Raw genomic sequence first — 117,374 nt, 5'->3', positions numbered from 1 at the left:
CGGTTTCATCATTGGCGTTGTTAGCTAGGCAATTCCCCTGCTCCAATTATTTCTCTACATCCCGCGGTAGCCACTAGAAGGATGTCCAAAGTTTGATAGAGTATATACGATAGGAATTAATGACGTTGATATTCCGGCGCTGCCTGAGTCCACTGTCCAGGTTGTTGTTGGTGGCTTGCATCCAGAGGAGACTACTTGGCCGCCCATGGCCACCGGCGTTCGCAAAGAAAGCCGATATCTCAAGCAGCGAAAGCAAAAACAAAGAAAGGATCTAGAATAGTGAGCATACTACTCATTGAATTTCTAACTGGGCTTTGATGGCATGATATCTAGTGGAGAAGTGTGATGGTGGGTGGTGGCGGCTAGTAAGAAATTTTGACGTTCCTACTAATCCCACGTGGTTTTACTCTTTCCGACCGGATAGGGATGGTAGTACTGACTATGAAAGTAGTATGGGCCAGATTTTGTTGATTGGAGAGTGACTACTCGAAGTCAGCTATTACTACCAATTTCCTCCTTTTTTTTCTTTTCCTTTTTCTTTTTTTCTTTATTCGGCTGGACGGTAGCGACAGCACGTTTTTTCCCTCGTGTCTTTTTTTTTTTTTTTTTTTTTTTTTTTATTTCCTTTTATTTTTCCCCTGGTAGTGCACTTCCTCCTTGTTTCGGGTCTTGCCTTGGATGGATCGACCGGAACGGCAGCAAGAGGACCTTTCATCACCACGTTGTTGGTGGTAAGGCATCGGGCGGGCGCAGTTAACCGCCTGAACACTGCAGAAGAGCAACATCAATACATATCAATGTGCTCGACATAAGACATCTACCTACATAATGTCTATGCCTAGTCTCATACGTAGCATTACTCAGGCCAATGTTTGCTATACTCGAAGGTTTCATCAATGGAACGACCTCTAAAGTGCACCTACAGCATGTTGTGGTCTCTCCCTCTCACATAGAGCAAATATACGCACTAGAATACCAGCTGGCGGGGGGATGCCAGGTCTCGGAGAAATCATCTCTTAGCGGCATAACCGACAAAGCAAACGCACATCCTTTTGTTGGGCGAAAATGAAAGAAAAGAAAAAAAAGACCCAAGGCCGCCCGCAGTACTTTGAGTATCATTCGGCACGCCGGCAACATCTCCCCAATTTAGTCATCAACACCGCACCAGCGCCGCACTGGCAGGGTATGTAGAGGTTAGTACCAATGTTCTAATGAAATAAACACGGACCGAAACACGGCATTTTCGTTTTGCCTTTTTTTTTCTTTCTTCCCTTTTTCAAAGGTAGTAAGTCGACCCAAATGATTTCCCTGTCCCCCGACCCCCGCGCAGATCTTTCTGTCAGGAGTACATATTGTGGTGTGGTTGGTTGGGACTAACTGGTACCCATAGGTTATTTATGCAGTTATGTTGGGTGATGAAGGAGGTGAAGTGAGCTATGTAGTAGCAGCGCTCTGACCCGGTCCGGTGTTTTGATGATATCAATGACCACGTTTTTTCGCAGCGCATCATTGCGGCGGGCGCGCGCGCGGACGGTGGTACTATCATTGATACCCTAGGTACTGTAGGTACATGTACTCTACTCTAGAGTACTCAGCTCAGCTATCCGGCCTCTAACAGATGTATGATACCTAGTCGGGTATGATAGGGTACCTACTCGACCTGCTTACTTACTCTACAGGCCACTCTTGCTAGGATTGATGTAGAGTATTAATATCGGGAGAGACAAAAATACATTCAATATGAAGGCTATATGTGTACATACATGTATGTCGCTGTTCTACTGATCTAATATATGCCATACTCTCCGTATACAACACCGTTGTCTATAATGCCATAGCTACACAGCTATGCTGTGTGCAGCTGGCACAGGGGGTAAACTCGACATGTATGTATGTATGATAGCTACCTACCTCATGCCCATATCCTGGGAAACAAGGAGTAGATGGAGAGGGGAGGCATGATCGATGAGGATGTAAAGCACCGGTAGGACCGCACACGCACATCACAGTCAATTACACAGCAGCAGAGGGCCGCAGAACACTGCAATGATTTACCCCCGTCTCCTCCCTCCCCCTCTCGATCTCTCTCTTTTGACATGTCACAAAGCGGGGGTAAGGCAAGCAAGGTGGATGGGGTAGAATACTCTACCTACACTGCGGAGTGCTCTATTCCGCTCTTGTGAGTGACAAGGCAAGAAGGTATGTAGGGCCATGTAAGTAAGGCAAGAGGGATGAAAAAATTCACAAGGAAGCACAGCATGTTCCTGACCCGACCCCCGGTGCGCGGAGGCGGGCAGGCAGGCCTAAAAAAAAAAAAAAAAAAAAAGTGGATGGATGGATGGGGATGGAAAACGTGGTTTGATAGATCATGGACTCGCAAGGTCGCTTATCAAACAGTATCTAATATGCCACGCGCGTGTTGCGCACAGAGCAGGGATCTGCACCTCGTTTTTTGTGTTTGCTTCTTCCTTTACCGGTGCTTGGTGTGTCTCAGTTCGTTTCCATGGGGTATGTAGGGAATAATATTTGGGAGAATCTTGGATGGCATCACCTAAAAACAGTGGAAAGAAAGCTTGCTCTATAGATGCTAGCTAAGGAGTTGTATGTATAGGGTGAGGCTTTCTCAAAAGAACGGGTGAAATAGACGTAAAGTGTAGGTAAAAAATAATGGTGAGCACACACATATCTATCAGTCAAGTTACCTATCTTTCATAAACTAGGCTGAGTTGAATTGAATACTCCGCGACCTGGATTGAACACTCTCGGTACTTGGACTAGAGTACTCAGACTGTTTAGAGACATGTATCATACAATACCCTCACTAAGGCCGGACAGCATCTCTAGAAGGAACCCCCACGTTCCTTGCCCCCCATAATTTACGTCTGCCCCGTAGAGTGTTCTACGAGGTAAGCAACACCGCGATCGATTAAGACCCGCAGGCTCCTGTGAATGGATAGTTAGGCGAATTGTTGAAGGGGTCATCGAATCAATCTGTCGGCCAGACAACAAAAGCCCAATCACAATACTCCAAAAGACCCAGATATGGTTTCAGCCCTCCTCTGCCCCGGCTCCTTCATCCTTGCATGGAAGGGATATCTAAGAGTCTCATCCGTATAGCTATGGCAACTCAATGATTGCTTGCTTTCTATGATCAGGCCATTTCATCTCTGTTGATAGTACCCGGGTTATAGAGGACTGGCTGACTGGCTTGATTGACTGATGCGGACAAAGCATCATAGTTTCGCTCGAGCCAGCCATATTTATCCGAATGCCGCGGACTCTCATCCCACTACTGTATCTTTTGCAATTTTTCCGGGGATTGAGTCTGTAGGCCTAAGGAAGTAGGGAAGGCTGTAGTACCCTCAATGAATGATCTCCAAGAGCGTTCGAGATTGAATGACTTTCTAGAGTAATTGCTTGGACCCTCTCTTTCTTTTCTCCACGCCCCCCTCCCTGAGAATGGGGGCTCTCTCGGAGAATATTTAATTAAAGCGCTTTAGCGGGGAAGCAGATATTTGGCGGGTTGACCTGCCCCCCCCCCCCCCGCTTGGCAGGATTTAGCTCGGTTTTTTATCCTTCTTTATATTCGTGTTTCACAAAACCTGGTCTGGACCCCCCCTTTCCCCTATACAAAATGTGGCTAGGCTCCTCCTCTTTCCCTTATGCTAGAGGAGAGTTAGGTACTGGTTGTTGCTTCTGATGGCTAGCTTTCTAAGCCTTTCTTCTCATCTACCAGTTTCCTGGGAATTGGCGGGGCGAGAGGAGCGGTTAACAGGTAATTTTCGGTTCTCCATGTGGAAAATAAATAAATAAATTCCCGTTTTATCTTTCCCGGTTGAGTTTAGCATCCCCTTCCCCCATCGTATTGACCTGCCTGATGACCCCATCTAGCTTATCCCTGTCATTAGATTCTCACCGCTCGAGTGAGGAGGGAGGGGTCAACTGGTATGTGATTGTCGGTATGGTAGGTAGAACTGTATGTAGGGAGGATTGGAATTTGCCAATAGGGTTTCCTTATGCAGGCTGATGTAGGTTGTATGCAGTGTGTAAAGTGGATAACCCATACCGTAGTAGAGCATAACCCATATGGCTGATGGCCGATGTAATGACCGGCTTAGCAATCTCGAGTGACAACGGTGTACCAGGAGTTGGTGATTTTCTTGCTGCTGCTGTACCCCAAATTGGACCATGTGGGAAAGCGATGACTGACTGCTTGCTTGCCGAGTTCCAGCGGAGAACCGTTAAGCATAGCATGAATAAAAATTTAGATGGAGACTGCGTTTCAAACAACCACCAAAAAAAAATTGTAAAAACAAAAGATTCATCAATTGCTCGTGCTTCGTATCGCGTGGGTGCAAGGATATGACGGGAAGCGGACAGCACAGCAGCCCTATTGGCTCTAGTGAATGAGATGCTTACGTTATTAGATGAACTCCCGAGATAGGTTTGCGAATTTGTTGTGGACAAGCTTCGTCGAAAAAAGGGTGAGAGAGTGAAAGAGAGGTTCAAGGTTCAAACCACACGGTTCATTTTACGCTTTCTTGTGCACATTTGTATGATCTCTCCCGTCTTGAAATCTTCCGTGAGACGTTGGATTTGCTTCTCCGATGTCCCATAGAGGATTGTTCAAGGCCTTCATTTGAAGATGGCTGCAGGGTTGATCCTTGACGAGCATCGGAACGTGGGGCCAAATTTCCCATTTTCTCAACCGGTTGAAGCCTGAAGGAGGAGGTGGTGGGAAAGGAAAAATAAAATAAAAGAAAATAAAGAAAATAAAAATAAGAAAATAATTGGGTAAAACGAATAAAAAAAGAACTGAAGGGAATAAACCATTTTATCCTCAACCCTTCCGTCTGCTGCACTGCATCATCCATCCCACATGAGTCTCAGCGTCTGTAGTTATATTCTGGCTGATGGTGTCACTTTTGGTGTTCTCCCAGGTCCTGATATACAGCCTACTGCTACTTGATTAGTTCTCCCTCGGTAGCGGTTCAATTCTACTGATTAGGGGGAGATTCGGAATGTCGAGAGGGATTGGGACTACTCCGCCGACGTCCCCGATGGCTGGAACATATGTACCATGCCTACTTCTGCTTTATGTAGTCGAGTATCTCGATGGTATATCTAAAGACATGTTCTACGAACACGGTTGCAACTGTAGCCGGTGAGTGAAGAAGGTGTGTGAAAAAAACAAGAGAGGGTGGTCGAACACGAGAAGCTGCAAAGCGTTGCCGAGTGCGCGATCGTGAATCGGTCGAATAAATTCCCGCCTGCGTCTGTTCCCGCTCGGCCTACCTGTTTTTTTTTTTTTTTTTTTTTTTCCCCGAGGGCGGGCGGCGGTCTGAAATTTTTTGTCTGATTTTTTTTTCTTTTTTTCTTTTTTGTTTATGTGTGCTCTCAACCCGTATAATGTTGTGCCAGGTTTAGACAGGCCTTTGACTCGCCTAGCACGTGTATGCTTATGCGGATGGATGCGTGCTTGCCATGTTTTTTTTGCCATGCTTTGTTAAGTCTAATCTTGGTAACTACTAATCCTTTGTAGCGGTTCTGCGCACCCCTTTATGCTGGGGCCTTGTTCGAAAGTGGTTGCCGCATGTTCTGAAATTCCTGAACGAACCAATTGCCCTTTTGGCGATTTCTCACGCTGTCTGTGCAATTTCTATTGGAAATCAACTATGAGTTCGAGACATTTGACGTAGGCAGATATCTCTGAGAAGACAAATATCCCCTTACCTTCCTTAGATGTGTAACAGAGTAGTAAGCGTCTCATATGGGCTCCAAATAAAGGTCTTATTGTGTTTGGCGACCCAAACCCTTACTGCCCCGGGCATCACCGACTTCAAAACTTAACCCCGTATGCGCACAGACAAATAGATAAATGAATTTGCTTGCGACATGTAGGGGAAATCTCATCACGGGAAAGCATTCTGAGGCGGGGACTTTCCGGTGACATATTATCATTTGGCGACTGAATCTGAGGCTTTGTGACTAAAGACGTCTCGCGAGATGAGTTAGCTGGTGGGCTGAAGTTAAGAATTGGGCGGTTGTTGAACCACTCACTTCATTCCATCCTGTTCTACAGTTTCTCGGCATGGGAGATGAGAATATGCGATTTGTGAGTGAGTCAATGAAACCACTGCCCCTTCTTGTTTTATGCTTTGATAATAGGCAAACCACACGCTTAGTTACAAGCCTTTTCGATCGAACTGAGATGACCACATCTGCACAAGTAGGTTCTTCTAGAAGTAAACCACTGGAGGCTGAAATCTTGGTAACTGGATCAAGCTTCGATTAACCCCAATTTTAGCTGCTCAGAATTGCATGACCTTGCTTGCCGCACCATCAGCGGGAAGGTGTTCTTTCACTCTCATGAAAATCGGATCTTTCAAAACGGAGCACCTTGCTTGATTCAAAACTGGATATCCCATTACCAATTCCGGTATCCCATGCGCGCCGCAAGGGAAGTAACTTGCTAGACCCCGTATGGATGGTTGTTTGCATTATCCGGAGCGAGCCGTTCAGTAGTTGGGAATGGGCATTGAGGTCACCGGCCCCTGTAGAGCGGTCCCCGGCAGCGGGCTCCGTTCTCGGGAGGGGAATAATAATAACGTGTAGAGTACATAGGTCTGCCATGAAAGTATTACTCTAAGAGACTCTCTCTCAAATCGGCTTGTTCAGCGGAATGGGGCCAGCAGAACTTGAAGTAAGGGCTTTGAGGGAACGAGCCGATCCAATCAAGGAAGCGCTCAATAACGTGGATGCGGATTTAGTTGCTTTTTGATGGGGGAGTGGGGTTAGTGATTGGGTTTACTGGTCGCCCTCGTTGCAACTAAGTTTGAAAACGCCAGGCAACAACAGTATGGAAATATTCAAGCTGGCTTTGTCAGTTTTATGAGTATAATTCAGGTGAATGACGAAGTACAGAATAGAGGAAGCTATTTCTGGGATCATTCACTTACCAAGTATGTAGTCACAATCACCATCACCGTCACCGCCGAGTAAAACGACACACACACACACCCTATGGAGAGCATCTATGTGTACCTACATGCCTAGATAGCATACTTCTCAACCCACCATCACAAAACCACAACTACAACCACCAGGGGCAGGGCAGGGCTGGGGCCAGGACAAGGGCTAGGACCGGGACATGGCCAGGAGTGAGAGTGCATGTGGGACCCACCAACGGTAGCCCCTCCACCGCCGGGGGGAGGAAGAAAGCCTTGTGCGCTTGTGGATTGTCCATCTGCGCAGGTCCTTTAACTCACTAGGCTTAGGGGGTGGTTTCTCCCGCCTTTCCCTTTGCTACTTCTACTGCTCCACCCCCCGCAAGTCGTCGCCATCGCCACGTGGTTCTGATCGTTTATCTTCACACTTGCATCCCAAGTGAGTCTCAACAAAAACCCTCGTCTTCCCCCGTCGAGCAGAAGCATCTTGGTTATCGTTCTTCGAAACCTGTAGCTGTTAAACCACCACCGCAACCACTACAGTACTAATCAGCCCAGACGCCAACCACTACAGCCCATCATAACTACCACACACACCTCACCTCACCTCACTCTTACACTCACACACTCCCACACTCCCACACTCATCGCTACAACTCATCTCTTTCTCAACATCATCAACCCATTCATTCACTGCCTCCTTTCATCACGTCGTATATTCACTCATACTCACTCACTCACACCCCTTCTATAAACACCTAACAATACATATTTAAACATCTCACCCCCACCAACAATATCAACCATAGCTGCCGGACACAGATCCTCGCTTTCTGTTCGAGACTCTCTACTCTCGTTCAACTTCTTTAACGATACCGGTCATAGAAAGTTGAGGAACTCTTCTACAGAGTCTCTCCTAGAATCGCGAGATTCATCCGCCAACCTGGCGAAACTCGTAAAGCCGATCTCCTCAAGTGAAGGATCTAACGCAGTAACAATTACTCACCCCTCAAACAAGATGCATCAAACCAGTTCCAGGTTACTCCGAATGACGAGCGATGATCGGCCATTCACAAGGGTAAGTCTTGCCCCTCCAGTGTGCTCTTTATATGCACCTTACCATTGACAACCCTATTCAACGCTAATTAAGGCGTTTCGAGAACAGGATTTTAAGGATTTGTTTTCCACCCTCATGGTCAGTCTGCCGCTGAGCTCGCACCGGGTTCGTTTCAAGACCTACACATTCTCATTCACCTCAGAGGAGGCCATCAACAATCTCGGTTCCCTGAAGTTCTCGCAGTCAAACCGGATGCCGGATCCCAAGGACCCATCTCGGATTGTAACCACAACAACGACAACAACGTTCTCGATGGCTAAGGAAATGGCTCGCTCTGTGTGTCAGAGGTTCATGGATGCTCGTTTTATCGAGCTTGCTGATTCAAAACCAGTCCAGTACTTTCCGCCAAAGGGCTCCCTATGGCAATTGACCCCGAAAGGGATTCACGTTCTAGAAAGGTTCTGCCAACGGAATGGAATTCAGCAGGAGCATGTTGTTAGACTGCTGCAGTCACCTTTCAATACTATGCGTCTGGTTATTCTTGAGAGAGACTCTGTTACCGACAGGTTATCGCAGGACAAAACCACCACAGAGGTAATCTTCAGACGGTTTGCCGGATCTACTCCAAACATTAAGGCCAACGTGTCCATCTCAGACTCAGACTCAGTATCGGAGTATCATGATGGAATCACAGGTGTAAAGCTAGCCGAAACGCGGAAGATTTATGACAAAGTGATTAAGAATTCGTTTACTGGGAAGTGCGCGGTGGATTGGTTACTGGATTGCTGTACCACAGTGGAGGCGCGTGAAACCAATGAGATTGCAAGGCTTTTCATTCAGCATGGTCTTATCCAGTCCGTACTAGAGGACAAGGTCTACGTTCATCAAAACCCGGAAGCAAGCCAATTCCAGCCGACCAAGAACGCCATTTATGTATTCACAGACAAAGGTAGAAGGGTTGCAGGGTGGATTGAGTCTGACAGGTTGAGCCTGCAGAGCGGAGAGAGGAATGCTGATGGCTCCCAAAGAGCGAGGTCAAACGTGAGGGTGAGAGATGACCAGTCCCCGAGAGGTAGGCTATCCCCAGTGCCATGTCCAAGAGGATGCATGATTCTAATAGTGTCATAGATCAGCGTGAAACAAACACAACTCGGTTGACTGCTATCCTGAACGACGCTGCGCTACGATTATTGTACCGCGAATTCCTTCGGGAAACTCTTTGCGAGGAGAACCTGGCCTTTTACCTGGATGTTGAGGGTTTCAACCACAACTTCCATTCTATTGACCTGTCAAAGCCGGATGCTGTACGTGAAACATTAGCCGCTGCTTATGGTATGTTACACTATCCCGTTGAGATTTACCCCCTTTACATTTTACCCCGGTCACACGTTTCAGCAATCTCTCTTGGTGACTATCTCATTGAGTCCCAAGTTATATGATACCCGATGCAATTCTGCACTCTATTCTATATTTTGGAATAATTAGCTAATTACCTTCTGTTTAGGTCTTTATAACGCTTTCTTGGCACCGGGCTCCCCCTGCGAGCTTAACATCGACCATACCCTCCGCCAGGACATGGCATCACGCATGACAAGGGCAGTTGCAAAAGACGATGAGGCGATGTATACCAGCTTGAAGGATGTGCAGACCCTGTTCGACAGGGCACAACAGCAAGTGTTCAAGCTTATGGCAGGAGTAAGTTCCACAACATACAAAAATGGCATGTGACTATCTTACTGACTGTCTGGTAATAGGACTCGGTACCCAAGTTTATTCGCACTCATAAATATATCGAGGTTGCAGGCGACATTCTCGAAGATGAGCGAAATGCCCTTTCAGGTGGGGCTCCCGAGAGGACTTTAAGTCGATCAACCAGATACCCAGCCACCAATGGTGATGTCCCAAGATGACCCTCTAGACATTGAATTTTTGTTTTCCTTTTATCCGCTTCTTTTGTCCATTTTGAAAACCCGCTTAGGCGGGAGCTTTAATTAAAAATTTTTTTTTCTTTCTCTAGTCTCTCGGGATGAGAATTTTTTAGGTTTTTTCTTTTCCCCCCCCCTCTATTTATCTTCATTCGAAACAATTCTCTCCTGGGATTTTAGGGTCATTCAGGAGTTCTTGGGTCATCATTTATCATTTATCATCATCATCATCATCGTCATCATCTTCATCATCATCATCATCATTCATCATTGGTTGTTGGTTATCATATTCTCCTATGTCTCATGTCTCATGACTCCCCTTTTGTGCAGTAGCAGCAGCAGCATATCAAACTTTTGCTTCGCGTCCATCTTCTTTACGAGTATTTGGCGTAGTCCTTTGCCCCCACACACTCTCTTTTTTCATTTTCGTTCCTTTGGTTTCCCCATTCTCATTTTGTTCACTTCTTCTTGAGCGGTTGTTGTATGATGTATCAATGAGCTTTCCGACCTTGTGCTTACTCTACTCCCTCGTGAGGTTTTGTGTTTGTGTTGTCTTTCTGGTTTTTTGTGTCTGTGTGTTGTACGTGCGTGTATCAAATTAGAAGGCGGTGTTTGGGGGGAGGGGGGGTGGGGGGCGCTAGGCAGACAGTAGGACTTGGGGGAATGTGGGAAGGGGTTCAGTGCTTGTGACGGAGAGCGTGGGAAGGGGTTATGAAATTTTCTTTTTTCTTATTTTTCAAAAATGTATGTGCAAAACAACGGGTTTGGGGAAAGTTGGGGTTAATAATAGAGGACATAATTTTTTTTTTCTCCTTCACAACGATATTTTACTAGTACTACTTGGTGCGTTTGATAGTGATGTGTGACGTGACGTGATTTAGATGAAAAGGAATGCTTGGTTTGTGGCATGGCATGTACTGTATACAAGTCTACTTAATTTTCTGTTCTGTACTTGTAGAGTACATGTACACGCTTACCAGCGTAAGAACCAGAAAATGCAGTTGCTCAGGGCAAGGATAATTTGTATGGAATGGCGTCGTTCTCTCATACAAATAATCCCTGGTTGAGGGTAAGCTGTAGTCTACGCCGTTAGTGGTGTGCTGATATTGTGTGAGAATGCCGAGGCAACTCTACACACACGTACTGTCAAAAAGAGGTATTACTTACCGTAGTCAAGTATCGTACTTCATGAATCCCGTTGTAATTTCACCAACTCTTCCCGCATGTTATTCTGAAAGAATACATACATGTACTATAGCTACTGTACGTACTTGAATAATATTACGTCGCAAAACATATACCGCAAAATCCCGGGAAAAACCCGTTGCACTAATGTATTGCACGCCAAAACTTGCACTTCTATGATACTACTGTACCAAGCACTGTCTCGCAACGGGCCATTCCCACATTCCACAGTAGATCGACTCTACCTAGACCTCTACCCTCAAATTCCAAATCCCAACTATAAAAAAACGTCATAGTACATCCGTATCACAAACCACGTGATGTCCCATGCGCAACTAACTAACTAACTCTCAGTCGGTCGGTCCCATATTAATATACCCAACTATATACCTCCCGACCAACCGTCCCATGTATCAACTACATGTACCCAACTACCCAAGTACCTCCCCCCATGAAACAGTACCCCCAGCACTCACTCCGGGGAATTTCTCCGGCTAGGGCAGTTGGGGACTGTTTTAGAGACGTACCCGGCCCTACATGCCATGTGTGCAGTATGTAATGTAGGCCAAGAATCGAATCCTCAAGACGCAACATAAGAAATAAGCTCGACCTCCACGTTCGACATTCGATCCCGGATCCCGCCCGCCGGCTCCTATTATTCCCTCTCCCTCTGGACATGATTGCCATGTTGGGTAGCCACGAGACTACACTAGCCGTACGCTGGAAATCGTGATTTTGATTAGTTAGGACCCTATATATATGTACGTATGGGTATGCGCATTCCTTTCAACGGATCGAGGTAGCGTAGTGAGAAAAAAGTTCTTGGGTGCTTGGGTTGGATTGGGTTTGGTTGCTTGCTGTGCTGTAGGAGTAAGTCTTTATGTAAATTGGTTTCATATCATCGGTTGATTTTTTGTGATCAAGAAATTCGAGTGATTTTGACCCTGATTCAGAATAACAATGCCCCTTCATGGATAAATATTTGTCATAGAAATCGGCGTTACAATTCATTGGCCTCTTGTATGCGCAGCTTGTGAAATATGTACGTTATGTGAGATTTTCCCTTTCTCTCTCTCTCTCTCTCTCCCCTTAACCTCTTTTTATGATTTTTTTTTTCTTTTCTTGCGGGAATAAAGAGGTAGGGCTAGGGTAGAAGTAGTTGGTCTGGGCTCTCCAGCGGTGTTGATACTAACCGACGATGCATTTGCGGGGCCAAGCTGGGGGGGCCGGGGGGGGGCCACGCCCTAACTAGCGGTCAGTGATCATGATGTGAGGAGGGATCTTCGCGACTTCACTCGCACTAACTCAATAGCGTTCCTCATGAGTCGCATCTCCGGACTCCGGACTGCGTAATTATAAAATTATCGAGTCTGAATTATATTGAAGCATCTCCACGGGCACTATTCCAGGAGCAGCATGTGCATGATAACTACATGTACTTCCTAATTCCTATCCTTTCAAGCAGCAGCATTAGTAGCACTAGGAAAAGATCTTTGTGGCTGCCCATAGCTTTTTGACACCGCTTGTGCCTCCAATTGGGGAGAGGCCTGGTTACTAGTCCACAGAGCTCTTTCATGTCGGTGCGTTTGAGGTGTTTTTTCTAATGACAAGTGGGGCCCGCTGTCGACTCAAGAGATCCTCTCAAGTACCCATATTTCCATCCATGTTTACATTGCAAGTCATTAGTACACGGACTGTAATCCCGGAGGCCTCTTGGTAGCCCATACTAGTAGTAATACTCGTATTTACGGTCCTCGGTAATTGAAGTCAGCGGAGGAGCGCAAACGAGAGGATTATCAACGCAGTGTCATTGTCCATGATGTACTCTGTTAAGAAAATAGGGGTATGTGCACCACCACCAAAAAGCCCACGATAACGATTTTCTGACCAGTATTCAAAGAATCAATAGAAAAAACTACCACATATGCAGTGTAGGTTGAATATGGAGCTGAACGCCTGGTTTCCTGGTGGCACAGTGGGATTTTCATGTGTCAGTTTATTAGGTAAAGACCACTGAGCTTCTCCGATTGGTCTCACCCACCGCGTCACTTTTTGCAAGCCGATATGGGGAAATTCTTGTTTCTGCGGTAATAATAGTGGAGCTAGATTACTAAACTACATATGTTATATCTTATGTGTCTATATCCCCCCCCCATGCAGGGACCACGGAATGCCGGAGAGGCCGACACCGCTATCTGGGGGGCTGCTTGGCCAAGTCTCTCTTGTCACCTGTCATATCACCTGTCATATAAGGGTATTGGACGGAGGATTGTACCCTTGAAATGCCGTTGTCACCTACCCGGTATAATTTCAATGCACTAATGGCCTGTGGGGAGTTGCTGGCACATATGCAAGCGGGTACGGCCTGGCTTGGTGAAACCGTTTCATGTTTCACGGTTCCCATCCAAGGGAAGGGTATCAATGGTTGTGGGGCACGGGTGCATCTCTAAATTGACGAAGTGGAGTCAATAACGGGAGCCAGGGAATAGCCTGGAAGACGGTGAAGGGGGCTTAGTGCTGATCATTGATAACGGGGATCATGATTAAGCTTTTTATGACAGCCATATAACGTTCGCGGGGGCTTATGCATCGATGATGGAGATGAAGATGGATGATAAGGGAGATATGAGCGGTTAAATACTCTTTTTATATGATGAGTTTGCATATGCGTACATGTATGTTTGTGCAAAATCTGGTCTCTCGATCTCACCACCGAGGATGGAGGACAGTTCACAACCAACAACTTGGTCTTTTCCGGTAAACACAAGATAACGTCTCTTGAAACCCTTCTCGGAGCAACCGGAAGACAAATTAATTGCAAATCGGGTTTCTAATTGACAATTTTATAGCCAAACAAAAAAAGATATATCGATATACATGTAGTTATAACTACATGTACACATCTGCGGCTACAAGACGTTTCAATATACAGGACCGCAGAGGATTAATAAGTTAACAAAGGATCAATCCAACACAGCCTATCAAACGGCACCTCCGCTCCATGGCTCCACGTCATGGTCACTTGTGTTCATACAATTGCCATCGATGGATCTCACGGCCACTACGCCGCCGGTATACGTATACCAAGAATAGCAGTAATAAGCAATCAGGTCCATCTGGATATATCCCCGTTCAGTAGCTTTACTTTCCCTTTCACAACATCTTGGGTTGTACTGGAGATTGTCCACAATATCTCGATACACGCTGTGCTGTTAGTAAGTACATGTGCTTGATACATTCCTCCAGTACTTCTGCACCAATTGATTCTCTGCATGCATGATCTTTAGCGCCCCAAAGTCGGCATTGTCCCTTGACTTCGCCGATTCGGCCATCAGAAGGTCTGCCCCACACTCCAGTGCAAAGAAGAAATACGCGCTGACCAGAAAAGTTCCCAGAAACACGCTCCTTCTCTCTGCGCAATTCCGATCTCCAAATCTCACTCGCACGCCAAGCCCCCAACCAACCCTAACCCTGTCTCACCAGCCAGCTGTTTATCGCTCCCAGAGCTCAACACTGCAACCCGCAGCCCGGAATTCGACCATCAACAACACACACAACGCCCGAACACACATACAAAACAGCAATGCCACCGAAGCGCAAAACACCCGGTTCCGCCGCCCAGCCGGCCTCGTCGAAGCGTGTGCGAATCGCCTCAGGCACGCCCCCGACGCGTGCGCGATCGCCGGAGGAGAAGGAGACGGGGCGCCAGGACGAGAACGGGGATGGGATTGACGCTGGGGGCGGAGCGATAGTGAGTGAAGAGACTGTGAGCGGTAAGAGGGCGCCCGGGAGACCACGGCGGAACACACTGGAGGCGCCGACACAGACAGCAGCCCCGTCGACGCCCAAAGCCGGAGGAGCCAGCGGCCGCCGCAAGACCCCCGCCACGACGACACGGAACAGCCGGTCTGCCACTGCCCCTGAAACCCAAGCGGCAGCAGCAGCAGTCCCGGCCGGGGACCCCCCCCTAGCAGCAGCAGTAGAAGAAGAAGGAGAAGAAAGAGAAGGAGAACAAGAAGACGCCGACCTCCCCCTCCCCACCGGCGACGTCTTCGACGCCCCCTCCTCCGACGAACTCTCCCAATCACAGCGCGTCAACCCCACGCCCAAGCGCCGCCCCAAGCCACGCATCACCTACAAGTCGCGGCGCACATCCGTCGGCGAATCCGACGACGACCCGCTCACGCGCTCGCCACACACCACACGCTCCTCGCCGATCAAGGTCGCTGCCAAAGCCGTTGACCTGCCCACCACCCCCGCGACGACGATTAAGCCGCGCTCGAAGCCGCCGCGCGCAAGAAAGAAGGATGCGCCGCGCGCTGATGCGCTGCCGGGGGAGGAGGACGGGACGCCGAGTGCGGCGGTGCGCGCCGCGAGGGGCGGGTACGGGAGTGTGCATGAGACGGATGCGGAGGGGGAGGATGAAGACATCGCGGTCGAGGTCGAGGCGGAAGAGGAGGTGGACCCTGACGAGGACGTTGTCGGCGGGGATGGTCGGATCGCTGCAGCGCCAGCACCGGCACTAGCAACCGCGCAGAAGGACCGGGAGAAGGAGAAGGCTGCTCGGCGGCGCTCGATGCCGACGCCGGCGAAGAAGACGGTGGAGCTGGACGGGATGAAGGATCCGTTTGCGATCGACGATGAGCCGAGGAAGACGGCTGAGAAGAAGAAGCAGAACGGTGGTGCGCCGGCAAAGAAGTTTGACCAGGCGGCGATGAAGGCGCTGAAGAAGCACCTGCTGCCCAAGCTGATGGGGCGGGAGCGTGTCAAGCTCGTGGGCGTGGAGGAGGAGGAGGCGCATGTGCGGAATCTGCTGGAGCAGACTGTCACTGCGGGAGAGGGAAACTCGATGTTGATCATTGGCGCGCGCGGCAGTGGCAAAACTACAGTAAGCACACACACACACACAAAAAAAACCCCGTTCATCTGATCATTTCCAGCACATCTCAATCATTGACTACCAATATCATTACTATTATTATCATATACAAAAAAGCTAACACATTGCCCCCGCACAGCTCGTCGAAAGCGCCATCGCCGACCTCAAACTCCAGCACCCGCACGACTTCCACACCGTCCGCCTCACCGGGTTCCACCAAACCGACGACCGCCTCGCCCTGCGCGAGATCCTGCGCCAACTCGGCCACGAAATGGCGCTTCCCGCCTCCGACACGCCCAAGACCTCCTTCGCTGACACCCTCACCACCATCCTCGCCATGCTCTCGCACCCGGACGACCTCGCCACCAGCACCCCCCCACCTCCCCGCACGCCTCCCCCGCCCCAAAAACCTCCCTCAGCGTCATCTTCCTCCTCGACGAATTCGACCTCTTCACCACGCACCCGCGCCAAACCCTGCTCTACAACCTCTTCGACATTGCCCAATCGCGCAGCGCCCCCATCGCCGTCATCGGCACAACAACCCACCTCACAATAACCCACTCCCTCGAAAAACGCGTCAAGTCCCGCTTCTCACAACGCACAGTCCACCTCCACCCACCACCCACCCTCGCCGCCTTCTGGGCGCGCATCCGCCCCTCCCTCGCCGCAGACACAACCACTACATACGACCCCCCCGCCATCTACAAGCACTGGAACACCCACCTCGACGCCCTCCACGACACCCCCGCCTTCCAGACACACCTGCGCCGCGCGTTCGCGCGCTCCGCGTCAGTCCGCGCGTTCCTCAACGAGTGCGTCATGGCCGTGTCCGCACTGCCCTCCTTGGGCGGTGTGTTTCCGGGGGCAGACGCGTTCGCGCCCGCGCTCGGCGAGCCAGATAATGTGCTGTGCGTCCTCTCCGGCCTCAGCGACCTAGAGCTGTCGCTGCTGATTGCTGCGGCGCGGTTGGATATCGTGAGTGATACAGACACGTGTAATTTCAGCATGGCGTATAGTGAGTATGCGGGGCTTGTTGGGGGGGTTAAGGTTGCTGCTGCTGCGGCGGGGGTTGTTGCGGGGCGGGTGTGGGGGAGGGAGGTGGCAAGGGGGGCGTGGGAGCGGTTGGCGGGGTGGGGGTTGTTGACGGCGGTGGGCAAGGGGGGTGGGGGGGCGGAGGGGATGTGGAGGGTTGAGGTTGGGTTGGGGGAGATTGGGGGGGTTGTGGAGAGGGGGGGCACGGGCGGGGGGAGGGCGGTGTTGGGGAAGTGGTGTAGGGAGGTTTAGGAGGATGTTGAGAGAGGGGGGGGGGGGGGGAGGGGAGGGGACTTGGGGAGATGGGGGTGGTTAATGGTATAGTCGTAATTGGATTGCATCACGGTGCGAGGTTTTTCTGTTGTTCTGTTATTTTGGTCTCGTTTTTTGTTTCTGTGGTTTAGATAGGTAGTCTAGTTTTAACGCAGCATGATCATTGGCACCTCAATCACCGTCCCACCAAACCAGTCCGAAAGAGCCTCTTTGCACAGCAGCACAACCATTCCATTCCACTCCCCCATTCCCAAAACCCCTCTTTAAGGCGTTAAAATAACCAATCCAGGGAGTCTGATAAGAAGCAGCTTCTAGCCAACCCCATTTCCATCTGTCCCTTTCCGCCCCATTTCCCCACCGCAAACAAAGCTTCAGTTTCACGCCGCGTTGTCACGCCACCACCCACACTGTCTTGGCACCGCACCCGTCACGTCGCGTCTCCCCAACTAATCCCCCGCCCATTCCATTCCCACCACCTCCAGCACCATCCCTCAAAACACCCCACAATGCCGCGCGCAACCCGCCAAAGCACAAAAGCCACCCCGACCTCTTTCACCTCACCCCCGTACCCGCCGCCCAAATCCAAACGCAAATCCAACTCCTCCATCTCCTCCACCTCCACAACCAGACCCCGCACTACTACTGATCCCCGTAATACTACTAAACCCACGAAACCCCGCCCCCGCCCCCGCCCCCGCGCACTAATGCACAAATCTACAGTCCGCTGCACCGCCGCCAGCCTAAGCTGCCAGAAGGACTTCCACCGGAGCACGCACAAGGCGGCGCGCGCGGCGATGCTGCGGTATCTGTGGCGGTATGGGATAAGATCTAGGGAACGGCGGAGGCTGGCTGAGGAGGAGGAGGGGGATGATGATGATGGGGATGGTGAGGAGGAGGGGGAGGAGGAAGAGGAGGGGGGGGTATTAAGAAGGGAAAGGGTATCAAGAAGGAGAAGGATACTAAGCAGCAAGATACCATTGCCATAAAACCCGAGCCGCAAGAAGCCGAAGCAGGCATCCCCGCCATCAAAGCCGAACCACCAGAAGACTCCCCAGTGCCAAAAGAAGAGAGCCCCTCCTCAGAAGCATCAGCAGAGCCGCACCACAACACAGCCAAGCAAGGACCCAAAACAGAAAGAAGAAGCCCCACCGCCGACGACGACCCCGAAGACGACGACGACGACGACGAAGCAGAAGCCACACCCTGGCACCCCCAAGAAGAAGAAACCCACACGCCGCACAGCCCCGCCAGCAGAGCCGCGCGCCTCGCCTCCGAGAGGGAGGAGAAGCGGCTGCTAAAGATTGCGTTTGACGATGTGCGCACCTGGACGCCTATGACGCGGATCCGAAGGTGGATTATGATGGTGAGTTTAGTTCATATCCTGGCTGGCACCATGCCATTGGTGGCGCTAATGTGTGTTGTGTTGCAGCTGAGGCTGAAGAGCGTAAGAAGGCGAAACGGGATGGGAAGAGGGATTTGAAGAAACTTGGTCGTAGGCTGGGGAGGTAGTGGGTGTGTTGGTGGATTGGTGGTCGGTCATGGGGGATCACTCGATGGTTTTTTTTGCTTAGTCACCAGGTTCGGGTGTTAGACTCTTTGGGGGACTGACTAAAAGAAGTGACTCTAGAGCTCTAAGACGGAATATCTGATAAACTTCTACATCAATGGCAGAGCATTGACCCTACATGTACTCAGCATGAAGTAGCATGTAGTCTAGTCTCCTAGCGTCCATTCAGCCCGCCCCCGCCCCCGCCCCCCCAAAGCCCATTCTATGCTGTGTGCCTCCACACCGCCCACACCCACACAATCTTCCCACCCACAACCCCTCCACTCTGCCTTCATCTAATCTTACCTTCCAACCCCTCCATCCCATCTACTCCACCTCCAACCTCCACACCCCACCAAGCCACAGTCCCCCTTCCATCCAAACCCACCCACCCACCCCACCCACCCCAACACATCCCAACTCAACCCCCCTCCCCCCCCCCCAATACTACTACCATGTCCACCCAGACACGCCTACGCCCACGCCTACGCCCACGCCGCAAGCCGCGCACCCGCAGCGAATCGCCTGCCCGCGACGTGAACTCCAAGGTCCGAAACCGCGAGGACCACGGCATAGCGGAAAATGCGTACTATACTGAAAGTGACCGGTTCGTATTCCTCTGCTTTTTCATCCTCCATCTCCTACCCCCCCTTTTTCCCGCTTCATTAGCTCCTGCATGGGCGGCTGTAGTTCGTACCCAGCTGCTCGTGGGGGATGGATGAATACAATACCATGGCATCTATGGCCATAGCTTCTTCTTTCTCCTCTTCCCGCCTACCCATCACACTCTTTCATCCCATCCCATCTCACCACACCCCGCACTAACCCCCCCCCCCCCCCCCCCAGCTCCTCTGGCGCGCGCTCATCCTCCGACGAAACCGCCGCCTCGGAGCGCAGCGCAAAGTCCCGGGACCCACCAGATGTGAACTGGCAGCACGAGCCCGAAGAGTCCTACGCACCCCGACAGGCAGGAGGCCACTACAATGTTGCTGTACCACCACCGGCTGCCCCGCAGACGGCACCGTTTAGAGGGTTTTATGGCTCTTCTACGGTGGCTGTGGATGTGCCATCAGTTTCCCCGCGGGGGGTGCCGCCTCAGGAACGTGCTTATAGCCCTCCTAATGCGGGTATTAATGGACCACCAGCTGGCCCGCGAGCAGTACAAAGTGCATACAACCCCCCGAACGCAGGTATCAATGGACCGCGAACTGTCCCACGAACGATGCCTAGTTTCGATGCACCACCAACTGCCCCGCGAGGGATGTTGCCCCACCAAAGCACTTACAACCCTCCTAATACAGGTATAAACAGGCTGCAAACAAGACCACGAGTAGTATTACCACACCAGAGTACTTTCAACCCCCCAAATGCGGGTATCAATGCCCCGACAACCGCAACACTACCGCAACGTCCTAGAGCAGTGTCTTCAGTCCCCAGCAACGTTTCCACATCATCTATTGCAGACAGCACCCATAATCCGCACTATCGTGCTCAATCTATTCCTGCTGATAGCGGTTATATTTCTGCTCATGGTTCACACGATCCGCATGGCGGAAACGGCATTAATGCTGCCCATAGTTTCCAGACCCTGAGTGTCGAGGATGAGGCGAATGACGCTCGGGCCCGGGCTCGGGATTTTGCTGGAAATAGGTTTAACGGTCAAAGGAACGGCCAAAGGAGCGGGCGAGGGAGTAGTCATAATATTCAACGAAATCAACCACAGAGTGTTGTTAGAGAGAGTCGAGGTGCATATGACCGTGGTTCATACAATAGAAATGGCCCGGCAGTGGGTTTTGGCAAGTTAAGCTTCAGAGGTTGCAAAAACTAATCTAATTGATAATTTTAGATAACCGTATGGACGGCAGGGCTCATGATATGAGACGTCATAGAGATGGCGGAGCTCAGGATCAGAGAAACAACAGGGGCAACCGTGGCGACCACTCCAGGGACTCCCGTGGCAATAACAATCTGGCCCCAAGGGCAGTTGGGGTAGATGTAGAACCTCCAGAACAATCTTCGAATGCTGTAAATGGAAAGATCCTTAAGCTAGTAAGTCTCGATATTCTTGATACCGGCCTAAATGACTGATCGAAATACCAGTCAACTCGTACATCCGAGAACAACAGTTGTTATTCAAGAATAACAGTGTTCACAAACCACTTTGAAGTTCAATCTCTTCCATGCATTGACATTTTCCAATATGATGTAAGTTTTTTAAAACCAGCTCTTTCAATAGATATTGGCAAGACTCACAAGTGCAAATAGATCCGGGTTACTGGCGATCCAAGGAGGTCTGGCGGATATCTGGACGAATCCGAGATTAAGCAGTGCTCTCCGAGTATGGTACGAAAGGTCATGGAGAATCCCGAGATAAAAAGCATTCTTGGAAACGGCTTTGTCTTTGACGGCGTCTCCATTGGGTGGTCAACAGAAAAGCTACCATTCCCCGTTGACCCCTTTAGATACCGCCTTGAACTCCCAGGATCTCGCCCTGGGAGAAAGTTTGGCTGCAACATCGATATCAGCTGCACTGGAAAACTTAGCACAGACCCATTCATCAAATGGCTCCGCAACGAGAGCTGTCGAACCACTTCACTGGACGACGTCGCTGACTTCAGCAAGGAGGAGCAGATTGAAATCTGCTTGAAATTCCTAAATGCTCTTCTACGTGCCGATCCAGCAAAAGATTTATGAGTGGCCATGGCAACAAATCAACAGCTTATTTCCACCGTACGCCAGAAACAACATCAGGCCTCACATCCTCTAACCGGGTTCTCGAAGCCTGGCGCGGCTTCTATCAGAACATCGCTGTACGCTTTGGGAAACTCACTGTCAATGTGGATACCATAACTGCAGCATTCATCAAGCCTGGTATCATCTTTCTCGATGCGATTTGTGGTTTGGCGAATATAAACGTACTGCAACCTGGAGACGTATACCACGCAGATCCCCAGAGACTGCGGGAGATTATGAGGAAGTTTATTGGAGTGGGATTCCAAGTCAAACACATACAGGAAGGTCCAAAAAAGGACTTGGTGAGGCGCGTTATGAGACTAACCCAGCATGGCGCCTCTCGAGAGACGTTTAGCAAGAGGAGATTTGACAAAGATCCAGTTACCGGCGAGGAAACAGTGACGATGGAGACAATAAGTGTTGAAGACTACTACAGACAGCAGTATAACATCATCCTCAGATTCCCACAACTACCCATGGTTGTATGCAGAAAGGAGGGAAAGTATCCATTGGAGCTATGTTATGTTGCGGATGGTGAGCGGTGGACCGAGGCCCTCAAGGGTAAACATACCTCAGATTTCACCAAATTCGCAACTGCACCACCATGTGTCCGCAAAGACCAGATCGCGGAGAACGTGAAAGCAATTGGTTGGAACAAGCAGCGTGTACTCAAGGAGTTTGGAGTATCGGTCAACCCGGCGTTCATGCAAGTCGAGGCGAACGTTCTGAAACCTGTGATTCCCATCTACCAAACCGGAACCGAATACCAAGGACTAAAGGTTCCAGGACGTTGGAATTTAGGTTTTAAAACATTCTGCAAAGTAAGACTCCCGAATGCAACAAAAAAACCATGAATCAAGCTCACCAGATGGGAAACGTTAGGCACAATCGGTCACTCAATGGGGTCTAATGTACTTTCCCGGTGCTCCACGCACCCGCAGGAGCGATAATGAGCTTAAGAGACTTACCAGAATGTGCTGCACTGAATTCCGAAAATACGGACTCCAGATGCCCCCAGGCCCAACCATAACCAGTGTCTGCGACCCGCAGGGGGACATATCCAGACATATTCTCGAACTCCTTCTAAAAATCCAGACACAGACAAAGGCCCGGCCAAACCTACTAGTTTTCCTACTCGAGTGTGAACAGAAAGATCTCTACGCCCAAATAAAGCGCATCTGCGACACAAAGCTCGGCATCGCATCGCAATGCATGCTCGCCAACTCCGCCATCAAAGACAACCGCGACAAAAGCGCAGGCCAATACTTTGGCAACATCGCAATGAAAGTCAACATCAAACTCGGCGGCATAAACGCCATGATCGAAGACCCAATCCTCAACGGCAGGCCCACCCTCGTAATCGGCTGCGAGGCATCATACCCAAACCCCTCCCAACTCCGCCTGGTCCCGCCACCACCGGCGTTTGTCGCGCTTTCCGCAAATTATGATTTACACTGCGCGCAGTTCAGTGCGGTGACTGATTCGCAAGATCCTTTGGACCAAAAGATCGTGCACTTCAGCCCAATGGCACAGGAGCTCTTTACCCGCTACAAGAAACAGACCTCCCGTGAGCCAGAACGGGTCATCTATTTCCGCGACGGGCTTTCCGAGGGCGGGTATGGGTCAGAACTACGGACCGAACTCGAGGAGCTTAAGAAACTCACCAATGCCCCCATCACCGTCGTGCTCTGCATTAAGCGCCACCACACACGTTTCTTCCCGGGCCCCGGCGAGAACGGCGACAGGATGGGGAACATCTTCCCAGGCACGGTTGTCGAGAACGGGAATGGGAAGGATATCTTTCTTGTTGCCCATATTGCCCTCAAGGGGACCGTTCGCCCTACTCGCTATGTGGCAGTGTATGATGACAATAAGCTCAGTGCCGGCCAGTTCCAAGAGCTCTGTCACAACCTCTGCTACGGGTATGGTAGAGCTACTATGGCAGTGAGCATGGGTATGTATTGATAGCCTCCTCTTTTATCTGGTGAATATTGGCCAATCGTTAAATATCTCTCTAGTTCCGCCGGTTTATTATGCACGCCTCGCCTGTGAACGTGCCCGCTTGCACATGGAAAATAATGTGAAGCTCGATGATGGATCACCGGGGATGTCTACATTGCCCCAGACCCATAGAAATATACAGTATTCCATGGTATTTCTAACCCTATTTATTGAGTCCTTACTCCGTATCTTAGCTAATATCATCATCTGCACAGTGGTGGCAATGATTTCTTACATATCCCTCTCTTCGTGTGTTTTCACGACCAGGCGCTAATGGGAGCTTTTACTCGATAATAAACCTAACCCTTATTCTCTGAATCTCTTTCTGTAAAGTTAATTTCTGTGATCTTCCCTATATCTTTTTCTAGTGTCTCTATAGTCTGTAGATAGCTAGATTTTTCGAATATCACCACGCCGTCGTGGCCTAATGTGTTCGTTTTTTCTCTCACGAAATAAATCCAAGCAAAACCAAGCAACAACAGAAAAAAATGAAAACCTTGCGGACATACCATACCCGCCTGCAACACCGTGCAGCATAAACGTACCCAAACTCCGTTCACAAACCAAGCAACCACTTCCTCGTTTTCTCTTGACTAAGCCACATTCTTTGCCACCGCTCTTCATGCATTGCTCAACGATTTGCACCCATCGCCGCAGGGATTTTCAGTCTATCAATCGCTCTCATGGTGAGAAAAGCGGTTTCAACAACGATGGACTTGACGTGTTGGATCTCGACTCGCAGCGGTCAATCTTCGATCCGCAGCGGCCAACCCCCGACTCGCAGCGGTCACCGTCCGATCCGACGTGCCTCAACCCCGAGTCGAGCTTTTTAAGCTCGTGGTTGCGGCCGGTTCGTGACTCCCAGATTATTAGGAGAGCAGCAAAGACAGTAGCCGTGGCTCTTCCATAATGGAGAGCTAATCCTAATAGCAACAAATTATTTTGTAAGCAAACCTTCATCACGATAAATAAAGACGATAACATACTTTGAAAACTCATAGCGTTCTGTAGTGATGTTGTCGCAAGTGTGGATACTATCGTATCACTTGATGGTTAATGGTTCAGGATCTCTTCGTTCGTGCCCGGTTTTCGCAAGAAAAAGCCGAGTTGATATTCAAAATACCAACTGCTACAGGGAGTGAATATCCTCTAGGAGTGGAAAGATCAGTTGAAAAAGAGGTCACAAACTGTGACTTCGAGCCTAAGGAGGTTCATGGAGTATGGATTAGGTGTACTAGAGATGAAAGTCGCTGGAACAAGTTAAACACCCCCAATAGCGTTTCTCGTCAAAACGAACGAAGGGATCGTCTTGGTGTTCTCGTCCTTCGTGTAAGTTGTAAAGGGAATGGAGCCCGGGGGTGCAATTTTATATGTGACTCGTTGGAGACACAGTAGACTCGGAACACGTCGCTAAGGGAGTTAGGACACATCTCTTCGTGTGTTTCCATGACTAGACGCTAATGGGCAGCTTTTACTCGGTAATAAACCCAACCCTCATTCCGTGTACCTTTTGCTGTAGAGTTGCCTTATGTGACCCCTCATATACCCTTTTCAGGTGTCTCCACAGTCTGTAGGTAGCTAGATTTTTAGAATATCACCACGCCGTCGCGGGCCTAATATGTCTCCGATTTTGCTGTGACGAGCGAAGGGATATACTGCATAGCTCTTTGATAACCGTTTGTAACAAGTGCCCGTGGTTCGTTGCACGGAGTGGGATCATTTCTTTGCCGTAGAAGTAGAATTGTTACTAGATATGGTCCACGTCTTTTTTGATTTGCCCTGCGTAAATGTGATCCTCCACCTCAAATTTCGCTAGCCACGTGACATATTGCCGAGTGCTAATTCATGATGCAGCTTGCCTACTAATTCCACGCTAGCCATATCTGAAAAACGAATATTATGGCCAAGCCCGGGGTCAACTACATGTAGCTTCATAACGACTACCACAATCTTAAACTTCGTCGCTGTAATCTTCCCACTACCCCACCATCACTACACTATTTCCACTACTCCATCCACTCTCTCTATCTCAGCTACCAGTCTTCTTTCTGTTACTACCTTCAAATTCCGCTACAATCTCAATCCTATCGTCAACACCTACTACAGTTACAGGACGGCGCAAGATATATAAAAACCATGAATACCACCGCAATCGCACAAAGCCTTGCCATCCTCGGCACAGGGAAAGTAAAGACCAAGCAAGAGCACCTCAACCACTCCACCGGGAACATCCTGTTTATCCTTGCAATCGTTGGCACAATCTTCTTAAACGTCTGGATGACCCGCGGAATCCACAACTTCAGAGAGGTGACAACCTGCTGCACCTGTAAGTTCCCCATGCAACCCTGATGCCTGGCGGGTTCTACCACTAACAAGACACACAGTGGCTATCGGGATGAGTCTACTAACGGTGCTGTACTTCATCATGGGGAATGTGCTGATCAATGGCGGGCTTGGGATGAATAAAGATGCAGTGATGTGTACTGCTATCTCCAAGACGATGATGAGTGCCTACTTCGCGATAAAGGTGTACATGGGGTTTTTCTTTTTCAAGAAGGTTAGCTCCTCCTCCTTCCCCTCAAGACATGGAGGTGCTAAAACTCTCGGACCAGCTCCGTGAGATCGTAAATATGGTGTCAAAAGGCTACACCCGCACGAGCAAACAAATTAGTGTAAAGGGCTCCTTCTACTACGTCTTCCCACCCATACTCGTAGTCTTCATAGCCTGCAGCCTCTTCTCAGTCTCGGGGTACCCCCCCCCCCCCCCAAAACACACACTCCCCCCGCCCCACCTTCAAAGGCTAACCAACCACACCCCAGTATCGAAACCCACCTCAAGCTACGCGACATCCCCCACCCCGGCAAAAAGACCTACTGCGTCTTCACCATTTCCCACTCGTTCATGCTCGTGCCCCTCCTCGCACTGCTCACCCTCGGCACCGTCACCACCTTCGCCACCTCCTTCCTCTGCTCCTCGCCACTCTTCTCGCGCAACATCCGCAACCACCCGGGCTCGCCCGCCGCGGGCACGGCCGCGCTCCTCAGCGCCATCATCCCGTTCGTCAGCTGCGCCTGCTTCATCGGGAAGGGAGGGAGGGAGACGGCATCGGTGACGAATCTGGCGTGGGCGGTGGACGTGATGGTGATGCATGTGCTTGTGTGGGCGACGGAGGGGCAGTGGAGTTTGAAGAGCACGGAGATGAGGTCGAGGGTGTGTAAGTGTGTGAGACTGCCGAGTCAGATGGTGGGTGAGAGGAGTGTGCAGGATATGAAGGAGAGGATTATGGAGGTGAGGGCGTTACACAGGGGGATGAAGATGGAGGAGGAGATGCTGCTGAGGGATGGGATGCTGCTGGAGGGTGAGGAGGACGGTGGGATGTTTGAGAATATCGATCTTGGGGGTGAGCAGCGCTCGGGTTCGGCCCATAGGGTCTATGACGAGAAGGAGGGTTCTCCAAACCTCTTGGGACCTTACTTGGGTTCGCTGGTTAATGTTAGTCAGAAGAAGGTTGAGAGGGAATACAGGCCGACCTGGGTTTGAGTTTACTAGATATTTCCACCTTTTATTATATACACATGCTCAATTCCTTTTAATCTCCGCTTTCTTTTTCCGTATTAGTATGCATGTACGTAGGCGCCTTATGGTTGTGTTTTGTACGAGTTTGTATACGAATACAATTAGCTGCCAGAACATAACTGCTTGGATTTTTACGACTACCTAAGGTTATTATTATACACAAGTAGTATATCATTCTAAAAGGACCGAATATGAAGGTGACCAAGAACAATAGTTACATTCACACCATGGAAGCCCGAAGAATCTATACGGATCTCCAAGTAGCATCTTTCAATTTTCGTCAGAACTGAATTCATAGTCTAAGAAAATTTATTAAACTCGAGTAGTACAATTCAATTGCATAGGTGTATGCAGGTGTACGTCATCGGCAACTAGCGCAGTCGGAACACATACAATTATTCACCTGACATGGTAACACATAATGCTTCCTTATTCAACAACAGCAATTGCAATGTAACATCTGGGTACAAAGACGACTGGAATCGCAGAATTCTGAACTGGTCGGGTATACAACCTGAAGAAGAATTGATTTCCCCCGGTACCCCTCTTTCCAATATGCACCCGCCCCTCGAGTGAGTCCATGAATTCTTCGAATTCGAATTAATTCCTTACCAAGTAACCTAAATACCTCTGCTCTACACATCAAGCTTATGTATGTACCTCCCCACCATTTCCTCCCCTTGGTGGGAAGACCCGTCCGTGCTACAGGTTAGTCTCAAGTCAGTAATCACATGTTCAGGGCTGAGCGTGCACTTTTTTTCTGATTCTGAATCTGCAGGAGTTCGAAGGCTTTCGATGGAACTCTGCACTCTTCTCTTCTCGTTTGGCCACCAACGCGAAAACTGATTATATATGTGTCTAGTGCAGGCTACTCCAATAGACCGAATTCGCGAAGTCAATCCAACCAGCTATGTACGTGCATAAATATCTAAATCATGGCAATGGACTTATGGATTGAGCCTACTCGCGCGTTCATTTGGTCCCGTCGAGCCTTATGGTTGTATTATAACATTATAACGATATATTATCCGACGGTAGACACCAAATAACTCACCTAAAAAAAAAAAAAAAAAAACACCAAATAACTCAGCCCAATATGCATAGGTCCAGTCCCCAGCAAGAGTTTACTTGTGTCACTTCTCAAAGGGTTAGATTATCAAAGCCACTTAGAGAGCTCAATGCCCAAGCCTTACACAACGAACCCAGGCCTCAATCCGACCAGGTACTCAAAGGCAAGATCTAAACACTTGAGGCCCCACAAACACAAAACAGAAATCCTACGGGTGGCACTTTCCATGCATTCTCTGCCGTGTAGGGTTAGGGTTGCCCTTGGCACCGTACGCTGGCTCGAACAGCCATCCCAGCCTTGGTTCCCGCACATGCATTCATCCAATGGACACTTCCAGGGCAGTGCTATAAGTTGACATGTCACCTGCATTTGGACGATCATCTGTTCTAATTATATCTAGTAGTGACAACCACGAGGAAGTGCAATTGGGTACGACTCAGCTGATCGGGGCATCGGGAAATGTTCGTACATAGAGTACATACACTTTTCCTATTAAGCCTCCCCATTTCAATTGATCACGTCTACAGCTTTTGGTGTCAATACTTGGATCGAGACCCATGGCGTAATAAAATCCCCTACCGTTACCATTGAGGAAGTATGTACTCCAGTTGAGACTGCATGAAATCAATAGTCCGGGCGGCCCATACCGTACGTACGCTTTCTGCACATCTTGATGTACTACTAGTATTTCGCTGACGTTTTTGAACTGGGCCATTATTGCATACACCCAAAACCATGAGCTTGGCGTATTTTTGTATGGCATGCAATATCAGTCGCGTCCACAAACGTCAGAGAAATACGAGTACATTCGGAGTTATATGCATCTTTACCGCGGGATGTGCCGGTTGGCTGCGGAAGGAATTTTCCAGATGGACTGTAATATCTTGACTGAGGAATTGCATATATTCAATTCGACACGATACAATTCAATCACTAACTACAAAATAAAAAGAAAAAAGGAATGTAAACACCGAAACCCCGGGGGAAAAGGAAAGAAATATAGGGAATATGAACCCCCCGCATAATCATCAGACATATCATCGCATCATTATACCCGCTCTACAAGAACTGCATAACCATCAACCCGGCCACAAGGGGTAGCCCAACGGTCATCTCCCAGTTGGAGATTCCACTCTTGCCAGCAGCATTCACTGTTTGCTGGGCCACGACTGCGGCATCAGCTGGGGTTCCGGAGGCATTGACGTCGACGGCCGTGCCCGTGGGTACAGGGGAGGTAACGAAGCCAGAGGCACCATCAGTAAAGACAGGTGAATCGATAGCAGCGGGAGAGTCGGTAGCGGTAGGTGCATCAGTGGCAGCGGGTGCATCAGTGGCAGCAGGAGCATCAGTAGCAGCAGGAGCATCCGTGGCAGCAGGAGCATCCGTGGCAGCAGGTTCATCAGTGGCAGCAGGTGCATCAGTAGCATCAATAGCCTGCTCAGCTGTAGCATCCCCAGAAGCAGAAGAGGCCGCCTCTTCGGTAACTGTAAGAAAAGAAATATCAGAACAACGATTCAGAATGTGGATGGAGTAGATCAGAATTTCCCACCGTTAGCCTTCATCTGTGCACAAGTGTTTGCAAATCTCGAAACAGCAACAGCGAACTGGGTGATATCCGTTTCCACACAGCTATTCTTCATGCATTCGTACGAGGCTTCGTACTCTCCCATCACGGTAGAATTGGTGACATCAGGCTCTGGGGTAGCGCATAGGCACTCTAAGTCCACTGTGTCACTAGAGTATCAAACTAGGTCAGCATATTATGGGAGTGTTTAGGGCGATATAAGGGAACCAAAGATTACCCGCAAGCACTGCTGGTCTCATAGTAAGACACAAGCCACTCCCAGCATATAACCGTGCATTCGGGGAGGTCACCCACATATGCCTCTGCATTGGGGTAAGTATCGCAATCCTCTTGGGCGGTGGTGAGACCAAAGAGCGAGAGTGCTGTAACAGCAGAGATGAGTGTGGAGTATCTCATGTTGGTGATTTCAATTGTTGTTTGAAAGTGCTAGCGTGTTGTGATGTTGTGATATCTGATGGTGATTTAGCTTTGATTTTGTGGGGGGAGGAATGGAGCTATTTATCTATTTCTCCAAGGTGGGGTGCTAATGATAAATGATAGATACCTACGATACTCACCTCCCGATTCTAATGCAGACGATCTACATACTCTGGAGTAGGCACAATTGCCCACCATTAGAAAAGAAAAGAAAAAAATATTGCACTTCTGAACAAGACACGCAAAACGCACCTCAAGGCAGTTGAGTGATAGGCCCAATGCCCAGCCTTTCAAGCGTTATTTGCTTTTCCGATGACGATTAGTGCGGACGAGAGGAGCCAGTACGTACGCACGCTCTACGGCTGAGAAACGAGAGGCAGACTGGGCTAGGTAGGTATTAAGCCCAACCTCTGTTGACGATAAACACGATTCTTGTACCCTGCCAGCTGTTTTCTTCATCAAAATACGTACGTACGTACGTACTGCGAGCCTCTACTGTACGGACGAATACGAGGTGGAAAATCCGCTGATGTTGATAGGCTTGGCTTAACACAAAGCATTAAGTACTCTTTGAACGTCACCCATCGACCTATGTACATACGTATGTACCTACTCGCACGGGCGCCGAAGAAAACTGTGGTGGGTGACGATCATTCTGGTAGCCTATTAGTGCTATTTTGCAATTGTCTTTTTTGTTTGGGCGGCTTCATTCCAACACGAGGCATGTGTGTAGAGTACCTAGAGTACCTACTCCAAGAAGTACATACATACCTTCAAATCGAGAGGCGATGCGAATGCATATGTGTATGTATGTACCCCACCAATCAACCTCTCTGCATGCATACATGTATGTACTTTGTCTCATCTGCATTATCCGACCTTCTAAGAACCGCCTACTCTAATAAAGTACCAACCGGGCTGGCGGTTTAAGCGAAGGAAGCTTATAATTTGCTGCAAGAGTGACGATTCATGAATCAGGCTGCCAACCCCCTAGAACTGGAAGTATCGCCGGCCGAACCGGTCAAACATCAAAAGACAGGAAAGTCTTTTATTCAAGCTCAAAGATCGAACTGATTGCTGAGGTGTTACTCGCGTCCTCCATTCTATGCAGCGGCAGAGTACTTTGCTCAACGTGGGGAAGGAGTACCTATGTGGTACGGTTTCCTGGATTAGTCTTCCTGGGCAAGAATTGAATCGTCGATAGTCTTCTCATACTAGCTAACAGATCTATGTAGAAAACAAGGTACTGACATAAGTAATCAACTACATACGATGGTTTTCACCAATCAATGATGCTTCACTGAGGCTTTCGGGGGAGATTCCATTTACAGCTTAATTATCAACTATTCGAGTCCCGAACCGGGCATATGGGGTAATAGATTGGGAAATCCTGCTTTTGAGGTTAGATATGCCCCTACGGTACTAGTAGCGGTGCCAAGGTGGAAACATATGGAACCTAACCCTAACCCTCAGGAGCAGGATGATTTGGCAGGGGGAAAGTGCAACATATTCAGACGTTCTGAGGGCTGAAAACATAAAGATTCCGTTGCAAATACCTGGCGACTGGGCGGACGGGGCTCCCTATCTTGGTTCTAAATAGAATAATACGTAACACCTCTTTCGAGAATATGCAAGCCTACATGTAGGCAGAACGTTTAACTGGCAAATGCCACGAACGAACCGTGGAAAGTTCATCTTGTGTTTGGATTCCCCGCGGTTGGCTTGGAATAATCCCAGGCCAATACAGAGAAGGTTTTATGAGTCTAGTGCTAGACTACTGACCTAGGTATATCGATCTCAACAGAACATCAAAGATTGAACGATGAGCAGCTATGTGCAGCATCAAGAACCGAGTTTTTCATCAAGCTCACCACGGAGAATAATGAGTCCCGATTGCAAGGGTATCACTTGCGACCTCATGCGACTGGAATCAACTGCGTATTGCCGCACATACATAGGTAGTTAACTTTCTGAATTAGTCTTCCCCCACATGCACACAGATCGACGGCCGAGAGCGAGGTACCTAGTTACTTTTAAGTAACTGAGGTTAATGAGGACTGTCTTCACAGCTTAACACTGCATGGGAGCTCCCCGATAGGTTTTGTAGGGTTTCACTCTGAAACGTCACTCTTTGGAGGTTATTGGATTAGATCTCCGACAGGTGCCCAGCCCTAGAAAGCTGCGCATGCCCATAACCCCATTGCATGCATGCAAGAGAATTTTATTGCTAAACCCTCACTTAGAAATTACAATCGTTTGACTAGAATGCGTGACGGTAGACAAGTAGCCATAGCCAAAATTGAATTCGTGATTGGTAGCTTAAGCCAATCACTCTATATCTAGCAACTCTTTACTCAAGATATTTCTCAATCTCAATGTGAATATTCATATATGGATATATTATATTATGTTTTTATGGGGGTTATTGGAGTCAAATACGATATCTCTCGGCCGGCAGTATTGACAAAGCCTTATAAGTAATATATGGCATATATGGCAGGAACTCAAACCGATTCCCGCTCGATCGTCCGTAGAAAGCCTCCTACTCGACGATGAATCTCAAAGTATCCATCAGAGTACGGCCGGGTACGTACCGACAGCTCAAAAGCCAACAAAACCACAGCATTGGGCCTTATGCCAAAAGCCATGTTTTAAGTTGACCATGTCATGAAACCTGCCTAGAGATATTCAACCATGATTGCTTGGGTTTTGGTGCTAGTGTTGCCTCCCTCGTTGACATGTATCTTACCAATTGAAGCACTGTATCTAAGTAGAATATTCTGGGTTACTCTTCTTTGACTGTGCCTAGCTAGGCCTAGACACAGAGGGCCCACACATTTGGGACTGGGTGAATCTAGAGATTTTGGTCTACAGTTAATCTAACCTCTCCATTTCCTTGTTTGATCCGTGGGGTCGATCTATCCCATTAGTGGCAAAATGTGAAAGGTTGGCACCCAAGCAGTTGATTGGAGACCGGCAGTTGGGAACCCTAACCCCCCCCCCCCCCCCACACTCAGAGCCTAAGATCAAAACAGAAGCAAATAAAGATTTCAGTGTACAGAGAGTCCCGGGCCCGGAATTGATCATATTGACTACATAGTAAACCTTTGACGAAGTATCATAAGCATATCATGAGGTTTTAAGGCTGGTTTTCACCGCCGGAGTATATTTTACCAGCAGCAGTACCTACTGAGCGGCTGTAAAAACATCTGAAAGGTTCATGGTGCTTTTCTATGTACATATTCGAGAGCTGGCTTCGAATACAGGTATACCGCAAATCCCGCGGAAACGAAAACTCGAGGCGTTTGAAATATCAAAAGTCTTCCTACCCGAACTCCGGCCCGTACTCAGACTTTGAAACTTACATGAAAGACCCCCGAGGATTCACTTCACAAACTAGAAATTGCCAAACGTTCATATTAGGGCTATAAGCTGTCTATGCCTCATCTTCCGAACATTATACCCACCTCCAATTAAACCCTAACCCCAAATATCAGCCGCAGAAAAGTGTATGTAACGGGAGGGACACCTATTGGGGCAGCATTGATTGGGCCATCATTTTCGCTTAAAAAAAAAAAGAAAAAAGACAAACCGGGCTTATTCGAAATGTATCATTATTCGCCCAAGGACTATGGGGAGTACGGGCCCGCCCCTTATGCATGTGCAGAATTGTAGAACCTAGCTAGGACTTGGTTAAAGTATCAGAATACGGGCAAAGCCTTACAAGCCCAAACTACATGTATGTATGTAGCCACACACGGAAGCTAGAGTACTATATCCTCTCAGCCTCTAAGAATGGAAGTATACTCTGTCGGGATGAGCCTCATGATGAAGGTATTGCAATGAGTTCCGATTGTAGAGGTCTGACTCGCGTCCTCCATTTCGTGTGCAACAGCAACTGACTGATAGCTTCTAGATTAGTATTCGTGGCAGACAGCAAGGCAGCTAGAAAGAAATGCTCACCAGTGGGCAATGATTGGTCGGAGACTTCCATTTACGGTTACCGCGAACAGCTACCAGACACCGATGCACCGAGGCACGATCATTGGATATCACTCGCACCGCAGCTGCAACCCGCATTTGAATACGTTCATTTATTTTAGCCCCTCTAGAGCTCTAGAGCAAGTATTGAAAAGTATGAATTAAACAAAAACAAAAAAAAGTATTGAAAAGTTATGTGCAATCTGCAGAAAATATCCACATGGAAAGAAAAACTACACAAGAAAAAGCAGAAAATAACTGCAAGCTACAGAAACCAACTCCAAGAACTCATGAATGAATTGTCAATCAACTCCTAGAACTACCTACTATCCCAGTATAGCCCTACCTCACCTCCTTCATCTCCCCCCCAGACCTTACAACTATCATTGCATCCCGCAACAGCTTCTCCAAGATCTCTTCCAAGTCCTGCCGGTCCTGAGGCCAGCACCTGGATCTTGCCCACACACTCGTCACGGAAGGCCATGACAATGTCCTTACAGCTGGGGTGGTGGTCCTGTAGCCAACTTGTAACATCATGCTCTGGTGTTTTAGCCTCCGTTGATATATTTACTCCCAATGTCTCTTTATCCTTTGGATCACAGACCTCTTTGGAAGCAGTGGGGGTTGAGGGAGCAGGTGAAGTGGAGGATGCGGAGGGGACTTCCCCGTCGCGAGTGACAAATACTCGAATATGGAGATCAACACCAGGGGTCTCTGTAGCTTGCCTTCGAAGCTCTAGGAGCTCATTCTGGAGCCACCTCAAGTTCTCGGCACGGCGCAGAATCCAGACAAAGTCAATGATACGCTTCTCATCCGATGCAGATGTAGAGGCAATGATTGTCTGGGCTAGGGGCAGAGTAAATGATGCTCCGGTCCCTCCTGCAATGAGTTGATAGTTTGATGCACTTTGATCAATGACCGATGTGCCATAAGGACCACAGACAATCGTCGGCAGAGGGTACTCTGTATCTGGCTCGATGCAGAGATCCGCAAGACGTTTAGTTTGGCCCTTGAGCACACGGATGATGTAGAGTTGGTCTTGGGTCTTTGCACCTGGTGTGGGGGTATTGGATGTAGTGAATGGGTGGGATTCGAGAAAGCTAAGGGTGGGAAAAGTGAGGAAAAAATGTTGGCCCGCTTTCCAAGTGATGTTGCTTTTTACACGGAGGACGAGAACGTCGATTCCATCAGTATCGTGGTGGCGGGAGATAGTTCCATCAAATGCATGTAGACCAAATGCTGCGTATCTGTCAGAAAACTCTCTATAGTATATGTACTTTTCTGGGTGTTTACAAACCGCCGCTTGTGCCAGATGTCCAGTTCATGTGAATTAAAAACATTCGAACGTATCTAACACATCTATCAAAGAACACGATGGCGATACCGGCAATAATCCCTTCATCACAATAGATTGTTAGTATAATACTCCTAAGCCTATGATAATAAGAGATACTCACATTCTTTCATATCTGGCCAATGGCCCCAACAAGCTCCCAGGAACAAAACCGCCACAACCTCATGGCTCTTCCTGAAGAACTCATATCCCGTCCACTTTTGCACCGTTCTAAACGAATGCAAAAACAAGAATGTCAACAACGCAGTAGCTCCAACTCCGTACTTCCAGTACCGCTTCGCCCAGGTTGTCTTATACTTGGTCGGCTGTGGTTGGTACATAATGCCCAGCTCGATTGACCACAGGACCGTGTGTACCCAAGTCATGATGAAAATGAACCTCCCAATCCACCGATGTAGGAAGTTGAAGTGCTGGTATGACACCCCTGTGATCAACGAAAAGATGTTGTCTCTCGAAGATAGGATAAAAACAAGTGGTACAAACGCAAAAGCAAGACATCCCGTACGATCTCCGCTAAACTCGAGGAATCCGATTCGTCGGCCGGGAGGTTTAGTAGGGTTCACCCACACCTCATAGGAAATCCCGATAAAGGTGAAGAGGGTACAATACAGTGTTAGGAGTACCACCATCATTGCTTGAAAACGAGTAACATGTGAGAAGAGCCCCCACAGTGATTGGGGGAGTAAATACTTTCTGAAGAATGCAGAAAGTACGCCGTGGATACTTCGTCCACCGGAAGCAGTTTTCTTTCCTTCTTCATCTTTCTGAGATAGTTTCTTGCGATGACGGCCTGAAATATTGATTACACCTGCCACAACAACGATTGATGCAATGAAACCCCAGGTGATAAACCTAACATCTTCCATAAGCTTCTCTTTCAACTAGCTGTCATTTGATCACTCTGCCAGGCTACTCACATTCCCAAGATATGGCTGTTGTGCTGTTGGTAATAATGATCCCAATAGTCACAATTGTCTTTCCCTTCGCAAATACCCATCCCCATATTTCCGTATGGTTTTGCTCTTGGACCTTCCCAGTATCCATTTGTTGGTACGGATGTGGCATGAGCATGCTCTCGTTTGATTACTGCTAGTTTCTCCATCTTGATGAATCGTGTCCTGATAGTAGGTGCGTGTCTTTAGTGAAGACAAACTGGACCAGAGACAGGACGAAGAACAGCTTTCATAGAGTTTAGAACAGATTGGTTTTTTTCTTTCTATGAGCGGGGCAGAGAAATTATTAACTCCCTCGTGATTTTGTGAGCGGGTTTGTACTTACGGGATACATAATCAACTCATCGGAAACATGCTCAATTTGGTCCTTCTAACCGCACATGACAAATTGCATGATCAACTAAATGACCAACCTAGTGGCCAGATATATTATTACGAGGATTTCTCAAAAGAATATAACACATCCAGAGTCAGCCCACATAAATAATTGCCTTTTCACTATGATAAATCCTCGAGATATGGGCTTCTTGATAATGAAGTTCGAGGTATTATCTCTTTGCAATGTCGCCAAGCCAGCGAACCAGGTAGATAAACATGCTCAATCCCGCTCATTCCAGCCTTTCCAAGGGGGTAGAATGCACCATCAAATAAATCTGTCCATACAGGTGTACGCTACCCCTGCTACCAAGAGAAAAGGTTCTGCAGTGTAATAAAGTATGTTCGGCCCGAAGGCGGTATGAGTGTCGTTTCCCAAGAACCTTATTTGTCGTCCCGCATCCGCGGAGCTCGCTCCGAAATCCCAACGGAGCTTATTTAGATCGGTCCTACCAAATAAAGATACAGGTAGTCCGTGATAAATTTGGCACCGATGCCAAAGAGATCCCAGGAATCAATTAATGAATTAAACAAAAAAAAAAAAATATCTCAGGAATCATACAATATCACTCGGAAATTAATCCTAGTAAAACCCCAACTACCCCTTACATCTAGCGACGGAATAGGCCCGACTGGCCAGCTGGCTTATAGACTCTAGCTATATCTAGATTTGTTTTCCTCTCACCCATATTTCTCGATCCCAATTGTGGACTCGGGATTAGGGACAGAAATGACTTTCAAAACATCTTTCTTACTCTTTAACTGATTCTAGTCCTGACTTCTAAGATATAGGAAACAAAAATCTGCCAGTGCTAGTAATTTGATCGCTGATCTGTGTTGAGTATACAAATCGAATTTTGCCCCCTAATCGTCGTTCCAACAGGGATCTCGAGATAAGTCCTATCGCTCTTACCGGGATTCGGGTCAACGTCTTGTAACCTTAACTTAATGTTCCCACTACTTGTAGATCTAGATCTATAGAGACATCTCGATCGACCTTCTGGACAATGGATCATGAGGCCAGATACAATGTCACATAACACCACCTAAGAAATATACTTGTGTCAGGTATTCTTCATGTAGCAGAACCACCATCATCTTTATCATGTATGTTTTTTGCTCCTAGAAATCGAAATAGTTTTATTCCTATACCTAGAGAGATTATTCTGGACGTATATGTATATATGCGTATGCTTATGTAGGGGAAATGAGGCTCTCATGTAGTTTTGGAAGAGAGAGTGAGAAATTCTGGGGCGAAAAACGTTTTGCAACTGGTTAGTGAACTCAGCTGATACATAGGCCTTCACAATATCATATACATCTGCATTGATTGAATACCAGGGCCTCGGTCATACCATGTTACTTCATAACAATTCTACAATACGAAAAACGAGCAATTAATTAAGCGACTCCAATTGGACCATTTCATACACACCACTGGCTCGGTGCGGAGGAATTAACAGCATCTGCATGGCAAAAAATTCCAATGATCGTGAACTATTTACCTTGGCGCACCACCCAACAAGAACGAAATCACTCTTATTACATTGTATACTAGAAGTTTCCAGTATGGTAACAATATACTTTACGCGTTGAGACTTTCTGGTGATAGACAATTGCAAATTATAAATACTCGGAGAAGTTGAGCTTGTTTCATCTGGTAGTGAGCTAGCCACAAACTCTCTACGCTATCCCTATTAAGCTGAAGTTCGAATGGGGGTAATCAATATACCGCCATAACTCGAAAAATTGGCTAGCTTCCAGAGATCAAAATTACTTGTGTGGGAAACTTCTGATGCAGATCGATGCCATTCAACCAACCACTCGAGCGATAATCCCTGGCCGGAGATAGCCAATTTTTCGAATTTTGGCGGTATTGCGGGTTGTTAAAAATAACCGGAAATTTGCGTTGCAACTAAAATCTGTATGGGAATGCAACTTCAACGTCACTTTACACCAGAACCATAAGAGGAATAGGACAAGAGATTGAAGTTCTGTGATTCTTTATAGTTATATTATCTAGAATTTTAATACGGGGCCAAGGGTGGTACTTTCAAAATTTGGTTGTTGTAGGCCATTTGCTTGGTTGCGAGGTTATTTTTGACAATCCACTATATTTACTTATTTGTTAATAGATCGGCATTGCACGGACCGTGGGGGCAACGAATAACCGAAGGTTCGTCTGTGAGACCCTCACAAAGCAATTATGAGATGCCCAAATCGCTAAACAAAGGGATTGATATCTGGTAATATGGTATGTATAACGGTCCAGTTTACAAATGCCAGGAATTCGGAAACTACATACGCGTGTTAAGAAAGGCATTGTAAACCGCTGAATTGCGCTCATATACCTATTATTCACTATAGATCTTTTTGCGGGGCCTAAAATTCTCTTAATGCTTAATCTCGCCTTTCTAACTACATCTAGATATAGAGGTTAATATAACGTTGCGCATGGGAAATTCCGGCCAGGGTCCATGTTACACGAATACATGTATCTACATGTACCTAGTCTTTTGGCACATCCAACTTTTTATCTTCAGACTCACTCCCCAAGACATTGTCTTATGTCTTTCTGGCAGACTATTGGCCGCATAAGTTTCTCCAACTTCAGGATGCACTGAAAGTCTCTAATGCAAGTTACACATATATACAAGTATTTGATGAAATGCATGTTTTTGATAGGTTGAATTCATGATTGCATGTGTGGTGGTATTCTATCATAACGCCAGCTACAGCGCCTCGCCCCTATTTCTCCATGAGATATATCGATACCTAATCCTTGAACATATATATACATGTATGTATTAGAGTAGGTACTGTATAATGAAAGCCACATCTCGCAAATAATTGCGCACAATTATTAGTCAATTAATCTTAACAAAGCCAGTGGTAGATATCCCAAGGCATAGGTTGTCAGCGATCATGTCATATATCACATACATACACTTTACAGCCGTCTATTTATGTGTACCTATCCATGGATCATGGGTCTACAAAAGTCTCACTCTCAACATCACAATACAGTCGTCCACAGGGTGAGGACGAACACTGGGTGAAGACGAACCAGGGTTCTCAATATGGCAAGAAACAGCCAAGCTGCCCAAGTGATCTTTCTATTTGTCCAAAAATCCTTGTTCGTCTACACCCAGTGTTCGTCCTCACCCTGTGGACGACTGTACTGGTAATTACCATTGGGGAATTTCGACCACACTCCCGGTAACGAGGCGGGTTGCGATAAGACAACGACACAAGACTCAGTCACGTGTCAAGTTCATGTCCGTGCTTGTAGAGATTCATAGATAATCACTGTTGCAATGGCGGACCATCGGATAGAATACACATGTCTACAATAACCAGGATCTGCCTCAACTCGACGGGTCGGAAAATGTTACGGGACAAGACAGCCCCGGGAATTTTGAGTGATCTTTCTTCCCACAAGTGTTTGCTTCATCCCTTTATGGGGGAACCTTCTTCTCCCTCGTTCTCGCGCGCCTTTCATCACCCGGGCTGAATGCGGTTTAATCTATGGATCAGATCTGAAGGCCCTACCTAGTACGATTGGGACTGCACCCTCGAATAATTAACATCCAGAGATACATGTACTTACCTACTTTCTTCTCGAGCTTGTTCAACTACAGTACACTTACGCGGCCCTGCAACATCTCATAGGTCTAAATCTGACTAGGATACACTCTAAGTAGGCTCTTCCCTCAACTTTGGAAGCTCCTGAAGCACTATAGCAAGATCTCGAGAGTTATGGAGCTGACCTTGTTACCTCAGTTCTCATGCAATAGGGCGAGACTAATCCGACAAAGTTCATCACTCGCTCAAACAAACTCTAAAAACGGAAGGGTCTTGAGGTATATAATCATGCCTATTCTTTTGTACCACCCAAGGGCAAGGGGGTTAACGGTCTTGTCAAAGGATAGCTTTCCTAAGAATGAAGGGGCTTTAAAAGCTGACATTCTCCACCATTATAGCGCGCTCTATAATAACAAGCTCCACCTTCTTGAACCCACACGCAGATTGCTCTAGGTCCAGCGATACCTCTGCCCACCGCCGACATGTCTTCCAATATTAACACTACAGGCTTGCCTACTGCAAAATCTACGGAAGCAGGCTACACCTCCACAGCGGATCAAGATGACGTCCGCCTAAGTGAGATGGGATATAGCTCTGAGTTAGGTCGCAAATTCTCATTACTCTCGATATTGTCTGTTGGGTTTAGCGTAGGTACACACTCTCTCGCTACTATACCAATTTATTTGTCTGACGGATTTTTTTGCGGCATCTCTTAGATCTCTAACAGCTGGTGGGCTGTTACCGGAGCTCTTGTAACCGGTATTATGAATGGTGGAGCAGCGATATACATCTATGGGACGATCCTTGTTGCGCTGGTTCATGTTGCTATTGGGGCGAGTCTTGGAGAGCTAGCTAGTGCCTATCCTAACGCTGGTATTTCGCCTAATCCACTTACTTTTTCTATTACTCAATTCAGCTATTGATCACGAATACTTAATAGGTGGACAGTACTATTGGGTAATCATGTTAGCGCCCAGAAGTTACAAACGATTTTTGGTACGTATCTATCGGATTTAAAGATATTTTATACTGAGACTCTCCAAGTCATACTTCACAGGTGTTGTCTCCTGGGCTGGCGCAATGATCACCGGTGCATCAGTATCGCTGGTAGTTGGACAAGGCGTAGTCGGCATAATAATTCTTTGTAGACCAGAGGTATCTATATATACACAAATACGCTCCCCTTTTCCACTGTAAACAAACACTTACCGCCTTCGAGATAACCTACCATCCCTGGATGGCTGTCATCGGCTATCAAATGGTCAATATGCTCGTTTTCTTCCTCAATTGCTATTCTCGGATACTCCCTAATCTCAGCAAGGCGAGCTTCTATATATCACTCTTCTCCTTCTTCGTAATTACCCTAAGTATCCTCATAGCCTCTCCACAAAAGGCATCCGTCGATTCTGTTTTCCGTGGATTCAGCAATTTCTCCGGATGGGATTCTAACGCGATCTGCTTCTTCACTGGTTTATTGGGGGTAAACTGGGGTTTCTCTTGTTTGGACGCCTGTACACATATGGCCGAGGAGCTTCCCAAGCCCGATAGAAATGTGCCGAAAGCAATACTGGGTACAGTAGCAATTGGGTTTGTGACCAGCTGGGTGTATAGTATTGCGATTTTATTTTCGATACAGGACCTTGACGCTGTCATTGCAACCCCGACCTTTGTGCCCAATTTAGAGCTCTTCAGGCAGGCTTTGAGGGGAAGTATAGCTGGAACGATTGTATTAGAGGTTCTCGTTCTACTAACTGGTATCGGATGCTTAATGAGCATCCACACATGGCAATGCCGTTTGGTAAATAACTACCTACCTATTATATTCTCGGAAGTCAGCCCACCTCGTTTCTAACTCGAATGTACAGATGTGGAGTTTTTCGCGCGACAACGGCTTCCCCTTCTCCTCCTACCTTTCTCGTGTCGCTCCTGCCCCATACAATGTCCCCCTCTGGGCACACATATTCTCTACATTTTGGATAGCCGTCCTCGGATTTCTATATCTCATCTCCACCAGCGCTTTTGGATCCCTCGTCACCGGCTGTATATTGATGCAGTACGTATCCTACTCAATACCGGTCGTACTTCTGATGCTACAGAACCGAAAGCTTTCAAATCCCGGTCCATTTCGGCTTGGAAGATGGGGGTGGTTAGCGAACGGGATACTGGTTGGATGGGCGTTATTTACGCTCGTATTTTATAACTTTCCGTTTGTGATGCCTGTCACAGGTGGGAATATGAGTACGTATCCTTCTCCCTTCTTTGGAGTATGCTCTGACGAATTTGCTGGTAGATTATGTTTCTGTGGTTATGGCGATTATATTTGTGTATGCAATTGCGTATTGGGTTTTGTGGGGCAAGGAAACCTTCACGGGGGTCAAGAGAATTGAGGACAATATTACCGCTACGAGAAGTTAATTCAATGAGAATCAACCCTAGACAAGGTAGCCTCCTGTTCTCGCGTAATGCTTTGGTTGGCGTTGGTTTATTATTGATTCATAACTTATTTTCACTTCCTCACCTCTTATACTATATAATGGTACTATAATATATATAATAACATAGCTATACGAAAGACTCGGCGTTATCTGAAATATGATGGAGGCTCTGCAATAATGAGTGTGGTTATATCGAACTGCCTATTATTATATCCTACTATTTATGCTTTATAATTAGTGGAGTAGTGGTGGAAAGTTATTAAAATAACCCCACGCGCCTAGCTCAGAACTAGAACCCTTAACTCCATAACTCCCTCTATTCTTACCCTTTAAAAAGGCGAGCTGAACCATGAAACTACAAATTTGTATATAGCATGATTAGTTCTAGTCCTGGAATACTTTACATCCTGCGATACTGCCGATTGTACAACGATCCACTGCTTCACACACTGTAAACCAGCCCAAAGCACATAACCCCCATATCCAAAAGGAAAGATAAATAAAACCTTGTAAGATGATCCGGCAAATAGCGAAGTACCGATCTCTATGACATGCTTACGTGGCTTAGTATAAAACGGAGCTGTACCGGGGTGTACACGTTAAATACCGAGAGGCCTTGATCAAGGATGGTTGATTTTGTATAGAAACCGCCCATAGCAACCAAAGCCAACCAATCAGTTTGGGCCTTGGTTGCTTACATTGTATGGGGGGAAAAAGTACGAAGACACTTCATATATCTTCACTAAAATTACAAAAAATTAACAAAATGATAGCCCTTTCTCTGACCATCACCTTAATCGCAATTCTGGGCCTTCAAACATGTTTTCGTGGAAAAAAGCATCGGTGGAAAAGAGGGGATGGAGGTTGCGTTGCAAAAACTAGCACACACAATTCAAATACCCTCTTGGCCGCCAAGTGTCATTTTTATTTGCATCAGCCAATAGTAGGCCCCCGCTGGCCCTCACAGCCCAAAAGGGGTTCTCAGTACTTACCCTTAACCCCCGGTACATATATAAAGATCAGAAACTTCCATCTGGATGCCTATAAGAATTCCAAGATGTCTAAAGGATGTCTCTACTAGGGTGAGGAAGGTCTCATTGGACTAACATTAGCCGAAACTTGAAACCTTCGGATCAATGATTTAATATTTGTGTAGTAAAATATGAAATGAATCAAGGATCTATGGTCGAAACTACATACTCAATCCTAATCCAGCCTTGATAAATATATACATGACTTATATAAGAACTAATGCAGGACGGACCCGTCCAGCTATCGCCTCGTTCCTACCTCCAACTATTAACCATGACACTACCGCTCATACTTCTTCAGTGAACATTCTTATTCTAAACCACCTCTAGTTAATTCATTTGATTAAACCATTACCTCCCAATAACTCACCCCTCTCAATACGCCGACTCCGCACAGAAACTTATGACCAATAACAAAAAAATCCACCCCAAAAGAAAAACTAAAACGAGTGATACCGTATGATAAAATATCTCCAAAATCCTTGATCCCCCCCAAAAAAAGAACTATATAGGTCGTAGCTATGCCGACATATGGAGGTTTGGAATCACGATAAATTACTCCCCCTCCGCGCGCTCTTGAATGAGAATGCCGAAAAAGTCGAACTACGCCTCGGTGATTTCGGTAGTTCTTTATGGCACGGCCTAGATGTTAGTAACCGTCTCTCATTCTTGCGTTAGACATATATGAATAGCTTACCATCCATTCTTAACTGATCTCCATGTCTCTCACGTTCCTTCATATCAGTCATCAAGGCTCTGGTGATCCGTTCCCGTGTGATCCGTAATTTTTCTAATTCATGATATTGATTCATGAACCGTAGTTTTTCTAAAATGGAATAGTGTTAGCTCACACCAAGAGGCTATCTGATATCTAATTTGCATAAAACTTACCACCCTTAGACTCGAAGATTATATTAAAATAAGACAATTTAATCTTCTTCCCTTTTGGCAGGTGCTCCTCACCCAGTGCGATACTCATATCATCAACCATCCCCTCACCCTTAGCTTCTAGAACTTTTGCAGAAAAGTCACCACCTTTGATCACTGTCTCGATAACGAGTTTCTTGCAGCAGACATCGCTTTCTAACTCCGGAAGTCTTTTAGATTTTCCGCCCCCACCAGGATGTAGGTTTTTACTGCAACAGCTTGTGTTGGAGAAGCTAATAGTATCATCGAGGACAAATGTTATAAATACGCGCCGCTTATCGCTGGAACTGGTATCATTGAGACATGCAAAAAATCTCGAACTTTCCACCTTTTTGACCTCAAACACCGTTGTTCCATCTTGCTGTCGGTGGGTGGTGGTGGTGGTTGATAATGCAACACTTGGTGCCGCAGACCACGAGGACATCGATTGAGTCTGTGTAGTTGTTGGAGAGAGTGAAGCTTCTGTTGAAGGTGTATTCCCTTCTGGGTCAAGACGAGGGCGTGGCTTTTCGAGCCAGAGTTGTATGAGACCTGAGGTAAATTCGCGGGAGCTTCGCGTTAACGCGGGTTCTTGGTATCTGATGCCCTTGAAATGGGAGCTGATGAATCTGGCGTTGGCGTCTAGAAACGCGTGCTGGAATGCAAAGAGGTCTTTCATACTCATTTCAGTAAATATTTGTATCTTTTGCAACCTTGGCGGAAGAAATTACCTTTGTGATTACTGAAGGTGAAAGACTTCGCCTCTAAGGGCTGGTATAGAATTATGTTCCAACATCCCTCTTGAGGGTGAAACATGTAAAGTGGCCGCATATGCCATATGTTCTTATCTATTATGTACTCTAATAATAAGTTAGCATAAGTACCGGATCCCCACCCACTGGCAGGCAAATTGAAATATTACCTTTGATTATATCCTTCACTACATTTCCTCTACGACTAGTACTACGTACTCTCTCTACACACCTCAGACTACCACCTCCTTGTCGGAACACTAAAAATGTGATGGGTTGTGTCTGGTAATGAGCTCCCGAGAGTTGTCTAGCATGTCGTTAATAAATGGTTAAATATATGCCGGCGAGGGAGACACACATATTAAGTATAAGGTCTTCGCCATAACCTTCCATGGTGGTATCAGGCTCAACTAGAGGTTCTACCAAAGGTGAGAACTCGTGTGGATCAAGCGAGTGAATTGAGTCCATGCTAGGGATCTGTAGTCCCTTTATTTTCATATCATTAAAGACCTCTTTAATCTCCTAATTTGAAAGTCAGTATATTCATAGTTTATTGGTAAAAATGGATTCGGTCATACGTTCTCCAATTTTCGACAAAGCTTATGTAGCAGTGAATCTTTGTCCGTTAAAGCTAATTTCTGTAGCTCTGGATGCCCATTGAAGGATGTCACAATCCACTTCGCTTTTCTTAGCCACAAGTACTGAGTCGGCGTCAGTTTCGCCATATCGGTAGCGTCATCAACAGTATGTCTTCCCTAAATCGAAGTCACTAATTGTTCTTTATCACCTCTTGCTACCGGAACAATACCTACCTTCTCGAGCCATATCACAGCACTTTTCGTCAGTTCGCCCACCGTCACATCCGTCAACTCGGACACAGTATCCTCTCCATCGTCTCTCATTTGATTTTTGAACCTAATGTCCAAACTGTCCGTAGTAATCTCGAGGGCTGGCGGCGGCGGCGGCGGCGGCGGTGGTACCGCGCGTGGGCGTCTTTCAAGTGGCTCTACTGGCATTGACGGCCCAGGTTGGCAGTTGAATCGTTGCAATAACTCCCTCATATCATCGAAACCCTCTTCCATGCGGGTTCCAACCTTCAAAACTTCCTTCTTAACATCCAGCACCTCGCCTGTGAGGTTTTGGATGCTTTCCCGGATATCTGTCATAACCTTTCTGCTCCCCAAAGTCAACATCACTTTAACAACGAAGCTAGGAATATAAATGCCTACATTTTGAAGGGTTCTAGCACAAAATTAATGATCGTAACATGATACCTGCATCTCTCTAAAAGCTCCTGTACCTCGCCTTTCGCATTAAACCAATAGCTCATCCGCCTTTCTAAGCCTGCCCTCTCCCCAACCGGATACTGTCTCAAACGTGCCTGAATCGTCTCTAACGTCGCTCTGAAATCCAGCGTAATTTCTCGCAACGATTGCCATGTCGTTTCATCGTTCCGGTGCCGGAAAGATTCGGTTTTAGCTGTTGTATTGCGATCTCGTATGGCGCTCATAAGACTGTTCAAACCATCACGGAGAGCACGGGCGGACGCTGCGAAATCTTTGTGAGAGCTGGAAGCATTATTAATTTCGCCGCAGGCTTTGATGATACTGTCGCAGAGGTTTACGCCAGCTATAAAATCACCAAAGCCGAAAGACATGATGTTGGCCAGGATGGATTAATTCTTCGGGAAAATGCCAGAGCTAGCAGGGCAGACCTTCCTCCGATCCTCCCTTACTTGCTTCCCTACTTCCTTCCTTTAGTGATTGCCGATGGCGGGGAGTTAAGTAATGAGAATTAGAGAGGTTTCGCGGGGGCGTATTGTGTCACTTTGTACGTATGTAGCCAATGTACTCGGTCTGTGAACAGTCTGGCGCATGTATGTGTGCAAATGCGCAAGAGATAAAGGGAATGGATGTATGATAGAGCCCTGTACATATATGCTTCAAGATAGCAAAGCGACTACCAGGGGCTTCGCCTCATCCCTTTACGGATATAACTGATGGATAGATATCAAAATCTGGTGCCGGTATGTAGTTGGTGACATTGACCTGGGAGAAAAGGAAGTAGGTAGTAAGAATTCGTTACAAGGAGGGTGTTACATTGAGTGAACTTGTACTCTATGTTTGTATGGCTGTAACCTACACATATCCGGAGGAAAAAGCAATCAGTTGGTTCTCGTCTAATCACTCCGGACTGGAATAAAATCACACCCCTCTTCTTCCCCACCCCTCCCCAAACATCTAGGTTCTAGAAAGAGAAATTATATAAAACCACTATTGAGGTGCCTGTTTTTGAGGCTGAAAATAAATATTGGGTGTACCGAGTCTTAGAGCTCGAGATACAATAAGAAAATATACAAGACGGAATTAGCCATCCCGCATTGCCCTTGCGAAATGAGTATGATTGAATTCTGTAAGCGAGAACGTTTACTCTACTTGCCAGTTAACACTCTCTCCAAACACAGAAGCACAGCATTTTACCAAAACGATCGACTCCATCCTGCTTGGCTCACACAATTCGGGAAAAAACGTGAGGCAATAATAGATGGGAGGGAAAACGACGCTCACCCGATAGATAGATACATGGTACTCTACTCCACAATTATCAAGGCGGCTGTGTATGTCTGAAAGATTGTTGTGCATGTGTCACACCCAGTATTGTGTAACCCAACATCAAACCAACTCCTGGCAAATGTAGAGTACAACTAGTGCCGGCCCGCCCCAATTAATAGAGTAAGAACCCTCCCAAAGTACGGTTCAAAAATCAAAGACACACCATGTCGCAGTCACGACACATCTGGGAGCTCGAGCTTGAACCTCTTGACCAAGAAGATAGAGAGATTTTGGAGGAAGCGGAGAAGGATCCTAATGCCGTCACCACAAGTACTACGATTGCCCAGAAGCTAGGGCTATTTTCGACGTGTTGTATGATTATCAATAGGATCATTGGTAAGTCACTTGTACATACATAACAATTTGAGGGAATGATGTTGACTGTGAATTCAGGGACCGGTATCTTTTCAACACCGGCTACCATATTAAAGGTAAGGGATATTATAAACTTCCAAGAACCTAGCCAACAATTTGAAGGTTTTTGGTTTTCTGAAAGCCCCTGGGTAGAATCGGGTCCTCTATGACTCCATGCTAACCTTGATTCAAGGCCACCGGAAGCCCTGGCGCCTCGCTCCTCCTATGGGCCGCTGGAGCGTTTGTTAGTTTTGCCGGCCTCATGGTCTACATGGAATTCGGTCTTTCCATCCCACGGTATACACAAGATGGGCAATCCAAAGCCGTTCCACGTTCCGGTGGTGAGAAGAATTACGTAAATCTCCCAGGCATTTATTTATTCTTCTACTATCCAACTAAACACTTCCCAGCTTGAATACGTTTTCCGCCGTCCCCGTTACTTAGTCACTTGTGTATATGGTGTTCTGTTTATTGTACTGGGAAACACCTCAGGAAATGCAATCTCTTTCGGCCAGCATGCTCTCCGCGCCAGAGGCGTCTCAGAGGAGGAAATCGATAACTGCGAATGGCAGATCAAGGGGATCGCTATAGCAGCAATCACGGGAGCTTGCCTGCTACATGGATCTTGGAGAGCAGGCGGTATATACGTGAATAATTTATTCGCGACCATAAAGTGTCTAATACTTGTGGTATTCATCATTGCAGGAGCTGTACACAGTGGGAAGGGAGGGAATCGAAACACTCATAACCTAGACCTTGACTGTTCCTTTGTGAACAGTTCAGAGAATGCGACGGCGATGTCAAAGTGCCCACAAAATCGAGACATGCAAGATCATCAATGGCAGATGTACGGGTTTTCACAGTCCTTCTTGTTGGTTATATTTGCCTATGGCGGGTTTGAGAACGCGAATTATGTGAGTAGATAACCAACCTTGCTCGTTTCCGATGGCTAATGCTAGGCAATAGATTCTTAGCGAGATAGACAGACCAAAACGTACCTATAAGTTAGCTTCAATTTTGTCATTGGGCCTGGTTACCTTCCTGTATATGCTCGTCAACATAATATATGTGAGAATCGCTTAATCTCAGCTCACTCAGGTTTTAAGAGATTCTAATAGACAAACAACAGTTTCTGGTTATACCAAGAGAGGAATTCTTAAACGAGAATACTCAGTTAGCGCTGGAATTCTTCAAGACGGTATACAATATTCTTTGAGATGGGAGCAGGCGGGAGGCTAACGCGGTGATAGATTGTCGGTAGCAAGCATTCCGCACATGTTGATGCTGCGATAGCCTCGTTCATTGCCTTCTCTAGCTTTGGCAATATCATTGTAGTAACTTTTGTTGGCTCCAGAGGTTAGTGGGGTAGAGAGGATGTGTGAATATCTTTTAAATTTGTGCTGACACTCTACTAGTCAAACAAGAGATAGCCAAAGAAGGTGTCCTCCCCTTTTCCCGTCTCATTGCCAGCGACATGCAAACCCCTTTCAGCTGGTTTCGAAATGCGATCTTCCGCTCTTCTGATGACTACAAATCCGAGAACACCCCTGTTGCGGCCCTCTTTCTCCATTGGATATTCTCTTTCATCCTCGTTATCGCCCCCGGAACCACGGATGCTTATCTTTTCCTCCTTCTCCTCCACTCATATGCCCTCCATGTCTGTGCCGGCTTCTTACTAGCCATAGGAATGCTTTACCTCTATTTTCAAAAGAATTCGACATGGCGCCAGGAAAGCGGTTTCAAGCCTCTTGGGGGATGGATTTGGGCACTTTTATATGCAGTTGTAAATGCGTTCTTGATATGTGTTGCGTGGCTCCCACCACCAAGCAGGTTCAAGACGTTGATACTGGACCAAATCAAATACAATGTCTACCCAATAGTAGTTTTTGCTCTTATAGGGTTTGGCGTGCTGTATTGGGTGGGATTTGCGCATCTGTATCCAAGGTACTCGAAGAGGGTCTTGGACGTTAAGAGATACCCAATCATTAGGGATGGAGTGCAGATTTATGAGGCCGTATTTTTTAACTGGGTATTCCACACCTCCTTTCATCCCAAGCCAGCGATAGTTTACTGACATGCAATGATTGATCAGGTGACGTCGGATTTGGATATAGATGATGATGATGTGGAAAGTCATGAGGGGGATCCAGGTTTCAATATGCAGATGAAGACGAGATCTCGAACTAATGAATGATATGACCTAATGTAATTTTGTTAGCCACTCTACATGTTGTTGTTTATGTGGCACTTATTTCTTGTACATATACGTAATACATTTATTGATTCTCTATCAATTTGAGAAAAAGAGAAAGTGAGGCGCCCTCGACCCGCGATTTCGAGCTTTTAGAAAGGCGAATGAAGTAGGTAAGTTCCTAGGATACTGGAACAACCTGTCACTCGTATGCCATGCGAATGAAAACTTTTGAGCTTGTCTCGAACCCGACCCATTCAGGCTTAGTGTTACAAGTCTTGATAAATCGGCAACGACAAAGCCGTTGGGTGAATTTGAAATGCCAAGTTGCTTGTAGGTACATACGTACTAGCTATTGAACATCAAGCTATCAGCCTTGTCGCACGTGCATCACAGATTCACAGTGTTGGCGTAAGTTAGAGCCCATCAGCTTTTAGATTACACCGCAAATATGCTTTTGTGCAACGGTGTAACACTGTGTCACGGCGAATATTTGTTGACTCACATAGCGGAACGCTCATACGCCGGTTTTCCTGTCAGCCTTGCCGTTGACTATCGGGGGAACAGATTTGAAATGGAGTAACATGGTATGATTTATGAGTATGGACATACATAATCTATTGACATTCCTTCGATCTTGGCTAAGTTAGGTACGTTTCGACGCCAAATATTAGATGTGATGATGTGCACCCACACAATTTTTGGTTCTGTCGCACGTTGCGTTGTGGAAGTCACTGGGCCCAGGCATGTACTGCGTACGTATTGTACACACCCAAACATGATACGGTATAAGGATACTACGCGGATAATCATTGCAACACTAGCTACGCGGACGGGTGTTCTAGAAAAACACTTGGGCAAATAAGCTCACATTTATGATAAATTATACTAGCTCGTTATATAGTGCCGGCGTCAGGTCCGTAAGTCACGCCCCAGGTATAGTGACTATATGACACCCATCTGACTCTCATGTGCTCATCTTGGTTAAATACTAGCTGTGCTCCCTAATCATTTTATCGATCACGGATAGCTAGGCATCTTGGCTAACTCGTTTACGTAGAGTGCTCTTGAGATATAGTGATTTCTCTATTCGTAAAAGCGCAGTTTTATTTGAGATTGTGTTGAAGGGACGCGCGCGAATATAGCGCCCCTGGATATGAATCGTTCCCCTGATCGTATAGTTTGTGTAAGGACTTGAAAAATTTGTCCTACCATAGATACATCTACGACGTTTCTTAATTGCATGATTCATGCCAACTATGTATATAAATTCTGATAACCCAGCACGGCGGCAGACAAGAGTACAAGAGGAACATGATGCATCATGAGCTTAGAAACATGGACTGCCTTAAAAGCCACATGAATAGACCCAATGTTGGCCTTCGTGATCGGGATCTCCCTTCCCAAATATAAACTACAATATGCACGTATCTCCCCTCCTGTTGCTCTGAATAGATATCTATATGCTTACTTATCCCTATCTATACTTAGCCGTTCAGTGGAGTGTTGTGAAATAGCTAGGCGCACAGGGCCAGCACTTTATAACACGAACCCGATTCGACTCAAAGTGGCACCAATAATAAAGGCTGAATTTCAAAACCTGTGAAGCATATCATTGTGCTTTATTATCTAATTTTGCTCTTCGTCGAGTTGCCCTAGTTTCACCACCACTTACGCCTGCCTCGCTTATAATTTCTACTGAAGGCCACTTCTTTTGAAGATTTGGATTCTGATTATGAAATACATACTCTGACTACACTGCTGATCGACGATGGCCGGCTAGCAGTATCCTTTGCAATTTGATGAAGATCATTGGTATGTACAGGCTAGGACTATCCATTATTTGTGGTGCAGTCGACAAATCAGCCACACCTTCTACCCTCTCTCGAGAACCGAAATAACCAAGCCACTGATTGGATGATGGATCGCCCTAGAACCTTGTGCATATCCGTGGGGGTCTTCAGTTAACTGAGAGCTCTGCTTTCTTTTATTTTCTTTCAAGAGTGTTCTGGGCATGCGGAATTAGACACATGTATAGCTAGATGCAAAACACAATTAACCCGAGCAGAGCAGCGGGCAAGCAGGGCATAGAAACTCACAGTATTCGCAATGTATGCAATAGGCTCCCGGTACCTGAAACATACATGTACCAAACGTTCTGGAAGGCTGAGATATAGTATGTACCTGTGGTTGCCTAGCCTGATTGAGCACGCTTTATTTCGACGTCTTGTGCGGTTTATGGCAAGCTAAACCTATCTGGGTACGTATAATAATTACGGACGCTTTTGATCGATTAATTAAGCCAGCATTCTTCATATGATTGTTCAGGTTTGTTCACCAATAATCCTACGATAGTCATTCTAAATGTATCTCTACATACTCTAAACACTAAATGCGCCCAGCCGTTATAATAGTCTCCAAAAATGCCACGTACAGGTACCACGATGAGCATACCATCGAAAACCCGAAGCTCTACCAGCTTTGAGTATTGACCGGCGTATTTTCGGATATATCTAAAACTTTATTTACCTCAAAAATGTCGGATGAAAGCCACCTCGGTGCTGTTATGCCACAAGCGTCCGAGAAGACTGAGCCGCGATAACGTCACCAGGACATATCGTGAGAAATCCCCGGCTTAAAGCCGTCCTTCATCCTGGCCACATCTCTTCTCTCTCCTCTTTTGGTTGTGCCCCGCCGTTAAAAGATCAGATGCCCCCGCAATGGCGTTGTTTCAATGGGCAACCGTTCGGGGATGACTTAGACCGAGGCGGCTAATGTCACAAATGGCCCGCGGTTATATCAACGTCGTTGAATACCCCACGTAGTGATTCAAAGTACATATTAGAATACAATTGAAGTGAGTTGATGTCAGTTTTCTATCGTATCCTACGTCCTTCGATCTCTCTGCCTCAAAGGTCATTATTTCAACTTCAAAGAACCAGAACTTTTACACAAACAGTCATGTCGCTCGGAAAGACTGCCACCTTGAACACGGGAGCAAAGATCCCTTTGGTTGGTTTGGGAACTTGGCTCTCAAAGCCAAATGAAGTTGAGCAAGCTGTTGAAATTGCTTTGAGGGCTGGGTACCGTCATATGTAAGGAACCAGCAGTTCTATCTATCTTATATATGGTTTCTGATGGTTGCCTCTTAGTGATGCCGCTGCCATCTACAACAACGAGGAGGAAGTTGGTCGAGGAATTAAGAAATCCGGTGTCCCCCGGTCCGAGTTCTTCTTGACAAGCAAGCTATGGAACCACAAGCGCGCGCCAGAGGATGTAGAAAGCGCTCTTGACCAGACATTGAAGGAGCTCCAAACAGACTATCTAGACCTCTACCTTGTAAGCCAAAAGTAGCCTATATTCAAACCCATGAAACTAATCATCTGTTATAGATCCACTGGCCGATTGTCTTCAAATCCGGCGACGAGCAGTTCCCCCACACCGAAACCGGAGAGTTTGCACTAGGCAATGTCCCCATCGCAGACACCTGGGCAGCTATGGAGAAGCTCCTCGACACCGGCAAAGTCAAGGCCATCGGAGTCTCAAACTTCAACATCCGCCGCCTCACTGAACTCCTCAAGACCGCCAAGGTCGTCCCCGCAGTCAACCAGATCGAAGCACACCCATTCCTCCAACAGCCAAAGCTGAAGGAATTCTTGGATTCGAAGGGCATTCACATCACCGCCTACAGCCCACTCGGAAACAACATTTATGGAAAGGCCAGAGTTATCGATGACGAGGCCGTACAGCAGGTTGCAAAGGAGACTGGCAAAGATACCGCTCAGGTACTTATTGCATGGGCCGTGAAGAGAGGAACCAGTGTTGTCCCCAAGAGTGTGACCAAATCACGTATCGAATCAAACTTCCAACGTTCGTGTCCCTCTCCTGCTTCGTATTTTAATACTTTTTTGAGTGAGTGTAATACTGACATTTCAAAGAATTCGAACTTTCGGACGAGGCATTCGCGAAACTCAATGCATTGGACAAGAACCAGAGATACAACGACCCTGTTGAGTGGGGTTTCGATATGTTTGAGGAGCATGACGAGGCTTATGTTAAGGCTGCTGCCCAAAAATGGGTTGAAGAGAACTGGAAAAAGGAATAGGTGTGATGTGATGTGTATGTAGCTGGCTAGATATCCATTAAGGGCGTAAAGCTCAAAATCCATATGAGATTATTGAGTTTACTAGGCCGTCCATAGGTGACCCAATCACGCATACATATAGTGATCGTTGAATTTTCTGTATCTGGACTACCTCAAATCCTCATGTAAGGGCCAGGTTGGATAATACATGCATGGTACCTGATTGTGAGAATATTCTACTGCATCTCTAGTTCGTCCTGCATTATCTTCCGAATACCTACCCTCTTCAGTTTACTAATCAGCCCCAGCCCCTTGCCTAAAAGGATTCTATATATTTAGGCCTAAACGCATATTTACCTAGCTAGCATACTCTATGTAGTGGAGCGTAACTGTAGGTATGCCCAGCTACTCTAGCTCAGCTACACCTTTATCAGCGCCGAATAACAAGCCCGCCCGAACCGAAAACTAGCGCTCGAATTCGATAGTAATCCACACATGTCGAGGACACTTATCCTCAGGCGTTGATATGCGCATAGGTACGCTGCATACTGTATTTCGGATGAACGGCGGCAACGAATCGAAGTTCGGAATGGCCGCCGTTGGTTACAAGAACCAGGGTATCGTATCATGACGTATATACCCTGGTACAAATCTGGCCATGGAGTGGTGCAGATATGATTCTGAGTGCAGTGTTTTATACTTGATCAACTACCGGCACATGTGGCTCCGTTACAACCTCGCCGGGAATCGAAATAACAAACAACACCTGGTACTCGCCGAGAGAGTATGCATAGAATATCTGACTCGACTACTTCTGGAGATCAAGGCTAGGCTACAACCATGTGTTCGTAAACTTGAAAGAGCCTCTCCAAGAAAAATGTTCTTTCCCCCAGCCCAATCTGGTTCGGGATGATGAGTGTGAATGTGATGATAAGTACATGTATTTTATGCACTGTGTACTAAACTATAAACCGCACTCGAGGCTCTAAGTAACTCCTACAAGATGATAAGTCCCAATTAATAGCAAAAAGAAAAAGCATCAAAACTACTAGACTATATCTCCCAGCTTTTTCCTCTCCAATCTAATTCCGCATAACTCTTACTTCCACACCACGGTACATCATCTTTTCCGTAAGGCCTGATTGGTAAATCATAAGGCATCCTCAAACCCATAACCTTGGCACTCTTAGAATTATCTATGCTCACATCTGGAGTATCCTTCTTAAACACAGGGATAATCTCAACTTTATCCTCATTGCTGTCTTCAAAGAGCTCCGGGTAAATAAGCACGCCAACCTCGTAACTACTGATCTTGACTTCGCCCTGTCCTGGTCCAAGAAAACCACCGCTCGGATTTTTCAGAGCAGTGCCCCATGCTTGAGTGGAGAGATTCGCCGATGTCAACATGGCCCACTCAACACTCCTACATGTCTGATCGGTGAAACGTATATATGATTTAATATGTGGCGCAGCCCGAGTACGTCCAGAGTGAGTACTATTAGTTTGATTTGTGAGAGAGGGTGACTGCACGAATGATGAGTCCGAAGATGGATCCCAATGACACAAAAAAGGGCGCAGGTATTTGAGTTGTGATTCCTGCGGCTTTGTTTGAATTCTAATATGAATTGCTTGGCCGGAAGCATAACCATTTAGGGAATTGCGGATCTCTTGGGCTGTCGGGAAAATGATCGAGAGCTTAGGTTTTTCCGCCAGTATAGAACCTGATGGTGGCATCGTGATGTTTCTAGCCGCCGATAAAGCTTTGTAAAGAACTGGAGATAGCCAAGTGTCCATCGATCCTAATGTCGCAATAGAGGATACCTGCAATACTATTCTCCCTTTGTCGCCATCTTTGTCATGGAGGTTATTACTCAATGGAATATTACTCAGAGCTCTTTTCAGACCCATCCATCCCCACCGCTCCCCTGCTCCCCGGCCGTTCAATTGATACTTCCCAGGAACACTGGCAACAAATACAGCCCTAACTTCATTAAATGAGTATTTCCCCAGCTTGTCGTATAGACTACCAACACGACTTTTACCATACGCTCTGAGGTATGCCAGCAGGCCGTTCTTGAACGACTCTCCAATCGGCCTTGGTTTTGGTACTGAGACATCTAACGGGTTTTGAATTGATATGAGTGGCAGGAGTGGTGAGCGCCATACTGCTTGTGTCATATTCGTCCAGTCAAACTCAATCATATTTGAGGTATGAATAATAACCCTTAAGATATTACCGGTGAGTCACACGAAAATTCTTGACCATTATAAAATATTTAACACTCACTGTGCAAGTTGGTCATGTCGGAACAAAATGATCATCTTTGTGTGGTGGGTTCCAAAAGGCTCTGGCGTATAGGCGGAGATAATTTTAGCATTACGATATCTACTAGCCTGTTCCTGCATTGCTATTAGTTGAATGAGTTAACGGCTCTATTCGTACCCACAAACCTCGAGCCTGATTCGATTACCGTCTTGTTTCCGCCAGCTCCCATGAACAATTTTGACATCTACGATATCTTTTATATCCGGGTCAAACTGATTCCTAAGACACGCAAGAAATCATTAGCTAAAATAATAATCAGAAATCTGTTATTACTATTCCAGTTGTAAAGCAGTATATCGGCATACGCAGCTCCTAACATATCAAACCGGCAATCACCCATCTCTATAAATGAGATTTTCAAGAGAGATAGCGAAATCTTACATCACCCAATCGACATCAATCAGAAAGTTGAATATCCATGCCTCCTTAATCATAACATCACCTAGGATGTCATGAATGCTAATAGCATCGACATTATCGGAGTCCGGGAGGTCTCTAATCCATGTCAACTGAAAAGGAGATGCCAATCGTTTTGTTTGGCCCTGCCCAGTCATAAATCCATTATTTACTTTCTTTTCATGGGATTCTGGCTTCAATCTCTCTTCCTCTTGCTTCTGCTCGTGATCAACATGAGCGTTTATAATAGAACCATCGGGGGGCGCCTGTTCTTCGCAAGTAAGGTCGATGGTATCTACGTGCTTTATTGTTTGATTTTGTCTATCTTTAAGGTATGCCCTCACGAAGATATCACCGTTAGTCTCATCGATTGCCGGAACCTGCAAAGCCATTGAAGAAGGCTCTCGGCGGAGAGGTGGAGGTGATATAGCCCGATCAAGCGATGTGAGACCTCCGTTATTATTTATGTTATCCATCCGCTGTCGTTTGACTTGTGGTTCGGGGGTGTCCGAGGCTAAGGGGCGCTTTCCCGATGGTTGTGTAGCCATTTCGAAATCTCTCCGGGAGATTTTTTGTTGAATGAGGTCGAAGGTTTGGCGATGTTCTTGCCATGTTTGCGACGGATCTCACTATGAATGCTCAGTAGTACGTGGGGGTTGAGCTCTGGGAGACGCGTTAAGCATTTTAGATGGACAAAAATGAATATGTATAGATGCTGTAGGGCTCAGTCGCTTCAGACAAATGAATATCTACTGTTCTACATGAAGAGCTTTTTCTACGTGTTTACTGAGAAATAATACATAGCATAATATTGTCCTCACATACTATCACTCGATTCACTCTACACAACCTTGAAGGTTTTCCTGAAAAAGGTGTAGAATAGGCTGTATCGTTATTAATGTGATAAACCCTAGCTTCACTCGAGCCATGTGATGGAATGTGTTGGCTTGAGGGCACAGATGTTCCGGGCTTCGTACCGGCTGTGTTAGAAGGTTTCGATCACTTTAAAAATCAGGATGTGTTGTATGTACTCTATGTAGTTACATAGTTGCAAAGTAACAAGGTGAAGGACGTTTAAGAGTAGCAGACATGCATATGTCAAGCTCTGACCCTTAGCTCTTAACACTTAAAACGCCAAGCTAGTATTTACTGCCCCACCCGCAACCCCTCTTCATCCTCATCCTCATCCTCATCCTCATCCCCTACAATCCTGACATCTCCACCACTTACATCCTCCATCACCTCAAAATCACATTACACAAACCATCATCATGACTTCCGCCGAATTCGATGCCGCTGTCACCGCGGTCAACAGCTTCAAGAAGATGCCTAGCCAGGATGATGCTCTCCTTGTCTGTACTCCCGCGTCTCTGACTGATAATGAGTTTGCTAGCTAACCTGAAACTCTCTACAGTTCTACGCCTACTTTAAGACTGCTAAGTTCGGAAAGCCCACTGACGGTCGCCCCGGACTGTTTGACATGAAGGTTGACTAGCTCCTTATTCTTCTCGACTCCGGAAAAGAAAGAGAAAATAGTAAGCATACTAAATTATCAAATAAATAGGGCCGCTACAAGTACGATGCTTGGGCTAAGGCAGCCGACGAACTTTCCCCAGAGGAGGCCCAAAAGAAGTACATCGAACTTTACGAGAGCAAGAAAGCCGATTACGAGAACTAGACACGCGTGGTTGTAATGGTCTGTTAGCTTGTGGAAATTGGGTAGTCTAATAAACTGCATATACCATCTGCCCAGTTTATTTGGTTTAAATGAGCCAATAATTTTTCTTCTAGTTTAAATTCATGATAAAGTGTCACCAGTTGAATTGTACTAGTCGCATCTTAATACCTGTAGGAGAAGCAATGACCTCGTCTAGTGGCCCTACTTATATGAATGCCGGCCAAGCATCAAAGGGAGATATAAGTGCACTTTTGAATTCCCGCCAGCCATATATTCAAATCTTGCCAAGCTGTGGAAATCAAATGGGACAGCAGATTTCGATACACCACCGCGTTCCTATTTCACTCCACGCCGATAAAGAAAAAACCAAATCACAGCCAGAATGAGATGAAAATTCCAAAAAAAAAAAAGAGAAATGAAAAAAGAACATAAACATAAAATCTCATAAGAATTCTAGATAGAGCAGATCGTTTTTTTCAACTTGAAAATACATGCAGAACATAAGAAATTGGACAAAAGAAAAAAGAAAAGGGAGAAAAATAATAATAACAAGTATCGGAAAATTTTGTGAGACAAATAGTTGGGTTTGCCTCACAAAATACTGTAGTCTAGTAGACCAAACAATTCATCTGATAAGATTTTTCAAAGACCCTCAATTTTCAACAGCGAAATAGAAGAAGGAAACCAAAAGAACCTGCCATTTCCCACACATCAACTCACCACTAATTACCGGTAATAGAAGCCGCTCCTCCATACACCTTTTTCCTCTGCATACCTAACCCTCTCCCCCATTAACCTAGTCATCTCTATCAATAACCTACCGCCTAGTCGGCTTTGGTCCCTGTATTTCCACCGAGCAAGCCCTCCTTTCCATCCAGTTTGAAAAACCCACCAGCTCCTCGTCTCCTCATCAAACCCTTCCCATACACAGCTGCCACAACGATGAAAACAATGCCACCAAAGGTGCTGAGTACAGGGTGGCGTCCGAAGCCAGCACGCAGCCTGTAGAACACGCTGTAAAGGCGATTGGTAGAAGACTTGCTTTGGATCTTGGGGGGATCGGCGATGACAGCCTTGAGCGTATCGAGGATGGCTGAGCGAGAAGGACGGATTGGCGCGCCATCGAGCGTGATATCCCAGTACCTCTTGGTCTGTTTGGATGAGTTAGTACGATATAGTTTAAAATAATAACGGGGGGATGCTCACGTCTTCATCATTAATGATGATTCTCTCTCCAACTTCGTTGACATTAACGCCGTAGGTACTGCGCACCCATCGTTCCCAGAAGACGCCATCTACCCATGCAAAACCCACCTCCTTCTTCTTCTCTACGTTGATGCGCATATTCTTTGCCGCTCTCAGCGCTCGCTCGTCATCGCGGTCCTCGGCCTCTTCTATGCGCAGCTGCTTCCGGTCTCGGAGTTCCTGCTTCTCGTTCTTCTCCTCCATCTGGCGCTGGTCCATGAACTCCATAGCAGCCTTCTTGAGCTCGGCCTTGGCGGTTCCAAAGTCATTGGGGCGGTTACGCGATAATATCCCGAGAACGACGGTCTTACCGTGCATGATCTCGTGAGAATTGGCAGCAGAGAGTTCCGGAACAATTGGAAGCCATACAGACTTCATCCAGTCGAGGACTTTGTTCGTATCGCGCATATCCTTAGGGGATAGCGCAAGATAGTAGCTTGGTTTTCCATCACGGACAACGATGAGGCGGGGCCATGTAGTTACGCGGAACCGCTTTGCCATTAGATCGCTGCTGGTCTTGAGTAATGGGGCGTGTCCGATAAGGGGAAGAGTGATCCTCTCCAAGGCTGCGAAGTCTTCGCTGGTGGTGGCCTGGTCATAGAAATAGATAAATGCAACCTCCATACCGGCCTTTTCCATCTCCTCAAATTCCACAAGATCAACCTCATTCACCCCGGAATTGACAGCTTTCCGCGCATATGCAACAAGATCACCGAGGCCACGGAGGCCATCATATTCAACGCGCTCGCCGCCCTGAAAGAACAAGATGGTTGGGTATCCCCGGAGATTAACATCCCTACAGAGGCGCTTCTCGACCTCGCAGTTGACTTCACCGATGTTCAGGGACCCCTTCATTTCGCGGCCAAGCTCGGACCAGGCGGGTGCCATTGCTTGACAGTGCCCACACCAGGGCGCATAGAATTTGATGAACCAAGGATCACGGGTGGTGGTGACAAGACGTAGGAACGCTTCGGCATCGAGGTTCATGCTCTCTCCGAGAAGATTTGCAGTCTGCTTTGGTGGTGAAGGACGGGGAGACTGGACTTTGGTCGCCTTTTCCGCCGTAGCATCCGCTTCAGTCTCCTGCGCCTCTGTCTTGCCAACCTCGCCCTCCTTCTCCTCTTTCTTGGGGGTTTCCTCCTCCGAGTCGTCAGGAACTTTCGGGAGGGTGATGGTTTTTGGTCTACTTCCAGGTTTGATTTCTTCCAGGTATGTCTCCACAAACTCACTCAGGCTCGATAGGTCGCGGGTAGTCTTCTTGAACTGGTCAATAAGTTTTCCGTCCTTGTACAAATTAAACGTAGGGTATCCATGAATATTTAGTTTCTCGTCCACACAAATATCTCCGTAGGCATTGCAGTTTAGGTTGGCAAAATGGAAGTCATAATTTTCGGTGAATGAAGGTGATGCAGACTGAGATTTAAACTCGGCACCGGGAGGTGGGAGAGCTGTGCTGTCGAGCGTTGATGTAGAATAGAACTCATGGAGAGTTTTCCAGGTAGGCGCGATGGCAATGCAATGGCCGCATGTAGGGGAATAATGTTTTACGAACCTAGGGTAGGTCAAGGTCAGTCTCGGTCGATGAATTAACTCGCTCTTGATATTCCATTAGATAATCCCTTTATCGGCCGTCTCGACTCGCACCATTTTTGCCTCGGAATCTATCGGGGAGGATGCTTACCAGTAGCCCTTTGCTATCTTGTCGTAAAAGTTCGTGCCGGTAAGCTCGGGAAGCTCTGGCGCTTTCACATCCCTCGCCGGCGAAGTTGTTTTCGATAGAGTATCGGCTTGAACTGGTGGTGGTAGAGGAAGAGGATTCGGATCTGCGGAGACCAGAGAAGATAGTCCGAAGGCCAGAAGCCCCAGCGATAGAGATACGAGACGCATTGTTGGGTCAAGATGGGCGGGGGGTGTGGGGTGTGGAGGGGGGAGAGGATTGTGGACAATCGGAGTCCGGGTGTTTGTGGGAATCGTTCACACACTCTCTCTCACTTCACTATCCTCAGTAGGGGTATCTACTGTATGTTCTGGCAGTGTGTATCTTGTTCACCTCATAGGGGGGTTAAGGTTAAGGGAGCGTTGTGCGAGCGAGGGAATCGAGACAGTTGTTGACAGGGGATGTACGAAAAGCGAAAAGCGGCAAAAAGGAGGCTCAAGGGGACACCAAGTGACCAGCGGTTACCAACCACCCAAACCCAAAGAGGAAGACATGATGGACGCTTTTGTCGCGAATGTTAACGTTAATGATGATAGCTCTTGGTGTTTCTTTGTTTCCTTTATCTCTCTCTCTCTCCATCACATCCCTCTTCCTCCCACTGTCTCTCTGGGGGTTGTCTTTCTACTCTTCCAAAATACTCCTCCCCATAATTTTTCGGTAATAGCTGTCCATCTCACTGCCACCACTCACTGTCACTCACTCACTTCCATCCACCTTCCTTCATAAGGTTAGAGGCTTAGCTACGAAGCCAAGTGATTCTATAACCCCCTCAGCTGTCTCACCTTTATTCTGTCCTTATCAATGATTCAAGACTTCCGAGTTCTTTAGAGTGACTATATGTACTCTGGAGTATTTAGGTGAGTATGCATCCGGAGCTCTGGGGGCTTTTGTGAGATGGTCTTAGGTCGGTTACTTGTGTGTTATATACATGTATCTATGTGTAGTTTCAACTATTGGGAATATTTCCCGTGATACTTATCACATCAACAGAAGGGGCCATATTTAGTTACTCTAGGCCTTACTCTACTGAGATAGAATACCCTACATGGTATTAATCAATGCCTACTAACTCGCTATGAATAACCGAGGCATATTTTAAATCAGGATAGATGGTCATCTCCGAAGGGCTCAATAATTTATGGGCTTATAGTGCTACCGAAGTTTAGACTGGACTAATCTCAATATTAGTACCATATGTATCTGCCACGAACCCGAAATTCCCATTTCACAAGGCACAATCCCATGACACATCTGCCCGTAGGGGATGACCCCTTCGGGGGTCATAGAAGCTATTATAAAAAATGGAAACACTTAAAATGAGTGGTCCTTGGTATCCCACGTTGCGTTGCTTCGAAACATCACAGTCAACCGTCGATCGCGAGTACGAGTACTTTTTGCGTCTCGTATATTTATATAACTCCCATGCCCAGCCCAAGCCCAAAATTACATAGATACAGACCGTTAGTTACCCTACTCAGAAAGAAAAGGATATCATACCAGCTAGCCAGCAATGCGAGCAAAACGTCCCTCTAAATCCTACAAAATGCTCCCTGTAATCCCCGAGGACAGCAACCCCACCCAAGGCGTGCCGGTATGAAATATGCCAACCAGCCCAATTGCACCTACGGCTTATATCCATACTAACCACAGGCTTGTATGTAGACAAACCGCATGACCGAGGTACTCACAGCCCGTTTGTTGAGCCTCGCGTCGCTGCGAGCTTCGACACCGACGCCAACGGAGGAAAAGGAGTTGGAGCGGAGACAGCGGAATGTGAAGCGCAATTTGGCCAAATTCATGAGGGATGAGCAGAAGTTAGAGGATAGGAGAATGAGAAGGAGAAAGGCGAGGAACATGTGGGAGAGGGCGGGCCTGGGGAGTTGCTGGGTTTGATTTATGAGTCTGAAGCTATACGATACGGGAGGACTTTTGGCAAACTGTTAAATTGAAAAAAAATCGGCTGATCATACCTTAAACCTTGATTGAACGATAATCACATCTGATAATACATATTTCGAGTGATATCCCATGTATGTGACAATATTCCATCACTCTTAACCCTTCGTTTGCCTTTGATCTACAAGTCTACGTTTCTTTCATTGATTTACATCCATCGGATTGAGCCACAGCTAGCACAAGATTACTACATGTAAAGTTTAAAATCTCTGTCTGCAGCAGAGAAATTAACAGACAGACTGCAAATCGAATGTTTTATTGGTGCTCCAAACTCCCAGGCCAAACATAGCTGCATCTATCCATGGTCCGGTTTCGTTCTCATCTGATATAGAGCCTTGCTACTTGCGGGAATTCCGTGATGCATCACTCCGGTGCCACCACCACCATGGAAATTTGGTTGGGTTCATTTACCCATCGCAGGTGCTGCAATCAACACGTTGAGTTATGCTCTTCAAACTACAAATAGCGGCGAACTAATGCTTAATGACAAAAGCTTAAAGCTAAGAGGACCCAGGGACTGAAATAGCTATGCCGGCTGCAACACTATATAATAATAATGCATTTTATATTTATGTTCCTTTCCAAAGAATTCCAACCTCTGCGCCAAAGACTGAGGGTCGGGGCATACCAGTTTGTTCCGGTGCTGGTGACTTTCTTGAGCAAATACATAGCATGAGGGGATATGTGGGTGTGGGGGCCTGCGAATGGTCGAACCACCGCTTCAACAGGGAGACCACAGCCTAAATGATGATGCTCTAAATCAATTAGAAAACCCTGAAACGTGTTATGTCGGCTTCAAAAAAAAGAGAGAGAAAATACACCTCTTGCTCTTGATCAATTGGAGCTGTGTGTTGGATTGAAAAGATGAAGCGCGACAAAGTTTGAGTGCATCACGTTTTATGATGCACAACCCATATTATAGTGAGTTCCTCCCAGGGGTAACAATCGCAACGTGTTGCGAGAAAAAAAATCAAATCCCTGCCAAGTCCAAGATCTACCTTTCCGGTAAGCGGGGAATTCATAGAAAGACGTCGAAGTCTCACATAGAACCCCTCTAATCCAGTGTTTTTTCATAGTCGACTGTAAGTCTTCTAGCCCTCAAAACTTCTTACTCTTCTACTCGTTCGAACGCCTCGCTCATCACAAGCAAGGACTGTCGACTGTCGACTCCACAGCAATTCGCCAGTCCTCATCTCGGTGCATGCACAGCTCTAAGAAACCAGCTGGTTTGTGCTGTGAAGGGATCTCATAAGGGGAGGGAAACATTTCAAAAAAATATTTCGGCGCCATTGAGAAGAAGGTGAAAGAGATATTATATATCCAAAAACTGTTAAATAGCGCTATACTAGTATAGTCAACCGCCAGACTTAGACCTTTGCTCTTGTCGTTTTATCCCGCTTTGCTGTTCGTGATCCTCAACGCTTACTACTGCGGGTATGTACCTACATTTGGTTTTCCCATTTATTCGTATTTTCTATGTTTGATCAATCCACTTCCCTTCCCCTGGTCTTTCATAGTTATATGAGGCGGTTGTCACTAGCTTTTTACGACTCTAATCCTTAAGTGCCAGCAATCGAACTACGACCGTTGTCATTTGATTTTTTTTTTTTTTTTTTTTTTTTTTTTTTTTTTTTTCCCGTGTGTCATCCAACCAGTCAACTCAACCACACCCTTAGATCCTGCTCGCCACTTTCCCCAGCTTTATTCAAATTAAGACGTCAAGATGGTTCATATTGGGAAGAAGCTTCAGGAAAAGCATAAGGATGGGAAACCAACGTTCTCATTCGAATACTTTGTGCCCAAGACTGCACAGGTTCGCGTTACCCCGCTATAATCGAATGCTGAGTCAATTCTTGCTAACAAAAAGTAACTTAGGGTGTTCAAAATCTTTATGACCGTACGCTTACACTGGAGCGTTTCTCGTTTTTGCAGTCAGTTGATAGCTGATAATTGAAAATAGGTATGGACCGCATGAATGCCCTGGGACCGCAATTCATCGATGTCACATGGAACGCTGGCGGTCGTCTGTCAAATTTGACCTGTGAAATGGTCAATGTGGCACAATCCGTCTACGGAATTGAGACCTGCATGCATCTTACTTGTACCGGAATGCCTAGATCGAAAGTCGATAATGCGCTTAAGGAAGCCTACAAATCTGGCTGCACAAATATTCTCGCCCTTCGTGGCGATCCCCCGAGAGAGAATGAGAAGTGGGAGGCGGATCCTCACGGGTTCCATTACGCAAAGGATCTTGTCAAATACATTAAGCAAAACTACGGTGACCACTTCGACATCCATGTTGCTGGTTATCCGGAGGGCTGTGAGGACCAGGAAGACGTTGACTTACTCATCCAGCATTTGAAGGAGAAAGTCGACGCTGGCGCAAGCTCAATCATTACGCAGATGTTCTACGACGTCGATATTTTTTTGGATTGGGTTAAGAAATGTAGGGCTGTCGGTATCACAGTACCCATTATCCCGGGAATTATGCCAATTCACACATACGCTGCTTTCATGAGAAGAGCTACATGGACAAAATGCCATATTCCCGAAAAATGGACTGAGCTCTTGGAGCCTGTCAAGAGTGATGATGTTGCGGTTCGTGACATCGGTAGAGATCTTGTTGTTGAAATGTGTAGGAAGATTATAGACGCTGGAATTTTGCATTTGCACTTGTATGGCTCCCGTATCAAGGCTCGGCTTTGCGGTTATTGACATATGACAGTTATACCATGAATTTGGCCACTGCGACACGTATGTGCCTCGAGAGCCTTGGGCTTATCCCCTCACTGGAAGAGCGAACTAAAGCTCTTCCTTTCCGTCCCTCCCTTGGACTCAGACGCGACAAAGAAAATGTGCGGCCCATCTTTTGGAAGAACCGTCACCACTCGTATGTTCAGCGCACTCAAGAGTGGGACGAGTTCCCTAACGGTCGTTGGGGTGATTCCCGTTCACCCGCTTTTGGAGAGCTAGATGCGTATGGTATCGGCCTCCGCGGTAGCAATGATTCGAACATCAAGATTTACGGACACCCCAAGACAGTACGGGATGTGGGTAAACTTATTGCTCGATACATCTCTGGCGATCTCCCATCTCTGCCATGGTCAGAAGGAAAGATTAACTCAGAAGCTGATTCCATCTCTAAAGAGCTTGTGGACTTGAATAGTCGTGGATTCTTGACTATCAACTCCCAGCCTGCTGTTAACGGAGTCAAGTCAACCCACCCCACCTACGGCTGGGGCCCTAAGAATGGATACGTTTACCAAAAATCTTATCTAGAGCTTCTGGTAACCCCTGAGCTTCTCGCAGAATTAATCACACGAATTGAAAGAGATTCAAACCTTTCATACCACGCTGTCGACAAGACTGGCTCACTGAAGACGAACAGCATGGAGGGACCGAATGCGGTCACTTGGGGTGTATTCCCAGGAAAGGAAATCATTCAACCCACTGTTGTAGAAACAGTTTCATTCTTAGCATGGAAGGATGAGGCATACAGACTTGGAGAGGACTGGGCGCACTGTTATGAGAATAACAGTGTGAGTAGGCACTTGATCCAAGGAATCATGGACTCATGGTGGCTTTTGAATATTGGTCAGTTTAATTTTCTAAATATTTCCTAGTAAGCTGGATGCTGACTTGATATAGTGGACAATGATTTTCACGAGTCTACAAGGATTTATAGACTTTTTGATGGCTTATCGGTCGATGGCCTTGATAACACTCTCGATGATGAACTCGTTGAGAAGTTGGCTGCTGCCACTGTTGCCGCAGTCGCCTAGGAAACAGCCCTAACCCCCAAAACTTAATTAAAGATGATAGAAGGGAGGGAGAAGAGATTGAAGTTGGTTTTTTGTTTGGCAGGTTTTCAATTGTATCTTCATTTTCACCGGGTTGCAAAAACGGGTTGTGAGGTAGAGCCAAACTTCAACATGTTTGGTTTTTAGGTGCATTCAAGGCGTTTTTTATTCAACATTTGGATTTTGGATGGCAGGAAAGGGGTATCATGGATGGAGTTCTGTTTGGATTTCAACACGCGCAATAGATACGATAAAAGTAGTTGGTGGCGTAGTTGAATAGTGGTCTTATATAAAAAGAAACTCACGGAAAAGGAATCAATCACGAGATGCCATGGGCCGTGTAGAAGGTACAGCTCATTGGTGTTATCGTCTTCGCTGTGTGAGCCCAGCGTGTGGTACAGACGCTTTGCGATGCCGAGTGACATTTCGTGTCATCACTTTATTGTATGTGATGGTGAAAAATATTCATGAAGGTCATTGATTATAAGTATTTCCAGGTGTTGTTCGTGCATCCTATAGCTTCCGAGCAGCAAATTCCCACTAGCACCACCCCCACCCCCACTCCCGACCCGAATCCGGTTTCATTTATCTGCATGTGAATTACAGTATCGTATCTCTAGCCGACGCATTACCAGCATAATGCTGGTACGGAACTGGCGTTAAAACATCCCGACCGCTGAACGAGCAATGCCCGACTACCCCATCCCTCCCCACAACCCCCCAGAGTAACGGTTCGGTCGATATTGAGGTCTCGTCTGGGTTTGGATGACAGGCAGCACTGATGGCAGCACTGCAGCTTCCCACTAATGGGATTTGACCGTTATACCTCCGGAACCCAATTCCTAGAGCCACGAGAAGCATAAGGGACCCCAATATCAAAACGAACACAACGGCAATGGGGGACCATCCAACTTGCGATGTGAAGCCAGGACCGGGGCCGTTCGCAGCATCAAGGTTATTGATTCGTGCAAGAAATAAGGCCTGCGAGATCAACCAATGCATCGAACCAGATGCTATCATGAGCGGTAAACTGTATTTGTATGGTAACTGGAGGAAGTGAGTTGTTCTCTGCGCACCAATTGGAGAAGTCACTCTGAGAGTCCGCCGTTTGGTGGAGAACCTGTCCCATTCATCACCTAGTAGCATGCATGTGAAAATAGAGTTGTATAGGAGGTATAGAAATGAAAAAATTGCTTGAGGAAGGTTCGCTGTAAGGACACAAGAAATGAGAGCTTTGTAGGCACCTTCGTCCCCCCCCCAAAGATTGGACCCATCAAGGTTTGAACATCGACAGCACCGAGACCCATGCTCCATAACGAAGAAAGATCTCGCGGGGTGCCATTACCACCAAGGGCCTGGAGACCGACCGAAAGGAGCCAAGCAGAAACACTGATAGCCGTTAAGGCACTGAGAATCAATCAGCCTCTAGTATCAAAATATTCCAATACTTCGAATTAAGAACTTACAGAGCATTGCAAATAGCCCATCGACCAATACTAGCTGCTCTAAGCCAGAAGTGTTTACATGGCTTCCATAATTGTATATTCCACTTTCCGTGAGTGGTTCCATCGCTGGTATATTTCCAAATTCCTTTCTTGATATCCTTCTTGGAAACAATGCACATCCCTGCAGTCGTCTTGTCTGGAGACTTAAGAAATGATGAGACTGCATCACCGACAGTGACAAGAGGGTCTTCTTTGCTTTTACAAACCGTATAAAACATGCAGATCGATTTGACAGCGTTGCATATTATTACCGCAACCATGATGTGCATGCTAAACTGTAGACTGCATCTCTCATCCATCCGCTCGCTGAGACAATACTGAACTGTGGAACCGTTCATTTTCCATGAATCGGCTTGATTGATGTAGTTATTAACATCGCAGGGAGGAGGATCAATGTCCTCATATGGATGGTAATCATAGGGGTCATGGTAGAAGGAATTGCAAACCCAAGCGAATGGCTCCCTGACACCATAATTTATGCCACGACTATTATATAGAGGCTCCTCTCCATCCCCGGGGACTACAAGTATAAGATCTCGTCGATTATCTGTAAACTGCCTCCCGTATTCTCGGATGCAGCCCCTATTACTAAGTCTTTCGTACGGAAAGGAAGTATAATCGGGAGTCAGCCTCCCTTCTGACATTACCCTCTGATTGTATTTGTAGGTCGAAGTTGTGGAAAATATAGCCGAATTATACCTACGACCCGAATATCAGATTCAGCGTTTGCCGGCGCCTGTATCGATTATATCCACGTAGACTGGACTCACATGAAATGCAACGGTACAGAACTCATTGCCAGAAGCGACCACAAACAAATCCTGGTAAAGCTGATTTTTCCCAAGTTTCTCACACTCGGGACACCTATATCCAGCCATTTCTTTTTTGCATGGGCTCTATCAACCTCCGCCCGAGTCGGAGCACTTAAGCATTGCATGGTATAATTGCTTGCGCTGAGCATAAGTGTTGACAGAACATTGATTATTAAATGAGCTAATAAGCTCAGGTTCTTTGTCGTATCGCAGCTTCCTTCGTACAAAATTCCGATCCCAGGCTCCGCAGTAGGTTTTTTGGACGCCCAAATTGTGAGGATGGAGTTCGCAAGAAACACCACTGTTGAGGAAATCGCGCACCAGGTACAACCGGTTCGCCATCCTCCAGAGAACAAACCAAGGCGATCAACCAATAGTCGGTGGAAGCGGGTTCTTTCAAACTTAGACTGTGAATGGGTGGGTCGTTGCTCAGGGTCGTCTTCTAGAGGCTCCTGGCTCTGCAGAGAATTGTATTCATATTTCGAGGGTCTCCGACTAAAGCTACTAGTAGTACTATACTCCATAAGTACCAATGAATTTCCTAAATTAGCTAGACCATGTCCTACCTCTGAAATCTGTGGCTAAAGCCCTCCTCCCCTGCTTTTAATGACCTTCCGGGCACTTCTTTTCTGCGTATTTTCTGGGCAGCTAGTGGCATAAGCGGAAAACTTTGCTGATCCTTATCTTCCATGTCTTTGGAATCTGTTTAGAAATGCTAGGCCAAAATCGTTTTTGAAAGCGTATTAAGTATGTAGGTACTTCGAGCGGACTGAAGACCTTTAGATTTTGAAGTGGCGCAACAGGTGCTGAGATGTCTGGTGTCGAATGGATGTAAGTCTGCAGTAGTTATATATGATAGACTCCAGCGCAGCTAGTATGAATGCTTGGTTGAAATGCTTGATTCAACCTGGGCACTGCAGGGGGGGAGGGGGAACTCTCATGCGCCTCAGCCCTTCGATTTTTGAATCGTCCACAAGGGTACATTTCAAAGAGCTAGAGTATTAATTTATTAGACAAAAGATCCCCGGCCCCAGTATAAATTTCTCTCCACTAGCAAGGGAAGGCTCGGGCTCGTGATCATGGGCGCTCGGGAACTGCCTCACTGCAGGCAGATTCAGAGGGTACTCTACATAGGTACTAGTTAAGCAGGGGCTATCTAATTGCCGCTGGGCTCTTCACGGTATTTAGAACAGTGCCGGTTAATGCAAGTGTGAGGCACAATTTATCAAGCCCCCTGACATCGTTTTTAAGCTTCAAGTCAAAACTCGCAGATGATTTGTTCCTCTCCTCCGCCATCAGAATGAAACAGGTATCTACTGTGCTTCTACGATTTTGAATAGTCAAGCTGTTACATTAGGTTAGCGCTTCGACTTAAACAAACGCTAAGTCTACTACTCCACTCTACCTTTCTTTCTTTATTGCATGCATACAAGTCCGCAAGTGAAGTCCTGATCCTTTTAAACCAGGCTACTATTGCATACTATACCATAAGTAAATGCGGCAAGTCCATGGTTTTTATCGACTTTATGGGTCGGATAGAACAATTACATGTGCAGATGTTGGAACGAAAGAGTTTTCTAGGTTCCTTCAAGTTGGCCGACATAAAGTAGATTAATAGGAGCATATGTATTGAACTATTTAGAGATATATATATAGTTGATTGTCAGCCTTACAGGTCAACTCGCTCCACTCCAATTACCCGAGAAGGATTGGCAGATGAAATGATTCACTGATGGAATGGGAGTTGAAGCGAAGGACCTGTTCTGGCTCCTTGAATATAAAATCTGGGTTTGATTAGTGATGAATATGACGTACATGTAGGACGTAAGCGAGTGAGGGTATGTGATTCGTGCGTGTTATGTGCCGCAGTTGCTCAGGGTTAGGTTAAATTATTTCGCCCGGACTTTTGACTTCAGATAGATATTTTTTTTTTTGTTTAATTCATTAATTGCATGCAACTTTACAGTTATGGCAATACCCCTGAACTATCCCTTCTCCTCCGCCTCCTCTCACATGTTTCTGACATAGGAAAACGCCCCCGAACTCTACTTCAGATAGATACTTACATATGTAGTACTCACATATCTCGCGGATACCTGGAAGATTAACTTCTACACGCACATGTATTAATCCGAAGCACCTTCGATGAGAGGGCAGCTTTTTATTCCCTGGTGTTCCATACTATAATGTACCAATCATCATGCTTCTCCTGCGGTTTATCCTATCTCTATTGCTGGTATTTTGTATACTACGCTACTCATAAAATTTTCGGGAATTCGACAGATGATTTTGCCTCCGGATCATATGGAACCTGGGCGGAAGTCCACAAAAGTTGAATGGTAGTTTAGTTCCCGTTTCGAGGTATAAAGGTAGTCAATTTTGTAGAAATAGGGCATTGCGACATCGGTTATGTATGGAATTACTCATGTATAAGGGATGACTCATAGAAGGAACAGGGATTCAGACAAGGCTTAGTGTCAGGGATTATGTAATCAGGGGATCACGTGGTATTAGAATATCTGTATATATAGAGCGCTCAAACACCCACATTGTCGCTGGAACTTCAGCGGCGCAATAGTATCTTCTTCGCACTACAAACACATCCTCCCTCAAGGTCACGTGTTCAAACCACATTCAAGTCATTTTCTCCCACACTACAAACTTCAGGTTATGAGCCCGGGTTTTGCCAAATAAAATCCGCACAACACTCGCCACCTCGCTTAACTCAATTACACTTCATACAACATCATGTCTGACGCTGGAGAATCATCCAAAGCCGTGGAGGTTAAGTCCTCAGACAACACGAGCACCAGTAACATTCGCATCAAGTTTGATGGACTCCCAAAATTAAAGGGACAATCCAACTACCAAACTTGGGCGTCTGCTTGGAGGATTACATTCGATGCAGCAGACTGGTGGGAAGCATTGAGCATCGAAAACCCTACAGAAGATGACACAGATCTCACCAAGACCGAAATCAAAAAGGCCCGAAAACAAATGCACAGCCTTCTCATCGGAGCTGTAGCCGAAGACATACAACCAACAGTCGTCTCCGCCGAAAATGCATACCACGCATGGAAGGCGCTCAAAGACCTCTACGATCGCGTATCACCAAACACGACGATCACACTCCTCAGCCGTGTTCTAGACACGAAGATGCAAGACAACGGAAACTTAACCGAGCATCTCGAGACCTTCAACACGAACTGGAACACTCTCAAGACCAGGTGTCAGAGCGGCGACCACAAACTCGCTCAGGCCCTGCTACCCCTCACCAAATCCAACGAAGCAATGGCAGCATTCCTACTTGCCTCACTGCCGAAGTCGATGAGCAACGTCGTCGATAACATCCAGACCAAACAGGATGTTACATACGAAGATGTACGCCAACGGCTACAAAATCTACAAGAGGAAACCCCTCTCACCGGCAACAACAGGGTACTTCATACCAGGAGTATCCCAACACCAAACGGCAAGGAATGCACCTGGTGTAAGAAACGGAATAACCCGTACCAGGGCCACGAGTACAAGGAGTGTAGAAAGCTCAAAGAACAGAACAAGACAAGGGATTCAAACAGAAGGAGACCAGGCAGAGATAACTCAGCGTCGGTAGTTATCAACGAATCATCCACAACAGTATGCATGGTACGCACCGACACCTCACCTTCTCTGCCCCTTACCTGGATCCTTGATTCTGGAGCTACTTCTCACGTAACACCGTTCAAAGATCAACTCTTCAACATCCGCCCTCACACCAGCACAGTCCGAACAGCCGACGGCACCATCCACGCTGTCACCGGATTGGGAAGCGCTAGTTTCGAATGCTACCTTCCCAATGGAAATAGATCCACCGTTGTCCTCACCGACGTGCTGCTGGTCCCAACCATGGGAAATGTGGGATTGGTCTCAGAAACCGTACTCGACGAAAAGGGGTTTAGAACAGAGTCAGGAGGAGGAAACAAATTGGTAACGAAAGAAAAGAAAGGAATAATTTGGGCGAAATTGGATAAGGGACTTTGGAATGTACAAGTAGTTAGCAATACAGTTCGCTTGACCACTTACTCTGAATGGCATCAAGCACTAGGCCACCCTGCGACACTAGAAAACTTGTACGAAGACATCCATAAGCTACCCCCCAAACCAGAAACATTCCATTGCAGTCAATGCGCACTATCAAAAAGTGTGCACAAGAAACCTGCACCAATTAGTACAAGATCCCAGCGAGCATTCGAACTAATCCACTCTGACCTATCTGGAAAATTCGGCACACAATCGCAAGGAAAAGCCCTGTACTATATGTCCTTCATTGACGACTATACCCGCTTCGCCTGGATATATCTGCTAAAACAGAAAGACGATGCGATAAAAGCCATCAAAGACTACGTCACGAAAATCGAGAAACAGTACAATACAACAATACTGAGATTTAGAACGGACGGTGGTGGTGAATACGTCAACAAGGACACAATGGATTACTTCAACCTACAAGGAATAGTCCACGAACAGACTCCCCCATACACTCCTGAATCAAATGGAGTTGCAGAACGATTCAACAGGACGATAACAACAATGGTCAGGTGCATGATCATGGACCATCCTAAATCGTTATGGGGTGAAGCATACTCAACAGCTGTCTACCTCAAAAATAGGCTACCCCACAGTACGCTAAAGGGAAAGACCCCCTTCGAAGCCCTGAAAGGTTCAAAGCCGAGTATCCAACACCTTCAACCATTCGGAAAGAAATGCTATGTCCACATCCCAGAAAACTCTAGGCCAGCAGGAAGCAAACTAGCACCCCGAGCACATGAAGGAATCATCGTCGGATACTCAGACAGTACCAAACACTACCGCACCTGGATAGGATCACAAAATAGGTTAGTTGTAAGTCGAGATGTCACATTCCCCCCTCCTGAATCAGGGGAAGTCTCCGTGGAACTCGACTACACCCCTATCCTGAAACCAGAAGCGGCACCTGCACCAACAGACGACGGATATGAATCAGAAGAGAGGCCTGATCAAGAACCCGAATCGTCAGCACTCGAAGAAGACCTTGAAACAGACGCAAGTAGACTGGGGGCCCGGGCTTACGAGGCCCACTCCTGGACGTCACCTCGAACAAAGTAATAAACAGGAAGCTAATCAGGAAAACACAGAAACACCTCCTCCGGAACCACCAAGGAAATCGAAACCTTGGAAACCAACAACCGAAAAGGAGAAAGAATCTGAAGTCCCGCATCCTGTCACAACAAGAAGATCGAATCGCATCCGTGAAAGAACGGAGAAACAAGCAGCAGTTGATATCGAAGGGAAAAGGAAGGAAATTCGACAGAAAATATCGGAATTAGGAACCACCTATGACAAGGAGGTATCAGAGATACTAGCCGATGAAGATATGGACGAACAAACCAAGCAACTAGCAATGGAAGCAGCCAGTCTAGACCACAAAAAGGACAAAGCAAAGCTCCAAAGCCAGTACGACAACCTGGATCCCACCATACATCGGGTACACCTAGTAACTGAACCTACCACCTTCAATCAAGCAATGAAAAGCGATGATCAACACCTATGGAAGAAGGCAATACAGACAGAAAAAGACGCCCTCGACAAGGCCCACACCTGTGACATTGTCGACAGACCAACCAACCGAGCAGTACTCAGAGGAAAATGGGTATTTAAGGTAAAACACAACGCGGACGGAACAATCGAAAGATACAAAGCTAGATACGTCGCCGAAGGCTTCACCCAAGTACAGTATCAAGACTATGATGTAACCTTCGCCCCCGTTGCCCGATACGATTCCCTACGACTCCTACTTGCACTAGCCGCACACAACGGTTGGATACCACAACAAATGGACGTCAAGTCAGCCTTCCTATATGGTATACTTAAGGAGGAAATCTACATGGAACTACCTGAAGGCTACAGGCAGGACCACAAGGTTTGTAAACTTCGAAAATGCATATATGGACTAAAACAATCACCCCGTGAATGGTACGCTTGCCTAGCAGACTCCCTTCAACGGAAAGGATTTGTCCCAGCCAAATTCGACCCATGTGTCTTCATACATAAGAAACACCAACTATACATATCGGTGTATGTTGACGACATCATGATATTCGGACCCGACTCCCCATTCAGAAACGAAATCAGACAACTACTTAAGGCAGATTTCGAATGTACGGATCTCGGTAATGCGAAATTCCTACTGGGAATAGAAATAACGGTAACAAAGAACGGTATCACGCTGTCACAACTAGCATACATCAACAAAATCCTAGAAAAATTTGGAATGAATAACTGCAAACCTGTTGGGACACCACTCGAACCAAATCTGAGTCTTCGTAAAGGAAAACCAGAAGACCAAATCGAGAAACCAACTGAGTATCAATCCATAATTGGATCACTCATGTACGCTAGCATAGCAACCAGACCTGATATTACCCATACCGTTACCGCCCTCTCTCAGTACTCCTCATGCCCAACTGAGGACCACCTACGAGCAGCCAAACGAACTCTCCGATACCTCAACGGAACCAAGGACTGGAACCTGTTCTACCCGAAAGGAAACACTAGAACACTCGATGGTTTCTCAGACAGTTCCTACGCTTCAGACCTAGATGACAGAAAATCGTTCTCAGGATACGTGTTTAGACTAGGAAAATCAGCCATAAGCTGGAGAAGCCGGAAGCAGAAATCAGTTGCAGTCTCAACAACAGAAGCCGAATATATGGCTCTGTCCCTAACAGCTCGACAACTGGTATGGATTCGCAACGCCTTATGCGAACTCCAACAACAATACCAATACAACATCCACGCCGACAACACAGGGTCCATCGAACTCTGTCGGAACCCACGTATCCACGACCGGTCCAAACACATCGACGTTCACTATCACTACACACGTGAACAACTCGAAGCCGAAACCTTCAAACTCCTCTATGTCCCAACCGAAGACAATGTTGCAGACATAATGACCAAAGGACTACCGAAACCAGCTCACCAAAAATTGTCAGAATTGATACGATATGGCAAGTGAGGGGAAGTGTAGAAATAGGGCATTGCGACATCGGTTATGTATGGAATTACTCATGTATAAGGGATGACTCATAGAAGGAACAGGGATTCAGACAAGGCTTAGTGTCAGGGATTATGTAATCAGGGGATCACGTGGTATTAGAATATCTGTATATATAGAGCGCTCAAACGCCCACATTGTCGCTGGAACTTCAGCAGCGCAATAGTATCTTCTTCGCACTACAAACACATCCTCCCTCAAGGTCACGTGTTCAAACCACATTCAAGTCATTTTCTCCCACACTACAAACTTCAAATTTCATCTTTATACCTTAATACAATACGGGGAGCAGTGACGATTTGCTGTTCATTTTATCCCTTAAGCCATTGTTTCTGACCTTTTTTTTTTTACGGGAGTCAACAAGCCACAGTAAATTCAGACGAGTGGTTGGTGAGGTATTGACTAGGGTAGAATGAATGATAAGAATTTGGAAAAACCTCACTTTTGACCCCTATAAAAATGGTTCGATGTGTTTCGGTAGCTTAAGGGGTGGGTTAGAATGGACTTCATTTGGGTTCTTGCTCGAGTCTAACTGGTTATCTATTCCCCAATCACCAGAATAATCGTTACTATTTATAGCTAGTAAGCCAAACATCCAAATATTGAAAACCACAAGGCTCCACGAGACATACATAATACGGTAGTCACACCTCCTGAACGGCACCGTACTTCTTCCTATAGTCCATCATTCTAACCTTCTCTTCACCCTCAACCCCGGCAATCAAATCCGCAAGATCCAGAATGGCAACGACCTCAACCCCCAGCTCTTTCTTGACCTCCTGAATAGCACTCAACCCAGTGTCCACCTCACCTTCCTTCACAACCTTCCTCTCCTGCCTATCGAGCGCCACCACAATCCCGACCAATTCCCCACCGGCAGCCTTGATGATCTCCACAGCCTCCCTGATCGCCGTTCCCGCTGTAATCACATCATCCACAATGACAACCTTCTTCCCGCGCATATCCATTCCAACAATAGATCCGCCTTCGCCGTGGTCCTTCTTCTCCTTTCGGTTGAAGGCGTACCCGGTGCTGCCATACTTCTCGTTGTTGAGCGAGAACAGTTGCGTCGCTGTGATGGTCGCGAGCGGAATACCCTTGTATGCAGGCCCAAAGAGGAGATCGAACGACGTGCTGAGCGTTGGGTGGGAGTCTATCGTGCGCGCGTAGGCATTTGCGAGGGAGGTGAGGAGAGAGGCATTGTTGAAGAGGCCGGCGTTGAAGAAGTAGGGCGAGACACGGCCGGATTTGAGCGTGAAGGAGCCAAAGGTCAGAATTTTGGCTGAGAGGATGGTCTGTAGGAAGTCCTGCTTGAATTGGGGGAGGGGAGAGGTCATTGTGGGCGTTTGGGGGACTTGAGAGACTTGGGGAGTGGAGGGTTTGTGTTAGCGGGCTAGGGTAGTGGGGTTGGTGGGGTAGGTGTAAGGGCCCGCTGCGCTGCTTGGCGCAGAAGGCTTGTAGGTTTTAACGGAGAGTTTTTATTGAACAAAGTCGCTATCATCTAGTAAAGAGCAATAATGGTAAACACGGAAATGTGCGTCGGTTGTGTAGTTTACAACGCTGACATGGGATATTATTACAAAGTTATCGGATATAGGTGTAGAGTCCATTTTTCAGTTAGAGCATAAGGTTCTCTTCCACTCAAGTTATTTCAACAAATGAAAGAAATTTTTGTTTAATCTCCCTTCAGACTTTAGGTTCTCATGTGCGATATATGCCAATGATCATGCCTGCATGATATATTGTACAGGCCAATAATCGAAGTGCATACGTGAAAATTATGACTGAAACCAAGAGACACACTATTATAGTACAATCATTAAAGATGAGCATTAAAGTATCAGATCTTCTGAAGATACAAAGCTATAGGCTGGGTATAGATGTAGGGACATGCATTGTACCACGGAGCACGAGGCCATTTCTCTCACTCGTGACCTTTCGAGAAGAAAAAAGAGAGGGAAAAGAAAATAGGTTATGAAGCTTCAACCAGCGCGTGCCGCTACTCATCCTCTAGGTCAACACTCTGATCGTCCTTCGGCGTTGGAGGATCGGTTTCAATGGATCCCATAAGCTCCAACGGGGGACCTTCATCCAAGCAATTCTGAAGCTGTGTCAGGGTGTCTGTGCACTTGCGCATGATAGTCTAAGGAAGTCTAGTCAGCGCTGGGTTTTAAAATAGAGTAATGAGGGAACACTGACTACAACATCCCACACATGCATCATTGCTGCCGCAAAGGGCCCAAAATGCTGGATCTTTGTAGGGAGTTCGAATTTACGCGGGTTTGCGCCTAAGATACACACAGTGCCGCCACCATATACCGTGAAATAGGTCTTGAAGTGTAACCCTGTGCTCGCCATCAGTAACAGTACAATTAGGGTGGAACTTGGGAGACCGTACCTCCCGTTACTATTCCGAGTACCGGTAACTTATTTGTATCTTTTCCAAATCTGGAATAGAGTCTAACAATCATATCTCGGCTAACTTTAACCAGCTTCATTATATCCTCTGTCCACTTAGTAGCGGTTGGAATAGTATACTCCTTTCCATTTTCTACCGCGCCCAGTTCAAACTGGGTGTATTTGATGACAGCGTCGTGGAGACGGCCGGGGGCCTTACGGGTTCCCGGCAGGGCTTTGGATGGGTTCTTTCTAATAGCTGCAGCATCGGTCGGACACTCGCCGCTTTGTGGAAACTTTAGGCACAAGCATAAAAAGAGTGCTGAAGGATCAAGTTACCTGATGATCCGGAGGTCAGGGATGGTTTCTAGTGCTCGATCGAAAAGAGCAGTCCAGACGTGGCCCTGGTACCACTTTTCTCGATTGTCAGTGAGCGAGATGTGGCCGCTCTTATAATCGTTTATCCTTCAGAAGCGTTAGGTATAATAGTTGGAGGCACGTAGGAAGTGAATACAGGGAACAAACACCCATTGTAAAACGAGATGTGCCCATTGTAAGCTCATGTACTTCTGGCGCTTTGCGGGGCCATCTAAGCCCTCATCGGCGACGGTGAAGTAAGCCCCACGTTCTAGAATGTCGTATATTTCATCTACGGTTTTTTTCTACGAAATGATTATGCGAGAATAAGTGAATGGTATTGGAATTAAGTATATATTGAGAACTCACGTTCCGAAAGAAGTCTAGATAATCTTTCAAAACCGTATCAGGATCTGAGGGCTGTGGAAGTTGCTCCTTAATCTTGACCCATTCCTCAGGGGTGAACAATTTCTCAACATCAGGGTCGCCAGTATCAAGAACAAATGAGTGCGCTGGTGTCTCGCTCTCATTATTATTATAGACGTATTCAGCAAGCCTGTCCTCCACAGCAACACTAGCATCATCAAAATACCATTTGGACGCATTGTCAATGTCGGCAAGTCTCTGCTTGAAAAGCCTGAGACGGTTAAGCGCCAAGTCGTCACTGAAAAATCTTATGTAAGAGAAAGGACAGTGGAATTTGAGCAGATGAGAAGTACCCCCGGTTGGCTTTAGCCCGCTTCGCACGAGTAGACTCTTTACTTTCAGCTTCGCCGGTGTTTGCACGCTTAGGATTCTTTCCCTTCAAGTTTCCGCTCTTCCTCGCCTTTATTCCACCCCTTGCACTTCCAGCACTCTCACCTAGAAGCACTCTGTTGCTTTCGCCGGGTGTATTAACATTCACTGAGAACTTCTTGGAATGAGTGATACTAATTGATGCAGGTTGGGCCTGACGGTTAAGGTTGGCGCGCCAGTCCCTAAATCGTTTCTTGTCTTCATGCTAAAGATATAAAAAAAATGCAGTTAGTCCCAAGCGAGCGCAATCTGATAGGGACAGTGCCGGGCTGGGACGAACCCTTAACACCATATAGACCACGAAGGTCATATGATGCCCCAGACACTGGTACAGGCAACACTCTCGTCAGCGGTCTTACGAAGGCTATCGACGCTATTCTAGAAGCCCTGCTAGGCTGGGACGAACCCTTAACAACATGTCGACCACGAAGGTCACATGATGCCCATAATGCAGGTAGAATAGCGAAGCCGACAGCCGTGATGTCAAGTGTGGCCTGCAAGGTACAAAGAGGATGCACTCGCCTCGTAGATTCCCAGCAGGTACTGGGCTTTCTCTTTCCTATCCTTAGAAGACTCATCTGCGGCAGCGACCCGTAGCAATGCTTCCTTCCACGAGTGTCTCCGTTGATCCAGCCGAACATCAGTGTCCAACTCTGGGTCGAAGCTCTTTAAGAAATCGACCATGTCCCAAGACTCGGGCGTTCTGGTTTTCAAGTAACGGTCGGCAGGGAATCCATCCGGCGAAGCTCCTGTGCGCGTCATGATACTGTTGTAGAATATTAGATACTAACAGCGTGCATAGCAGCCCTGAGATTGCTTGGTTAGCGTTAGTGGGGGACTGTCGCGGGGAGCTGTCGCGAGGGAGGTAGCTGTCGCGGGGGGAACTGTCGCAAGGGGGAGAATCGCAGGGGGGGGGACTGTCGCGGGAGGGCGGAGATGGATGATAGATGATGGATGATGGATTTTGGGTGTTGATAGGGGTGTTGATGGGGGTGTTGGTGGTGTTGGTGGTGTGTGGTGTGGTGTATGAGGTTGAGGCGATGGCATCAAGACTCTAACTCATCCTTGGTGCGTCTTGGCACCTTGGCACCTTGGCACAAGGTATTACTCGCGTCTTGGCCAAGAACGCATATGTCTTGGCACATCTTGGCACATATAAGCACCCAGAAGTACGCATACTACTACATCTATAGTCTCGTGCCTAGCCTGTGTTTGCTTTGATTCTGCACACACTAGCATACTACTCCAACCAGCTAGACTTGGAGAGTATATTGGTATTATTGGCCAAAAATTTGATTGTTGTTCAAAGCACCCGACTAGGCCCTGATGCATTAATCTCATGTGGTGCTAGGTAGGATATCGATAATTATTAATTCTCTGTCCTGTTTAGTAGGAGCCGACCCTTTATAACTGAAGGAAAATAAAAGTGCCGGTACTGACCAGTTTATTCTACCAACAACACCTTGTCCTGCATGCTCCATTGTTTTCCTTTGCTCCCGAATCCTCCACTATCAATAACCTTCTAAAACGGTCTCCTACAGGTGCCATACTACACTCTATCGGTCCTCTACAGTCTTAAGGGCATCGCAAAAGTGTATGCGATAAGGCCAGAACCCTTGAGGAGCCGGTAATTCTCTCTTCCCTGAGACCGGACCGCCCGCTAAGTTACACCAAGCCATCCACGCCAGGTGCTAGGAAAGCCTGTAGACTGTGGCTTCAAAGCGAAGGTCCGAGGTTTGGTTTTGGGTATATATATTCCACAGACGCTGTGTTTCTTGCCACTGCACATGGATCGGTCTCGCAAACAGCGCGATCTTTCAGTGAATTCGAATCCCCGGTGTACAGGGTGTGCACGTTAAATACCGAGAACATCGATTAATTGGTTTGAAATTCTATGGGTGCCACATGTGGCAGCCAAAATTGACCAATAATTTTCAGAGTTACAAGGCATTACAACAGGCTTAGCCACACAATTTGTATGTTGGAAAGAAGTCTGAAGAACTTTCACACATATTTGTTTAAAAAGTTTAAGTATTTAACTAAAAACACAAAAAAATAACCATAGGATAGAACTGGCTCCCTGCTTGATGTGAGTAGTACTGTGAATTTTTCAAAGGGGTTTTTGGGTGAGTTCCAAAAGATCGGGAGTGAAAAAGAGTCAAGTTGTGGGGCACACACCCCTCAAATACTTGCTTGGCCGCCAAGTTGCCCCTTTCTTAAAATTCGACCAATGGCAGGCCCTCGCAGACTGGTCAATAATAAAATTTCCTAAAAGAGGGTTCTTCACACATACCGTGAATACCCTGTACATGGCCTAATATAGGTCATTCGAGTACCATATAAAAACATAAATAGAGGTAGGTGTGTGGGGTAGGCGCAATCTAGGCTATCTGGGGACTCCTAACTCCGGAGCCTGCAAAGCCATATCTTTAGTTCCGTGCAAGAGGGACTGCACTTTAGCTCAGATAATCTTATGCTTCACCGTGCAGCTCATGCAGACGGGTGTAGTCCCCGTTACTATTACACTCGATATAGATGGGAAAACGGTGTCCTTATATAACTAGAAACAGTGCATATAGATCTAGCCGCTGGTACTATCAAAAGTGGTGGCCATATATGCATTTTTTCGGTCAAAGAAAGTTTAATACATAGAGTATCACTCGATATTGTCACTTGGAGAAATACATATAATCTTTAATATGCTCAATAAGAGTCACATCAACCTGAATCCAGACCAAATTGATCAGATCTACTTCTATTAAAGATGAGTACTGCGCCTTTCATCGTATGGATAATTAATCTGTGGTTCCTCGGTCAGCGAAGACAGGAGTTTTAGATGCACGAAGTGGCTATGGTTTTATGAAGAACAGGAGGTGGGGATTAGATTTATGTAGGCACGTCTGGACGATTAGATTTCTAAAAAAAAGGCATACTAAATCAAATGTGTATATACGCTCTTTACTGTTCCTGCAGCTGGGGCACGGAGGACAGCCTTGGCTGTTATCTTTGTGTGGCGAGGGTTCTTTGGGCTGTTTTGGTTATCAAGAATCGTTTTGTTCCATCTTGAAAATAATATGATAGTCATGCATCAGCACTCTCAATGATCTCAGGTTCAAACTTGTCTAAATAAATTGATTGCGATGGTACCGTTTCGTTAAACAGACACTCATAGTGAGTGATCTAGATCTCCTGTGAAAATCCCCAGCGCCGCTAAATTTATTATCTTCTCGCTAAAACTGATTAACGAAATAAATCAGTTAAGTGAGTAGAGAAGCTACAACTTATATTCTTCAGAAAGAATAAATTCCGACGAAGATAGTGTGAGAAAGTTTGGGGGAGATTGTGCGTATGTTTTATTGTTGCCTAAACCCTTCGCTCGCTTCTGAGGATAGGGTTAGGGTTACTGTCCGCTCAGTTCACCTCATTTGATGAGTATATCATGATCAATCCCATAATTATTCTCCTTATAAATCTACGGTTATACACATATGTACATCCTTTACCGCTAGAATGGGCCAAACAAAAGTAGTACCTAGACCTTACCAAGCCTATACAGCAAAACCTATAATAATTCCACCCCCGCGGTGGCCGAATTTCGAGAGGGTGGAATTACGATAGGCCGGTTTTGCTGTAATTTTATAGGGATCTCTTCGATATATCGGTCCTTTTTAGCAATTGATTTTCGAGGGCAAATAAGTCTCTTAAACTCCTGCGTTGATTTGATAAGCAATTGATTTGGTGAGGTTTATGTGCGGCTTATAAAAACTCGTTCTGGCGCTAAAGCAGCGGCCCGGACCCCGGCGGTCTCGACGGGCTCGGAGACCACTCCGCACAAACCCCCAGCAACAGCGCCAGTGAATTTCACTGAGAACAGGATTCTCAGCGAGGAAGTAGTGAATGGCCTGAGGTTTAAGTACAAGTATTTGGTGGGACGGGAAGTGAGGAGGAGGTCTGAGTATTTTGATGTGCTCCATTTGTTTATGACTGTCAAATTTTCTAGGATAATCACCAATGGGCGCATGGTTTAGGGGTATAATATCTCATTCGCATCATCGTGACTTGAGATGGTCCTGGGTTCGATTCCCAGTACGTCCATCATAGGCTCTCAGTATCCTACTCTCTCTGGGTGTAGGTGCTGACACCACTTTTTCTGCCAGGGTCGACCAACAAACATGGCAGGTAAACTTTTATTTTCAGTCCGCATCCTGTGCTTCGAATATGAAGATGTGGAAGTTGTTTTTGGCTTTTTATAGTTGCCTTTTGGCCCAGCGGACAGAAGAAGTCAAACCTGCTCGACGAGGAGGAGAGCAAAAGCTAAAATGGAGACGCGGGGAATCGAACCCCGGACCACCTCTACTCAAGATACTGCTCAGAAGAGAGTACTCAATGCTAAAGAGGTATTATACCACTAAACCACATCCCCTATTGGTTAGAGTCGTTGCAAATGCAAATTTTTCCAAACGTTTTCTTGGCGGCGCTACCGCCATTTACGTACTAGTAATCATTGACAAGGGTGGGTGGTACTGGTACCATGGCAACCTCGAACGGAGGGCCGCCATAAAAGTTTATATGCGTATAAAGGGCTGGCGGGTGGCGGTTGTGTTGGGGGCGACGGTGCAAAGGTGGCGGTTCGATTTTTTGGTGGGGTGGGTGGGTTCATGAAATATCACTCGGCGATAGGGTTGTCGCAATGCGGAGAAAAGCGAGATACGGCATCACTATGCTTGTGAACTGGCATGTAGAACTTGACCTAGGTTTATTGATTTTATGTCCATTTAAGTCACGCGATGAATTTGCTCTGGCCTCAAATACTGCACTATCATGACCAGCTACTAACGTGTGCGTACGTGCTAAGCATGCTCTGATATAGCTACTATGTATTTAATGAATTCTTTTCCCCGGGGTTTCGCTAGGTGCTCACTTATTTTGTAGTCAGTTAGTTGGGCTTATTCGGGTTTCGTACGTTTTGGTACTTTGGTATGTACTCTTCGTTTATGTCGCCGCACTGAATCTTGAGATGTGAAACCGGTCCAATTCGACAGACAGCTGTGCTCTCCAACTGACAATTTGTATTCTTAGAATTGAGCTGCGTTAGTACTCTCGTCTTTACAAAATGAATATTTCCAGGAATATTTAAGCAATGTGAGGCCAGTGTTCGTTGTGTTAATGTTTAGTACATGTATTTAGATGGAATTCCAAGTCCGAAAGTAGCACTGTCTTTTCAATCATTGAACCCAAACCCAACTGATCGTAGTAAGATTTTTGCACACTTGATTAAGCTTCTACTAATTTTTTATTACTAATAAGATGAGCTACACGTTATTCAATAAGTGGCTTAGGATACAAACGCCGTTACCTACATATGAAGAAAAAACAGAGGTGCTAAAAACGTGTGTTGAAAATATTGATTTGTATATAGGTAATTAAGTTAAGTAACCCCTCCGTTAAGTTAGAGTTGTAATACGCTCGAACAGGATTGGTGTTAGAATGGACATGAAATTTGACTGGGTGAAAGCCGAGTCTGAGTGGAAAGTAGAGGCATCCAAGAAGATGAAAGCTGAAGTCGATCCCCACATCAAAGTAACAAAACAGGCGATCTAGTATACCACATTGTTAGTTAGGGTGATTTTTTTCTGAGAGAGCGTATGTGTTTCAATTTTCATAGGGAGGGAAGAAGAGGAAAACATTTTTCGTTACCTAAATTTGGTTGGCTAGATAGAATTTTTAGGAGGGGTTCAAATCTTTCCACGATGCCCTCCTATACTTGCCGCTTTTTATGCACCATTTCCTCTCAGGTTTATCAGCGTAGGTCTTCAGCAGCGCCGATCCACAGATTATCTCATACAGATCCCCTTCAGTCCGCTCCCCCAGGATGAAACATTCCTTGGTCCCCTCTGGCACGGCTAGCACTGCTTCTCTCCCCGAACCATATAGACGCTCAATGAACACCTCCTCAGATCCCTGGGCCAGCTCCTTCGACTCCTCACATTCCCCACACAGCCTCAACATCTTGATGCCATCCTTGTCTTTTCTCCTCAGATTGACGATTATCCTTTTTATCTGCGGCCCTTCAAAGACGTCTCCGCACACCAAGTCCATCCTGACTTTCAGATATCTAAGAGCAGTCATGTCTTTGAACATCCCGCAGATATGCCACCCCCGCTTCGGCTTGATACTAACCCTTGGACCGCTGTGCCCAGTCAATAGAGTCGATCCAATCGTATCCAGCTTCAACCTCGTCAAAGTCTTGGGCAGCTCCAACAGCATCGTATAGACCGACTCGACCCATAGATAGCACAACGGAAACACATCTTCACGGTCCTCCCCCTCGACTGCAGCACCACCACCACCACCACCAGCGGCGGGTAAGTTCTCCCACGGGGCAGAGCAGTAGCACGCCATGAACGCAAAGTTGCTCAGCTTCCTCATCCGTCCCACTGCGGATGAAAACTCATCGAGCCGCGCTTTGATAGGCGTGTTGAAGTCGATCACGCCATAGAGCTTGAGTTTCAGTGATGTGGTGTGGTCCTGGATGAAGTCGGAGATGGCGGGGTCGTCGGGCGGGAAGCGGGGGAGGCTCTTGGATGTGAGGCGGATGTGCTGCAGCCAGGCTGCGTGCGCGTAGGTGTACCAGGCTTTGGAGACGCAGAGGAGGGATGGGTCCTCCGAGAAGCAGGTGTGCGGGATGAAGTCGAAGATGAGGACAAGTATCTCTGAGGGGAGAGAGAGAAGCCTAAGCGGCATTGCCATTGCGGGTAGCGGTCGTAGTTCCTGGTGGGGGTGATAAGAGGATGGAGGTACTTGTGTCAGTTTAGATAGAGCTCTAAAGTTTTACGTACACGATGCTTTGTTGTTCCCCAGAGTGCTCAGCCGCAGGTGTGACCCGGCCTGCCAACCAATGGAAGTTATGTGTCACTACACTTCAAGATTTCATTGATCAGATCTAGACGAATCGCCAACTGAGCTGGGAACCGGTAACGGGGGCAGGTGTACCTACTAGACTCAAAGCCCTGGTATCAGGACCCATTGGTTAGCAAAGTTCTGTCTGATACACCCGCAATTGCGCAAAGAATGAATCAAAGAGAAAAGTAGGGCCGTCAAGGAATTCATGTCACCAGTCATCACTCGCAATCCCCCACCATATCAGCCCTATCGCCTGCCAAGGGGTCGATGCTTGTCCTAACAAGATGAAAGATGTATCCCCAAATAATGTCCAAGGACAAAGTCTGAATCGAGCTTCCCATGTTAAATTTTTCTCTAGATTGCTACATTACATAAAGAAAGAGAAAGGAAAAGAGAAAGAGAGAAAGAAAAAAAACCCATCGTTACACCACACAAAGGACAGAACAGTAGGCATAAACATCACGGAATAAAATGGCAGCAGAAAAAGAAGAGGCTCATATCAGTAGAAACCAGGGGGTTCAAGAGAAGGAAAAAAAAGGTATTAAGAAAATACCGCGCTCACCTCATCCGCTCCCAAGCAAGTCAGGGCGTCAAGAATGAGGGTGCCTATTACTATCATACACCTACACATTTTTTTCACCATATAATGGCCTCTCTACCTGCCATTTTGTCCCCACCCTTTACCCCTCATCCACACTTCTACACCCTCCCAAATCTTCTCACACACCTCTCGGTCCCTAAACCGCCTTGCCCTCTCCACATTATAGCAACGCACTCCAGCACCCCATCCCTTCACCACATCTGGAGTCTTCTCGCCCTCCCAACCAACGTAGTAGCCCCGGACCTCACGGAAGAGGTCTACGGGGTTAGACCACTTGTACCCGCGGAATTGCCAGCTCTGCCCAGTGGTGAAAACCGCCACCACTCGATCCCAGTAGTCAGGCTTGAACTTCTCCGGGGAGTCGACAATGATGAAACGGAAAGGAGTTGTAGCGTGAATGCTTGGAAGGAGGCGTGAAACGTGGTGGATCTGGGGGTGTGGCCCAGAGGCGGTCGTGGACGGCGAGAAGACGCCCGACTCGAGGAAGGGTTTGATGTTAGCCATTGTGAGGAGAGAGGAGGCCGAGGGGGAGAGCAAGATGATGGGGTCGATACGGGAGCGGGACTTTGGTGGCTTGGGGGTTAGGGAGGCGGGGATAGTAGTTGGTGGACCACGGTGAGGGAGAGACTTGGTCGCAGGGACAGCGGCGGTTGCAGGCTTGGTCGTGCGCAGGCGCGTGATAAAGTCTTCGGCTTGCTTGCGGACGTGGGAGAAGTCCTACACAGCTATTAGCATAGTAAGAAACAGACAGGCGCAGGTGAAATTAGACTCACAGTTGGTTTGATCCCCCTGAGGAGCGTATTCCGGTTCGTGACGACTCTTTCATAGCTGTAGATCTCCAAGAGTCTTGGGTCCGTCGCTCTCACCTTCCCGGCCAGCGCTCCACTACCCCCGCTCGTATAGCTCTGTGATCTTCCCTGGACCACCTGCCCACTGGCACTCTGCGCTGTGTTCGCCGCCGCGACTGCCGCCGCGGGCGCAGGAAGCGCCTTGATGAACTCGCTGTCCTCCTGGCCACCCTCGAGCCATGTGACAAGCTCGAGGCGCTCCAAGAAGGCGAGATTGGTTACAGCACCATCACCGAGGGCCTGCGCCTTTGAGATATAGTCGGGGATGGTGTCCTCGCGGTGCTGCCACGCGAAGTAGATGCTGCGGAGGTCGACGGGAGTGCTGTCGGACTTGTGGAAGCGGGTGGGAGTGGACAGAGGAAAGGCGCGCGTAATGGGGTGCGCAAAGATGAGGTAAGTGGCGGAGGAGAGGCTGATGGGGGTTGTGGAGGAGGGGTCAGCGGGCTGGGGGCTGTGCGAGAGCGTGGGGGGGGTGCTGGTGCTGATGGAGAGGCGGAGGAGTGAGAGGGGGTCGGTGTGTGTTGGATCCGCCATTGTTAAATACCGAGATGTGATATATCGTAAAGGGGAGCTTTGGGATATAATAGTTTGAAGAGGGCAGACAGGAGTGGTGTCTGGCACGGCGGGTCAGTTGGTTGAGGAGGTGAGAGAGAGTCGCGATGGAAACGATCGAGGAGAGCTCGAAATAATGTCTTGGCAGTCGCACAGCCTTGGCGCGTCTTCAATTATCACTCGACGGCGGATACTGCCGATCTGCATACTTTGGACCCTCAGCCAGTTCTATACACAGATATATGTTTATCCAAGATCTTTACAGCTCTGCCAGTACATAATTGAAAATAGGGACACCGACACGAGCTGTGTTTGAGAAGGAAAAGATCTTAAAAGGTCAACTTCTTAAAAGGTCAACTTCAGGGCTAAAGTGTTTTTATTAGCTACAGGGCCGGTATGGAGCGCGACATTTTAGTGTGAGGAAAGTTATATGTAAATCGATCTTGGAGTCACATATACCTAAGTATACTCGTAGGGAACATCTAGATCTTTAGGGAAGGTCGAATTACAACTATAAAATGTTAGATTTGAAAGTATTCGTACTTACGATCACAAGTATATGTACAGCCGCATTCGAAAAGTACTGGCGCCCTACTATATTGAGTCGTTCATGAATTGTGGCCCACCAAAAACCATAGCACTCGCGCATACTCAACTTATTGGTAGGTATGACCGCAATAGAGACATTGCAGCTCTCTCTGGCAATTGTCTCGAATATGAGAATTGAAAAGCAGAAAGGACTGCCTCGTGAGTTTGGCTCGGAGGTGCCAATACTTTTCAAATGCGGCTGTACACACCAGCAACAATTGGACCCAGAACATAAAATCAACGAAAACATTAAGACTGCAGTGGTCAGTAATATATATGGCCGGAATGAATGTCCATACACACAGTCAAAAGCTTGGCTATCTTAATTCAATCGAAAACCACAAGCTTACTATGTAAATATGTACATCATGTACTTTGCATGTGTTGCACATATAGCTCTCAAAACGATGATCGATCATCAGCTTGAGATGAGAGATTGGATGATGGATGCGCGCTTTCTACGCGCTTACACGGAAGTAAGTCGTCGGATGACGCTAGTGTAGCCTTTCGAAGTGGTGTCATCTTTGTATTTAATTCAGCTGTATACATGTAACGTTCATTGCTAGATAGCGACATTGGCTTATGAACGTGTGTTCTTGGTCGAGACGTCACATCCCAGGTTCTCCGTGCGCGAACTACCGACTCTCGATCTCCTTGCGTCCCGGGACTTTCAATATCACTCTTCCTAATTATATGGCTCATGGGATTTCGGAATAACCACCTCGATTTCGATGTATGGATCATGCATATTGATTCGATGGATGGGGAATGGCACTATTCTGACCTTTTTCTTCTGTTGCTCCGCTGTCTCACGGTTTAGGACGGAGCGCACAACAATATAAAGTACAGATTGCCGTCGGTGTACATCCAGATATTGGGATTGATCTGATGATAATCCTTCATAATGGTATGATGAGAGAATTTGAAGAACCGTACTTGTGCATCTTATGCTAACTTTATCAACAGTCTAGCTGACGCGTATGAATGCCGAGAGTTGTCTAAATCCAAATTGCTCTGACAATACAATTAAAATATAACACTCGCTCTTCCGTTAGTCCTGTAGCGCCACAGACCTGGGTTGCGGAAGTGGAATATAATTTATCCTAAAGTGATCGAGAAACACGCCATTTAGATCTCGGGATGGACTTTCTGTGTTCTCTAGATCCCGATTTTCAAACTTGGCACAGTGGATAATAGGCTAAACTTGCTTCTACTGTTCTGGATTCTAACAAGAACGAGTTTCTTTGATATATCTGGGCTCGAGTGAAAGAATGAAAGGCTATTCCTCATTTGTCTGGCGATAAACTAGTCAAAGACATTTCTACTGATCTAGTATCCAATTTAAGTTGTTCATGCACCGATTTTTAATCCCTCTGTGTTCTTTCTGAAACAACTAATAGTCCTCTTAGACTCGAGATTCGATCACAAGAGCCTAGATAGAAACTAAGCTAGCTAGTCATTCCAAAACTTCGCATTTTATGACCTACAAAATTTCGTTGCCAAGGATTTCATGGCACAATGCAATGAACGAAATTCCTCTGCTTTTATTCCAGGGAACTCCCTGGTACTTCTGCCGGCGGCACCGAAGATCAATTTCTACCTATGCGCTCAGCCCTAAGTACTATATCAAACTCAACTACTCTATAGCATATGAATCTAATTGAGTGATGCTCGGAACAACATGCTTTTCTCTGCTCTCGGAATGTTTAATTAACTTGAGGGTTGGGGTTGTCGGTTAACCAATTGCAACACCTGGATCATACGTTTCCCGGCTACCCGATATGTACCTTGTAGGATCCACAGGCCTGTCCGGGCTATCAGAAGCATATAATGAAGCTTGAGTTGGTCCCAATATAATTTCTGACAGATGGTTGTGTGCAGATTACTAATTTTTTGAGTGCAGGATTCAGGGTATCTACTCTACGTGACAATATCTATCGAATATTAAATTATAAACGATATGTAGGTAAACGGGTGAACGAGTGGGATCAGCAATATTTGATAACTTAGGCAACGGAGCCGGGACTTCAGCTTCCGTAGCTAACAGAAGCTACTTGTATGCTCTCAAGGTACATGTATTTTTAAATTATCTATATTGGCGCCGCGTCGAGAACCATTTGTTCGTGCATCCAAATCCACGTACCATAGAGCTTTCAGAGATATATATCTGTACTGACATGGGTATAGCACTCCAGAAGGTGCAAATCCAAGTTTATTGGTTGCATAATTCCGAATTCATCATAAATCACTCGTTGATTGTGCCAAGACGGAGTACTAGTGCGGACCTTCAACCTTCCCTCATGATCATGCCACTCCATGGCCAGCCATATACTCGCTTCATGCTTCATAGGCCTCGGGTCTCCATGTCTATTGCCAAACTTATATATCCCTGGGGATATGCAAAGATCCCCATGGATAATATCCTAGCACCAACAGTTCTATAAGCAATCACTGAATATTGTAGTTAAGCTTTAAGAATTGTAGCGCTTGAGCGGCGCGGCGCGAGCGCGGTATTTCCAAATACTCATAAACTCCTATTGAATACTTACCGGAGCTAACGTTATTAGTACATGATTAATGAAGATCGTAAGATCGTCTTTCGGCCTTTTGTTCCTCGGTACTCCGGTCCGAAAGCTCCCTTATTTTGAAGCATATATTGAATCCTGATGTGATTCTCCGCGAGACACATGCTGAAAGGAAGTGAATGCGGGGCCCGGGGGAGAGCACAAACAAACTCCCTCAGCTTTTGAGTGTGAAGAGATGTGAATAAAGGTCAGATCTTGCGGTGATGTCATGAATGTTTCCGAAAAATAAAGTGCAGGTGCTGCTTTGCTATATATGCTTTTAGATTAATACAGGACATCGGATATTAAGCTAGGCAAAAGGGAAGGTAAGTTCAAGGGTAGGAGGTTGATTATCAAAAGAGCCTCACTATATCTATAATGGCATCAATTATTACCGCTAACGAACTCCGGCTTTGAGGCTTTTCATCTGGCATGTGTGTCGTGGCTTTGTGTGGTCCATGAATCGAGGCCTAGGCACCTGCATAAAATTCGCTGAATAGCTTGTATTCGAGTGAGGATGTCAACTCTGGAAATACACCTCTGATCAAGGAAAATAGTTATAGCCCTATAGCCAGCTCAATCCCTTATGTGTTAAGCCAACACCTTGCGGTTGCGATAGTCCCCACAATCATTCTCTCGGATTCATAACCGTTGTCTGGTTGCACAAAACATCGAGTTTAAGCACTGGCTACCCCGCATAAGGAAGAATAGACTGCTAATACCCATGTTGGTAATAGTTTGTCATAGGTGCTGAATATTTCAGTCGGCTGAGGCTCCCGCTGACCCATTGCTTATTCGTCCCGGCAAAAATTAAAGTAGGGTGGATACCATATGTCGCGATGCTAACATGTCGTTTCTAACAATTAACAATCCAATGCGTTATGGCCCCCACGTCCAAAGCATCCTTGCATATCCGGATGGCATAGCCTACCGCAGTTCCCCATCAATCGACTGGACAGATGCATGCTGCCATATCCACCCGGCGTAGCGGACGCGTAAGTGAACATCCTGAAAGTGATATTGAGGGTTATCACTTTGGGCCAAGTCATGTGATCTCCCCACCCACAGCTCCGCTATCGGCCGGAATATTGTAACAAATTCAATATGAGGTCAGCAGTACCATACATGCATCACATAACTGGCACACCCAAACAGTTATTCCCCATCCAAACATCAATTACAGGAGGTACCTTAAAGCTTTCTTATCGAAGTTGCTAGTCTTTACCTCTACACTAATTCCTGTTAATATGCCCAGCCAGATTTGTCCGGGATCCGGGATCGGGGTAACCTTCTAAGAAGGATAGTGAATAGAAGAATAATTGGACGTGCAGCAGCAGCGATAGACGCCGCCCATAGCCATTATTCTACAATTACGTATCCCCGTTGAAACATGGGTTGTTTCTCGAGCCCGATCAGGGACACTGACTGGGGCTCAATCCATAGAATTAAAACACAGGCAGGGCTCGAGAGATTCGACGACCAGCTTAAGTAGCGTTGACGTCGCCCCTGATTTCCTGCTAAAGTATAAATCCACAAAGTTTAAATTTGAATACTTAAATACCACTTCTTCTTCCTCCGCCTTCCTCCTTCCTTTCCTCTTCCTTCTTTTCTTCCTGGTACACTCATTCGGCATCATATCATCCCCCCAATTCCACGCATCATAATTCTTCAGTATATATCATCTTCATCACCTCCATCATCCAAGAAAATGCAGATCACCAACTTCCTCGTCGCCATGACTTTGGCTGCTACCAGCGCTGCTGTCCCGGCCTACAAGCGTGGCTCTGATCTCGCTACTGTATGTGCACCTATATTCTTTTTCTTTTAGAACCGAGTCTGGCAGAGCTAACAGGCAGAGTAGTATGAGCAATGCATGACCATCGCTTACGATCCCAACCAGGGGATGGCCTTTTATAAGGTTCCCGCTGCCAGGCAGGCAGACGTCCAGACTCAGTGTAGGACCTGCATGTGAGTACTTTCCAAGAGTTTTTTTTCCCACCTAGTTGCGGATTTTTGGCTAATGGTTTTTCTTCTGCTTTTTTCTAGCATGAGGATTGCTGGTTGTACTAACTCTGATGCTTGTCGTGCGATATACAATGCTTGTGCGGAAGAGATGCAACTAACGCTCGACTAGCCCAAGCATCCAGGGTTAGGCGTTGATATGGGGAAGAGAAGGAGGGGGATCTAGAAAGTGCTGAGCACGGTGTTGCATGGGGGGACTATTTGATTTGTAAATGCTTTTTCAAAACTTTCCTTTCAGAACTTTTCCTTTCATGACAAATATTATCAGTTTCTTCTTTTTTTCTTTACATGCATCTACCTCTGGACTACTCATCGTGGTAGTAACATGGCAATATCGAGGTACTTGTAACGACATGAGATATGCACTATATAGCTACGTAATGCTAGGTCGCCCATGAAGTGATCTCAATTTGCCAAGAAGTGGTGATAACTATAATCTTGATCTTTACTTGCATGTGTACATGTATGCACGTGTTTGTGCACCTGCACGGTTGTTTTAAGTTGAGCAGCAGCCCCAGGTCAACTAAACATATATCTATCAAACAAGCAATCGCACCCCATATACAACAGCTGTTATAGCCGCATTGAGACTCGGCACTCGGTACCCCCCCCGCATCCTCGCAGTTGCATATTAACCAGCGTCCAAGTTGGGCATCAACCCCAGTAAACGTGGTAGTAAGACCGTTATTTGTTGCACTGCGCCCTATGGAAGTCCTTTCCCTGCTGTTGTGTGTGTTTTGACGGGGAGATCCGCCGCCGGAACCCCGATGACGTTCTGGTTGGAAACCGCTTTACAAGTTGAGGAGATCCGAGACTTGGAAGCTGATTGAATAGCAAGATACGCGAGTACTCTAGTACCCGTACATGGTAGATCAGGGGAGAGGCCATTGTAAATGGCTATTTGAGTGGGGGTAAGTCCCTACCAGTAGGTGATAACCACCGATAAATTATAAATGTAAGAATACAAAGGTGACTAAGATCCTAACAGCTGACGGCCTTTACTGCATGTGCGGAGTGCGGCGGGAGCCCACATCATGTGTGGGATGCGGTGGATATCGGACATCTTGAAAGTAATGGGTGTTGTCGCTCAAAGAGGACACCTACTACTACCTATACAAGAAACGGCTAATCCCCCGCGTTCCCCGTCTCAGCTATAGCTACTCCTCCTACTAAGTTAGAAACAGCCAGGATTAAATATTGTCGCCGACGTCGACCCGATATGGTGAATCAGCATGACCGTACCGGTGCTCGGGTTGGCTCCGATGGAATAGTACCGAGTACCGAAGTGCTTCAAGATTTGTTTATGCTGGGTGATGTAATGATCGCTGGAGGAACTGGCTACAGTAGAGTACCTACTCTAATATTTTTAGTAAGTGCATATACTCGATTCCGAAGGGGATAGTAACAAACTTGTTTCTGGATCAGATTGGGAAAGTGGCTTCCTACTATTTCGCCCGTTGCCAAGAGCGACCGACAGTTGGCCCTGGAGATCATGGGGAAGTGGGGGTGCCTAATTAAGAAAGTAGGTCAGCACCCCGCCGGTTTGTTTCCATGTTCGAGATTAGGCATGTAGCGAGAGACTGGTTTTGGCTGAACTGGGCAGGTGAGAATAACCATTTTTTTTTGGATCGGGTCGATTGAACAAGCTTTGGCACATATTAGCTTCTCCATGCAGCCGTATATCCGTTCCTTTCGGTATTGATAGGACGGCGGAGATTAATTCACATTGCCTCCTGGCTCTGGAATTGGAGGTTCAGGGTACGTTAGAGGTTCCGGGGGTGGCATATATGCATAAGACTCTGAGTTAGGTTGATGATCTCGAGTACTAACCCTATAGGTTTTGATATGACTTTCTATTGTTGCGTTATATATATGTGTGGTTTTTATTAGGTGAGGTTATGAAGAGATGTACCAGTCAAGATCACCGACGGGCTCGGGGGTCTCCGAAGTATCTACTCTTGGGACAGCACCCAAGAGCTCCCTAAGGTCAGGCACGTGAATCTAGACTTCTGATAGTGTTCAGATAAGATTATCGATCAACTTCTTGATATTACTATATTTTGGGCCGGATAAGTATGTCCTCAGCGAGTTATAAGGCGAGAGTTTATCCTAGCCTGAAGTGCTACCCCACTCTGTATAATCCACCAATAAGAGGGATATAATATGGCTCCTTTGGTAATAAATCTAGTGATCAGCTGAAAGTCTCTCAGATTATTCGTCTCCCTATCCTAAAGCTTGAAATGGTGATCGTGGTGCAGGTTATATTAGATCTTTAGTCGTATGACCATAACATATTGAATTAACCATATTCTTATTCGTATTTTATATCTCATAGAGCATAGAGGATATTAGGGAATGGAATGTTCTCCCGGTCCGAAGGAATACTAGATTATCAGTGCAGTATATTGACGACCTTAAAGAGTCTGCAATAAACCAGAAAATACAAAATCCTATTAGGAATGCAATGTTTACAGCGTGAATAAACCTTCGCGGATCTAAGGTGGATCTTCAAAACAGTAAGCCGGAAGGATCTACTATAGTGGGTGAAAAAAAATGAAAGGTGGTTGTCTCATGTAACCATGGCAGCAGTACTACTAACCATAAATTTTTACCGTCGTCTGGGCTATTCCATCCTCGTATACGTTTTCGTTCACAATCGGCGATGGGAGGCCATTATATTTGCCTCAATTCCGGCGTCATCTATCCAATCAACAAGCTAGCCGTCACCTACCCATCATGCAGGTAGTCTGCTTCTCTTATTAGTAAGTGTCATTTGTATTTGGTACGCCAAGTAGAAACTTTCCAATGAGCTGGTCATGCATGGTATACTTAATTCATAAACCTCGGTTCGCTATATTATCTCGGCGTACCTCGAACGTGGTGAATGCGATGCCTATTTCATCAACTGCATGGAAGGGACGAGTCCGTGGAATAACCAGTAGATTGTAGCTCTAGGAAGGTAAAGTCAAGGTTTAAATATTTTAAGGTATTCAGACCAATGGTTAGGGGGTGGTCGGTCTACTTTATAACAATTCATGTTTCGTGGATTGACATTGAATCGTACATACCTCTGGCTAGATCTCCTTGTAGCGCTATGCGCATTGAACAATGAAGGAACACCGGGTGATTGATAGAAAATAAGTGTCTACTAGTGTGTGCGTAATGGTAAGAGAAAGATAGTAGTCCAAGAGTTTCCTTGATGAATCTCGAAGCTACATATAACCGAATCGTATGACACGAGCACCTATCCACTAGCTATTGTTGAAGTAAGTTCAGCGAGAAGAGGATCAAGTGAGACGATGATTGATTGTATTGTCCTATCGAACGTAAGAGAGATGAGGTCCTCTATTTATAGGAAGACGAAGAGGGATGTTTAACAGGTGTATGTTGTCAAAGAAGACACTCATACTGTCGTGACAAAGACGTTTAGTATGAATAAGTTTAGCAAAGTAAAGAAACAAAGAAAATACGTATTGTCAAAAATAATAGCTATTACTATTACTCTGGCTAAATAGGTGTTGCATAATTTGAATATATGATACTAAAAACAGTCCGAAGTAAATGCAATGAGTCTGCAGTAATATAGGATTCAGTCCCAGGATTAAGTTCTACGAGATAGGATTAAACTTGGTAAAAAAAACTGGAGACCTGGATGGCTGCTCGAGCAGAGGTTTTTATATATAGGTCGACCCGGGCCTGTCAAAACCGACCTGAGCCCGCCCAAGCCCATGAAGTGGAACCCGGGACAGGTTGTACTATGGTTATATGCTGGCTTAAGCCCGAGACTTTTCTTTGATTTATATGGACATAAGAAAAAAAATATTTTCCTACAAATATATCGGTGCTAAGATACTCCAGCGAATTTTATCTCTAGTACACCTAACCCACACTCCGCGAACCTATGAATGAATCGAAGAAAAAAAAAAAAAAAAAGAGAAGAAAAAAATACTCCACGAACCTTTTTAGTGTTGGATTCACAATTGTGACCTCTTTTTCAACAGATCCTTCCGGTCCTAGAGGGTATCCAGCAGTTAGTAGTATTTTTGAATATCCCCGCTTTTTCGTGCGAAACCTGGGCACGAACGAAGGGGTACTTATAAACACGAAACTTCAAAATAAGGTCTCCTCAAAAAGTTAAAAAAAAAGGGGGATTGAGGGGTGTGACAAAAGGAATTACCTGAGCGAGAATCGAACCCCCCAACAGGCCAAGGTCCTGGCTAGTACGTATAACACCAGGCCTATCAAAATTTCTGTGGGTGAGATGTACTCACATATTCAGAGATGGGAGTTTGAAAATTTCTCGGACAGAAAACACACGATTCATGTCATTGCATCTAGGCCCTAATAGCCGCGGGGTATATGTTACCATGAATGAAAGAGACACCCATACATGTACCTATTGAATGTGATAGAGGCGACCACCGACATACCCGTTCGAAAGCCTACAGAGGGTTAAAAAGTCTCAAGATAAAATATTACTGTTCTTTGCGGTTTCCGGCACTACATTCCGACTTGATGACGCAAGGGCTCAAAACTGACCAAGCACGAGTGATAATACATGATTAGAAGTCATCAAGGATCACTCGACACGATCGTTCAGTACCGCCCATATGAGAGCAGCGACGGTAGAGCCCTTTTAGGCACGTAGGCCTAGGCGCTATACACTTCTCAATCATGTCTTCCATTCTTGCGTATGTACATAATACACGCAACCTGAGGTTCGGTTATCATTGATTCATTTAGATGTAATAGATATTGTTTCTTTGCTCCGGGTATCAACTGGATATGGGGAAACGGGTAAAGTAAGTAGCTCCAGGCTTCCCATAGGTTTGGCTTGCGGTTATTCGGGTATATACTCCTCTTACTCGTGGTGCACGGCGCTGCGACAAGATACCTTGCCCGGGATCCGTGTTTTCCATGGCCCCTGCAGTCGAGCCTATATTGGACAGATGATAGTCATATATATTGAACACAAACCTGATTTCAGGATCTAGACTTACAGTCACAGAGCTAAAGGGTCTCGTACCCGAAGGAGTATCCTTCTTAGACCAACGAATCATTCTAGAGCCGGACAACCGTCACCTCTCAGCGAGTTTATATTTACAAGAAGATATCGTCTCGCCGCAGATTGTCTATAATTGCTGGTGAGCCGTGATAGCCGTCTCGTCTTGCGAGCCTATGTCCCTTAAGACCGGAGTGGTTGCTCTTCACGTTCCAACACCAAGGTCGGATTTCGGCCCGATAACTCGGAACACGATGGGATTGGCTCGTTAATTCCCCGAGAACTTAAGGTTACCTGCGTACCTGCCTGAACGAGTCGCCCCACGCGACAAGATCTGCCGGGGATGCGGGTGCGACTCCCTGCTCCAAGTGGATCCCCGAATGCTTGGTACCAATCACCAGTCCTCCCCCGTGAAGGATTCACATATTCTCCGACACAACCCTGCACGTATATCGATAGCAGACCTTAACTATAACCTTATATACTTCATTTTACCTCCCTTTGCCCGGGAAGGGCGGTGGGGAGCAATATATATATTCCCTGATGCCGGAAGGATCGGACCTCAGCATGTAAACTCTAGGTGCAAAAGTACTGAAGACAGCATGGAAAGTTCCACCCACTTAATTTATTTGAAGGAAATATCGGAATAGCTTCCCAGGACTTTTGGCTTGTTTCAATGAGAGTAGGTGAAGCTGGGCAGTCCGAACAAGTGTATATAAACCGCAGTGTTTTGCTGAACATCTGCTTTCTCTTCATCAACAAACCAGTTCTCTGTCAATCCTTTCGGTCATGAAGTTCTCTACCTCTGTCCTGGCTATCGCCACCGCCCTGATCGGCTCTGCCCAGGCGCACTGTTAGTGCATCCCATACCCGCAATTAATACAGCCCATTAACTTACGATGTATATCACAGACCGCTTCACCAGCCTTATCGCCGATGGCACCACAACTGCCGAATACCAATACGTCCGCCAAAATACTAACTACAACTCACCCGTCTTCGCAGGCTCCACCGACCTCCGCTGCAACACAGGCGGCGGCAGCGGCGCCTCCACCAGCACTTACACCGTTGCCGCGGGCTCCACCATCGGCTTCAAGATGGACCAACCCATCTACCACGCCGGCCCCGTGCTCGTGTACATCTCCAAAGCGCCCAGCACCGCCGCTGCCTACGACGGCTCCGGGTCATGGGCCAAGATCTACCAGATTGCGCCTACAATCAGCGGCGGAAACATCGACTGGGGCACAGTGTCGGACACGTTCACGTTTAAGCTGCCGAGCTCGCTGGCGGCGGGTGAGTACTTGGTCAGGATTGAGCAGATTGCGTTGCACAGCATGCCCGCGCAGTTCTATATCTCGTGTGCGCAGCTCAAGGTGACGGGTGGAGGGTCGGCGGTGCCGAGTGGTATCTCGTTCCCGAGTGGGTACTCGGCGACGGATCCGGGGATTGCGTTGAACATCTACTACCCACCAATGACGAGTTATCCTATGCCAGGCCCTGCTGTGAGTCTCCTGTTGGTATATGTGAGTCGATGGTTGCTAATTCTGGGTGTGCAGGTTTGGTCTGGTTAGGTCTCTTGATATTCGGGGTGAGGTTGAAGTGGAAGGAGAAGGAGGAATGGAGTAGAGAGGTTGGTGCATGGGGATGTATGTTAAAGGAAAACAAAGGATCGATATAGTTCATTCTCTATGGCAATTATTCTCTCGATCAAACCTACATGTAGTAAATAGTTAGATGCAATTGAATTGTATCACCCGAGCCTTGAAGTTATATTTCAATCGTCTTATCCTATTGTGTTGTTGGGATGCTAGCAAGTTTCATTGAATTGCTCTCATCCCCTCCCCCGAACGGCAGCCCGCAGCCCTCCGTGGGTGATACGTATATGTACATAAGTTAGATGTATAAGCGGCTTATTGAGAGGCCACCGATGGTACATGGAGGCCTGTCGTCGCTGGTATATGTGTACATATGTGTACATATGTGTACACATGTGTAATGTGGTAACGTCGTAATAGACGAGGGTATTAATGGGCGACGACATTAACGGCCGGGTGGTATCATCCCACCTTACCTACACTCACCCATGCACCCATCCAATTAATCCATCTCTTCAGTTTATCAGTCTCTTTATATTGCAGCTACACATTCTCTTCGCGACGCTGCATTCATACACTTGCACCCGTGCCTATCACCGAATAATAACTGTATGTCTCGTCTATCTCCATGAAAAAGTTACGGTTCCCTGAATTCCTGACTCGGATATATTGGGAGAGGCTTACTGCGCGTAAGGGATATTTAGATTCTAAGCACTCATTGAGGTCAGGTATGAACCCCACCGATTAAACTTTTGCTGATGAGTTCTAATATAGAACATCAGCTCTTCGAGTTATTCTGAGGCCTGGGAAGGATCAAAGCCGTACTATATCTAACAACGATGAATGGCAACGCAACCAGAGAAAGTCTAAAGGGAGGTTTTGGGAGGCTGAAAAAACTCAAGACGCATTATGGCCAATCTATCGGTACCTTGAGGACCTAAGAATTCGGGGATGCACAGGCCTACATACGCGAGTCACACTGATGCACCAAAGCCGGGACCCTTGGATAGGGAAATAAGGGGAAATAATTATCGTCGCGCAGCCATGCGGTGTCGTAATAGAGGTTCAACAGTTGTTGAACGGAAGTATTTATCTAGGAATATAGTAATACCAAAGAACTCATCGCCAATCACGGATAATCACTCGACGTCCACAATCAGCGGTGAGGCCAGCTTCTTTGCTAGAGGAAACTCGATAGAAGACATACACAGCTACGATTACGAGTACCAGAGGGGTGTATCTCTGCACTCCGGCGTTCCTCCAAGTTGAGTAAACTCTATAAAATGCAACCCTTCAAGTTTGATTGCGGATAGTTGACTAGAATGTGGATAGTACTTGAGAGGTTAATCCGACAGTGCGATGTTCAGAAATACCAAATTTATAAGCCAAGCAGTCTTCGCCCCTCAGAGGAAAGATGTCCTTAACTACATTCGCTATTATTTGACAGGGGAATAGTTGAGAGGTGTTGCTGACGCGAGTGATGAGTTATGATCCAGGATATATTTTCGTAAAGTGTTCACCCTTCCATATATTCAGAAATATACCGTATTTTAGACTCTATTCAATTTGATAAGTATTTTCTTTATCCAACACCCCTGGATTACCACCATAATCTCGTTCACCGTCATGCAAACGGTAGTTACTATGCTTGGGAGACTAAGCAAGATTTGTGCGTAAGCTAGATAAACACGAGGCCTTCTCCAGGCCTAGTCTTGTAGGACTTGAGTCTTTGGAACAGGATCTCTGAGTAACACGACTGCGTGGCGCTTAATAACCAGAAACACAAGAACCTTTTTTCAGATACCGCGACCTTTTGTCAGCTACTACGAATGGATTGTCACGGGTAAATGACAGCTGATAGGACTTCCTACTGTCACCAGAGAATCCTATCCTTTCCTCAGGGTAGGTGGCCTTTCCTCGGGGTCACACTAATATCCTAGTTCTGCATCTAGCTGCTGGAGTCTCACCCTTAACTGTCACCTGCGCGAGCGCCGTTGAAAATTCAGTGTAGCTGTGGGAGCTAAGATCGTGCTTCGGCATCGGTACACCTATCGAAGACTCACATAAAATAGCAGGTTGTAGCAATACCGCGACTAGAGTGTCGGCCCTGTCGGGTGTGGGGTGCAGAATATCAAGCGACATGCCTCTGTGCGCGCTCTAGAAGAACCATAATGGAGAGCCGAGTGATTTTGGGAGCACCTGATCGGCGGGTGATCTCTTACTGGACAGCGTCTCAGATCATTCGACATCACAACACACTATTACTGTGACGTTCTAGACTCTGATAGTCGGTTCACGAGGACAAGGGGTCTTCTGTCCTTATCCTGAGGTTATGATCTTGAGGGATAGTGAGCACCACGAGGTCGAGCCCCCGATACTCTCCGACTCAAGCTTAAGGCAAGTGCAATTATCGGTGAGAGAAGGGCAAATTGAGGCCAAACTGCTGATGTTTTCATCTAAGACAAGGTAGATGGTCAGCGAACGTGTGCAGTTTGAGGGTGTCTTGAGATCATCTTGCTTTGCGTGTCCTCGTAAACCACTATATTCTACAGTTGGGCCGTTATATACTGGCTATAGCTATAGAAGAGTTCACGATGGGATCTGGTAGTGCTAATTCTGAAGGTGGGGAAGACGCCCACCGTTATGTATATGACTGACACAGTCCTTTTATATGCAAGACATTAGCAAGCTACTAGCACGTCCCCTTGTCAGCCATCCAAACAGACTACTCTCTCTTTCCAACCCCACCTTCGCAATGTCTTAGGTTTTAAACAGTCAACAGTAAGCTAGTAACATTCTCGCGGGGAAGCGACGACGTTAGGGTTGCATCCGATCATCGTCTGACATCCCCACGATTAACTGGTTGACTTATTTGTCCGTTACGCCGTGACATTCCCGCAACCTGAAACTCAATTTAAAGCTTGTATCGTGGCACAGAGAGGAATTGATTGGGAGGGCTCGGAAACTTAAACGGGGGCTGGAGGGGCCATGCATAGGTAAACATCCGAGATTGTGCCGACTCGGAGTTGCGGGAGTATGCCTGGGGTCTGGCTTAGATACCAGTGATGGCCCAGACTCCGAGTAGAGTATGGGTATTTGCACCATGCTGGAGCCCCGAGTCGGTAGGGAGCGAGCGAGTCGTACTCGCCTTGCACGTTAAGGTGCATATATGTACTTTACATATACATAATGTAACCTTAATAACCGTAACCATGCATTATACATGTACCTATGTAGGTACTCGTTTACACGAAAAGAACCAGAAAATGCAAGTGGCGGAAACAGGGATAGTTTGTATGAGAGATCACCGCCACTCCATACAAATAATCCTTGCCCTGAGCAACTGCATTTTCTGGTTCTTTTCGTGGTAAACGGGTACATGGCTAGAGTACTTCCCCGTGCTACCAAAGAAATAAAGTACTTCTGCACCAGATACATGCAGGTACATTAAGGAATAATGCGGGAATTTCTAACCGGGAGCGGTTGTCAGCTTACGCGCGACAAATATCGATATCAGGCATTCCAGTTGACAAATCCATTTAGTAGGGACGTGGGGTCGAAATTGCTGGCTTCGGTTAACCTAATATCCAGGGATGAGATTTATATGTGCCCACGTTCTCATAGTCCCACCGGCGCCAATAGAAATGAAATTATATTCTGGAGTATAGTATGATAGCTACGGGTAATATTGAAATATTGATTGTGTTTGTAGATCACATATATATATAATATCACCAAGTATGATGTGCTAGCACCACTGCGAGTCTAGGGTAAACAATCCAATCCGAATTCGGACGAGTAATACAAGCGCATCTAAATGCACCAATCAAACGCATTGAGCTACTATGTAGTCCCACCACATCATGTCAGTAGATCAGCGAGGGAAGACAACCACCACCAACAACTACCGTAAGAGTTGAACCTTTGATGGTATTGAATCACAGGTTATCACCTGGTCGCCGAATACACGTCTCTGAGTTCTCTCATCGATCACCCGCCCGCCTGTTCCCCCCCCCCCCCCCCTCCCTTTCATCAGCGTGGAATCATGAGCATTAGTTGAACTTAAACATCGAACCAAAGGCTGACTAAACCATCACCAACGACGCAAAGCTTGGTCCTGTGGCCCCCTACCAGGTCGCCCCGCTAATTATCAAGCCCGAGTAGTTAGCCGTTTCCAATCTTTTCTATGCTCTACCTAGAGTACAGCATCGCGTGTCCATAATTCAATTCATCTACCTGTTCTACCACTACTCTACCGTGGATTGGAATGTTATGTATGCGGCCCAGCAACCATCACCCCCTGCAAACTTGTCTCAAAGAATCGCCTTTAACGTAAGATAGAGTACACCTAGTGCTAGGATTCAAGCGAATACGACATCCCGTACTAATCCAGTAGAGTACGTGGTGGGTGAAAAGGGGTAAGATGCATCCCTTGGACACCTTAGTTAACCAACAAACACTCACGCTTAACCATCCCTGGCCTGTGCTCCCTTCTTCTCTTGGCCCGTGCTGCATGACTTCTACACTCTCGGACAGTCGGACTTCGGAGAGACAACCAACATGGCTGGGCGGAAGAAAGAAAAAGAAAAAAAGAAAGAAAGAGAATTGCGCCTAACATGAAGACAGCCAGCCCTATGCTGCAGGGGGGCTAGCTTATTCTCACCGGAGGAGGAAGAACAACAGAGGGAGAAGGAACTTCCGGCTGGGGGGGGGGGGGGGGGGGCGGGGGCATGACATGAGAAGTGCATAGATGGTGAGAACTTATAAACCGGTCTTTCCCTCCTCCCTCTCTCTCTCCGATTTTGATTTGGCAGTGCTCACACCACACGCAAATCATGAAGATGAAGACCTCCAAAATTGCCGCTGCCCTCCTCTCCGCCCTCGCTCTTGTCGAGGCGGCCAAAGACACCTCAAAAAGAGACATCGAGGCATTCGCAAAGGAGCTTGGTATGTCCGACGCCCAGATCAAGAGCCTGAACGACAAGTCATTGATATCAATCGACTTCGCAAACTCCAGCGTAAAGGATCAGCTCGCCTGCCGTTTTCTCAATATCATCTTCCCCGATGCCACCGCAATCTCCAGCGAGGCGGTAACATACACATCAAAGATATCCATCAACTGGTCGGTGAGGGCATGGCTCAAGTCGTCATGCGTGTTCTCGCCGAGCACCACAGATATGACCTCTGTGGGTATGAAAGTCGTCAATTTCTTTGGAAACAAGTTCGCGATCCGCAGTGGTGGGCACACGCCGGATCCGGAGATGGCGAGCATCGACGATGGTATCCTGTTCTCGCTCGAGAACCTAAACATGGTACAGATGGATGAAAGCCTAAGTATTGCGAGCATCGGGCCCGGAAACAGGTGGGGGGATGTGTACGATAAGCTTGCTCCAGAGGGTTACTTAGTAGTTGGCGGGCGTGTTCCGCCGGTTGGCGCAGGCGGTCTTATTACCGGAGGTGCGCATTCATCACCACTGCCTTTATTTAGAGTAATTGGATACTGACAGAACCCCGCAGGCGGTCTCTCCTTCTTTTCGGGCACCCACGGCTTCGCCTGCGACAATGTTCTTAACTATGAAGTCGTCCTCGGTAACGGAACCATCGTCAACGCCAACGCACATACCAACTCCGATCTTTGGTGGGCTCTTAAAGGTGGTAGCAACAACTTCGGCCTCGTAACCCGCTTTGACCTGAAGGCTATCCCCAAGAAGGATGGCATCATCTGGGGTGGAAATATTTACTTCTCACCTCTCCAGAGCGAAGCTGTGATCAAGGCTCTCACCGACTTCCAACAGGTCGGACAAATCGCCGACCCTAAGGCCGCGCTTATTGGCAATTGGATCCGTGCCCCCGCAACATCTCTTACTGAGCTCACGGATATCCTCCGCATCACAGTATTCCATCAGGACCCCACTGATGGTATTCCGGAATCACTCCAGCCATTCTTTGATCTGAAGCCGGTCCTCAGTACCGCCATGAACCGCACGCTACTGTCTCTCGCAGAAGATACTTATGGTCCTGCCGGGATTGTACCTCCAGCAAGACAACTATTCAGGACGCTGACAGTTGGTGCGAATGAGGAGCTGCTGAATTATGCATATGCGAAGTTCAACACTTCATACTCAATTCTTTTCCCTTCGCTTGCGTCTGTTGCTGTGCTCACACACCAGCCTGTGTCGGAGGCAATGGCAAGTCATGGCGCGAGACCAATGAATGTACCGGGTAAAGCCCAGACGTGGTTGATTGTCAACATTCAGTGGGCCCTGGAGATCAGTGATAAAAAGATATTGAAGATTGCGAAGGACTTCCTGGATGACGTCAAAGCAAAGTCAGTAGAGATGGGGCTAGACGAGGACTTTTTGTACCTCAATGATGCCGCGAGGGGCCAGGAGGTGTTGGAGGGATACGGAGCGGCGAGTGTGGCAGAGATGAAGACCATTTCTGCCAAGTATGATCCGGCGCAGGTGTTCCAGGAGCAGGTGACGGGTGGCTTCAAGGTAAGTAAGGCGTAATTTATAATATTGTAATTATTTAGAGCGGCAGTAGTGGAGTTGCGCGGATGACGAGATATATGCTCCATGATATTGTAGTAGAATTACATAGATTAATACTTATTACCTATGCGGCGATTTAATTGTGTATTATGACTTAATTCTGGGTGTTTGGTCTTCCGTTGTGATTTCGGCCCGTGATTTGTGATGTAGAGTTGAGATGTCGGGCATTTATCTTGTGTTGGAGCTGAGGATATTCTCGGATGTGGTGGGGAGAATGTAGTGTTTCTGCATGGATTATCACTCGTCCCACTTTAGCACTTTTGAAATGTGACTTGGTGCAACAGAGCAATGTGTGCGCATGTCCTCCTGGAAGTATCTAATCTAGGGTATCAAACATCTGCCAATCAGGGGAGTATACATATACACAGAAACATACCACCAGAGCGCTCGAATTCACCCCCGCCAGCTGCAGTATCCCGACCTGAGATATTTTATATATCTCATATAACCATAGTACGTCCTGACCTAAGCTCCATATCAATTACTCCATGTACTGCTCTGCAAGTATACTTATTACAATCCCACCGCTAGTGGTAGCAGCAATAGTGATGCACATGAGACAAAAAGTCTCGAGACTCTTTTTTTTAGACGAGACGAGAGAAAACGAGACCTGTAGGTGGGCAAGACAATTAGTCTCGAGACGGATCAATCCAAGGCGGTGTCGAGAAGCATCAAAACATCATAAAATGTTGAAAATTAGTGATGGGCACAAGACGAGACGAGACTTGGACAGGTCTTTTCTTGTCTTGTATTTTTCATTCCGGTCTCGAAAGTCTCGAGAAAAGGCCCAGTCTTGACAAAGTCCCGAGACACCGCGCATGGCCATGTGACATTGATGTCAAAAAAGCCAGTCAGAAGTCTGTTGCCAAACCCTAACCCTGGCTTAGGAGTTTGCAATATCAAATTGTGTGGTGGAAAAAAGTCGAGACAAATCTCGAGATATATAACCAGTCTTATCTTGTCTCGGGGTAACTTGTCTCGTGCCCATCACTATGAAAAATGGGGCATTTTCGGGGCGGAAGGTCTGATATTTAAATTAATACCTGTATATATTTAAGAATCATTCAACCCTAACCCTAATTGTTGTTTTCATACAAGGTCTCTAGTGCTTAAGCTGCGGTCCCGATACTAAGCGCGGCGCCTAGCCTAGATCTCTTTAACCACAAGACCCGCTCCTCCTAGATGCAAAACGAGACGAGATCAATGGAAGTCTCGTCTTGTTTTGTGCATCACTAAGCAGCAAGGGATTACTTAGGCTCCGTTTGGAAGCACCGTCTCGTAGCAACCACAATCCTTGCCAATTGTGATTCGGATGATGGGAATTGTATTTTGGTCAAATTGTATTTTGGCCTCTGAACAATATTTTGTTGCAACGGCTCACCGTGTCAAAACTTGTGTATATTTGGTGGGGCATGCCCATTGCAACGAAGATGTTGAGTGTAATTGCATTGCGAGGATCATGATTCCCAGGCTCTAGATTGAGGTTTGAAATGGTATATCCAAACGCTCAAATTTCTCCAAATCACAATTTGCCCAGGATCGTGATTTGGGGCGTTGCAACCATGATTTGCGTGGCGGCCAAACGAAGCCTTATCTTCAAGTCCATGCAGGAATCGATAAGGGTAAACTCACCGTAGTCAGGACCACTGATCATTTTTGAGTTTTTTGTTTTGCGCGGGACCGAGGGGGTGTTTATTGATATGGGTGGTGGGTATGGAGTCATGGGGTGTCATTCGTGTACAGCCGAGGGGTTGTGTGTTATGGTGAGGATATATGTGTGAAGGGTAAACATATCGGACAAACCGCGTTGACATCAATGCGCGAGTAGTGTCTGTACCCACCACTCGGCGCCAATTCGGCTACGGGCTAATAAATGGAAGCCAGGACTCTAGAACATTCAGGGTTCCCTCCGAACCTTCTCATAGAACCAATGACAGTTCCTGCCGACACAGCTCCGACATACACCACATACGGCCTATAGAGTACTCGCGTATGTATGGCAAAAAATGCAAGTGAGGAAGCAGGGATTTTTTGTATGGTGGCGCTGATCAGCCATACAAACTAGGCATTTGCATTTTTTGCTAACGGCCCAATCCGGTCCAGCGCCCCCGTCATATCTTGATAAGTGCTTTCAATGAAAGTAGAATACAATATTGCGTTTCCCTGCTCAGCGAGATTCGCATACAAATATTTCTTGGCCGCAGGCGGCCAGTTTTTATGTGGTGAAGGCACCAGGTCTCGGTCAGTAGGGATCTCGATGAGCATAGTGATGCACACAACACAAAACAAGACGAGACTTCTATTAGTCTCGTCTTGTCTTGCATTTTGGAAGAACGGGTCTCGTGGTTAACGAGATCTAGGGTAGGTATCGCGCAAAGTATCGAGACCGCAGCCCGAGCACCAGAGGCCTTGTATGAAAAGCAGAATTAAAATTAGGGTTTAGATAATTCTTGGATTTGTGCGCGTTGATCTCAATACTAGACCCTCCGCCTCAAAAATAGTCCATTTTTTAATATTTTATGATATTTCGAGACGTCTCGAGGTTAATTATCTTGCCCACCTATAGGTCTTGTCTTCTCTCGTATCGTCTAAAAAAAACACTTTTTGTCTCGTGTTCATCACTAAATGAGCAGGGAAACGGAGTACATGGTTCAGCCTATCGCCTATCGGGCCGCTTATTTTGATTTTTGGCCGAGGCGCCTGTTGCGGTGCTGGGCTGGCTATAGTGAATCAAGAGAAGCAGAGAAAATTATCCATCGTTCAGCTTCGCGGCGGCCAGTGGTGATTGAGCTGGGAGGTTGTATGAAGCTTCAAGTAAGGGTTTCTTGGAAACTCCATTTGTTAGATAGTTACATAGACATAGGTGTTAAACTATGTAGATATCCTGAATGCGTGTACCTACATGCAGGAAACGTGTTCTTGGTCTATCCGACTACAGAGTGCGGTAACATTATTGCGAAAACAGGGGTAGGCGAGCGCGCTAAAAAAAGCCTAGCGAATATCAAATTTTGGGTGGCGAGTGTTCACCATCTGCCCTCAGCAACGATCACTAGCAGCAAAGATCATGTTCCAGCATTCAAGTTGATTCACTGGCAGCAGCAGCAGACTCAGTGCGCAAAAAAAAAGGCTAGCAAGTATCAGATTATGAGTGCCAACTTGTGTCAATTTTCTACAGTACAGTAACTAATAAGAGTTCCAGCATCGATGATCACCTCGACGAACACCCGTTCGAAAATCGACGAACACCCGAACACACGTTCGAAAATGGACGAACACCCGTTCGAACACCCGTTCAAAAATCGACGAACACCGACGAACACTGTACCAAATTGACGAACACCCGTTCGAAAATTGACGAACACCGACGAACACCCGTTCCGAATCGACGAACACCCTTCCAAGTTGACGAACACCCATTCCGGCGGCATTGACGAACACCCATTCCAGCATGTTCCGAATCCACTTAGAAGAACACCCCTACCACCTGGTATGACCCCCATTGGCAGCAATGACTGCCTCTATCCGCTCTGGCATATTTCTGATACACTTGTCAATGTCCTCTTCAGTAATTAGATCCCATTCCTCGAGTACTGCTTGTCTGATTGCTGCTTTTCCTCTAGGGCTCGGTCTCCTATCATGCAGGCACCTTTTAAGGATACTCCAGATATTCCCAATTGGATTGAGATCAGGAGACGAGGCAGGCCAATTAAGATATGGAATTCCAAATTGATCTCTGAAATTCTGTATATAATTAGAAATAAACAACGAGGGAAAGAGTTTCCTTACTTGAGTTGATCTTGCTCTATGAGCAGGTGCACCGTCCTCCATCAACCAGAGATTCTGTTGGGTTCTTTGACTCTCCTGAAGTCAGAAGGGTTGCAATCGAGGGATGAAAATATTATTGATGTACGTTCTGGTGGTGATAGATCCCCAGTTATCTTTCTCCCATATCACAATGATCTTCTTACCACCATCCCCCAAAATAGCACTCCATATCATAATTGAATCATGTTTTGCGAATTTAGGCGCAATACAATCATCAATCCACTCCTCCTCTCCATTCCTGGTAACGTATAGCTTTCCAAAGGAACCTCCAAGCCAAATATAGCACTCATCGGTCCAAACTACCCCTCTCCAATGCCGCTCCGTCCAGTTACGATGTGCAAGAGCAAATGTGAGACGTTTGTTTCTTTGACTCTCGTTGAGGAAAGATTTCTTTCGTGCTATACGTCGATGATAACCTTCTTTAGCAAATGCTGCACGTAGTGTTTTGGCAGAAACTCTTATACCAATTTCTTCTGCAACATCTGACCATAGTTTCCTTCTAGATTCAGCAGTGGCGATAGCTGCAAAAACCAACTGACGGCAGGTAGGTGTATCCAGTATCAAAGGGCGGCCACACCCCCCTTCTCTCTGTAGTGTAGCGGGTGAATTGCAAATTCCATACACAGTCGAGATTGCTAACTCTTGATCATCGGCTATCTGTTGAAATATCCAGCCTGCATACCTAAGGGCTTGAACATAACATCTTTTTCTGTAACTGATGTCCTCTGTACGAGTTGGAACTTGATCCGGTTCGGGGGATGCCATACCTTGACCTGGTTTGGGGGAGTCCATAACTTGATCTGGTTCGGGGGAGGCCATAACTTGAATGCTAAAACTTGAAGAATGGATCGTTGTCGGACTGGAATTGTTGGAAGAACTGGTTAAATACGTGGACTACTAGTCTATATCTAAAAGAAAAAAAAAAATTTTCACTCGCACTCCGAGAACCCTCAATCCGTGAACCTCACTCCGTGAATGATTGAGATTCAATGCCAACCAATCAAATCACTCGCCAGACTCTGGCCCCACAACGCTCGCTAAATGTAACGGTGGTCTATGGACGTAGGGACTATGGTGCCAAGGAATACAACCGAGGCGAGGACGTGACAATAGGTATTCAGGACTATGGGCTATGGAGTGGCTCTATCTAGTATGACAACTAGTTGAACCCTATGACGAGGCGTAGAACAAAAGTAGTATTTGTTGGGGTAGATACAGGAGGTTCCGTGAAGAGAAGAGGAAAGGAAAGAAAACATGAAAAGGCACGAGACAACACCCCCTTATATATCCAACTCCCAGTCCGTTGATGACTAATATCTTGCGTAACGGAAACCGAAAGAACATAACAGAAAACCCATTACAAATCATAGTCCAACTGCGCGATTCCTTCTCTTCACAACCCAATCTATCACCTTAGCCGAAATATAATATTGCCGTCACAGACTACGCCCCCCTCTAAGGCCTACCTCCTGGTAGGCTTAGGTTTCTGTGGATAACGTTCATGGAACCGTCGAACAATATCAGGTGAATGCTCAAGATCCGATAGCGGTTGCCAAGAGGCATCATCGTATCCAGTGTATCGTACCAGGTACTCAAAGCCACCCCTTCGTTTCCTAGAGTCCACAATATCCTCGACTTCCCATTCTTCCTCCCCTTCGATCTCGACTGGAGGTGGTGGTGACTGTTGTTGTCCAGGTAATGGGTTACCCGCTTCAGGTGATAACAATGAAACGTGGAATACTGGATGGATCTTCATGGAGCGGGGAAGTTCTAGCTCATAAGCATAGGGGTTGACGATTCGTTTGATGCTGTAAGGGCCAATCCGTTTCCAATCAAACTTCTTGGAGGGTCGCTTTGTTTGAATATGGCGGGTCGACAAGAAAACTTTATCTCCTATATGATAACGAGGGGCAGGAGAACGATTTAGGTTAGCCGACTCCTCTTGTATCCTTTGCGCCCGAAACATTTCGCTCTTCAGAAACTCCACCATGTCCTTCATCTCCGTTGCAATGCTGTTGGCTTGATCTTCCGCTGTCGTTTTACCGTGTTCCAAGGGACCAAAAGTCATTCTGGGATTTCTTCCCGAGTTGGCATAGAAAGGAGAGACTTTTGTTGTTTCCGAAATATGGTTATTTGTTGCGAACTCAGCCATTGCCAACAGCCGGGCCCAATCATCTTGCTGATAGGAGACATAGCTTCGGAGGTATTGTTCCATTATGGCATTGATCCTTTCAGTTTGTCCATCAGTTTGGGGGTGGAATGCGGTGGAGAAACGTGGAGATATTTCCAGGCGTTTACAAAGCGACTTCCAAAATTCCGCAACAAATTGTGTTCCTCTATCGGACACCACCATATCAGGTAGTCCATGTAGCTTCCAAACATTATCGAGATATAGCCTTGCTACTTCCTTCGAGTCCACCTCTTTAGTCGTTGGTATTAGATGTCGCATTTTGGTTAATCTATCAACAACAACTAGAATCGCATTGTAACCATCACTCTCTGGAAGGTCGGTAACAAAATCCATCGAGACATCCGTCCATGGTCCATCGGGTATTGGCATGGGACGAAGTACCCCATAGGCGCATTACGTGGTGCCTTGCTACGGACACACATATTGCAATTCCTAACATATCGATCGACATCTTTTCGCATTTGTGGCCAATAATATTCCCGACTTAAGAGTTCCAAGGTCTTTGCTCTACCCGGATGGCCTGCCGATGGTTTGTCATGATGTTCTTTCAGGAGTCTCAGCCGGAGGTCATTATCCTTTGGTACGTAGAGTGCATCTCGATAAAGTAACCGGCCGTTATTGTCTTCAGTACATTCGGCAAGTGAAATTTTATTTGACTGGCAAACGTCGTTCCGGAGCATAGCGAGGATTTCGTTTGGAAAACTATCGACTTGGTAAGCTTTTGAAAATAACTCCTCCACAGTAGACATTCCTTCAGCGGATTCATTTGATAAAGAACCCGCGAACAAACTTAGCTTTGTATCCAAATTTTTTCGCTTCAGAACCACTTGGCTCTGGTGCGTCAGCCGTTCATCCCCCTCTTTAGGTAGATCATCTGATCTTCTGGTCAATGCATCTGGTTTCGCTCCTTGTTTTCCTGGTCGGAATTGTATAACAAAATCGAAACGCGAAAGGAATTCAGACCAACGAGCTTGTCGGCGGTTTAGCAATTTTGTTGTCATAAAATACTCTAGATTTCGATGGTCGCTGAAAACTTCAATAGGGAATTGTGCTCCTTTCAAATGATGTCGCCACTCTTCAAAACATCGTACGATTGCTAGAAGTTCCTTGTCATAAATTTCATAGTTGCATTCCGCAGGGGAATGTTTCTTTGAAAAGAAAGCGACCGGATGTAAAACTCCTTCATCATCACGTTGCGATAGAATTCCTGCTGAAACATAGTCGGATGCATCGGTTTCTATCACAATCTTCCGATTCGGATCGAAATGAACTAATATGGGCGCTGTTGTAAACATCTTTTTCAATGTTTGAAATGCTTCCTCCCTTTCATCTGTCCATTCGAATTTAACATTTTTCTTTGTTAGAGCTGTAAGCGGGGCGACAATCTTTGAATATCCCAAAATAAACCGTCGATAAAAATTTGCAAATCCCAGAAATACTTGAACATCATGAAGATTTGTAGGTATAGACCATCCTAGAATATCAATAACTTTCTTTGGATCCATTCTGTTGCCATTTGGGGTGAGGATTAGGCCAAGATATTTCGTCTCTTGAACTATAAATTCACATTTTTCGGGTTTGAGATGGACATGATTCTCATCAAGTACCTTTAAAATCTTTTGAATATGGTCCTTGTGCTCTGCAAGGGATTCGGAATAGATGAGAATATCGTCTAAATAGGCCGTCACAAATTGATCGAGATAGGGGCGCAGGATGTCATTGATCCAATGTTGAAATGTAGCCGGAGCATTCGCTAATCCAAAAGGCATTACCGTATATTCAAAGTGTCCATATCGAGTCCGGAATGCCGTTTTCCATTCGTCTCCATTCGCTATCCTGATTTGGTTATATCCCCAGCGCAAATCTAACTTGGTATAATATTTTGCTTTCGACAATTTGGCCAAAGTTTCCTTCAATAACGGCAATGGGTAACGATTCTTAATCGTAATTGCATTGAGGCCTCGATAATCGACACATAAACGAAGAGTTCCATCGGCTTTCTTGACGAATAGTATAGGTGCTCCTGCTGGCGATTCACTATGGCGGATAATTCCCTTGGGCAGATTTTCTTGAAGATAATCCCAGAGTGCTTTCAATTCAATTTGGGATAGAGCGTATATTGGTCCCCATGGTGGTTGTTTGCCTTCTTCTAATACTATCTTCATATCATGGAACGGTCGATGTGGCGGAAGTATTGAAGCGTCATATTCTTCAAACATGTGGATATGGCGGTGGAACTCCTTCGGTACTAGTTGTTTAATATCGATGGTAGGTTTTTCGGTCGCTGAGACGGTAACGGTATGAGTTTCAGGTAGGGGAATTGATATACCATGAACCGTAATTGCAGTTCCACTAAGCGAACAATGTTGACAGCAGCTTTGGGAGTCGAAGATAAGCAAATTTTCCTTTGGTCGAATTGTAACATCATGGCGTCGCATCCAAGGTATCCCCATCACAATCGGATAGTGTCCCAACTTTGTCACAAAACATGATGCAGTTTCTCGATGGCCATGAATGTCTAGCGAGACATCAACAATATGAGTAATCTTTCCTGATTTGATAGGTCTGCCGTCTATAACGTCTACGTGGCGTGGTATTTTGAGTGGGGTCATGGTGAGATTGTTGTGGCGTGCAAAAGATTCATCGATGAAAGCATATCCTGAGGCTCCGGTATCAATAAGGGCATAGGTGGGTACAAAAGTATTTATATTCTGTGAAATTGAACAAGTTACTACAAATTGGTTCCCATCCATTTCCTCCTCTGATACCGAAAAACCCCCAATATGCATTTCAGAAAAATCCTTAAATGGTCCCTGGGCTAAGCCACTTAGTGCAGGGACAAATCTTTTGCCGACTCGTTATCGCTTCTATCACTTTCCTCTACCCTCAATGCTGCTCCTCTCATCACCGGTCTCCTTGGTTGATTTCCAGTTGCCCTTGCTTGGGGGCAATCCCTAACCATATGTCCGACTCCTCCGCAATAGAAACATCGGCCCTCAGCTAAGCGGGCGTTTCTTTCAGTAGGGGTGGGGCGACGACGTCCCCCGGACAGATCCATTGGTACATCACCTCCCGGGCGAAACGAGGGATGGTTCTCAAGAATAGGTGCATTCATCAGCAAACCTGTAGCCTTAGCCAGACGCCCGGGGCGCTCAGGGCGCTCAGGGCGCTCGGTAGGTAAACTACCTCTCCAGAGATACCGCCAGTGCTCCTGGCGAGGTCTGGCGCACA

The 117,374-nt window shown here is 46.5% G+C and overlaps 27 protein-coding genes across 27 annotated transcripts; 16 read left to right on the top strand and 11 right to left on the bottom strand.

Moving 5' to 3' along the window:
- Positions 1 to 6,891: 6,891 nt before the first annotated feature.
- Positions 6,892 to 9,914, top strand: LAJ45_10831 (uncharacterized protein; the record flags this gene model as incomplete). Its single annotated transcript, XM_046120346.1, has 10 exons — positions 6,892 to 6,906; positions 6,971 to 7,040; positions 7,757 to 7,902; positions 7,966 to 8,025; positions 8,113 to 8,499; positions 8,571 to 8,598; positions 8,660 to 9,076; positions 9,133 to 9,336; positions 9,509 to 9,699; positions 9,759 to 9,914. 10 exons carry the CDS (start codon positions 6,892 to 6,894, stop codon positions 9,912 to 9,914), a joined length of 1,674 nt encoding a protein of 557 aa, XP_045966471.1.
- Positions 9,915 to 14,697: 4,783 nt separating this feature from the next.
- Positions 14,698 to 17,277, top strand: LAJ45_10830 (uncharacterized protein; the record flags this gene model as incomplete). The annotated part of the gene is made up of 3 exons (XM_046120345.1): positions 14,698 to 16,002; positions 16,133 to 16,413; positions 16,506 to 17,277. The coding sequence occupies 3 exons, from the start codon at positions 14,698 to 14,700 to the stop codon at positions 17,275 to 17,277; spliced, it is 2,358 nt and encodes a 785-aa protein (XP_045966470.1).
- A 527-nt stretch (positions 17,278 to 17,804) lies between these two features.
- Positions 17,805 to 18,778, top strand: LAJ45_10829 (uncharacterized protein; the record flags this gene model as incomplete). The annotated part of the gene is made up of 3 exons (XM_046120344.1): positions 17,805 to 18,218; positions 18,266 to 18,661; positions 18,728 to 18,778. The coding sequence occupies 3 exons, from the start codon at positions 17,805 to 17,807 to the stop codon at positions 18,776 to 18,778; spliced, it is 861 nt and encodes a 286-aa protein (XP_045966469.1).
- A 521-nt stretch (positions 18,779 to 19,299) lies between these two features.
- Positions 19,300 to 23,805, top strand: LAJ45_10828 (uncharacterized protein; the record flags this gene model as incomplete). Its single annotated transcript, XM_046120343.1, has 9 exons — positions 19,300 to 19,451; positions 19,691 to 20,640; positions 20,691 to 20,893; positions 20,945 to 21,049; positions 21,110 to 21,512; positions 21,563 to 22,398; positions 22,460 to 23,531; positions 23,596 to 23,729; positions 23,794 to 23,805. 9 exons carry the CDS (start codon positions 19,300 to 19,302, stop codon positions 23,803 to 23,805), a joined length of 3,867 nt encoding a protein of 1,288 aa, XP_045966468.1.
- Positions 23,806 to 25,714: 1,909 nt separating this feature from the next.
- LAJ45_10827 (uncharacterized protein) lies at positions 25,715 to 27,119 on the top strand (the record flags this gene model as incomplete). The annotated part of the gene is made up of 4 exons (XM_046120342.1): positions 25,715 to 25,904; positions 25,963 to 26,135; positions 26,191 to 26,327; positions 26,399 to 27,119. The coding sequence occupies 4 exons, from the start codon at positions 25,715 to 25,717 to the stop codon at positions 27,117 to 27,119; spliced, it is 1,221 nt and encodes a 406-aa protein (XP_045966467.1).
- Positions 27,120 to 29,283: 2,164 nt separating this feature from the next.
- On the bottom strand, positions 29,284 to 30,205 carry LAJ45_10826 (uncharacterized protein; the record flags this gene model as incomplete). The annotated part of the gene is made up of 3 exons (XM_046120341.1): positions 29,284 to 29,708; positions 29,774 to 29,958; positions 30,027 to 30,205. 3 exons carry the CDS (start codon positions 30,203 to 30,205, stop codon positions 29,284 to 29,286), a joined length of 789 nt encoding a protein of 262 aa, XP_045966466.1.
- A 3,803-nt stretch (positions 30,206 to 34,008) lies between these two features.
- On the bottom strand, positions 34,009 to 34,306 carry LAJ45_10825 (uncharacterized protein; the record flags this gene model as incomplete). Its single annotated transcript, XM_046120340.1, has 2 exons — positions 34,009 to 34,128; positions 34,190 to 34,306. The coding sequence occupies 2 exons, from the start codon at positions 34,304 to 34,306 to the stop codon at positions 34,009 to 34,011; spliced, it is 237 nt and encodes a 78-aa protein (XP_045966465.1).
- Positions 34,307 to 34,520: 214 nt separating this feature from the next.
- Positions 34,521 to 36,848, bottom strand: LAJ45_10824 (uncharacterized protein; the record flags this gene model as incomplete). The annotated part of the gene is made up of 11 exons (XM_046120339.1): positions 34,521 to 34,526; positions 34,581 to 34,721; positions 34,812 to 35,446; positions 35,505 to 35,603; positions 35,665 to 35,971; positions 36,045 to 36,074; positions 36,171 to 36,195; positions 36,252 to 36,413; positions 36,479 to 36,663; positions 36,715 to 36,777; positions 36,840 to 36,848. 11 exons carry the CDS (start codon positions 36,846 to 36,848, stop codon positions 34,521 to 34,523), a joined length of 1,662 nt encoding a protein of 553 aa, XP_045966464.1.
- Positions 36,849 to 40,956: 4,108 nt separating this feature from the next.
- Positions 40,957 to 42,889, top strand: LAJ45_10823 (uncharacterized protein; the record flags this gene model as incomplete). The annotated part of the gene is made up of 11 exons (XM_046120338.1): positions 40,957 to 41,121; positions 41,191 to 41,347; positions 41,415 to 41,470; positions 41,519 to 41,629; positions 41,694 to 41,735; positions 41,792 to 41,795; positions 41,854 to 42,272; positions 42,340 to 42,527; positions 42,580 to 42,620; positions 42,701 to 42,712; positions 42,765 to 42,889. 11 exons carry the CDS (start codon positions 40,957 to 40,959, stop codon positions 42,887 to 42,889), a joined length of 1,320 nt encoding a protein of 439 aa, XP_045966463.1.
- A 1,596-nt stretch (positions 42,890 to 44,485) lies between these two features.
- Positions 44,486 to 47,255, bottom strand: LAJ45_10822 (uncharacterized protein; the record flags this gene model as incomplete). The annotated part of the gene is made up of 9 exons (XM_046120337.1): positions 44,486 to 44,568; positions 44,638 to 44,766; positions 44,832 to 45,518; positions 45,578 to 45,706; positions 45,769 to 45,905; positions 45,957 to 46,120; positions 46,177 to 46,353; positions 46,411 to 46,771; positions 46,828 to 47,255. The coding sequence occupies 9 exons, from the start codon at positions 47,253 to 47,255 to the stop codon at positions 44,486 to 44,488; spliced, it is 2,295 nt and encodes a 764-aa protein (XP_045966462.1).
- A 1,119-nt stretch (positions 47,256 to 48,374) lies between these two features.
- Positions 48,375 to 50,758, top strand: LAJ45_10821 (uncharacterized protein; the record flags this gene model as incomplete). Its single annotated transcript, XM_046120336.1, has 10 exons — positions 48,375 to 48,546; positions 48,604 to 48,641; positions 48,758 to 48,919; positions 48,975 to 49,203; positions 49,270 to 49,478; positions 49,531 to 49,632; positions 49,694 to 49,762; positions 49,815 to 49,920; positions 49,980 to 50,593; positions 50,657 to 50,758. 10 exons carry the CDS (start codon positions 48,375 to 48,377, stop codon positions 50,756 to 50,758), a joined length of 1,803 nt encoding a protein of 600 aa, XP_045966461.1.
- Positions 50,759 to 53,716: 2,958 nt separating this feature from the next.
- Positions 53,717 to 54,860, top strand: LAJ45_10820 (uncharacterized protein; the record flags this gene model as incomplete). The annotated part of the gene is made up of 4 exons (XM_046120335.1): positions 53,717 to 53,850; positions 53,908 to 54,094; positions 54,148 to 54,625; positions 54,694 to 54,860. 4 exons carry the CDS (start codon positions 53,717 to 53,719, stop codon positions 54,858 to 54,860), a joined length of 966 nt encoding a protein of 321 aa, XP_045966460.1.
- Positions 54,861 to 55,892: 1,032 nt separating this feature from the next.
- LAJ45_10819 (uncharacterized protein) lies at positions 55,893 to 58,109 on the bottom strand (the record flags this gene model as incomplete). The annotated part of the gene is made up of 4 exons (XM_046120334.1): positions 55,893 to 57,063; positions 57,127 to 57,247; positions 57,311 to 57,384; positions 57,547 to 58,109. 4 exons carry the CDS (start codon positions 58,107 to 58,109, stop codon positions 55,893 to 55,895), a joined length of 1,929 nt encoding a protein of 642 aa, XP_045966459.1.
- A 723-nt stretch (positions 58,110 to 58,832) lies between these two features.
- On the top strand, positions 58,833 to 59,239 carry LAJ45_10818 (uncharacterized protein; the record flags this gene model as incomplete). The annotated part of the gene is made up of 3 exons (XM_046120333.1): positions 58,833 to 58,913; positions 58,976 to 59,047; positions 59,126 to 59,239. The coding sequence occupies 3 exons, from the start codon at positions 58,833 to 58,835 to the stop codon at positions 59,237 to 59,239; spliced, it is 267 nt and encodes an 88-aa protein (XP_045966458.1).
- Positions 59,240 to 60,063: 824 nt separating this feature from the next.
- Positions 60,064 to 62,371, bottom strand: LAJ45_10817 (uncharacterized protein; the record flags this gene model as incomplete). The annotated part of the gene is made up of 3 exons (XM_046120332.1): positions 60,064 to 60,390; positions 60,446 to 62,036; positions 62,166 to 62,371. 3 exons carry the CDS (start codon positions 62,369 to 62,371, stop codon positions 60,064 to 60,066), a joined length of 2,124 nt encoding a protein of 707 aa, XP_045966457.1.
- A 1,340-nt stretch (positions 62,372 to 63,711) lies between these two features.
- On the top strand, positions 63,712 to 64,094 carry LAJ45_10816 (uncharacterized protein; the record flags this gene model as incomplete). The annotated part of the gene is made up of 2 exons (XM_046120331.1): positions 63,712 to 63,792; positions 63,864 to 64,094. The coding sequence occupies 2 exons, from the start codon at positions 63,712 to 63,714 to the stop codon at positions 64,092 to 64,094; spliced, it is 312 nt and encodes a 103-aa protein (XP_045966456.1).
- Positions 64,095 to 65,021: 927 nt separating this feature from the next.
- LAJ45_10815 (uncharacterized protein) lies at positions 65,022 to 65,755 on the top strand (the record flags this gene model as incomplete). The annotated part of the gene is made up of 5 exons (XM_046120330.1): positions 65,022 to 65,036; positions 65,234 to 65,239; positions 65,309 to 65,383; positions 65,512 to 65,591; positions 65,728 to 65,755. 5 exons carry the CDS (start codon positions 65,022 to 65,024, stop codon positions 65,753 to 65,755), a joined length of 204 nt encoding a protein of 67 aa, XP_045966455.1.
- A 125-nt stretch (positions 65,756 to 65,880) lies between these two features.
- LAJ45_10814 (uncharacterized protein) lies at positions 65,881 to 67,939 on the top strand (the record flags this gene model as incomplete). Its single annotated transcript, XM_046120329.1, has 5 exons — positions 65,881 to 65,970; positions 66,033 to 66,054; positions 66,118 to 66,832; positions 66,883 to 67,751; positions 67,806 to 67,939. 5 exons carry the CDS (start codon positions 65,881 to 65,883, stop codon positions 67,937 to 67,939), a joined length of 1,830 nt encoding a protein of 609 aa, XP_045966454.1.
- A 618-nt stretch (positions 67,940 to 68,557) lies between these two features.
- LAJ45_10813 (uncharacterized protein) lies at positions 68,558 to 70,965 on the bottom strand (the record flags this gene model as incomplete). The annotated part of the gene is made up of 5 exons (XM_046120328.1): positions 68,558 to 69,025; positions 69,202 to 69,364; positions 69,424 to 70,161; positions 70,233 to 70,787; positions 70,841 to 70,965. 5 exons carry the CDS (start codon positions 70,963 to 70,965, stop codon positions 68,558 to 68,560), a joined length of 2,049 nt encoding a protein of 682 aa, XP_045966453.1.
- A 6,924-nt stretch (positions 70,966 to 77,889) lies between these two features.
- Positions 77,890 to 78,686, bottom strand: LAJ45_10812 (uncharacterized protein; the record flags this gene model as incomplete). The annotated part of the gene is made up of 3 exons (XM_046120327.1): positions 77,890 to 77,918; positions 77,982 to 78,002; positions 78,056 to 78,686. 3 exons carry the CDS (start codon positions 78,684 to 78,686, stop codon positions 77,890 to 77,892), a joined length of 681 nt encoding a protein of 226 aa, XP_045966452.1.
- A 662-nt stretch (positions 78,687 to 79,348) lies between these two features.
- On the bottom strand, positions 79,349 to 81,660 carry LAJ45_10811 (uncharacterized protein; the record flags this gene model as incomplete). Its single annotated transcript, XM_046120326.1, has 8 exons — positions 79,349 to 79,492; positions 79,549 to 79,694; positions 79,748 to 80,031; positions 80,086 to 80,211; positions 80,272 to 80,408; positions 80,473 to 80,767; positions 80,823 to 81,103; positions 81,421 to 81,660. 8 exons carry the CDS (start codon positions 81,658 to 81,660, stop codon positions 79,349 to 79,351), a joined length of 1,653 nt encoding a protein of 550 aa, XP_045966451.1.
- A 4,620-nt stretch (positions 81,661 to 86,280) lies between these two features.
- On the bottom strand, positions 86,281 to 87,648 carry LAJ45_10810 (uncharacterized protein; the record flags this gene model as incomplete). Its single annotated transcript, XM_046120325.1, has 4 exons — positions 86,281 to 86,495; positions 86,596 to 86,609; positions 86,681 to 86,686; positions 86,744 to 87,648. The coding sequence occupies 4 exons, from the start codon at positions 87,646 to 87,648 to the stop codon at positions 86,281 to 86,283; spliced, it is 1,140 nt and encodes a 379-aa protein (XP_045966450.1).
- Positions 87,649 to 87,803: 155 nt separating this feature from the next.
- LAJ45_10809 (uncharacterized protein) lies at positions 87,804 to 89,784 on the bottom strand (the record flags this gene model as incomplete). The annotated part of the gene is made up of 6 exons (XM_046120324.1): positions 87,804 to 87,813; positions 87,892 to 87,908; positions 88,038 to 88,124; positions 88,364 to 88,407; positions 88,486 to 89,119; positions 89,176 to 89,784. 6 exons carry the CDS (start codon positions 89,782 to 89,784, stop codon positions 87,804 to 87,806), a joined length of 1,401 nt encoding a protein of 466 aa, XP_045966449.1.
- A 4,878-nt stretch (positions 89,785 to 94,662) lies between these two features.
- Positions 94,663 to 95,088, top strand: LAJ45_10808 (uncharacterized protein; the record flags this gene model as incomplete). Its single annotated transcript, XM_046120323.1, has 3 exons — positions 94,663 to 94,752; positions 94,816 to 94,922; positions 95,001 to 95,088. 3 exons carry the CDS (start codon positions 94,663 to 94,665, stop codon positions 95,086 to 95,088), a joined length of 285 nt encoding a protein of 94 aa, XP_045966448.1.
- Positions 95,089 to 96,195: 1,107 nt separating this feature from the next.
- Positions 96,196 to 96,825, top strand: LAJ45_10807 (uncharacterized protein; the record flags this gene model as incomplete). Its single annotated transcript, XM_046120322.1, has 5 exons — positions 96,196 to 96,345; positions 96,402 to 96,410; positions 96,496 to 96,498; positions 96,639 to 96,734; positions 96,814 to 96,825. The coding sequence occupies 5 exons, from the start codon at positions 96,196 to 96,198 to the stop codon at positions 96,823 to 96,825; spliced, it is 270 nt and encodes an 89-aa protein (XP_045966447.1).
- A 3,942-nt stretch (positions 96,826 to 100,767) lies between these two features.
- Positions 100,768 to 101,549, top strand: LAJ45_10806 (uncharacterized protein; the record flags this gene model as incomplete). The annotated part of the gene is made up of 3 exons (XM_046120321.1): positions 100,768 to 100,831; positions 100,891 to 101,480; positions 101,535 to 101,549. The coding sequence occupies 3 exons, from the start codon at positions 100,768 to 100,770 to the stop codon at positions 101,547 to 101,549; spliced, it is 669 nt and encodes a 222-aa protein (XP_045966446.1).
- Positions 101,550 to 106,323: 4,774 nt separating this feature from the next.
- LAJ45_10805 (uncharacterized protein) lies at positions 106,324 to 108,085 on the top strand (the record flags this gene model as incomplete). Its single annotated transcript, XM_046120320.1, has 3 exons — positions 106,324 to 106,344; positions 106,415 to 107,030; positions 107,091 to 108,085. The coding sequence occupies 3 exons, from the start codon at positions 106,324 to 106,326 to the stop codon at positions 108,083 to 108,085; spliced, it is 1,632 nt and encodes a 543-aa protein (XP_045966445.1).
- Between the last annotated feature and the right edge of the window lie 9,289 nt (positions 108,086 to 117,374).

The sequence above is a fragment of the Morchella importuna genome, assembly GCF_003444635.1.
Source record: "Morchella importuna strain M04M26 chromosome Unknown Morimp01GS051, whole genome shotgun sequence".
NCBI lineage: Eukaryota > Fungi > Ascomycota > Pezizomycetes > Pezizales > Morchellaceae > Morchella > Morchella importuna.
This window is presented reverse-complemented; position numbering and strand designations above follow the sequence as displayed.